The 137,832-nt window shown below is 44.3% G+C and overlaps 2 protein-coding genes across 2 annotated transcripts; one reads left to right on the forward strand and one right to left on the reverse strand.

Annotated features, from left to right (window-relative positions):
- Window positions 1-2,193: 2,193 nt before the first annotated feature.
- Window positions 2,194-99,708, reverse strand: LOC135915914 (uncharacterized). Its single transcript, XM_070533804.1, has 3 exons — window positions 99,372-99,708; window positions 4,559-4,881; window positions 2,194-3,137 (listed from the first exon to the last, which is right to left on the reverse strand). The coding sequence occupies exons 1-3, from the start codon at window positions 99,429-99,431 to the stop codon at window positions 2,804-2,806; spliced, it is 717 nt and encodes a 238-aa protein (XP_070389905.1). The 5' UTR covers window positions 99,432-99,708; the 3' UTR covers window positions 2,194-2,803.
- Window positions 99,709-116,369: 16,661 nt separating this feature from the next.
- Window positions 116,370-135,851, forward strand: LOC135915915 (sterile alpha motif domain-containing protein 3-like). Its single transcript, XM_070533286.1, has 10 exons — window positions 116,370-116,498; window positions 117,588-117,698; window positions 120,055-120,113; window positions 120,227-120,421; window positions 122,038-122,131; window positions 123,129-123,290; window positions 129,091-129,297; window positions 130,563-130,698; window positions 132,351-132,424; window positions 135,303-135,851. Exons 1-10 carry the CDS (start codon window positions 116,370-116,372, stop codon window positions 135,579-135,581), a joined length of 1,446 nt encoding a protein of 481 aa, XP_070389387.1. The 3' UTR covers window positions 135,582-135,851.
- Window positions 135,852-137,832: the final 1,981 nt, after the last annotated feature.

The raw sequence follows: 137,832 nt of genomic DNA on the forward strand, positions 1-137,832 counted from the left end.
GATAAAACTTTAGACCACATTTCAGGAGATCAACTTCATCGCGGCTTAGACTTCGGGATTTGTCAAGCACCTTGCTGCAGTGCTCTGGATGCTCGCTTGTAACACTATCGGTGGAGCTATGTGCTGTAGGGTTTACGTTATTTTTCTTGGGCGGATGCTCACCTCTAACACCCTTGTGCTGGTAATTACGTATCTAGTAGATTCTCCTTCCTAGTCTCGACGAATTGTTCAAGTTCTCTTTTCTCCAGTTCAGATAAATTTATGCTGTCGAGCTGTTCAGTAATTATCGCAAGTTGTTCTTTGCAGTGTTCTTCGAGAATATCAGTTAAAGAGAGTGACGCATTTTCTAGTACAGCATTCCACTTCAACAATAGCCTGGAGGGTAAAGAGTCGAGGGCACATCTCACCTTAACTCTGAGACCGTTTGGGATCTTCCTCTGTTTAATACAGCTAGTGTCATTTTTAAGGTGAAATCTGTCATTTGTTAGTTTGGTGGCGAGTTTGCAGGATTGGACAAAAGAGCGGGATTTGTTGTTGCGTGTGCTATCCCCAGTGCATGGCAATCATTTCTGTTTTGTTCAGGCAGACCTGCGGGGCGAAACATCTTCAGGTGGTGTCTTTTTACGGTTTATTTTCTTGTCGAGGCCTGCACCGATGTCTGTGTATCTTATTGTATGTAGCTGTTTGCGTGAAGGCTTCACAGGTGGTTGTGGGCTTCCGTATGGGCGGGTCTTGTTCAGGTGGTGTTGGTTCTGCGTGCGGCGTCTGCGTAGATGCTTCTTTGGCTCTATCTAGCTTTGGTGGAACGTGCGTACTAGCTGGTGTTTGAGATTTTCAGGCGTGTGTTTCTGTGTTGTAGTTCACTTGGACAGGGGCTTTTAATGGTGTTGTTGGTTGCGTCGAATGAGTTCCAGAGCCTGTGCTTCATGTTGTTACGAATTTCCTTGACGCCATTAATAATTGGGGTGTAGTCCTTCCACGGCGAGCAGAATGTCGGGCTGCTGGCATATTTCAGCGCGTTGGATGGCATCGACGTGTTCGCGTTGGCTTTTTATCTTGAGAAAAAATTATTCAGCTTACGTGTCTCCAGTGCGTAAGCTAGGAGTGTCTCTGATTATTGAATAAGTAGCCTGTGTTTGTATTCGATCTTAGTAAGTACTGTTGTCAAGGTGATTTCTGCGTTTGGTGTGTTGGTGCGGAAATCGTTTATGAGCGTTTTTATGGCTTTAATTGTGTTGCCACTGGTGTTGTGGTTAATATCATTATACCCGCAGTGAAGTCCCGACAGGAAGTGTTCGTGAAGGTGTTTTTAATGACTGTTTGCAGTTAATGCTACGTATGACAAGAAAACCATAGGAAGCTCACTTTGTTGCTTCATCTTTCGTCCGTAGATAAGGAACAAGGTGATCATAAATAATTGTGTATAAAAATTATTATTATTATTAATATTATTTTGAGCACTCTATTAGAAACATTGTGCCGTTGCACATAACACTTTCTTAGAAATCCTGAGCTTGTGAGGATTTCTTGTACAGTGTTCAGCAATTTTAAACTGCTCCTTAGTTCAGTACTGTAACAGCTGTTTCGCGATCGTCGTCGTAATATCGTTTTCGGCAGTCATCTTTCCCGAGAAGTCATTGTGGGCCGTCCACAATACCTGGACTCTTTTTACCCTAATATTTCTCTAACTCGCTCCATGACATGGCTGAAGCGGGTGGGCAACGCGAATTTATCTGCCACGGATGTGTTCAATAGAGTGTCTCTCAAAGTTGGCAAACAGGATACTTGACGCAAATGAGTATAGCGAATATATCTATTTGTTCTGTTTATTATACAAGCTCAGGTCTTGTATATATACTTTAGCCTGCAGTATTGGTGGAAGTGCTGTTTTGTATTCATATGTGATTATGTGATGTTCTTGTATACACTAGTGACCTGTCGCCAAGGTTTTACAGTGGTTGGCAGGTACTGAAATAAACAATAAACGACAAGAATACGGACGTTAAGTCCCTGGCTCACTTCAGGCCGGTTTCGGAGATGTACCGGAGCGGCAGCCGCTGATGGTGGATTGACAAGGACGGCAGCTTTGATGAGTGAGGCTCGACATATTTATTTACAAGCCTGTAGACAGAACTCACGCTGAACGAAGTGCATTGCAAGCATTTAAAATTTCTTCGTACAGTTCGCGAACCCTTCTTTTTCGCAACCTAAGTAAATTACCGATAACTTGATAACAACCTCTAGCCATCAACAAATTCGAAGGTATCAACACAGAGGTAATCGCGCTCATTTGTATTCGTGCACCTCTGCGGCGAGCCCGTCCTCAGTTGGTTTGAAGTGGTGAAGTTTCGGTAGTCGTAATGCTACTGAGAAGCGCATTACATTCCGAAATATACATTTTATTAACATGGATATCGAATATAGTAGAGCAGTTCTACACATATAGATAATAAAAGTTACCATCAGTTCCTTCCCCTTGGTTCAATTGGAAGACAAAAAAGAAACAGAGAAATAACGTCCAGCGTCCATTGCGATGGAACTCCCAGCGGCCCTCATGTCTTGTGGCGTACTTACTGACCGCGTAATCGGAATTTTAGATTCCTGATCAAAGCAGTTGTTTCAACTAATCAAGCTATGTTTTGTCCTTCTCAAACAATAACTTCACTGGAGAAGTCCTTCTAAGCGTTCTAAATAGTTACAGAAGCATAAAATTGTGGTGGATCTGTCGCGGCGAATTTGAATATTTGGAAGGTTGCCGTCGAGGTGGGTGAAGTTTGGGCAAGGGTTAAAGCTTGACTGGTACTCAGTCTTCCACGACAGCTGCACGCTTGTTGAAGCCCCCAAAACCTGTCCTGTCAATTTCGTCAAAGTTACGCTTGCGGAATCCCTCGAAACCGGTCCTGTCAATTTCGTCAAAGTTACGCTTGCGAAATCCCTCGAAACCGGTCCTGTCGATCTCGTCAAAGTTGCGCTTGCGGAATTCCCCAAAGTCAGTTCTGTCGATTTCGTCGAAGTTGCGCTTGTAGAAGCCCGGCCATTCGGCGTGGCCGATTTCGTCGAACTCGCCGTGGCCATAACCGTGCTTGTAAAGAACCGCCGGGTGGTCGCCGAACGTCAGCCCGTTCAGGTGGTCGAACCTGCGAGTCACAGTACCGTGGTGGGCAATGCGCTATTAATCCTCCTTTGAAGTACCGTACAGCACCATACTCATCAAGGTTCTCACATGGTGCACAAATATACCACAACAAAGCACTGTGTACATTCAGCTTGAAGTTTTTATTATCATTAAGCAGTTGCACAATTGCGTATTCCAACTATTGAAGCACAGTTTCTAACTATAGAAATTCACGGGCCGCTTACAATCTTAGGAGTGAATAGAATCTTGGAGTCTCTACCTCAGCGTGTGAACATGCGCTGTTCGCTACGCGCAAGTTTTAAATTGCTGTTAGTATTAAAGAAAATAGATTATTATGCTGATCCCACGCACATCCTGGAATGTATGTGAGGCTAAATTTAGGCGAGATGGGAATTAAATGCTACACAATGAATGCGACACCTGCAAGTTGTTGTTTGTGCAATGTTCATGTTTATGCACGGCGCAAGTCAGAAGATTATTCTCATGCGAAGATTTAGTTTTTGGGCTACATCGTTCACAAAATATGCTTCAATGCAACAAGAAAAAAATCAGGCAGATGCACGCAGTGAGACGCCGGCAAACCAATCTGGTGAAGGCTAAGGTGGCGTATGATGCTTGTCGAGATGAAATTTCAGCGCAAACACCCAAGCCAAACGACAACGAGACTAAACAAGCACTGGCGCTGTTACTCTCGTCTATTCTTTGTGGCTTACTCTGGATGTTCGCAATGAATTTTTCACCTTAACGTGCCAAAAACCAACTAGCCTCAACTGAAGTTTTAATCTCGAGACAAACACCGACACAATAGGTTTTAGCTCAGATATGTGCAATACACGTGTAAATACATATAAGATTTCCGTACCCCTTGTAGGAAGAGTGGCACTGACGAGTTCTGGAGGATTGATCGACAAAGTGAACATGCGAGAAAGTACATATACAGTTGTCCAAGAATGGCGCAAATCAAACAAAAGAAATTCCAAAATTGTCGATGGAACCTGTCGGTATTCTGCATTACTTCATTGAGATATGCCTGCGCTTTATTGATTCATATGTGAGTCAGCATATGTGCATAGACTTTCAATCGTGACTTCAGTTTTTTTTTATTACGCAGTACACAGGCACAGTCAATCGATTTATAGAACGAGGAATTGACTGCGCCTGTGTTCTGCGAAATAAAAAAAAATGAAGTCACGATACAAAGTTCATGCACATAGGCTGAATGAAACTGGTTTTATGCCTTGTCAGGCGAGACACCGGCCGACTCTCGGAAAACCTTGAACGGATAGCGAAAGAAACCTTCGCTTTAAGAGAGCTGGTCTAAATAATAAACGTGACTATGTGAGTATACTGGGAAGAATAAATAAACTCAAAAAGGCTGAAGGAACTAGTTGGGGTAGAGTGCGTGCGCGGATGGTGCCCTACGTTTTGTCCGCCAAACGTCTCCGCAGCAAATCGCCCACCATGCGCAGGTACACGTCCCGGCCAGTCTCGCCCATGTCTCGTCCGGCTCCCGAGCCGAGCGAGTAATAAGCGAGTACTCGCAGCACGTGCGACACCATCGGCGAGCGAAGAAACTCGGCCTTGCCGGCCGATCGCAGCGGCACTCTGCCGCTGAACTTGTCCAGGTGTACAGTGCCTCCAAGGCTGCGGAGGTACTCGCCGCTGTTCTGCTTGGCCAAAGTTCGCGCCGCTTTGAAAAGCGACGAAGATGCTTGCCCACTAACTGGCTCGTTACCACCAGCTTCCTGAAAGGTGTGACGAGATCACAAAATTATGCGTGAGCACTGGCTGCACTTCACTGGCAGCATCCTAGTGACTATCTGCGAAATAAAAAAGGGAGATCACTGTGTGGTTACCAATTCACCAAGAAGACTTGGGATTACAGGTAAACAAAAACAAAAAAACAAAAAATCACGCAGAAGCTCGTCTAGGAATTGTATAAATATGCGTAAGCATTGTGCCACTTGCTCGTCTCCACGAAACTTGGTGTCGTTATCAATGTTATGAAACTTAATCTGCCTAGTATAGACGACAGCGCTGCGGTGACAGGAACCGTTATCAACCGCGATCAACCATACACAGGCGGCGTCGGCGTATGGCACAGCCCAGCGGGCCATATCTTGAAAGCGAACTGCGATGGGGACGCAGTGCGTCGATTGCTGATAGCTTAGTGCACGCTGTGTTCTCGCCGCTTAGCCCGCATTGAAGCGTGAGGTAGAACGAAGATAAATTTGCTCGTTTCTGTGGGCCCTATCTTCAAAGCGATCTTCTTACGTTATGGAGGAACGGACGAATCAACGGACGCTTCCCTGGCTCGGCATGCGTAGAAATGTCTACGGATTTAAAACAAGACATCAAGACAACAGAAAGAGCACATTGAAAGGAAAACATAGAGTGCAGAAGTATCAATAGGAAATAAAATTACAGCCATGGCGTACAAGTCACAGGCACAGGTCCCGTATTAAGTAAAAAGTTTTCCAGTAATCTATCATAGTAATAGCTGTAAAAGGTGCCGCAAAACAATGTCTTCAGTTGGAGTTTATGATACGTGGTGTCAAAAATAAAGCTTTTGTGAGTGCATGCATAAAATAAAGTAAGGAAACATTTCTAGATTAGACTTCTTTCATGTACACAGAATTCTTGCTATGCCTAGCGCTTGCGATTACACATATGGTCGCATTCAGCTGAATATATAGTGCGTACAACTTATTCATGTTGTGCCCAAAAGCTTCTCTTCTAATATGTGCTGGGCATTCGCTTCCTAGAATAATGCCCGTTGGGATTGAAGGTATGTGTGAAACAAATTACCTAACAAAATTACTTAACATTTACGCCAGCATGGCTGCCTTGACCGACCAACGACTGGCGCAGCTGCAGGAACTGATCACCGCATCCTTCCGCATCATACAAGAGCGTTTCGACTTCATTGAACACACCCTCAAGCTTATAGTTCGCAGCCCCATCTTGTCAGAGCAATTCGCCAACCACCCATACCTCCAAGAACAGACGCAAGCCCCGCCTTCGCCACAACTATGCCCCAGCCCCAGTCCACAAGAACGTTTCGACTTCATTGAACACACCCTCACGCCCATAGTGCGCAGCCCCATCTTGTCAGCGCAATTCGCCAGCCACTCATACCTCCATAAACAGACGCAAGCCCCGCCTTCGCCACATCTATGCCCCAGCCCCAGTCCACAAGAGCGTTTCGACTTCATTGAACACACCCTCACGCCCATAGTGCACAGCCCCATCTTGTCAGCTCAATTCGCCAACCACTCATACCTCCAAGAACAGATGCAAGCCCCGCTTCAACACAACTATGTCCCAGCCCCAATCCACAATAGGATCACTACCGGGCCTTACGGTCTGGCAGTGGAACTGCCGCAGTTACAACAAAAAAGCAGTGCTGCAACAACATATCACCACAGTAAACAAGAAACCTGACATTATCCTGCTGCAAGAAACGGTGACGGTCACTCCCACTCTCCCTGGGTATCGCGCTCACGTTAGCCTAGTGGAGGGACGGGGCGTCTGCACGTTCGTCCGCAAAGGGCTCACGTTCATCGAGCACCAACTCAAACACGGCGGCAGCAGGGTGGAATACGTCTTCACCGAAATCATCCCAATCAAACAACGGCAAGGCACCCTGTTCATCGCTAACATCTACAGCAACCCCAAGCACCAAACACAGAAATTCAAGACCCTACTACACACAGCCAGCACCCAAGCCAGAGAAAGCACGTTGCTGATCGGAGGGGACTTCAACGCCGCCCATCAAGCGTGGTGTTACGTGAAGGAAACGGCCAAGGGACGAGACTTATTACAGGATACCCTGAACAACAACTGTGTCCTGATCACGGACCCCGCACATCCTACCCGCATCGCCAACTCCGTAGCATGAGACACCACACCAGATCTTACATTCATAATAAATGACCACACGTGCAAAGAAACATGGCACAACACGGGCAGTGACCACTACATCCTCGAAATTGCGATACCCAACCAATTCGGGAGCTATAGAATTTTACACAAGTGGACGGAGTGGGACGGACTCCGTAAGGGACGCCTCACCAAGCACGAGATATCACAGACATCGAAACCTGGACGGCGAAGCTCCGCGATGCAGTGCGTTCAGCCACAAAGACCATAGAAACAGACGAGAATGTCATCATCGTGGACAGCCGCCTGGCCCATCTGATCGAGGCCAAACGTTTGATCCATGCGCGTTGAAAGCAGCAACGGTTGAATCGCTGTTTGAGGAAGAAGGTGGGTGACTTAAACAGGGCCACTGAACACCATTGCATGCTCCTGTGCCGTCAGCAGTGGAACGAAATCTGCCACCGAGCTTCCAGGGAAGTGCATCGCAGTTGCACATGGAATCTATTTCGGCACCTCCTAGACGAGACAAGGACCAAGTCATACCAGCGCGACCGCCTACGCGCCATACCAGCGCGCCTGGCCCGCCTCATGCACACCATCACACAACCAGGAAAAGACGCTGTTATCAAGATCCTGGAAGCCAAGTATCTCCCGGACACGCCAACGGAAACCCACCCGCCGTACGGCGGGCTTCCCAACGCGTGGCTCGACCGAGACAGTACCATATACGGGTAGCGCTGCAGGAGCTCAACAACCGCTCAGCAGCCGGACCCGATCTCGTTACCAACAAGATGCTACGCAACCTGGACGATGCTTCGATAGGGGCTCTAACCCATTACTTCCATGAATGCTGGCATTCGGGCAAGCTCCCCCGACAGTGGAAAACGGCAAAAACGATCCTGATTCCGAAACCGGACAAACCACTGGACATCGGCAACCTGCGTCCCATCTCGCTCACGTCCTGCGTGGGCAAGGTGCTGGAGCACGTGGTCGCCAACCGGTGGCAGGAATACCTAAAGAAGGAAGACCTCTATCCTGACACAATGATCGGCTTCCGGCGCAGAATCAGCACACAAGATGCCACGTTACAACTCAAACAACAAATCATTGACAACAAGACACAAGACAGCAAAGTAATTCTGGGGCTCGATTTACAAAGGGCATTCGACAAAGTCAAACACTCAGCCATATTAGCACAAGTATCAAGACTAAACGGGGGGGGGGGGGGGGGGTAACGAGCTACAATCATATTCAAGACTTCTTGACCAACCGCGCGGTGGAACTGCACGCCGGAGACCACAAGCTCCCCGAACACAAGCTCGGTAGTATGGGTACTCCGCAGGGTTCGGTCATCTTGCCGTTGCTCTTTAACCTCGTCATGATCGGGGTAGCGAGGGCAGTAGCGGGGACCGGCGTCCGGCATACGATCTACGCCGACGCCATTACCCTGTGGGCGGCCGGCGGCACCGACGCCAGCATCGAGCAACAGCTGCAAGCGGCGGTTACCGCCATCGAGCAGCACTTTGACGGCACAGGCCTAATGTGCTCGCCCGCAAAACCCGAGCTGTTCGTCCTCATGCCGCTTCGACCGGAACGGAAGCGTGCTTCCCCTCAGGAGTGTGACCACACCAAGATTGTAACTGCATCTGGGCAACGCATACACGAATTTCCCAAGATCAGGGCCCTGGGCCTGCTGCTCAACAAGAGCGGCCGCAACGACGAGACCATCAACAAGCTTACCACCAAGGCAATGGACGCCATCCGGCTCATACGCCGAGTCTACACGATGGGCGGCCATGCGTGACGACAGTCTCATGCGCCTTGTCCAGTCGTTCGTTATCAGTCACATCGCCTACGTTGAGGCGTACCTCAACTGGCACGTCACTGACAGGACCAAGATCAACACGCTGACCAGACGGGCTTACAAGACGGCGCTAGGCTTGATGGAGACCACGAGTACGGCTCGGCTTCTGCAGCTCGGCGTCCATAACTCCCTAGAAGAAATAGCCGAAGCGCAGCTCACCACGCAAATCGAGCGCCTCTCTACTACCAAGACGGGCCGCAGTATACTGACGTCCCTGGGTTATAACCCAGGGACGTAAATGTGGGCGCGGGCCCACATTTACGTGGACCCTATCACGAAGAACATGCACCCAGAGTACAACCAAGAACGGCGGCAGGCGCGGGCCAAGGCACTCACCGAAAAACACGCCGCAGACCCACACGCCCAGTACGTGGACGCCGCGGAATACAAGCGGGAAGGCTTCGTGCCAGTGGTCGTTGCGGCGGCTACCGGCACCAAGACAACGGCAGCGAGCGTGCGGTGCACGAACGCCACATACGCTGAGGTGGATGCCAACGCTCTGGCGATCACCGAGGCCGAGTGTCGCACCGTGCTCAGCGACTCGAGGAATGCCGTGCGCAACTTTGCCAAGGGGCGAATATGCGCGCCGGCGGCCGCCATCATCGGCAAGCTCCAACTTCAAGACCACGGCAGCACCATCTGTATCAAGTGGTTCCCGGGGCACGCCCGCGAGTGTGCATCCTCACCGAACCACAGCCACAAATTCCGCGGCGCGAGCGCTTACATTCCGTGCCCCCAAGAGTGACCGTTCCGTGCGGGGGTTCGAAACCAAGGACAGATTGACCAGTTATGCCGAAGTAACCAAGTGTTATCGCTTAGCTGGACGAAGAATGCCGCCTCCCCACCCGGCTCTCAGTCGGGAGGACGCTGTAATCCTAAGGCAAATACAGACCGCGTCACTCCTCGCCCCCACATTGCTGTCCGCGCTTCACCCAGAGATTTGGCCGTTTGACGCATTGTGCCAATATATTCACTCGTTATTACATATCTGTTTATTTTGTTAGGATAGGAATAACTTTAAGAAAGTGCCAGCAACCGACGTTTTAACGCATCGGCTGTGTGGTGTTTGTGCAGCGAGTCCGGTGGACCAATGGCACATCATGTGGGACTGTGCCAGGTTCCCGATGGCAGCTAGCTCCAGGACTTACCCGCCCGAACTTCAAGGTGCACTGCAGTCTGCAGACAAGGACACACAACTCAAGCCTCATGACCCACTACAAACGGGCCCCACTGGGGTAGTGCAGAGTAGGGTACAACCCTGGGTCGACGCTTGGCCAGCGTCACGATGCGTTAAAACGTCGGATGCTGGCACTTTCTTAAAGTTATTCCTATCCTAGCAAAATAAGCAGATATGTATTAACGAGTGAATATAATGGCACAATGCGTCAAACGGCCAATTTTCCGTACATTTCTGGGCACGTTGCATGACAAAATGCGTTCAGAAGCTCCAGGCCCTATCGAAATGGTCAAGAAGAAAGATGTCCGCTGCTTAAAGTGTTTTGGTTTTACAGGTATTAGCCCGAAAATATATTACGAATAGCGATGAAGAAGTACACCTGTTCTGTACTGAATACTAACAAGCGTTCGTCCATATGCAATGAAGCCAAAGAGAAGACAAACGAGCCAATTTATCGAAAAGGGCCATACTCAGCACATAATTATCCAACGATGGCTGAAGTACGTCATTTCTGAAACATTTGTTTATTATATTATTTTTTGTTCTGTGTTCTTAGGTAGCGTCATACGACCCCCTCTCCGGAAAAAAAGAAAGAAAAAAATAAGAACCGAATGCACCGATTTCATATTATGATTTCATATTTTCAAGTTTATCTGTTTTCCACTCAAGCTTAAGCTCGGGAGGACAGTCACTTTTATCGAATGAGAAAAATTCGAATACCTTGACACATGCTGTACAGCATTGATATAAAAAACGGGTTCGCTCAATCACTAAAGAAAGGAGTTTTGCGTGGCAAAACCAAGATTTGAATGTGAGGTACTCTGTAGTGGGCGACTGCGGAATAATTTCGACCACTGGCGGATCTTTAACGTGCCACCGATGTAGGCGACAAGGGCGTTTTTGCCCCCATCGACATACGGCCGCCGCGGCCCGGATTTGATCCAGCAACCTTGTAATTAGCAGCGCAACACCATAGACGCTAAGCCAACGCGGTGATTGGCGAGCCCACTCAGCTTATTTTGAAGATACCCATGCTCTAAATAAGCACTTCTACATGCAGAACATAACAGAGTACGCATGTCCTAGCTGCGCGCAATGCGTATATACAACAATAACTATTAATGTACATACTGCAATACTGATACACAGTATTGGAAAACACCAAAATTAAAACCGCATCTCCTTTCACAATAGCAGTGTTTCCCTGACCTCCCATGCGTTGCATTGTTCAACCCTTATTACTTCTGGGAAATGAGTCCAGGATAAATTTATCCTGGGGTGCTATGCAGGATGCGCCGAGTTTGGCGAAACTCGGGATCTTCACGAGCTCTGGCGACACCCCAAGATGAAAGCACGAATGGTACCGAGACACAGTTTATCTTTCGACAAGCCTCCAGTTTCATTGGTTTATCTAGATTCACTCTGGCTGGCTATCATTCCTTGGGCGTTGCCTTCTGGGCGGTCGACAAACTGGGGCTCACGTGATCATACCGTCGGTGCATGGTCGTGCCTTCTTTCACTTGTTTGTCGTTCCACCGAGTGCATTACTTGCAGAAGCAAGTTGTAAAACAAATGCAGTTAGTACAATATTATTAGTTACTTTAACGTGGTTTAGAAGCATTTTGAAGCTTACGAGATGTGCACTGAATGCGTCTTAGACTAATTTGTAATTTAGTACGCTTCGCATTATACCACGAGGGAACGCTGTAGTGGCGTCATCACATCCATTCACCGGGCAAGCATGGCGGCTAAGCATCAGAGAGGCCCAGTGTAAACAAACCCGTACAACGAGCTTGCAGTGCGCGACATAGTGATCAGGCTCGACGAAGGCCACTATTTCTTGGATAGTTCTGTTCCTCCGTGGGCAATCTTCCCGTGCACCCGGTAAGACTGCCAATAGCTTCGGCGATTTTACAGATCGCAACGCGCACCTACTGTTCACGGCGAAGTGCTGAAGAAACAACTTGTCCGGTGCTGCTTCTGCGAGTGCGCTGAGTTCCTCCACTCTGCGTGACTGCGAGCGTCACGAACATTACATAGTGTGGGCAAAAGGTAGACATCCTATATAGCTACGATGCGACGAGTTGGTACCGACGATGGATCTCGCTACCAACACAGTGAAGGAGACTTCGACAAACTGCAGATAAGTATATTTCTACTGTTTCATATTTAGCATAAGAAGAGTGCACGGATTAAGTCACTTTCGTAGTAATTAACGAACTGAATGTCCAGCAGTTTAAAGCAGGCAGTGAGAACCAATGAGTGTTCGTGCTTTTACATGCAAGTGGGCCCGCGAAAATATGGAAAAGATGAAGGTAACCTTCACTAACTTGGTGAGATAACAGAAATTCATGAGTGACATTAAGCCAGCAAAATTTATGGAAGAGTATATTTATCCAAGTGAAATATCAATAGCAAGTACTGATATAAAGCAGGAAACTTATACAAAAATTTCATGAGTTGAACAGCACATGGAAGGCATTACCGAATCGTGATCGCCACGTTACCAATATCCCTGAAAAAAGTCTAGAATCATTGCATTCCACCGGTTATGCAATATGGGACATAAACCTGGAGGTTAACAAAAAAACTTGAGATGTCAAGGACTGTGTAGAAAGCGAAGTAACAAAAATTGTTGCAGATAGCATTAAGGCAGGAAGACAGTGGCGTAGTAAACCGTGGCAACTGATATGCTAGTTGAGATTAAAAAAGAAAGGAATCGGCAGGCAGGCCATGCACGTATTCGATCACTTGTTGCCAATTCATATCAGGTGATTACATAAGCATTACAGAATGAATGTCAAGGAGAGAGAACGACAGCCAAGGATGGTAGAAAATTGCGTAATGGGACAAGAATATGATGTTTGTAGGCATAGGATGCAATCAGCTCGTATAAGACGGGATTGTAGGGTGAGGCATTTGTTTTGCAGCGAACAAAAATAGGTTTGTGGCGCTGACAGTAGAGATTCGTGAAGGTGCAGGGCCACCTCAGCTGCTGCACACTAATCAACATGACAATCGGCTCTGAAAAAGAAAACCCGTTTTGAAAAATAAAGCAATGTTGTCCCAACACATTGTTTTACTATGCATACTACACTAGAGGCTTCCACATTTAGGGGCACTTAGTACTAATAGTGCAACGAGCATTTTTCTTTGTAAATAATGGTTTGTACGTGGCTGATTCATTCCAATACACTTTTTTGCAGCAAAACATTCTGCTGCTGGAGCCACTCAACCGCCTGGTGGCAGTAGGCGAGCGCCAGGCACGTGCTCTTGAGAGTGTGGCAAAGGTCCAGAGGGCTGCTCCGCAACAGTAGCATCGGTGCCCTCACTGCTCTCCTGTCGAGCCCACAGAAGGCACCTTATAAAGGAGCTTTCAGTTTAATATTTTGTTTATTATTCAAGAACATGAATAAAGTTATTGCAGTAAACATTGTGCTGTGCATATTACGAGACTTATAACATGCACTTTGTGTCCCTTAAAAATAGGCAAAAACGTAAGACAACCTGTGCCACTCTTGGACCATGTAAATAAAAAATACACTAATGCAGCACACACGTCATCATGCTGTTTGTTCTTTCTATGTGCAAGAATACAGTGCGTGTTCATTAGCCACAAGATGAACGGTGTGTGTAATTCACAATGAAGAAAGGAAACAGCAGGAGCTTAATAATGCTATCACCTATAGACTGTGCATATGACTGCAACACTCCCCTATTCAAATGTGCCATTACATGCATGTTCGATACCACATATTTTTTAACATTGTCTTATAATTGCATCTACCATATTTCACACATCTTAAGCCCTTGCATAGCACACTTCTGATGTATCCATTTCATAGGCCAAATAATTGTACACTTTGTCCTTTTGTGTTGTATGAAAAGCAGCATCCTTTACAGTCGGATAAAACTTCAGAAGACAGGAGAGGCCCCACCCAGATGACCAAAGCGCAGCAGCCGATTGCCTACACGTCTAAAGAAATAGTCCCTCTCCAACGAGCAATATTAGTCTGTCTGGCGGCACGATATCAGTCTCGAGTGCGTGCCCATTGGTGCAGGCTTGTGTTCACCTGCCTTAAAGTGCAGATTCCGCAGCCTCCTAAAGTTGTATCCGACTATAGAAACACGTAATGCCTTGCACCAGTTGCATAGACTTCTGCCATTTGATAGCACACAATGATCAGGAGCAGAAATCTATAAAGGCATCCAAGCAAAGCTGGCTGACCACACTTCCATTATGACGGGCTGAAAAAGGTCTCGCCAAATATTCCCATGACGTCCTTGAAAAAGAGGTGGTGTTTGGCACTTCTTTAGAATCAAAAACAGATTACTCTGAATGTTGTGTAGCACGTCAAAACAAACTGAGCTTGGTTATTTGCACAGCATGTAATGGGAGGTCGAGCTTCACATAGGAAACAAACTGCTCTGTCCAGTACAATTTTGAGGCCGGTATGGCACCTATTATGGCACCGGTATAATAATAATAATAATAATAATGGGGTTTTACGTGCCAAAACCAGTTTTTGATTATGAGGCACACCGTAGTGGAGGACTCCGGAAATTTCGGCCACCTGGGGTTCTTTAACGTGCACCTAAATCTAAGTACATGGGTGTTTTCGCATTTTACCCCCATCGAAATACGGCCTCCGTGGCCGGGATTCGATCCCGCGACCTCGTGCTCAGCAGCCTAACACCACAGCCACTGAGCAACCACGGCGGGTTTATGGCACCGGTATGGCACCTATTATGTCAACAGTGTCTATATACAAATTACACTTTTCAAAGGAGATTGATTTCACCATTATTTTTGTGTGATGGCTCTTTCAATCAGCGCTTGTATTACATGAGCAGGTGGATTTGAAAGCAAAGCTTTGTTTGCAAACCTTCCGACTTCCATAATGTGTGGCAAGGCACTGGCATGTTGTCGAATAGCTCACACTTCCTCGGTCCTGCACCAAAGAAGCCCAATGCTCTATTTTAAGTTGGATCGCACAACAATTCAACGGCACAAAAAGAAGTGTAACACACACAGCAAAGCATTCTGCTGTGTGTATTTCTCTTTGTGTCCCGTCGAATTGTTGTGCAATTAAACTTCAAGCTTCTATACCAATACACCGTCTTCAACCTCACCAATGCTCTAGGTATTAGGCCACAATGGTGCACATCTTTGAAATTTCCCAACACAAATTAGTTCTCCGAAAAATCGCAAATGTTAAATTTTGCAGCACAGCTGTATGTATGAACGTGCCATATTCTTTACCACTAAACTCACAGGAATCAAAGAGGCAAGCATTAACCAGCCTTGCTGCTGCCGTTACCATTATCATCATGACACCAATGGAAAGACAGTGCCACGTTTCAGTAAAGGGAGTGCTGGAGGGAAAGGTGTGACAGCCAGGGCTTACAATAAAAATAACAGTTACGAGACATGTTCAATGCCAATATACGCTGCATGTCGCTCAGCCTACTTTGGCAATGCGGCAAGTATTTACTCGTTTGGGCATATCACGTTTTGTGTAATCATTGCTCTAAAGCTGTACAAATGGTCTATTTGCTCTGCAAGTTTTATTTTTATCATGGTAGGTTAAAGACCTACTTTTCATTGGCATCTGCACCACATTTCTCCCGATATGTAATAATGCCTTGGTGGTTCATGACATCTTCACGTACAGAGAGTTCTGCAGAGTATCGGATGTGCATTGTTCTAATGCTTAAGAATTAGAGCCCCATTATGAGGCGAAAATATACAATTTATCCATCCAGAATAACGCCGCCCCCCCCCCAAAAAAAAAGAAGATGCACTGAACCTCTGGCACATGCATCGACAGTGAACAGAGCAAACAATCTGAAGTATTTTCTTCATGCAAGCCAACACACTAAGATGCTCAATGCATTTTCATTTCGCCACAAATGCATAGGCACAACCGGCTTGGCGCAACATCCACATCTCGCGCTGCAACAAATTGTGCAATGCCTCGCTGTTTCATAGTGCGGCCGATAGATTACGCATGACCAAAATTCAGCATTGTGCATACTTAGTAACTTCACCAATGAAGAACCCCAAGTTCTTTATGAGATTAGGATTCATAGGTTACTTCACACAATTAGTGATATCCATTTATCTATTTATACTTAACCCCTTTCCCAAGAAAGTGAGCCATTTGGAAGGCACCCTGACAGATAAGTAGAACAATCGACAAAGAGTGATCAACCAGCGAAAAAGTCTGTTAATCACAGTAACGCTGACATTGAAGGCGCCTTAATTCCTACGTACGTTCCGTCGACACACCCGACTACGTTCGTAATGTTCCCACGAAGTGGGAAGCATTCTTTTATATATGCCCGCTCCGTCGCAGTATTCTGGAAAGCTAGCCACCGCTTACGCACTGCCGCATCGATAAGCGCGTCAGACACATCTCTGACACAGTGGCTAACAGTAGTTTGATGGCGTCCGATGTAACGCTCGGCGCCGACGCTTCCCTGAAAACTCCCAGTCCCGTAGAAACGGAGGGCACAGATGACTTGCTCTACGACGGTGAGCGAATGAAGCCCGCCACGCTGTCTCCGCAGACGAGAGTCTTCGCCTAGCTCGTCACACAGCCAGCACACTGATGTCTTCGACAGGCGAAAATGACGCTGAAACTTTCCGTCGGTCATGCAGGTGAACGGGTCCGGACGGTCATACTGACGCTTGCTGCCGCTGGATGCAATGAAACAGGCTGCTGCTGCCGCCGCCATGTTCCCGAGTTGAACTCGGAGGGGGTTTCGCGATGTACGAGTTTAGCACGAGTTCGCCTGTCAATCAAAACCAGAGGTCACGCCCCGCGCGAGGCATGTAACTATTGCGCGCGCACCCACTACAGTTGGGCCACGCCCAACTTATCTTCCGGCAACAGCGACGCGGTGTCGAGCTGAGAGGCATCAACAATCTTGACCGCCGACATAAAACACGCACAACGCACTGTCATCGGTGATGTACTGAGCACCACTATCGAAAACAAAGCGTTGACTGTCGCTGGCATACATCTTCTCGGGCTGAGATGGCCGCACAACACGGTTTCATTGCCTGCATTGCGGCGCGTAGCGCACAGTAAATAATTATCGGCACGTCACTGTAGGTGCTTGCAAGGCGTCGAGGCGTCGAGGGGGACGACGATGCTGAGGAGTGCTTATTGAAGCAGTCGTTTCAGATGGCTGCTCTGTCTTCGGTGATGAAACGGAGCCACAACGTCGTAAACACGATCAGCGTCCGAGAATCGCTCGCTCTTCTAGGCCCAGTGCAATGACATTTCTTCATCACAAGCACTGCGCACTCAACAGTTCCAACACCTCTCTCCGTTCGAAATCTGATTTCATAACTGCACACAAGAGCCCTCACCTGCCAAAATGCGAGTGCTGCGGTGTCGTTACGATATCCATCTGCGATCGCTGCTGGCTCCAGCAGAGGTAATCCGCAAGCACCTTCGACTGCACAACACACTCATATACTGCGTACATGCGCTCAGAGGCGCCTTCACTGGGCAAGCGATGACAAGCGATGAATTCTGTCGCTGGGGAAGCACGCACGTTTCGCAATGTATCGCAGAGGCTTCGCGCACAAAGATAAACTGGTACATTTTCACTGAACTGAGTCACTACGCACTCTAAAATAACATACCGCCATTTTACAGCGACAGCTGTTGTGTCGTTTTTAGTTGGTAAAGCGGGGGCCTTAATAGCCTAGTGAAGCGCCTGCGATGAACAGCCGTACCGCGGCGCTGCGTTTCTATTCCCCTAATAGAGAAAGAGTGGCCATGACCCTCCATGGATCATGACCGACTTTATTGAGAATAGCACTGCAGCGCCCCTAAGCGACTTATCACCGTATGAACGCCCTCGTGCGTGCGACCCGCTTCAATGTACCGCTTCTAAGCTTTCGCCTCCCTGTCGCCACTCACGGCAAGAAGTGCAAAATTTAATAATTTGCTCGATCTCCGTTTGTCATCACAAATTTCTAGCATTGAAAACGAAAAACAGATACCTATAGAAATAAAAATGTGCGTTATTTTATTTGTCGTATTTTAACGTACTCGTTTGAGTGAAAGTGTAGGTGCAAGAATGCGCCGCATGTACCCCGTTCGCATTCGATGGAGGATAGATAGATAGCGCCCGAAAGATGAAGCACGCCCTTGACGCGCCCGGGAAAGGCGTGGCAAACGGCTCACGGCAAGTGTGCTGACAGACAGCGGGGCAGTCACGGTATCGCTAAGTTGCGATAATCCGTTGATAACAATACGCGGCGCTGGTGCGTTTCGTTGTGCAGCCTTCTGCGCTTGAAACGTGGAAGCAGAGTGCCGCGCAGGGTGCGCTCATGTTGTCATACGCGACTTTCTGTCTACATATTTTTTTGCCTGCACCTTCGGCCCGTTCCGCGCTATCTCCGTTCACTGACTGCCGTCGAGCAAACTTGGGCAAAACTCGTGTGAACGAGAAACTCGGCGCATCCTGCATAGCACCCCTGGAATCACTTTATAAGTGACGACTTTACATTTGTTGCCCAGATTGAGTTGTGCAAAAAGTACTGGTGTAATGTTGGCGGTGGCGATCAGGGTATAATACATTCAGGTTGTATACGGGTGTAGCGGTACCTAAAATATTGGTCCTCTATGACGCTATAATACAGCATGACTTTTGGCCGCGAGATCGCGTAGTGTTACCACCAGGCGGGCACAATTGAACCACTTGTAGTGAGGATTACACCACGCGTCTCCCGCTAGCACTACGGGTTCAGATGTGTGTGTACTGGTTGAATATGTTTAACACTTAACCAACAGCTCAACAATGTTGTTCGACTAAAAGCACGTTTGTGAGAATTTCACAAATTCGAACATTTGTAGGTGCCTTTATATTGACCCTAATTTAGCTACTTGCTCAACAATGGATTCTCCCGAAAGGCGCTGCATCGATTGCGATAGCAAATTAGTGGGCAGGTGTACTAAGTAAGGACAGCAGATTAGTTGGCCATATAAACTCGCAAACGTAGTCACAATTGCTATCACGCGTGCACAAATAAACATAAACAGGTCTCACTTGATGATCGCGGAAACTAGCTGTCAGAATACTACAGCCAGGAAACGCAGCAGCAGCAGCGAGTGACTCGACCTTGGTGCGGCCGCTTGCATCAACGTGAACTAAGTCGCGAAAACACAGCGCAACGCACACTATGTCTTCGTCTCAGATCGCTTGTAAAGTACAGCGGCCTGGCTGGGTGCGCACGGTCACCTGGGGCGCCAGGAGCAGAAGGCACCTCCTCTCCCTATCCTCCCCCCCCCCATGCCTCGCGAGCGACAGAAGGTAGCGCGCTTCGTCTCCGCTTTTCTTTGGTGCGTGCGTGAGATTGAGCAGCAATCGCCTCCTCCGCCTAGCATGCTTTCACGCCCACATACAGCACACGGAGCGTGGTGTCGCTTTTGTCGCCCTTGGACCTTATACGGAACCTCACAGGGACGGCGACGGTGATGGCAGAAATGCGCCTGGAGTGTCCTTATAATTGCTATCGCCATAAAATACTGATCGTGAGAAGGGGGAGATGTTCATGATGAAGATGCCTCATTTGATGGCACAAACCCACCGGTAAGCTGATTTAGAAGGAAAAAAATATAGGAATATAAACGAATAATCTAAGATCAGTAAGAAGCCTATATTAAATGGAATAATATAGTGTATAATAAGTCAGTCAGCCTTTCATGATAGAAATAGCCACATGAACTTAATAATAAATTTGCCTAAAGTTAAGGGCCTACGTAAAAAACGACTAAGTAGAGTTTTGACTAATTATATTACTAATAATATATCTGTGAAGTTGTGTTATCGCTCTCTCAGTTTGCTCAATTGATAATTTATTGAAGAATAAATAAATATATAATGTAAAACGCGAAATATTATTTAGGCAATATTTTTATGTCACAGAGGAAATTATAAATAGCTCAGCAAAGGGTGCTGCGGCTCTATCCTAATACCGTTGCTCCAAGTCGAAGTGTTGGTGACAACAGCCGCTGGCGTTATCATTGTCTTCTTACCTTGCGAGGTGGTCATGCTCTGAATGTTTCGTTTGTTCAAGTTTGACCTCGTCAAACCATCTACCAAACATTAGTCTTGGACGAAGTATTTACGTATGCCACTGAAATCTTGGGAAAACGCTACCACATTTCATTTTTTACGTGTCTACTATAAAATGAAAATTAAGGAAATACTTCCGTATCTTGCTTGTTAAAGTTGTAAAGACGGTTTTTTTTGCGTGGTTGTAACACAGTAGTAAATGCTAGTCTGAATTTTTTTTATTGAGAACAAAAGCACGCAGCCTTGCCTTGTCGTCTTTCCGCAACAGTAAGAGTGCCCGTGTCGAGCGCGTGATGGGTGCTTGTCGCACTCTTTGCTCTCCACAAGCAAAAGACCCAAAAAGACGTCAGATCAAAGAATGACTTGAGCAGCGTAGCAGCAATGCGGTGGGTAATGTTGAAGGAGTCAAGATGGCTACAAGGAGTCTAGAGTGCAACGCATGGGGTAGCTGGAAGGCAGTGGCATGGTCTTTCAAGGGACGTTAGCCCCGGTAGCTCAACATAGGCGTCGTCACGGCGGTATACAGAAATGGCGATACACTGTGTTGCTGAAGCCCCGAAAAATGTAGCCTGGCGTCTAGGACTTCGAAATGTGTTGGTGAGGGTGTTTTAAAAAAATAAAAGATAGAAAAAATACAAGAAGGCGGGGTACCAAAACCGGCATAACAAATAGGAGGGTGACTTGAGTAAAAGCGGGCGGGTGCAGGTGTATATGGAAAAATGGGTCGTACAGTGGATATAAACGTAAAAAGATGAAATTTGTTAAATTTAGCGGTAGGCAGGGAGGAATCTGAATTGGAGGAATGGGTGATGTTAAGAAGTAAGGTTAGCTGGTGGCACAATGCGTTTTGTGCTTTGGTTGATGATATGAGAATTTCAGATTTGAGTTACAGCTTTTAAAGATTCTAAGTTGTCACGTGCCAAATTGATTCCCATCATGTGTAGGCATTTAAACTTGTGTATGAGGTATGATTCCGTATATTTCCTCACGCGAGGTGAACGGAAATTCGTTTGTAGTATATGGAGTCTTTCTTTGTCGAATATATGATCATGTTCATTCAAGTGGCTGGCTACAGCTTTAGGTAAATTGTGTTTTGTATTGGCGCGGTGATCGTTGAATCTTGCATAAAGTTCCTGTCCAGTCTCATCTAGGTATTTTTTGCTACAAGCGGCACATTCTAGAGAGTAGTCTACGTTGCTTCATGGGCGGCTGAAACTCGAAGTTACCTCGTGTAATTCGGCGCGGTACTCTTTGCTGTAGTAGTAGATTGAGTATCATTGCGTGCAGAGCACTTGGGGTCGCTACAGGAACCACTTCTTAACTTCGCCTTTGTCCTTAGTTTGGCATGTACAAGGATATTGTTAAAATTATTGTTGCGTCTGTAGGCTACTCTGGGCGGGTCGGGAAAAATCACATTAATTTCTTGTCAGTGGTGCGAATTGGGTAGTATTCAATGAGCATGGGTTTCACCTTTGAGAGAGCGTTTGAAAATTTACTAGTAAGAAGAGGCGTTGTTGTTCTTGTGATCCTAGGGCAGGGCTTGAGGACCACGGCTCGATCAAGTTTGGTTGCATCGGTGTAGGCTTCTTGAAGGGCACTGTTTGGGTGGTTCCTGTTTGATAGGGTTTCCTTAAAGTGATTGAGTCTTGGTTTGTAGAAATGTAGTCTCGGTTTTCATATAAATGCTATAGCATCTAGATACTAGTATCTTCCCCTAAATAACGCTATATCTTGGGGTCCGAAAGATGTACTTCGTGTCGCAGCTTGGAATAAAGGTGCGTGAGCTACCCTGTCTGTGCATCCATATTTGACACTGAAGATCACTTCCGTTTTTTTTTTGCATTTCCCATTAGCTGGGCGCATAGTTATATTCTTGAACGTAATCAAGCAAACGCAGAGGACGCCTCGCTTTTTTTTTGTAGTTCGTACGCAACCGCTGACTGCGTGCTGTCGCTGTGGTCACAGTGTTGCGGAGTTAACACGAAACCCAGAATTAATTCAGAAACGGTCGAACGGAGTCCCAGGAAGCGTGCCCCTGATTGGTATTATTATCGCACCGATAACAAAGCTGATCTGATTCGTGCGCTTCCATTTTCCCGTGTGTACTAAACAATAATAGATAAAAGACTCTGAGGCTCAAATACACACACTTTAGCAATCGCCAGGTACCTGCACCAAAATCAATTCAATTCAATTTTATTGATAAGTAAATTAGTAAAAAAACAGTTGTATACAGGAAGGGATCCAAAGTAAAAAACAGCAGGCAGGACCACTTACGACGAATTGTAAATCGGGAAATAAAGCCAGATTAACAATGCATGGGTAAAAAATTAATAAGCAGATGAAAAAGGAAATAAGTACACTGATGTCATGCATAATCATATAATCGATAGATCGATCCTCTCCACCGAAGCTTAGGCCTAGCTTACCCGCCGAGTCCATCTACACGCTATCGGCCCATCTGTGCTTATGAATCAACAAGTCTAACAAGGACAAATCACTCCATATTTCAGCTGTCGCATCGGGGTTCTTAAATAAAGAATTTTTTTCGTGTCGACAGGGTCAGCTCAAGAAGCGGTGAGCGCCGATGTGACGCGTAATAAACATATGCATATGTGCTCTCGCCGAAGGCTGCCAGCCCTAGCCTACGCTTCTCGGGCGGAGATATGTGAGAAGACAGATTTGTCGATTGAAACAGATCGTTGAACTACGGCGATGTTGTGTACCCCTTCTCCGAATAACAAGAAACGGCTATCAAAATAGACAGTAACAGCCCAAACACCGTCTCGGGTCGGCGTTCATTTAGGACTTTTTTCGAAGTTAAAATACCAATCTAAAAATGAAATCCATGTTGTGGCATTTCCAAGCACACTAGTGAATCCGGGAAACAACTTTTTCTTTCTGATGCAGGCGTACGTTTTAGTTGCGGATGCATAGCAGATCTGCCATGTCCGTACGAGACGCGCCTGAGCAACTCAAACTGCGCCTACGTCTTGAGATGGCAAATTATTCACTGTCTGACATGCACTGGCGTGGCGTAGTTCGATCTGTGTATGAATATTTTGCGGAAATGGTTGTGAAAGTACGTGACTCGTGTACAGGACGATTGACTGTGATGAAGATGTATTGCCAATGTTGGATACTGTAGCACATATAAAACGAGTATGATCTGTGATCACAAACTCCTTTGAGGCTTGTAGCCAAGCGGGAAATGTTGGGAAGAAAATGGCGGGACGTAGTGGTAGCGTACTGGTCTTGGGATGTGTAGGTCAGACGATGGAATCCTCATGTTAACGTTTTTATGTTTACTTCTCAATTTTTTATTGCCCTGAAACGCTCTCTGTTCTTTTTTCTGTATTGCACCGGAAACTGGATGCACTGGAAACTGGATGCTGGGTTTTGCAGTACGGCAGGACTACGTACTTCTCTACACGATTGCAAGGTTCTCAGAGACTAAAGTATCAATTACCTTCCGCAACAATATCAACAGTGTAAGCGGAACACGAGCGAAACACACATAAAACCGTACTTTAGCAAAGACAGAAAAGGTACCTCTTTTCTGTGTCCCGTTATTCGCACTGTTTGCTAAAGTATGTGTTAGTACCAACAAGCGCGGCTGGCCACTATCTTGAAAAACACATAAAATGCCCCAAGAAAGTGTCGAAGCAGGCACTGTGGGGCTGAGTGCCACTCCGGAAGTGAATAACAGTTTCAGTTTTTTTTAAGCCAATAGAAACTTTCTGCGCATTTTGTGCCTAATTGTGGCCACTCGAGGGCAGCATGAGGTCAGTTCACTGCAGTCAGTGCGTATTGTTTATAAAAAGCAGGGTCTAATTGTGATAAGCAGAACGTGGCAATGTACGTTTTAGTGCACACCGTCAACCGCCTACACACACAAGCGCGGCCATGGTGCGGCCGCTCGTAGTTCAATCTCGCGGAGAATACCGGTAAGAATAATAATCACAAAGAAAATGTAGTACAAAAACATTATTCTGCCCAGGTTTGCGTTCATCTATCCCTGCACCATGCATATTTTCATCGCCTCTGTTTATGGCTATAAATGCTTCGAAGTAATCGAGAAAAGATGATAACGCTATGGCCAACGAAAGTGTAATTTATGCGGGAGTCGTTGAAAGTGCTTAATTTTTATAGAGTGTGAGACGTTTCTAGAACGCGTAAAGAAATTACCGTTTGTTTGCAGCGCACCCGTGCCCGAATTCTCAAAGCTTTTCCTTCTTAAGTACCCTATGCCGTTGGCCTTTCGCCTCCTTTATTAGTCTGTCCTGCATCGAGATTGGCTGGAATTTTCTTTCACGGACAATTTTAGCGTAAGAGCGTTTTCTTAGTCCCACCCTTGTTCTGTTTGCAAAGTGGCCGTCAGTTTAATGAAGCTGAGAAAGAAGCCATGCATAAAAAAAGAACGCGTTAGCGCTTCCACTGTGCTATTGCCGATCTCTCGACATGGCATTGAGGTGTGTACAATGCACGTGCACTCCTGGTGTCGTTCCCACAGGCATGAAGCGACGAGGCTGTCGCCTAGGCAGCAATACGCAACACACCCGCTGATGACGGAGAGACGGAACGATCCTTAACTTGAAGAGCAAACAGTTGCACAAGTGGCAAAGAAAGAAACTAAACGGTAAGCCATCTTGCACCTGACACACACCAGACCAAGAAATCCGGCTGTGATGTAGCTTACTCCAGCAGTGACAGCTTGTGTTGATGCCCATTCCCGAGCCTTCATCTTTCGCAGTGCCGAGTGGTTGTTCCACTATCGGGGATGCTCGTTACGGTCGCGAAAGGGCAGCCAATACTAACAAGTGCAACGCCCTCACGTTGCCCGTGCTTAGAGGGCTTCCCCACAGGCAATGCCCTTCTTCGTGTGCTCTTCTTTGGTTCATCGTAAGGCACACATTCCCTTATGAAATAAATATACGTCTTCTCGTACGCGTGTGCATACGACTTTGTATGTGCTTAACTTCTTCTGAGCGTTCGTCGACAAATAAGCCGATGTGTGCTTCCACTCCTATTCGTCTTCCTTACTGCTTGTGAGGCTGTTCGTGCAGAACGTGCAGCTAAAAACGAGGTTGCTTTTTTTTCATTCTACCGACGAAATAAGGGCGAAGAGACGGACCTGTATAAATGAAGATGGGTCAGAGAAAAAGATAGTGGTAGCTGGTCGTTGTCTTCAACACAGAGAGAAGGAAACAGAAATAGTCTTTTTGTAATAGTTGGAGATCTCGTTGCGTTGTTAGCTCGTAGCTCACGTAGTAACGTTAGGGGTCTGCGTGAATATCAAAGAAGAGACCTTTCGATCATGATCTATAGATACATGAACGATAGGATGTGTCAGGTGCGTGGAAAGCGGCAATTCAGTGGGGTAAATAAAACACCCAGTGCCTTCGTGCTGGGACAACTGTTATTGACTGACTATCGTGAGCGTCGTTGCTATTTAGAACAGCGATATTGTGGATATCGTGAAAGAAAAAAAATACGCTTACCCTAGGTGGCGGCCAGCCGACTATACCGGAAACACAGGCGTACAAAACACCGAGACAAGAGCAAAGAACATGACAACCCAGACGACTCCGCTATTTAAGCAGTGTTTGTATTGTTCTGCTCGTTAACCTTGAGCCTGTATTTTGTGCACCTGTGTTTCTGTACCATGAAGCACTACAAATCTTATGAACTTTTTGTCCACTAAATGCCATTGGTAGATGTGGCCAGAGAAATGCAAGTGACGCCCTCCTCTAAACTGCTGCTTGCGCTCAAAATAATGGCGTTTATATGAAATTTACTAATCTATATATTTTGATTTATCAATCTATTCTCTTACGCAGACACAGTGGCCCAAGTTGCCTACTTGCTTGGGCAACTAGTCATGTGCTACTTTCGTAAAGCATCGTAGTCGTTCTATTGCTTTGATTCCAGCTTCGTGATGTCTTACTCTCGTAATGCCGTAGTCGTCAAGCTTTGTGTCCCGACTGAGTGGTCCATGTTGTCGAATAACTTAGGCCAGAAAGTATGGGCTCATGGTCGTGATGCCTTCGTCTTCATTACATCACTGTCATTCTAGCTTTTTCATCCCGACATTCGTCAAGCCATCATCACCACGCCACCTTCGAATACAGTCTACCTCTATTCATTGTCACACCACCATAGTGAGACCACCATGGTCTTTTAACTGTCGTCGTTCAAGCTGCGTAATCTCACTCTCCTAAGGCTGCCGCCTGCATTCCTCCTACTCCGTCCCTGCGGTCCAAATGGTTCACCTAACTTCTTTCTTTACATTTGACTTCTTCTGTTGCCCACTTCTTCAATTTTTTGTTTCCGACTTCCTTCACTTCTCTGTAGCTAATATAACTTTTCTCTAGCCGAGCTCTCATTTTTTCCATGTCGTTCATCTCGTATGTATGTTCTGCTGTTGTTCTGCTTGCGTGTACTACATGCCCAGCTCATTCGGGCACATACCCAGTGACCCAAGTTGTGGCATCCTCGGGATGACTGCACCGAGCAATCAAAAAGTGAGGTGAACGGACAGAGAAAACTTCCCACGATTAATTGCAACCCTTTCAATAACAGAGAGAGAGAGAGAGAGAGAGAGAGAGAGAGAGAGGAATCAAGGAGAGAAAAGGCAGGTCGGTGAACCAAATGAGCGTCCAGTATGCTACATTACACTAGGGGTTATGGAAAGGGGAAATAAAAACAGGCAAAAAGAAAGAGAGCAATTAGTGCACCGGAATTAGAGAGCTTTAGAACTTTGTTTTACAAAGCAAGTGCAAAGTTTCCCAGGTGTCTTTAAAGAAGTAAATGTTGCACAGACTTCGCATTTTGAGGAATTATTACATGTGGTATGGGAGGTGTGTGAACGAGGGCGTCATGAGTATACCGTAACCTCGAAATTTGCAAACGAATAATATTTAAGTACGCAAAACTGATACATACATCAATTATACGCGATATTTACTTGCATGTAAGATAACTTAATTTTGCATAAAGTTCTAATATTTTGCATAAAGTTCTAAAGCTCGTTGCTTATACTTACCCGCTTTGCAGGTAACAACTAGATAAGCCTCTTCTCTCTATATTCATTCGTAAACTGGTAATAGGGAATGCTTCCATGCTGTCCTTCGCTAGCTGAACGAGATACCTAGCTTTTATTTGGCAGAATGAGGGCAGCCTCATATATATATGAACATATTTTCTCAATAAATACGGCCTCAGTAATATTTTATACGTGTGATACAATGCGTGTACGTGTATGACTGTGTTTTATGAACCGGATAGATGGTTTCCCCGCTGTGCTAAATAATTGAGAAATGCACCTGGTTGATATCTTCTGTAAAGAGGGGTCGCGCCATGGCTGATGTGCAGACCAAAAGAATTAGGTTTGCCGGTTATTAGATTTCGCACAGCTTGAAATCACTAAAAAGGCCTTACGCGAATGCTTTCCTAGTGCCCTAGTAGTGGAAAATGAGACACCGCGCTTAAATTTGGCGGTAACATTTCATACATCATCGTTTTTCTTTGAGACATATTTCTGAAGTATGTGATTAAATACAGGCATTTAAAATTATTATTGCATCTTCACAAGTCCAACGGCTTCGCTAAGAATTTGTGCTAGGATTGGGCAAAACGTTCGAAATTAACGGTGATACGTTTTGTCCTCATGCAAACTGTTGTGAGCCATTCCAGAATGGTTGATTCGACCCTCAACATAATCGATTTATCAATAAGAAATAATGGTTCCTCTGGGGCTGGTAACTGTAAAAATGACTAGCCTACGGCATTCTCTCAGCCCTATATATGGCTAAGTCGGCAAGAAAGTTATGCGCCTGGTATAGCTGTACGACCAACGAAAAATGCGTTCCCGACTGCTCAACGCCGTTTCATCATACCCTGTCGTATACGACAAATAAGAAACAACCCGGACTGGCTAGGCATCGTATTGCAAGAATTGCGCAGCTAGCTGTGACGCGGCTGTTACAGGCCGTTCGTTTTCTTTAACGTTAATTTATAGGCAACAGCTTGTATGCGCTGTCACATTTCGTGCATCGGTAATTCCGTTCACTGCATGACATCAGTTGGTTGTGCATCAGGATCTCGATGGCGGAGACACGACCTCGACCACTGCGAACACTTGCTTTGCCAGGTTAAGAATTTGTGACCCAAACAATTGCGACCACTAGCCAAGGCATAAATCAATGGAGTTTGTCCATATCCACCCTTTGTTTGAATGCTTTAAGGTCAAAAGTCGCTGCGGTTTTCTTGTCCCAGGTGTACATGTGGCTGAATGGAAACAAATGAGCCACGTGGTTTCTGAGACTTCGTTAACTTCTGGCATGATTAGTGACCCCATTGTGCTGGAACAGTTGACGATGGTAATGCGGAAACTGAGCGATCGTTACTGCTTATACCAGTCACCGGTAGCTGCGCAGCCCCGCACAGAGGGCGATAAACAATGCTAAAATATTAAAGGGTTAGGCGAGAAAAACGCTTCGGTGCGCACGGCTGATGTGTATCGCTGAGGCGACGTTGGTAGACGCCGCGCAAGCATGTTCCTATAGGTTCCCTTAGTTACATAGGTGAGGAATAAAAATGCGCGGGATGACATTTAAAGAAGGACAAAAGCGCCGCTAAGAAGTGTTTTAGGCTGTGATGCGCACCCATAAAACAAACCGGAACGAGATAACCGGAAAAAAACGCGGAATGTACCTAGAATCCGAAGAGAAAGCAAGGACGCCAGACGGCGATGGTACGAAGGGAAGTTGAAATAAAGGGGAACAAGCACTTTGAAATGAACAGAAGGCTCGATTTCAGAAAGGCTGATCGAGCCAATTGTAGAGACTGCATGCTTTGTAGAGGAAATCATTATTGAACATTAGATATGTCGATGCTCGCATTGGCGTCTGCTAGTCATTCAAATGCTGGCGCGAGACAGACTGCAGGTCGAGAATAGCCTCATAGAAGATCGAGAATAATCGAGCAGCTTCTCCGCAGAATAATAGGAAGTCGGCGCTTGAGGTAAGTCACAGCGAACAAAGTGAAAACAGCAAGAGAATCAGGGTATATGCGGCTTTATGGGGACGGTTCACCGTGCGACAAATGATCTGGGGTGGAAGCTCCCGCTAAAATATACTATACATAAGTTATTATGTGATGCCTACTCGGCAAACCGCAAATGCAAGGGAGAGCATTGCTAACAATCTTCACATGCAAAGCTCAGTAGGGAATATACTGTCTTTTACGTTAACTCAGGTACGGGTTCAGTTTTCGAAGCATGTTCTCGCCACAGTGTGGTATTTTTCGCGTAATATCCTTAATCCTGCATATTCGCACACCAGGTGGCGCACATTTGAATTTACCTCCATGGCGCTCCCGCCGCGTTGAGCGAACATTCGCATGTTCGAATACGTTCTTGAGCAAAAAGAAAAAGCGTTTTTAACAATCAGCAAACTTCAGTGATTCCTAAGACTTTGAGCTCACTCATGACGACTGTAACAAGCTCTCACAGCAGAAACTGTCATTTTCTCAAGAACTTTGTTTTGGTTCTGAAAAAGCTACGTTTGTCCGCTACCTTACAGTTTGCGGTGGCCTCCGAAATGCATCTACAAAAACTGCCACTTCCAGAGTACGAAGTGGCGCAAAACTTCGCGCAAAATTGTCACGTTCCGAATTTGCATGTCAGCACAGTGGCTAGAGCGTAAGCCTTGAAACACTACGCTGGCGTTGCGCGAATAGTTGAATCCATAGTGGTGAATCTGGAAAAATAGTATTTTCCCTTCGCCATGTGTCAAGGTTAAAGCTAAGAATGAAAATGGTTGTCTGACGAAGACAACGCGATGACTACACGGAGTGAAGATGACGGCTTAAGAATAATTCGGAAGTGACCACCGGTCATACAATGGAATCGCAGTTTTTGGCTCTTCATTACTGCCACGGCGAATAAAAAAAGCTATCGTGGAAACAAGGTATTAGCGAAATTAGGGCAAATGCTCCATGTTACCATTGCAAATGCACTATGTTTAAGAAAAGGCGCAATGCAAGGCTGCCAATGCGAAATGTGCCTACGTAGGAAGAGTACTGGTAGCAACGCGGTCTTTAAACACATTATTTGAGAACTTCAGCACAATATAACTTATTAAACTCGTTTTAAGTGCCCTTCTTGACCTATTTACCTGTGAAAACGTCAGTATTCCTCGGCCATCATCGTTTCTTCAAAATTGTATAGCTTCATGACTCTTTTTATACGGTAATACTTAGTGAGATGAGATGTGATGAGCTTTTGCGAGAAACAACTTCCATTTCTCACTACTTCAGATGAAGCGCCTGTTAATTTACTCTCTGATGTCACTTATCAAAGCGAAGTCAACATACTTTTGAGATAACATTAAACTTTTGCCTAGCTATTCGTCATAGAAGAACTCCTCAAAGAGTCCGAAATACTTTACCACCACACTGTTTCCAGCTCTGAAAGCACAAAATTCCCGCATGTGGGCACATGTTCGATAAGACAGCGGTTCAGCAGAAGCTTTCGCGTGATGCCTTTAAAGAAAGTTTGCGCATGAAAAGGTATTGCAGCATAAACAATATATACCAGCAAAAGAGGCTAGTCAAAGGGATTTCGTGCTATCAAAACATGTCGAGTTTTACTTGAAGTTCAATATAACCATGATGGCTTATACTTCAATGAATGAAACAAATGCCTTACATTAGCCTTTAAGCACTAACGAGAGAGTAAACTTTACTGCATGAATTCATACTACAAGGTAGCATAAAAAAACGCAAAGCTCCGGCCATCCTCAGGCTTTAGTGCACGCGGCACAATGCGCAACGTAATGTCACATTCCGTTCCACGAAATATGTGCGAAATTTTGCTGATGTTTTAGTCATAGTGTGTGAAAAGAGAGCAGCGCTGTGTAATAAAATGCAGCAATATTGTTGATACAGCTAATTTGGTAAGCCATAATCACTGAGCAAACAAAATAAAAGAGAAAAATGCAAAGAGTAATGCAGTGCCGCCAACGTGACTTGGATATGCACGGTGGAAACTACATGACATCCATGACATTGCATGTTCTATGGATTCATATGTGGTTCATTTCATTTACATCTAGCTCATTTTAGACACAACTTCAGGTACAGTTGAATCCAAAATGAACGTACCATTGACGAATGTTCTAAAAGAGGGAGAACTGCCAGCGTTGTTGGTGCACTTGCTTTTTGAAACATCCAAAAGTGTAAGAAAGCTTGCTTCAAAGAAATGTTTTTTTTTTAACTTTCGGTTACTCGGCAGGTATTTCTGGGCAAGAAAAAAAACTATACTTTTTATTCATCTTAGAATTGTTCCCTCTGTAGGATTAAATTACTTTCGCACAATGCTGACCCAGCCTGACGTAAGTTCTGCTGTGGAAGCATTCGAAGACGGGGCATTATTTAAGAGAAATGGACTAAGTTCCTATTTAAATGACTTTTCTTTTCTTTCTATATAAAAGTTTATCTCCCTCCCCCCTTCTTTGTACAATGCGGTGGTTCGTACCCCCGTAAAGCAGGGTCTATAATCTCTCAGCAAAGCGAAGTGAACAGTGTATAAATTCATTGAAATCACCCATACAACACCAAGAATAGCATAGGTTTTTTTATTTTATTCATTTATTTTATACATACTTCGGACATGAAGTTCATGCAGAGTGATAAAATGCAATATTAGGTCACAAGAAGTAAAGCAATGCTGACACGACAAAATGCTCCAACAATACAGCAATCACACTGATATAAAAAGTAAACAATACTGATAGACCTTTTGTAAACGCAAGTCATTCCAGTCAATAATGGTACAGAAAAGAAAAAGTATTTAAATGAGTTGGTTCCGGCAATATAAGAGGTTAGAGCGTTTTGGTGATGTTGGCGAGTAGGTCTCGTGATTAGCGGACTTACAAAGATTGTCGGGTCGAGTGCCAGTTTTCTATTAGGTGAGAAAGAAACTGGCGCCGTTACTTTTTCCGACATGATTCAAGTGTAGGAATACAATTGGGCTTGATCAGTTCACTAGGATAGCCTAATCTCGAAAATTTGTTGTAAACAAACTGCCTTAGGATTCATTCAAGTTTCTTTATGTTACACTTAGTGTAGGACTCCCACATAATACCGGTGTACTCGAGCTTCGGTCCAATTAAGTAGTTATGAACGAGCAGTTTAAGAGTATGGGACGTGTTTAACCTTGTTGTTAATATATGGTTCAGAGAGCAGGTGTAAAATTCTGGGTCAGAAACACTTCCGATGGCAGCAAGGAACGAACAGCAACACTCACCGCATGCAAAAATACATTCAAACATCCAAAAGACAAGTACAGAGGCATAGGGCATAGGAGAAAGAAAGATCAAGCGTCCGTATACACAGCGTTCAGAGCAATTACCTCCGCGCACTCACAGTTTGGTTGGTGTTGCATCGCTCGACGAACGGTAAGGAGCGGAGGCGGCAGGCGGGCTCTCGAAGACAGGTTGGTTGGCTGGTTGACGGGAAAGGAAGACGTGTCGATTAGAGGCCCCCTCGTGCGTGGGCGCTCGACCGGGTCTCTCCCACGGCCGTTGGCCTCCCGAACGTGGACGTCTGACCCAAGCCAACGCGTCCTCCTGGCTTCTCTTCTCAGCTCCCTCTCCCAGCCAACGCGGTCTCATCGCCTTCTTTAGGCTGCCTGAGCCACGAGTTCTTGCCACGCGATTTGCTGAACGCTCTTTTGTGGAGCTTGCTCATTCGTAGTTTTATTATTGATTTTGATTATTATTTATTATTGATTTTACTATGCCACCTGCGCTCCTGCAGAGATGTCTTCCTTGTAGACGATGCAGGCGCCGCGGTTCACGTGCTTCCAGGTTTTCGACGCCACTTAGTCGTCGTCAAGGCGTCTCTTGGCACTTCACCACACTTGTATTTTAGAATGCACAGTTTCCGGAAAGCAGAGAAAGTTGTATTTTTCTCATGAAGGTTGCAGGACAGGGGCCCTATAACGTAGAACTATCCCAATCTGTTTTTATTCCAATCTCCTGACTTCAAGCTTACGTAACCACCGACGGAAATATGGGGTGGTAACCCGCAGCGTTGTTTGATAAACCCAATCGAACGCACTTCTCAATTATGGGATGTCACTTCCTTTTGCTTTCAACGCGAATAGCATTGCCTACGTGGAGCAGTTTCTTTATGTAATTGGCGAGGAGGCGAGAAAAGATGGGGAGCACGCGAAAGTGGAGACAGTTTCGATGGGACTGAGCCAGCGCAGTGAAAGTAGATAAGCGAATGTGGTGGGTGGCGCCAGCGCCGGTAGTTGGTCGGCTTCCACCTACTAAGCATGGCGTGGCTTGTCGAAAATCACGGTTGCGTGCAACGGAAGGTTAATAAACATGCCACTAACGCAGGTCCTCAGCAGAGTTGGCAGAGCAATGTCGCAAACCTGCCGAAAGGCCTCGATAACGTTATACTGCCAAGCAAAATCTTTCATTATACGCAAATAAATCAATTTTTACCGACCGCTCTTAGTAAACACTGCCACAGTGATCGGCGGGAAGACATGTTCAATTCAATTCCTTTCGGAAGGAGCAGTCTCCGGTTATGAAAAAAAATCGGTTTCGTTCGGCATGTTAATCCGTCCTTTTCACGTAAACGTCACTTTGACGCGATGAGTTTTCGCAGTTTTATGACGTCACGTAACAGGCAGGCAAAATGGACACAGCCCAAAAAAGTTTCACCAATAGCAAGTGGTCACACGACGTCTTTTTCGCTACTAGTGAAAAAGGCGCCAAATCATAAATTGTTATTTTTTTTTCATTCTGTTCAACCATCCATAATCAGCGTACGCATATCATATCAGGCGGGGCGTTCTTGCGGCTTTCTCGACGTCGTGTGACAGAAAGGCGCAGTGGGTGTTGGCTCGAAAATGTTTTGTCCAATCCCGGAGGGCTGATTGCAGAATTGACATGGGAAAGTTTGGAATAGCTTTCAATTATAACGCCTCTTGTTGCTGCACAGGGTGACGCCTAAATACCTGTAGTTAGTAACTTGTTTAAAAAGCGGAGGAGCCTACCATATAACTATAAGAGTGAGCGAGAGACGTTTTCTCGCGGGAAATGGAAGAAAAAGACGCTGTGCCCTTCCACTTCGTGAAGAAGGGTGATCAGCGAAGCTCTGTCCTGAACGGCGAACTGCCCGTGCACCTGCGCCGCGGTTCGACCCAGCATTTCTCAATCTTCGGGATCGGCCCACATATGGGGAGTGCTTAACGGCTGTTTCACTTCCGCCTAGGGTCCTCCCGGCATTTCACTGTCTTCGGGATTTTTTCTTTTCATAGGAAGGACGTCCGTCCATCCGTTCTTCCTATTACGCCGACACAGTGGCCTAAATTGTCTACCTGCTTTGGCTACTAGTCATGTGCTCCTGTCGTAATGCGTCGTGGTCATTCCATTGCCTTCCAGCTTCGTGACGTCTTAGTCTCGTCATGCCGTCGTAGTCAAGCTTTGTGTCCCCACTCAGTGGTGCATATTGTCGAATAACTTAGTATGGGCTCATGGTCGGGACGCCTTCATGTTCATTGCATCGCCGTTATTCATAACTTTTTCATTCGACACTCGTCAAGCCGTCATTGCCATACCACCTTCGAATGCAGTCCACCTCTATTCATTGTCACGCAGCCACAGTGAGGCCACCATGGTCGTTTAACCATCGTCGTTCCAGCTTCGTTATTTCACTCTCCTAAGGCTGCCGCCGTACTCCGACACAGTGGTCCAAATTGTTCACTTATTTCTTTACATTTGACTGCTTCTGCGGCCGACTTTCTCACTTCTCTGTAGCTAACTTAAATTTGCTGTAGCAGAGCTCTCATTTTTTCTCAGTTCTGCTTGTATGCACTCGTACGAATTCGTCAAGGACGTTCTCATGCCCTGTACCACATGCCCAGCTCATTCGGGCACATACCCAGTAACAAAAGTTGTGGTATCGTCACGAAGACTGCAGCCAGCAATAAAAAAGTTAGATGAAGGAACATAGAAAGCATCCCACCATTAATTGCAACCCTTTCAATGAAAGAGACAGATAGAAAGCAAAGAGAGAAAGGCAGGGCGGTGAACCACATGAGCGTCCGATACGCTACATTACACTAGGAGTAAGAGATACGGGAAATAAAAAACAGGCAAAAAGAAGGACAATGAGTGATTAGTGCTCTGGTATTAGAGAGCTTCAGAAGTTTGGTTTACTAAGCAAGTAGAAAGTTTGCAACTTGTCCTTAAAGAACTAAATGTTGCGGATACTTCGCATTTTGAGGAATTATTAGGTGTGGTATGGGTGATGGGTGACAAGGAGCTTCAAGAGTTTCCGGTAATCTAGGAATTTGCAAAATTATAAGGTTTAAGTGGTCAAAACTGATACATACAGCAATTATAGGCAATGTTCCTTTGCATGTGAGGTAACTACCTACCTACCTTGGCATTGAAGTCGCCCATCAGTATAGTGTATTTTGTTTTCACTCTACCCGCGGCTGATTCGACGTCTTCATAGAAGCTTTCGACTTCCTGGTCATCATGACTGGATGTAGAGGCGTAGACCTGTACAACCTATATTGTACCACTATATATATTGTACCACTTAATAAGTTTCATAACAAGACCTGCCACCCTCTCGGTAATGCTATATAATTCGTGTAGGTTACCAGCTATATTCTTATTAATCAGGAATCCGACTCCTAGTTCTCGTCTCTACGCTAAGCCCCGGTAGTACAGGACGTTCCCGCTTTTTAGCACTGTATAAGCTTTTTTTGGCCTCCTAACTTCACTGAGCCTTATCATATCCCATTTAGTGCCCTCTAATTCCTCCAATAGCACTGCTAGACTCGCCTCACTAGATAACGTTCTAGCGTTAAACGTTGCCAGGTTCACATTCCAATGGCGGCCTGTCCGGAGCCAGGGATTCTTAGCACCCTGTGCTGCACCGCAGGTCTGATCGCCGCCGTGGTCAGTTGCTTCGCAGCTGCTGGGGACTGAGGGCCGGGGTTTGATTGTTGTGTTCATATAGGAGGTTGTGGCCAAAAACTGCACCAGGGTGGCCAGTCCCGCTCTGGTGAGGGAGTGCGTTACCGGTTCTGGGCACCGGGATCAGGCCATACTCCACGCCTGTTTATGCAATTTTATCAGCACGCGCATTTTTTTTTTAATCCGGTGGAAAATTGCGCGGCCCCGGGATTCGAACACGCGAGGCGGGTGTTCTACCTCTACGCCACCACTCCACCGTTGCACCATGTAACACTGCCAGGGTTCTACTAGGAAACATAAGTACCCATGAAAATGGATGGGGAAACGGCGCCGCGGTACTCAATTGGTAAAGCATCGCACGCGATATGCGAAGGTTATGGGATCGTCGGCTACCTGCGGCAAGTCGTTTTTCATCCACTTTCATTTCCATTAATTTATTGTATCTTTATTTAATTTAATAAGCATAAGTAATTTCCCCTATGTTGTCCTTGGTGTCAGTGTTGGCTTCTTATAAAAATTATGGCGGGCCTCATAATCCGATCATGGTTCTGGCAAGTAAGCCAGAACCATGATCAGATTATGAGGCCCGCCACGCCATATTGAGGCACTCCGTAAATTTTGGACTACTCTTAGTTATTCAACGTGCACCTAAATATAAACACACGGAATTGTACTGTAACTCTACGGTCGCCAGTCAAGTGTGATTACGTCACCCTCGCCACGCTGTCGTCGTCGGAGAGTCGCTATCATGCCTCCATTGTCTGAACGTCATCGCAATGCCGTTGTGGTGGGCCTGTCATCATCGTCACTCCAGCTTCGTCATCCGACACTCGTCTTGCCGTCGTTTTCACGCCATCACCATCATACAAGTTTCGTGATAGAGTCACCTCACGCCACTGCCATCATGCACTCGCTATCATCCCATTGCCATGCAATTGTCGTCACGGCATCGTTGTCATACGGCCGTGGTCATGCATTCGTTGTCGTACTATTGTCGGGATGCCGTCGCGGTCATTGGGCTGTCCTCATTGTAACTTGCAACTTCAACATCCGACTATCGTTATGCCTTCAACATCATGTTGTCGTCATGCCATCATATTCACACTGTCATTTCACCATCGCGATCACTTCAGTATCGTCATCCCATTGTCGTCAAGGTGTCGTCATCATATACCATCTTCGTCGATCCACCGGCGTCATTCCTTGCTGATCAGTCTATTTTAATCATGTTGTCGTCATTGAATCGTGAATGCATGCCCCCCTACTCATGCCCATCTATGTCATTCCCCTTCTTCATCCGTTTGTAGTCATACCACTGTCACCTCATTGTCCTCAAGTCGTCATTGTCACGTTGTCATAGTTATAGCATCGTCATAATTAGAGAATTAACATGTCATTATCGTCATGCATTCGTCCTTATATTTTTTTGTCATATGAGCGATATTTCTTTTTCGTCATTCCATCGTCACTGCGTGGGCGTCATACAACCGTGGTCATGCATCAATGCACATGGGCGAGCTTAGTAGACGATTGCCACACCAAAGTGACAAGATATTCGAGTATGGGATATATAGCCGCGAAAACTAATATCTCGGAAGTGCGACTGCACGTGTTAAATAAACGCAACAATAGTAATATGGTTTGTTGCAACATTGCTCGATTTCTATTCGCTTTACCCACGACAGCTATCGTGGGCTGAGTACCACCGTAAAGTTTTTTTTTTTTTGCTTTGGATCCCGTAAGGCATAACGTAGGAATCAGGTTAAAAATAAGCATGTACGTTCACTTCATGGAGATACTGCAAAACTGACCAATAAACTGTAGCGTCCATAAGCCATCGTTCGTAGTGGTCATGTTAGTAACTTCTCAACTTCACACCCCTCAGTGCACTTTCGAAGGCTGTCTTTGTCGTGGGCCACGACCAAAATAGATGACAGGCCTCCGCTGCAGAAGCAGCACGAACGTACAGATGCGCAGGTCTGTTTCCACGCAATGTTCCTTTCTACTCCTTTTCAAAAGCGCACTCACTTTTGAAGTAAAAATACAATGTGGAAAATGCGAGTAATTTTCCGACGCACTAAGCCTCTTACAGCGTGGCGCAGAGTGCTTGGGCGCGGACATAGTCCCATTTAACGGTCACACACCTACGAGAATTACGGCAAGGCACAATACGTGGCCAGTGCCTTAACGAAGCTCAATGCTCTCTAGAGGGAAGTGAGAATGCACGACCGCAGACGCAGCAACCGCAAGTAAATGAGCCTTCCAGTGACGCTGGTGCAATCGGGTTAAGCGAGTTAAGAGCCGTTCAGAAGCACCATGGGAGCCAGCAAAGCGTGAAGCGCAAGGCTTTCTCTGAAGTGAAGCAGGTTTCGATCAGATCTATGGCAAGTGCTTCTGCACTGGGGAACATTGAAAAGCTATATACATTGCAGGTATCAAGAGGCGTGCGTGCAGAAGAAAAAAAATAGTATAGTGTAAAAATGAACAAAGAGGAGAGAAGAACGGGTATGTTCGCTCGACTTGGTTAAGCGCCGCTGTACATTCCGCTATCTTTATCAGATGCATCGAACAAGTCCCTAATGGGCCACACAGCATGGCAGATGCAAGTACCAAGGTAATGTCACCAGTTCACTGCACATTAAAGTCGATTAGAATCTACAGCCGCTTAGCGACCAAGGCCGTTTTTGTTGCGAGCCATTCGTTGCCCCTAATTTGTTCCAAGCTTTATAACGCTAAGTACTGCCACTTCTTTCCTTCCAGACAGTCGCAGCTACCACGAGTTTCGGAAGTTACTGGTGAAGTTGTTTTGCAATTCTACACCCACTTTATTAATTGCGTCGTAACACTTTGCTCTTGCATTGAAACTGCAAAGTGCATTTTGGTTTATCGTCTACCAGCGATATTCACCGAAGTTTAATTGGGCGAGTTGTTAGCGGCTTATTTCGGTGCCTGAGCGCTCATGTGCGAGGGTGGTGTGTGCGTGATTGTGTGAGTCTGTCGTATTAGGAGGTGATTTAAAACCGTAGTATAGTTCTCGCTACTGCCGATCACAACAGATACTCCATTCATAAGATCAATTCGTGCCTATAGTTCAGAAACAGAATATACGTGCAATTTGATCGATTCTGCGCGAGATGTTGCGAACTCTACTTGCGATCTTTCCACAACTTTCGATTATGACGTGAATAGACTTAGATGACATGAAAGGGAAAAAAGAAATGTCAGAAGCACTGAAAACAATTTTTGCAATAATACGCTGGAAGCACTTACAAATCTATTCGAAGAAATAAAATGCCTCCTGCAAAGAATGCAAGTGCACTATTCGCATCAAATGTTTAGGAGCATGGTACCTTCTAAAAAGTCAGATATTTATGGACGCTGCACGCGCAGAATGGCATTTCGTTATGCAGCCTTTACTAGAATGTGCGAACGGCATACGTGTGTACGAGTTCACTGACTCCAAGCAAAAACATTTGTGGGATTCAAATTTTTTGCGGTAACCATGCAGAGAAACTTCTGACGCCAATTGTACTGGTAAACAGAACATACCAATCAATAAAACTACAGAACATAAATAAAGAAGGTTGCTGTCAGTTGAAAGAGCGAAGACGACAGCAGCGATTTATTTTAGCGCCTAATTTTTCGTTGCTATTTTTCTCAGTTGCACTTCGAAGCGTCGTCATTTGTTGAGAGAAAATCGGATTAAGATGATACAGGTGCTCCACATTCATCGACGCAGGATTCATTTTTCGGAAGGAGCACCAGTTGTCATTGCAATTTTCTATTCAAGTTGAACAGGCTACACTAAAGCAGGTACAACTCATCTTTTCTTGCCCGGGCAAGTGAAGCGCACATCAGGGCTGACTAAATACAACTTCCCGAACGACACGAGGGCATTTCCTACGCACTCTAATATTTTGTTGCGAGAAGCTTTCATACATTGCTACTCCACACGTGCTATAGGACTCCCGCTGATAGAAGAATTCCTTGTTATGTGATCAGCACGAGCCGCACAGCCTTCGCGCTGTCGCTCTAGACAACTACCTGAAGTTTGTTGTGCACTCGGGCATTTATAGAATGTCCGCTTGCGTGCGTAGTTAAACACGGAACTCAAGCAGAGTCGTAAGTTTTGTTCACTGGTACGGCAATATAGAACAAGAAATGCAGGCAAGTGCCTTCAAGACTGCCTACTTTACTCGATAGGTCGAAGTGCAGTCAAACATAGCCGCTTTAGCTCTTAAGATTTAGCACACGAGTCGCTCGTTATCGTGTGCGGCATACAAATCTCCTACGGGTATAGGTATGGGGGCGGCGCTTGTCTTGTTCACTGAATATGACAAACAGAGAACGCAAAGGAAGGAAAGAAATGTAGGTGAACCATACAGCACCCAGGAGCTACCCTACGCAAGAGGTATAAGATATGCGGCAAAATAGAAAGAGGAAAACAGCCCTCGGCTCTTCTGACATGCCTTCGAAATAACTTCTTTCTCCCTGCTCGTCTGAAAAAAGAATGAAAAGCGCGTGCACGCGGGGGATGCAGGGGCAGGAATTTCTGTTTCAGGGAAAAGTGTTCTTTGCGCACCCTCCGAGACTTTGCTGACCGTATAGCTGGTAGAGGTTGTCGCTGCTGCAGGGTGACTCTCACACTGAATGACATTGATAAAATTGAAGCGGCTTATATGCAGGGAACAACTTGCGCAGAATTACCGATGGCTGGCTCTGTTCTCTTCACATTTACTCAATGAAACTACAAGCGGTACCTATGAGCTCACTACGACAAACAAAAGCGTTCGAACAATTTATTCTTTTATTAAAGCATCTGCTTTACTGCTTTCTCGTAGGATATAGTAAGGGCTGATTTTGGAGAGAAGTGCAGTAATAAGAGAGCAAAAAAAAAACGAAACTTAGTGCCCTTTCTCTCTGTGAAGAAGCGCGACCAGCGAAGCTGTGTATTTGGGCCCCTTAATGGAAAACTGCACCTCCGCCGCGGCTCGGCACGGCATTACACAATCTTCGGTATCGGCCCATGTATGGAGAGGGCTTAACGCCTGCGTCACCTCAGTGGCGGGTCGGAGAGGTATTGCACTATCTTCGGGCTCGGCTCACGTATGGAGAGAAATTCTCCATTAACACTGCATGCTTGGTAGACACACGCGATTTTTGCCAGAACGTAGCCATATACAGCTTCGCTGAAAAAACAAATGGTTTTATGGAGTTTTTTGGGGAGTGTCCACCTAGCGCCCTGTCGATTACGACCGCCGCTGATTGGCTGGATCTGTAAGAGCGAGCAAAAAGGCTAGAAGAGCCTGCCTCGTCCTCGCTCCAACGCCTTCGCTACCGAGCAGCACTTCAGCAGCCGCCAAAGTGGCCAGTGTCCGCAACAGGTGAGTGCATAATTAAAGTATAACCCCCCCGGGCAGCGTTCTGCCTTCCGCTGCTGACAAGACCTCCGGGTCCACGCACACTATGAGGACATTAGCTTCGCTGCTGTGTGTATTTATGCGATGGTCTGAGTGTAACGGAGAGTAAATGTCAAGCTACTATTGCAGTGAGCGGTCAATGAACCACTGAGACTCCCGACACGCGTGACGCCCGCCTAGCGAAAGCAGACACCAGCCCCGACAAGAAAATGGCCCATGCTCTAGAGGACACGGTAGTCTCGCCCAAATCCTTGAATGGTATCGCAGCTGCGAAATAAACATATATTCATACATTCCGTTCGGCCACTCTTTAGGTACACCTTGCCTTCTTTACTGTCGACACTTAGTTCACTGTTTCGTTTCTTTCTTTAGAAGCGCGCGAGCCCTTCTATTCGATGCCAGATCAGGTCAGAAGCCGTTTCTGTGGTACGAGAAGGCAAAGGCATGCTGCGCGTTTCCTTCCAAATGATTCCCCTTGCGTGTATTTTATTGGACTGGGAGGATATGGCCGGATTTGAATAAACATAACGCTAGTTACTTTTCCCCAATTTCTCGCCGCATAGCGTGCCTCGCGTTATTTTGGCGTTCATGAAATGAATATCGGGCGTTCTTTTTTTTTTCTCACACTTAAATCTACAGTGAGCTACGGGCTAGGTCCTATCGCGATCGCTACCGCGTATGCAGCTGTGCTCGAACACACACAATTAACCACGTATTCGGCCACGGTTACTGAAACGTCAGCAGTGGCAACTGATATAGTGTGCATGCATTCGTCCTTTTACTGTATTTTGCGACGGCAGCTGGCAGCATTAAGATGACTAAAGCACCCTTCGGGAATCCCCTTTTATGCGTCGTTTCCTCTTTCCTTGAAGCATCCTTTCCCGTACATGTGTGTACGTGTGCGTGCGTGCGTGCATGTGTGGGTGTATGTTCGCGTATACGTGCGTGTGTGTATGTTCGCGTGCCTGTGTATGTGCGCGTGTGTGTGTGTCCCCCATCGCGTTATATTTGTGGTGGGGTTACGTACGTGCAAATATGGCATGGGCACGTTTTCTTTTTTTCACCAGCAACTCTCAGATGTGTTTATCTCACGTCGTGTTATACTGGCTCCACATTTCAGTTTATCGAGGAGTTTGCTCGGCTGTGGCGCTGGAAGCAAATGCTCAGCTGCTGCAACGCATCCTGTGTAGGAGCCCTTCCTAAGAACAGTCAGCCACGAACACTCGAAAACGCGGAAGCAATAAAAGTTGCTGGATGAGCTTGATCGAGGCCGTGAGCCAGCAAACAGACTTCGGAACACTTTGAGAGCTCGCCTTTAGGGCATCGGTGTTTTGATTTATCGTTTAGCTTCTTGGCATACCTCTGTGATGAATTTTTTTTAAGCCAATAGCTATTTCGCCTCTCACCACGTCATACCTCTCTCTCTCTCTTTCATCTTTGTATTCCCCTTTTCTCGTCGCCCCATGTGGAGTAGCCGCTTCAGGTTAACGTTCCTATCCTCTCCCTTTTTTCCTACTCCTAAATTATTTTCGCAGTCGGTGGTTGGGTGGAAGGACTTTCGATTCAAGAGCAGCGATGGAAATAAAGAGGCCAGTGGTCTTGCTGGTCTCCCACAACCAAGGAGGTATTGAAAAAAATTGTGCCACCGGGCCCACAACCGAGTTGTCGGGTGCGATCGCCGTCGAACGCCAACTGCAGTCGGTGACAACCGCACAACTCAGTACAAGCTCCACCCACAAAAACCCGGTGCACTTGCCCTTCACCTCCGTAAGAGAGGGACGCAAGATGTAGCCCGCCCAAAACAAATCAATGTTCACCGCTAATGTGACTGAGAAAGTAATTGCAAAATAAAATCTCGTTTCAAGCTCAAATATCTCCTCTGGATGAGAACGGATGTCAGAATCGAGCTCAAGATTTGCCACGCCATCCATTTTTCACAATATAAACAGTGACACAAGAAGATATGTGCAAACAATGTATGGGCCTTCATGGAATGCCGGATTACTGGAGATGTTAGCAGCAGCAACAACGCTGCTAGCGACATCTGCCGAGGCTATGTCCAACCACAGCATGTAAGACCTGTTTTCGGGTTACACGAATTGTCTAGTCAACGCGAAAAAGAAGGAAATAATGTGTGTTAACAATTGCGTTGCTCTCTAAAATTACCACCAGGAGCTAGGTAAGACATACTTGGTTCCTGAAATATTAATAATTGCTTTCTCTCCTCTCTGGTTAAACTATACAGCACTAGGTGGATCCACCAACAGGGCCACTCACGTTTATGCCTTTGGTAACACTGTTTACTGATGTAAAACTGCCTAATAGAGAGCTTTCGTTTTTCTGTAAACTTTTTTACGTTTGCGGATTGCAGGGTTACTGGAGCTGTGGGCAGCAGTAGCAAAGATAGTTGCGACACCTGTGGCGTTTTGGCCAACTACAGTGGTATGTGTCGCGTCAATGCATCAGTGTTATATTCGCAAAAATAAAATCCGCATTCAGACTGGGATACATAGCGCAAAAAAATTACACAGGGACAAGCAGAACACAGGACGAGCGCTATTTTTTTTTTTTGGTGAGTATATATATACTCACTGGGACGCCACTACAATAGAGCAGACTGAAGGGAAGGAGGAAAAGACAGTCATGTGACTACTATGCCCAAAAATTCAAGCTCTTTCCTTGATAAAAATATAGACGGCGTGCTAACGCACTCTTCACCTGCTCTGGCTATCTCAGCTGCTTCCACAATTTCCCTCGTAATCTTATTCCTGTGGCGATAGACAACAACGGTTCGTTCGAAAAGCGGGAAGCATGGAGCGTTCGCGTCACACTTTCTACAATGGGCAGCTAGATGCCCATCTATTGCAATGCTCTTCACTTTGTTGCTATGCTCCGCCAGACGCACGTTTAAACATCTGCCCGTCTGGCCCACGTAGTACTTCCCACACGAGAGTGGGATCTTATACACAACATTGCGGGTGCATGCAACAAAAGGATCTTTGTGCGCGGTAGCGCAACCAGGCTTAGGTTTCCTCATGGGACAGCTCATCACACTCAACCTCAAGAGTTTGTTGGGTGCTGTAAACACAACGTTTACACCAGAACGTTGCCCGACCTTTTTTAGGTTGTGGGAAACCTTATGAAAGTAGGGAATTACCGCCACTTTACGTTTTTCCCTTTCTTCTTTCCTTTCTCTTACGTAGTCCGCTCTCTGCTCATCGCTCATGCGTGAAGTTAGTTTCTTTTGACGATGCAGGCCTTCAGCAACCGAGATAATGATATGTTTCGGATAGTTCGCTGCTTCCAGACGAACCACCTGCTTACTAAGGCCTTCATCTAGCAAGTGAGCACATGACTTAGATAGAGCGCATGACAGGAAAGAACGTACAATGCTTCTTTTTACGAGTTTAGAGTGTGCAGAACTGTACCTCAAGGGCAGCTTGTTAGCTCTGGGCTCATATACCCAACACACGTGTTCGGCTTTGAAATGCAAACGCAAGTCTAAAAACCTGATATTGCCTTGCGCTGGAAATTCAGTAGTGAACGTAAGTGGCCTATAATACTCATTGAAAGAGGCAAGAATACAACTAACAGCAGGGTTTGAACAGTCAAAACGGCAATCTACCTGAGAACTGGCAGCCGGAACAAGAAGTGATCTATCTAAAAATACCAAAAAATCGTCTACATATCTAAAAACCTTCAAAACTCCCAAATCACCCACCCGCGCGGCAAAAGCCTTGTCACAACGAGCTAAAAACAGGTCACTTAAAATGGGCGCTATGCAAGAGCCTATGCAAACACCCTGCTTTTGCAGGTAAATGTTATTGTCAAATTGAACAAAGGTAGACCTCAAATAAAATGATAAAAGCTCTAAAAACCTTGCCACACTAACACCACAAGCGTTAGAAAAAAGGACAGTGCCGTGCTCATCTATTGCCGCCTCAACACTGCGCAGCAAACCCTCATGTGGCAATGAATAAAACAAATCCTTTATGTCCACAGAAAATGCAGTTAAACACTGGCCGTCAGCTCCATTTAAAAGCTCCATTTTTAGCGCTCGTCCTGTGTTCTGCTTGTCCCTGTGTAATTTTTTTGCGCTATGTATCCCAGTCTGAATGCATACCACCAACACGCCCAAACTTCTTCCCTGCTAAAATCCGCAAACTAACGCGCATTAATGATTAGATCGCTACTAACGCTTTATATAAGCAACGTAGTTGAATATCTAGGTCATTGCAGTATTAGTGTTGCGCGATCACTGGTTGGATACTGCGTCATCAGATGTCACTGGCCACGTTGTTACTGCCCTGCACCTCACCGGCACCCTTGTATTCCGGAAGCTTTAAGAAATTTACGCACGAACTAAAGCTATCTAATAGTCCACCACACCACAGAAATTCAACACGACTGCTTTACGACTGGCCGAGCGAGCGTAAACAAGGCTTGTTCTTGCCTTTAAACTATATGCGCCATAACTAGCAGAATAGCTATGCACTATCCTACCTAATCATAGCCAGTACAGTTGAACGTGATCATAGCCTATCGACAACGTAACTGTTGGATTTATGCGCGTTTTGAAGAAAGTTATGTATAGATGATTTGTTTTATTTTGGGTTGTTTTTCTTCAGAACAAAGGCGACCGATCATTGTGAAGTTTTTGAATGATAAACAAGCTGAAAGTGTACTAAGCCACCGCTCTAAACTGAAGAACACAGCTTTCAGCATTGGACGCACCTACTCCCAGAATATGCGACATAAACGTCGCAAGTTGTGGCAATATGGCAAAACAATCAGAAAAGATAGTGACCGCATGACACTTATATTTAGGACACTAGTGCTAAACAATGACAGACACGTCTGGGACACTGACTCAAACGAAGCAGTCTGCTTCATTCTTCCGGCAGTTTGACAAACTTGTACTAAACTCTCAACGACTGTGATCCGCTTGTCTTCGTCATCATGTGCAGAGAAGTTATGCAGCTTTACCATTCTGTACACGAACATCAGAAACGTGATACCTAAAAATATCGCTTTTACATCACTCATTGACCCAAGCTCAGTATGCCTGGTAGCTCACACCGAAATGTGGTTGGATGACACGTATCATGATAGCGGTATACTTGTCACTTCATCAGATTTCAAATTATTTCGCTGTGATCGCAAGCAAAGAATAAGGGGGGGGGGAATGCTCATTGCGGTGAAAAAGTTTTTTGTTTCATCAGTAAATATCACCAGACACCTTGAGTGCGTCATCGCCTGTATTCAGTGTGAAACGAAGGGAAACAGAAATGTAATCGCTGCAACCTGGTATCACCCACCAAATGGCACTTATTTGTGAAGTGCATTTCCTTGCGTGATAAACGAAGTCTTGCCAATGTTTCCGAATACAGTGCTAATTATTTTTGGTGATTTCAAATTTCGTTGTAATACTGCGATCACTCAGTCTAAGTTTCACAAACAGAAGCACATACATTCCTTCATGCATGTCTGGACCTTTCCTTACCACAACTCATTACCGACCCCACGCATTCTTCAGCCACGACAGCCAATATCCTTAACCTCATTCTGACTAAGCACCCCACCTCCTGTTCGCATATGGCTTGTCCGGTCATACCATTATCACTGGTCAACTGGCGCAAGCGCCAAATGAAAATAAAGTTACGTCTAAGCATACCCGTGGTGTGGAAGCACACCGACACTCTACCACATCACGTGGGAATGCACGACCCACACCGAAGCGCAAGAAGTTGATTACATGAGAGTGAGGTGGGAGGCATTACTTTCTAGCTCTGCCCTCGCGGACCAGCTCAGGCTTGTCCGGAGGGTCGAAAGGATGGCGAGGGCCAGCTGTGCCTTGCAATAGGGGCCGGACCACATGGGGCTACCCCGTTTTGAGGGTAACAAAGTCCTTTGTGCAAATAAGGTTTCATTATTATTCTTCTTACGTCTAAGCGCATACGATGCTACAAAAACGCTGATTATGCAAGTATCATTTCGGAGTTGTCATTGTTTACACATCAATTTTTAGAGGACCACATAACACGAACAGTTGAAGAAAACTGGGTATTTCTTAGGGACTCGTTTTGTAGACTAATTGAGGGGTATATACCAGAAATTACTATAAAAACACAGCAACAACATACCTTGGATTTAATAATCAACTAAAACGTCTCAATAAAAAAAAACAAGCGTCTCTCTCAAAACGCGGTCAAAGACAGGCAACCTGAATCATGGAAACGATACGAAAAATGCGAGGCCCAGTACCAATCCCTGCTTAAAACAACACGTCGGCACTTTTTCTTTATGACTTGGCACCGATGCTTATCACTAATCCTCACAGGATCTCGCGTATAGCAAATCCAGCTTCCTAGCCTGATATTATCCTCGCAGATTCAAATAGTGAGATTGTTGCGGATTTTTGTGTGCGCTGATTCTAAATGATGCGTTTTCCTCAGCGTTTGGTCATGAAGCTATCACTACCTGTCCTACATTAGACGCACTTTCTAATGTAGTCATGACTGAAATAGTAATTGACGAAGCAGGTCTTTTTCTTTGACGAGCCGACTCAAATTATCCTTTACGTGTGATCACAATGCATTCAATCACAACATTCTCAAAAACACAGCTGAAGGTCTATTGCGTATGCGCTTCACAATATTCTCACAATCTTTGTCTAACTCACGCATTCCTAATGATTGGCGAATGGCCAAGGTCATTTAAGTCATCAAGTCCGGCGAGCGTTCTTCACCCCTCAACTACAAACCCATATAAGCTTAACAAGCACAATCTGCAAGTTATTGGAACGCGTCATACATTCACAGGTTAATAAATATTTCGAAGAGCACAACTTAGCTATAAGTATCAGCATTGATTCCGCATAGGATATTCGTGCGACACGCAGTTAGCTGGCTTTATTGAAGACCTGCATTCATTCATAGATGCTGGTATTCAAATGGACGCAATATTCCTTGATTACTCGAAGGCATTCGACCGTGTTCCACACCAGCGTCGTTTAACCAAGAAAGGTATAACATTCATCCTCTAGGTCTCCCATGGATCAAATACATCTTTACTTGCAGGATGCAGTTCACACCAGTACAAAATTTAAATCTTCATGTGGCCAGGTGACGTCAGGTGTACTGCAAGGCAGCGTGCTTGATTCGTTATTCCGTTTTGGTTTAACGCGATAGCGTTAAAGCGTTAGATTGAGCCCCGTATACCCTAGCCTTCCACATGATGCCAGGAGTTGACTGAACTAATTGAACTTCTCAAGCTAAAATACGTATAAAAATCGTAACCTTCGATTGCACACAACCTACAGACATGATAGCTCTCGGATTGTGATTTTAGTATGCGAGGAAACATAAGTTTCTTGCACTGAAACTCGAAGAATCTCTTTCACACACAAACCGGCCGCCGCATCCGCCATCTTGCGTGCGGCAGCGTGATGGGTGTCTTGGGGGCCTCGGAGCGGCGCGCCCGGTTCTTTGCATTAAGTCCAGCTGGCGCTCGCCTCCGCCGCATCGTAGTGTTCCTGTATATGCTCCCTGCGGGAGCGTATACAGGGACACTACCGGCATCGCAGCCAACGCAAGAAGCAGTGGTTCCAACAAAAAGCTCGCCTTCGTGCATAGCGTTCGCGGCAAGCGCTTCCAGGTATACATTACGGTTACATAAGCTCCAGCTGTCGGGAAGCACGAGAAGCAGCGAGGGATCTATGAATGCTATCGCGTTCCATTCTTAAAGGCGAAGCTTAAGCGTCGTCCGAATTTTTATTAGTGACTTACCAGACAACGTTTCACTCAGAATCAGACTTTTCTCATATGAGTGTGTAATTTACCGTGAGCTTTCTTTTGTAATGGAGGAAGAGGCTCTTCAAACTAGCCTTAATTCTGTGAATGCTTGGTGTGATCCTTGGTCAATGTCACTAAGTCCCTCAAAAACTAAATTTATGTCTTTTACTAATCGAACCACTTGGCTTCGAAATTCCTATCTATTAAGCGACACTAATGTTGAGCTTGCTTCCAGTTATAAGTACCTAGTGCTCCGGTTCTGCAGTGATCTTAAATGGAAAAGCCCCACTGAAACCAATTTAGCATCTGCTAAGCGCTATCTATGCCTCATCAAACGTAGTCTAACAGACGCCCCACCCTACATTAGAAAACTAGCATGCACTAAATTAATTCGACTAAAGCTTGTTGGTCTTATGGGACCCTGAATAAGAGTACCTTATTGATGATATTGAAGCTCTACAAAATCGTGCTACGTGATTTAGTTTTTCGGATTAATTATGAATACTAGCTTCACACAGTTAAAACAGCCAGCTGAACTCAAGAATTTGTCAATTCGTCGCAAAATAGTGCGCTTAACACTCTTTCAGAAACTTTACCACAACCCGTTCTTTCATGAAGGTTTTTTCATACCCCGTCCGCTTCATACCCCGTCATGGTCATCATTTCAAACTAATACGCGTTTTTTTCCGCACATCATGATACGCTCATTCTTTCATACCAGGCACTACAACCGATTGGAATAAGTTGCCATCTGACATTGCAACAGAACTCGACTTTAATCAAATTCAGAAACTTCTTCAGTTGTATCTGAATGCCCTGAATGCTCATCAACTGTGCTCATCCCATTTTTATTGCTCCCCTTATTTTCTTTTCTCTTTTCCCGGTTTTTATATTTACTTACGGTTGAAAAGAACTGTTTCGTGGCACTAAATTTGACTGTTTTGGATTGTTTACCCCTTGCGTTGTTCTGCATTCTATGAAATGAAGCTTTAACACAATTTGGGCTTACAATATTTTTTTTTATTTGTGAACGTTTTCTGCTTTTGTTCTTACCTTGTATATTGTTCTCACCTGTTACATGTTACCTTTGACGATGTTGCATATCCCCCCTATGTAGTACCTTCCAGCCTTTTGGGTATAGAAAAAAAATAAATTAATTAATTAATTATTAATAAATTATGTCGATGTAAGTGGATTTAACGTTTAGGTCAGACCACATAATTCAAGAGAAAGAATTCTCAGTGAAGAGTGAGAGCCAATTCGCAGATCGAAATGTCTATACACTGCGCTGACTGGTTTCCACTGCAATTGGTTGCTAAAAACAAATATTGCTTAGGCGTAGATTTGAAATTGCCATCGCATCAGAAAAAAACGTATTGGGTCCAGGTGGTTTATTACGATAGCTCTCGGGCGTTCATCGCTTAGAGTGATGAGACACGATACCCATCATCGTGAGTGACGCGAAGCTTTCTCTTATCTTCGGGCTACATTTTTATACATTTTGCTCAGTGTGTTTCGTATTATTAGAACGTTCCCGTCTTCGTTTCCATCCTGCGTCCACATGGCAATTAAATGCTAGCGACTCTCAGTCACTCATGCTCCTTCTATCACCACGTTCTCATCAGAAGGAGCCCTTTTCGTAGCTTTCCCACTGCTCATGTTATGAGTAATATGCAAAGGGGACCAACGGCGTTACTCGTTCTGAACATTATTATTTGTATTCCATGGGATTACTCAAAGTGTGTGGCCCACGTAAATATTGAAGGATCATTGCCTGGGGACCAGAAGAGTTTTAATGTCATCTATGTCGATTTCGCCACGTTTTGTAAATTCTGTTTTGGGAAAAGCGCATTTATTCGTAGGTGAACTTCGTGTGTCGTTGATTACACAAGGAAGCGAATAATTGCCTTCGCAGTAAGGTTGTCAGTCGAGTCATAAACGATTTAAAACCTTCTATGCGTGTATTCGCGGTGTCCTAAAACAGTTAGGTTATTCATTTAGTTTATAATTGGAGTTATTAAGCTTATTTTTTGTGTCAGCTTTTTAGGCGCCAAATCAAGATTACCACTAACTTTAATTTTACGTTTTGAAAGTAAAAGTAGCTGCGGATTTTCGGATCCAATTTCTGTACGAAATTCATCATATATAGCAATAAACCAGAATAAATTTTCACTCACACACGGCTTGTATAAACGCCATCAACCTAGCTTCATTACCTTTCTCATAGTGCTGAGAGAGCGACTTCATTCGTGTTTATTTCAGTCTTGCTATAACATTTTACTTTGGCATTGGTATTCACACTCTACTGCCATTCGAATCGGAAGTGAAATATTTCAGTTCAGCAAAGCTGCTACTTGCGTAGATGTGAGCTTTTCAAGGACACATGCAACGTATATGTGATACACCGATAAGCCCAAAATTGGCAGCGAAATGAACATAAATAGGAACGAATATATGGAAAGTATCGGAGCGCCACTCACCGTGGCCGTGCTTAAATAGCACTAATATAACAAGCTGACTGCTATCCCTTGCCCCCACTCTCCTCCAGCCTCCCCCGCTACACCAATTCCTACCCACTTACTGTTATTCTGCATTTGCATTTGTATGTTCTAAGAATATCGAGGTTGCTAGTTAAATAAACCAGAGTATCCACGTTTTATTTAAATAGAGCCAATGAAGAGAAAGTAAGGTAGAAAATCTGAAAATTATACAATTAACATTTAAAAAATTTATTTTACTTTGAAGTTCAGTGTTTGGCGGAAGCCCGTCTGGTCGGGATGAAACATGGTTAAAAGGTAAACAGAAACCCGGGGCACTTTGCCGACCAAATAAAGATTTAAAAGAAAAGACTATTTAAGCGTGCTGCTCGAACCACTTTGTTTATTTAACTGTGAACAAGGCTCCCGTGTGGGAGCCGAAACGTCTTCATTTCTTTTAAATCTTTATTTGGTTGGCGAAGTGCCCCGGGTTTTTGCTTACCTTTTAACCATATTTTACATTGAGTGTAAGTTTTGATTTATTGTCTACGTCTCCTTTAGCACTGTAGCTGTGTTTTATGATGACACATATTTGTTCTCACCTCATCTGTTTCTTCCTCTAGCCGAGGTTCGTCTCCTCAATATTCGAGAAGGGTATGTTTTAAGATGAAAAAAAAAAACGCTCATGTGGTCCAATGTGACGACACCGTCGACATGACCTGGCTTGTTTAGACAGTCAGTGTTGCCACGTTGCTGGAGCCACACAAGGAGGCCGTGACAACGCACCAAACTCGGGAAAAATGGAGGTGTTCGCTTTTGTGAACAGGTAAGCAAAAAATTATATTGAGCGAAACATTCGACTGTTCTTATCACGCATTGGAAAACGACCCCAATACCGACTTAGCCTAGGAAGTGGTAATTGTAGACGCATGTTCTGTGGTTCCTTGGTTTCCAGTGCTCCCCATGCTGTTAGGCAGTTATTTAGTTTACGATTGGTAAAATTAGTTTGTGCATGGATGCACCGGCGTTGTAGCAGTTCCTTGTCATGCCAGGACAACGCGTTTCACAGATATGAACGCTAGATGAGCTGCTGGTTGACCATACTGATTCGACAAACCTGTATATATCTCGTAAATACATCATTTCACCCGTTGGACGCACAATCGACCACAAAAGCTTACGGACCATGGGATTTCTGCAAACGTTATGTTTGCGAGCAGCCTCTAATAGTGGCCAGGAAAACCGTGCTTGACAATTTTGTTCGCATATACTAGTAGACGCAAAACTTTTTATACTAGGCTGCGTTGCGGGCGGGCTGCGGAGCTTTTCAGCTTTTTCTCAGATCCCGTGGTTCGTTAAATTTTGCGGTCGATGGTACACGTGACCCTTGTGACACTTTCGCGGAGGCGCGAGATTGGAGACGCTCGAGAAAGTAGTTCACGCAGCACTTGTTCAAGATTGTTGCCTTCGCACTGCAAGCCACTGTTCCACCGTAGCCGAGTTGATGCATACACGCCCTTCGAACGAATATCTAACACAACTTATGTTTTATGCGCCCTCGAAGCGTCCGAAAAAGACAACTGTATTTGAACCTGCTTGTTTTCTCGAGGAAGGACTCTCCCTGAGGAACACAAGAAAAGGTCGCGCTGGTTGTGACCTGAAAATTCGACCACTGGTAGGCAAAAAACAGACACAAATGAAAAATATCAGCACAGCTCACGCCCCCAAAGTTCTTTAGCAAAGAAACTTTGCACACACCATTCCTAAGGAGTGCGTACTTGAGATAAACACATGAAAGAAAGCGGTGAGGTGTTTCGCTCTTCGGGGCGTATTTTGAAAAATATAGGCTCATATCTGTTGTATTCTTGAAATAGTGCGGCATTGAAAGCGGGATGCAATACGGAGAGCAATGAAGCTTTTATTATCAACTCTGCTGATCACGCCTTCCAAGCTTTCGCAATTTCCGAGCAATATTTGTAACCGACATTCTCAAGGTCATAGCGGCTGCATAGTAAAAAAAATGTATGAGAAAACTGTGACCTTCAAAGTCTATCTTCCATGCTCAGACACCTGGCTATTCTTATCAAATACAACGCAGGGGCGCTATAACGTAAAGTTATTCCAAATTTTTCTATTCCAATTCTGTTATCAGCCCTCTACGATTGGTCAAAAACTTTTTTCGACCACCCTCGCTTCACCTGTCTGTCACGCGACGTCACAAAAACCGCGATACCTCCCCATCTGATATGATGTGTAAACACTGATTATGCATGATTTGACAGAAACAAGAAAAACGGGTATTTCTGATTCAACCCCTTTCGCCATTAGCCCTCGGCTATTGGAAAAGGTTTTCGGGCTGCACCCACTTCACCTGCCTGTCACGCGACGTCACAAAAGCGCAAGAACTCACCGCATCAAAGTGACGTGCACGCGATAAAGATGCAATAATATGCCGAACAAAACTGAATTTTCTTCGGAATAGCCGCAGGCTGGCCCGTTCCGAAAGGAATAAAGATGGCAGCCGCCGATCGCTCAGACGCTGGCTACTCGCACCTGCCAGAGAGCATGGGTGTATTTGCGTATAATAAAACTTCTTGCGTTGCCGCGTAACGTTTTCGAGCACTTTCGGCACGTTTACCCACTCATTCTGCCCACTCTTCTTTGCTGAGGGTCCGTTTTAACGTCATTCTTGAGGTTCCGCTGCATGCCGCCGCGATTTTCGACCAGCCACCGCAAGCTAAGTAAGGGAAAGCCGACCAACCGTAGACGCCGGCACCACTCCCTTCATCCGGTTATCGACTTTCACTGCAGTGGCTCGGCCCCATCGAATCCCTCTCCACTTGAGCGTTCTCCTCGCCTCTTGTCAGCCAATTAGATACGACAAGCCATTCAGTGTAGGCAATGTTATTCGTTTTTCAAGTAAGCAAAAGTGACCTCCTATGAACGAGGAGAGCGTTTGATTGGTCTGTTCAGACAACCCTGCGGGTGACCGCCCGTAGCTTGCGTTGGTGGTTACGCTAATTTGACGTCAGCAGATTGGAATAGAAACATATCGGAATAGTTTTACGTTATAGGGCCCCAGATGCAGGAAAACAGCAAATGAGCAGGAATTGAATTTACGGGGGAGGCGGAGGAAGGATGTTGGCGAGAGATTGCAGGGAGTTTGCTAGGTGAGGACTATCTAAAGCAGTCAAGGAGAGTGACGCTCATAAATTTGCATATAGTTGTTCATATTTATTTTAATTTCGTTGGCGATTTTTGACATATCGCTGTACCAAATATATACACTGCATCTGTCCATCGAAATCTTACGCCTACGTCAGTAGCTGCTCTGCTAAATTGGAAGCTTTAATTTCCGATACGGATGGCAAGATAACGTGACTATGAAGGCTAAAGACTCAGAAAGCGATAGCAACGTTGAAATAAGCACAGATAAAGACGCCCACTCAGCTCTATCAAAGCAGGCGTTGAAACTACGTTGATGGCGTTTACACAGGCCGCGCCTACGCGGAAATTGGCTTGTGTTTAGCGCTACGGATATAGGTTGTCGCACAGAAATTGGGTTCTCAAATCCATACTTGCTTCCCTTTTCAAAAATAAAAACAAACTTGCTGTAAGGCTTAAGCAAAAAAATGTAAAATTCCATGCTCTTGGGTGACTTTCCAGTCATATTTTCCTTGCGTACATATATATATATTTCATATGTTATATATTATATCATATATATATATATATAATATATATATATATTACATATATATATATATATATATATATATGTATATATATATATATATATATATATATATATATATATATATATATATATATATATATATATATATATATATATATATATATATATATATATATATATATATATATATATATATATATATATATTTTCCTTGCGTGTGATCATGCTGAAACGCGTCAAGTACACCCACGGATATTTCTCTCTAGTGGCTCGGTGACATGGAAGGAAACGTTTGTCTCGTATTTCTTTAGCACACAAGGTGCTCCGAGAAAGACAAACTACATGCTGTGTAAAGTTGACTCTGAAGGATGCCCGGAAATATGGAACTGTAGATGGGGCAAACTAAGCGCATCAAGAACTGTATCTGCTCTGAGCTACCTCTAGGGCCCAAAAAGTTCTTAACAAGTCTGCGACTTGAGACGCATGGTTTTTAGTTTGTTTTTTATTCCCCTTTCTTCGATGGAGCGGTGGCGCTGGCTAACAGTCCCTGGGTCAGTTCTAGTAGTGACACATAAATACCCAAAAAAGTTGATGGGAAGACGGCACCGCTGTAGCCCAATTGGTGGAGTATCGCATGCGTAATGCGAATACGTGGGATCGTTCCCTACCTGTGGCAACCTGTTTTTTCATCCATTTTCATTTCTAATAATTTAAAATTTCTTTAATTCACTTAGTAAATACAAGTAATTTCCGCTGTGTTTTCCTTCGTGTCTATGTTTGTTGGCTTCTTACGAAGTGATCAATCAAAATCGGGCCCCTTGGTTAACCTCCTTCGTTCTCGTTCATATATATATATATATATATATATATATATATATATATATATATATATATATATATATATATATATATATATATATATATATATATATATATATATATATATATATCAAAATTGTTGCCGTATGAGGTAGGTGTGAAAATAGCTTTTTCTTTAGTTTTAATTGGGTACTAAACTTCCTCTTTTTTTTCAGTAATCTAGTCATGCGAAAGATAACCTGAAATTTTCAGAAACACGTCGATAATATGAAATCAGGAAAGAAACTAGGCTTTAGCTGAAAATGAATTGAACGATGAAACGTATTGGAGTATGCTTATCATGTTGTTTTTCTTCGTCTCGTAAGACTGGTAATATATACTTGTGAGTCCCGGCGCTACTCATTAAAGAAAGAAAGACGACCGCACCATACGTATAAAATTTATATGCGGCTCGTATGTCCAGCACGCCCGTGGGTAATGCTGGTTTTGTGCTTCGTTGCGCACGTTGTCCAGAAATAAAAATAAACAAGTAACCTGATTCATGACGAGCTTCGAACGTGACCGCTCGGGATTTCCCCATAATATTAGGGCAGGGCAGGAGTGCCAGAAAAATTCCGAAGCTGGCCTGCCCAAGAAACCATCTAAGACGGCACTGCAGAATCGAAGGCCACGTAGCGGAAGAAAAGCAGCAACGTCTGTCAAAACACTACAGTGCGAGGCATCCATTTTTGCTCGACGGAACACGTCTGCCGGCAGCGGGAAAGAGTCAGCAGCGTTGCGGACAGCGTAGAACAGCATATTTACTAGGCAGTTTAGAAGGGCCGCACCCCTTGTGGATGGTGTGCAGTTTGTTGATTCAGAATCCGAGGTTGGGTTCGTGACCGGAATGCCAAGTTGGTAAACGAATGCGTCTGCTTCCCTCCCTAGCGGTACGCTCTGCGCGAGACTGAATATTCGCAGACGTTTGACACTGTTGAAAGGTCGCGGGAATTACGGGGGCAAGAGCCGGGGGATGTAGGGGACCGACGGTTGTCTTAAGCATGGGCTATGATAAAAGATGCCTTTCAGAAGGGTGCATTCCTCCACCGCTGCCTACCCGCAGCTATCTCTTTTAAAGCTGTTCCCAAGACAAAAATGTACTAGGTGTTTCTCTTTTACGTCGCGTAGCTGTTTGATCGCCTAGCCGCGCAAAGCGCCAGCCCATTTGGCAGCGATGATCGTCCATAAGGGAAAACTTTCCTAGCCCATGCCTCGAGCAACATTGCATGGTAAGACGCAGAGGATCGTCACCGGGGCACTTCTGTGCAGGTGGCATTGTTCAGCACATCGGATGCATTGGGGAGCCATCGTCAGAGGACTGCACCTACAAGCGTCATGCTGGTGAGCAAGACGAGCGTCAGCGCGCTGATGAGCAGGCAGTTTCATCAAGCATCTCTTTGCCAGGCAGTGAAAGCTTTAATTGGAACAGCACTAAATCAGTTACATCAGGCTCTTTACCTTGCAAAATGACGTCTCATCCACGCAGAAGTATATATGAGTAGGCACACGCCGAAATCTATGTACGATTATTACGCCTTTCGAAAAAACGGGTATTTCGTATCTGCCCATGATGTGCAATTGCTAAAAATGTAGTACCACAGTATATCTCTTCACCCACGGCTTTTCGCACTTGTTTTTGATGGTGCCATAGTTTTTTGCACTGCTGATGCTTTTTTCAAGTTCGTCAGAATCACTTAGAAATATCTGTGCGCATAAGGGTACTTTGGTAATTGTGTTGTCGAAGACTTGGCACAGAGCCTAGTTTTTGCAGTTATAGCAGAGCCACAAGCAAAAACACATACCGCAGTGTTTGATTTGAATTTTTTTCGGTCGATGCATTAAAGGCTCGGGGATAGATATCTCTGTAGGTGGAATACATTCGATAAAGTTAGTGATACCTTTCCGGAGAAAGAGGGAACTATGAAAACGACAAAAATTGAGTAGAAGCATCATTGACTCATTACGAACCACTTAAAATCATGCGCATATTACGGAAACTGCGGTAGATAAACGGTAAAAACGATAGCCTATCGCACCGAGATATACATGATTCACTTAAGAGGAAGCTTTAGCTCGGGCCCAACTCCGACGCGGCCTATTCAAATACATGTAAAAACGCAAAAACGTTTTTCTGAGATAACCCCTGCACCAATTTTAATGAAATTTGTTTCATTTGAGAGAAAAATTTAAATTCTATTGACTGTTGGAAGTGGAATTTTGATTTAGGGCTTGAATTTCGTTAAAAGGATTTTCAAAAATTCAGACGTTTGAAAAAAATAGAAGCACGAAGTTTACTAACTAATAGCTCTGCATCAAGAACAGATATCGCGATTCTGTCAACGGCATCCATTAGGCCATTCAAAGCGGACAAATTTGTCATGTCAGTTTACATCTTACGTGAATTTGTTACGTTGTTTACGAGGGTTCTGCAAAAGTTGTAATGACACATTTCCCCATTTTTCGAGTTTCATGTGTAACACATCAATTTTGTCCGCTTTAGATGTGCTATCAGGTACAATTCACAGAATTGCGATATCATTTTTTCTTGCTGAGTTACGGAGTTGTAAACTTGATAGTTTCGTTTCCTGAAAATTTGCAATTTTTGCGAAATTTTTATAAAAAATTGACGACCTAAATCGAAAATTCGAAACCAACAGTCACTAGATTTTAAGTTTTTCTTTTAAATGCAGCAAACCCCGTCAAATTTGGTGCAGTGGTTGCCTAGAAAAACGAATTCTCCTTTTACATGTATTTAGATAGGAGCACCCGAGCTAAAGCTTCCTCTTAAGGTGTATTAATGAGTACCTACGAGCACTATAGGGACACTAAAGGAAACTATTCAGTCAAGCTAAATTGAGAGTAGGCTTCTGTAATAAGGAATTCATCATTCGCAGCTACGACCGAAATGTTGTAAGCCAGAAAATGACAAAAATTTAAAGTTGAAGTGTCATCTTCCGTTGTGGACAGTAGTACAGCTCATTTGACTTCAGCTCTGGCTGATTCACGGAGAGTGGCATCGAAGCAGTCTACATAGAGATTAGATTAACTCGTCGGTTTTGGAGCAGGTGGTTCAAATAAAGGAACAGTAGCGTGACCAACGGCGGCAATTTTTCTACGCAACAAAGCCACATACTGGCACGCAGAAAACGGTGATTGAATTCTAGACGAATAATCTGTCAATCTAGCTCAATATAATACTTTCCTTTAGTGTCCCCTCAAATAAGAAATTTTGCTGTGCCCAAGCAAAAAAATTTGTTTCTTGTTCGCAAAAATACTGCATGCTGGGACCTCCGAAATACTTGGTCAAACATCAATGCTCTCAGAGCCTGTGTAGGGTGTGAAACGTCGCAAAAGTGACTAAGTGCCAAACATCCATTATAGTGCATTTGGCGGTTAGTGCGCTGAACACAACGCCGCAAGCTATCGAGTTAAATCTCAATTGTGAGATTTAACCAGCGTAAATGGTGTAAGCGACCGAGAGGTTTAAAACGGCCATCTGCATGCGTAGGTTTAATAGCATGCGGGCCAAGCGGAAGCCATGCATATTACGCTTTGGCATCGGTTGCCATTGGTGGCGAGACCAGTGAAAACAGCACAATACACACGGGCGTAGTCGTCTACAAGATTTGCGCGTACGCATTCTTTTAAAATTTTAATTTCACCTTCAGTGAAACTTTCCGGATCGTAAACCACGCACTCAAGGGATCCTCTTCAAATCTTGAAGCTTGTAGAACACGCACTCAGACAAGAGGCCCCAAGAGAAGGCTGCATTTGAAAACTCATACGACAAAAGTGGTCAAATCCTGTCAGCCGATAAGAACAACTTCTTTATGCCACGCGATTACGAAAACTTGCATTCCGAAATTAATAAAGTGGCGCATTAGTTCGCTGATGTACCTCTCAGCAGGGGCTAACACCCGAACCTTCTGTGCAACTAAGGCAGCACACGCCACCTGCTGCTACTGCGTATGTGGTGAAAATTCATACAATAAAGTGTTTATAAATAGGCCACGTCAATACCGCAGCACATAACAAACATTCGGAATTGTGCATTCGCCCAGCCAGTCTTTCATGCGAGCAAAACTCGACCAATAAAGTGTTATTAGACACAACAACTAGGGAACCAACGGAAAGAAACAATCCATCGAGCAGTCGTGTAGAAGCAATGCCAGTGAACTCCAAACTTTATTGCTTAAGAACATTTACTTGGAGCGCCCGTAGCCGCAAGCCTAAAGAGTTTGCGGGCAGTGAAAAAGAAGCGATGAGAGTCACTTAGAGTGAGAGGTAGTTCAGCATCAAGGGCACATGAGCGTCTTCTCTCAGAAACGCAAGTCTGCGTTCATGAAGCTTCTAGTCTGAATGTGCGCGTTACCACGCACACATTCATTCCCGATGCTCGTGCAATTCAATATCGGCGCAGTTGCGTGTTTCTGAACAGGAACTGCCTCGCATGACAGCGCTTTGCCTGACAAGTACGAAGCGTTTTTTGTTTGTTTGTATTGAGCAGCGAGATGGGCGGGCGCTGCTACGCCGTGACAAATTGTGGCTCAGATGCATCGCGTCGGTTCTCGATGATACGAGAATGGCAATACGCTGGCTCGCTTTAAATGGCGTAACAGCGGACGTGTTTCTTGATTTTCACGCTGTTTGTCTGGATGACAACCGATGTAGATGTCTGTGTGCGCGGCACCGTAGAGGCATTCCACGCCCTCCACCGAATAAACTGTAAATAACTCACATTCCTCAACGTCAGGTGTTATTGGTATCGAAAGGCAAACACTATACCACAGGGACGAACAGCCGGCGAAGTAGAAGGAATGTTCGGAAGTACACCAGCATTACTTTTGGACGAATGTTTATCTCTGTGCTTTTGAACATGATCCCCCATGAGCCTGAGGGAAAAGACAGTATAGTCAGAAAAAAGAACATGCAGATGCAATGCACGTCTTGGAATTGACGTGAAGCAAAGCTCTAATGAGTTGGGCAAATAAATGCTTTATGAATGACGGCGGTGGATACAACTTCATTTATTTTCACGCTATGCGCCGTGTAATACTATGAAATTTTTATGAGTGCAAGTTCAATGGGCAAAGTGAGAGAATAAGAGTATGTCTGGCAACCCGGGGGCAAAAATTGTAAAGGTACACTGCACGAGGTGGTATTGTTTTCGGGCAGTTCGGGTTAAAATAGCACAGAGTTCAGCAACGTCCCCAGCCATCTGCAATTGCATGCGCTCCTGGATGTGGAAATTTACAGTTTTTCTGAAACGCCTAATTCATCGAAACCTTAACGAGAACCTACTGAATACAGACAGACACACGAGCCTAGTCGCACCGTAATTTAGCGCATTCTTTTCTCCACCCTGAGTTAGCTATACATCCAAGCATTGAACACGGGTATTTTTTTTACTACCGACAAAAAGGTGTTATGAATGCTGGCACGGCTGTGAAGTAGTGACGAATATTTCTACCAACGGTTTCCCGATAGTAGAACGAATGGGCTTACGCTCTTACAATGTCATTTAAAACAAAACATTCTAAACACTACAAGCTTCCGGCATGCACATTGACATGTGAGACACCGGTGTATTTCTTTTTCTTTTTTTTAGATAGAGTTGCCGAAATGATAGTGCCAGCCCGCACGCTCTACCTCTCACATGCAGCGATATGCCTGCTTTCTATTTCACACTCCGTAAACTTCCACGGCAACGGATGTAAAGCGCAGATACATTTAACCGTGTTTATTGTAATCCAAACGTTCTAGTAAGTTTAGTTTTGTGGCAGAAGATGCTAGTTTGTTCGCAAAAAAATATAAATGCAACCTCTGTAACGCCTCACAAACACGCATGTCCGGAAATGCATTCGCGCTAGTTGGTTTGAAGCCCTATTCACAATAGCTTTTCTTCTCGCTAACGTTCCCATCTGTGCTCTTGTCCTCCTGCCTAATAATTTTATCCTTTCCCAACTTATTTCAGAAAGCTGGTTTCTGGCTTTGGCATACAGGTTGCTTCAGCTAAGTTGGGCGAAGTGTTAAAAGAACAAACAGAGGCTCCACGTGTGTCGAAATGGTGCAGTATTGTTCTGAGCCATATGGAGTGCATCATAAATTTTTTCCCAATCCGCCATGCTGAGTAATTCACAAACATTGCTTAGTTGCCTTTTTGAATGGTAACCCTAGCGAAATATCTTCTATAGAAAAGTTGTAGCGCTTGATCTGGACCATCGAATTATTTCATCCATGCTAAGATAACTGCTCCGTTTAACTTGTTTCCAGACTTTCTTTAAAGTGCGTGAAATGTTCGAAAAATACCACGTGATTGCAGGCTAACTCCCCGCGCTTAAAGTGCCCTTTAGGCCATTTATTTGAATGAACGCTTACGTTTCCACATATTCCATCAAAGATGAAATGAACTTGTATGCAACAAATTTAGAAAAACGAAAGACAGCTCTGTCGGCCAGACCTCCATCTGGCAATGTTAATTAATCTTATTTAACGAGCTTTTCTGGCAAACTCCGTCGGGGCCAAACGCAATATTTGAACTGAGAAGTGCGTTCCCCAAATGCTGCTCAAGAAACACGCTGCTACTCGTAAAATTGTTCCGTTCGCTGGTAAGTACAAAGACACCTCTTTAAACTGCAACTCATATCTACATTTGTGCTTTATTACGCATTTATTTTTCCCCACATTTTAGAGTACTTTAGAGAACAACATTTTAAAAAGAAACCGCAGATTTGAATCTCGACCATTTTTGGGGGAATAGACAAATAGTAAGTCGCATCTTCGTGTAATTTGATTCACCAGCGCTGAAAGATGCGACCTATACATTCAAGTTGGTGATTTACAACGAGAGTTTTCTTTTTCTGCTGCCAGCTCACTCTATGATCATGGCCTGCAAAGACGGTACAAGCAAAGAACTAATAATAATCCACCTCCATTTCACCCTGTGAGAGTGGATGCACAGAGAAGCTGTTGCCGACGTTAGAGTATAGTATTTCAAATATACGGAGAAACATAATTCCGTTACGGGGAACATAAAAAAAAACGCTTTTCCAGCTGCCGTTTCAGGTCTGTGTGAGTTGCCGCTGCCTACAGGTGGCGGTACTGTTCTTGGATAAGCACGAGGACACGAAAAATCCCAACAACACTAACAGCTCCACTGTAAAAGGTTTTAAAGCACGGTATGGTTCAAGACACAACCGGAAAATAAATGACTTGAATGCACAAAGCCACAGTTGCCATCTCTTCTACGTCAAATTCCGATGCTACCGACCTGTCATAACCACCCTCTGCTTCATTCGTGCGTGTGCTAGGGTGAAACGGGAGTCGAATTCAGAAACCATTTCGTTCGTAAAAGCAGTTTGCCATTGGTCCGGCGACTTCGCGCATAATATTCCTGACAGCATGAGTGTTTCACAGCTGTTTTTTCGAGGATTTCCAGCCTAAGAAAAATGCAATTGTAAATGCGGCCGCTATTATTTATCGACTGAACTCTGCATCTTTAGTTTTCTGCGGGACAGAGGAACGGCCAAAGGTGAACAAAGGGTATGCACCATATTCAAATACGTAATTTTGGAGCATGGTCTCATGCACAGACCATTCAAAACGGCTGAATAAAATTGTAAGTGCATCAGTTTTCCTGAGGAAACAGACGCATCTTCAGGCGCTTCGCGTGCATTGGAACTCGATTATGCTAAATACGTTTGCGTCTCCAACACCGTTCTGGGTTGCCGCTCCTTAATTCACTTTCATTACCAAGTTTTTCACTCCGGGTCTCGGACGCTGGGGAGTTCTAGCTTCGTCATTAATATACGACACAGGTTTTATCCCTGGAGATGCAGTTTAGCGTCTTAAGCGAAGTTCGACGTAGTTAGGCATGATTAGGCAATCCCAACTGGCGCAGGTGTCTCTCTGTCATTCTCTAACCCAAACGGCGGCTCGATCTTTCTTTTCTATATTTACCCGTCGTACGCCATCAAATTAGGAAACATGTGAGGTAAGCCTTACTGTAGTAAATACTGTTGATATATCAGTGCTGTTACTTGGACGTGTTGGAATTGCATACTCCTATGAATTATGCTTTCAAAGGCAAGGACACCGTATGGCACACAGATAAACAAATTTGATCACCAACACTTGCAATTTCTTGATCTTCGGCTAACATTTCACCATAAACATCTATGCTGGGCATTTCATCGCCGCCCTAACAAACCACTTCTCGCGTAAAATTCAACATATTCAAAGCTGGTAAAGCGTGTTAATGTTAGCCTCTGTTTTAAAGATGTCGTTCAAAAAGTATTGTTGTCATGCTGCTGCCTGCGTGAACAAGCAGCACATCTTGTTTCGGCAGGATACCCAACATAGGTTCTCTTCTCACCTCAGTTGCAACCAAGGCGCTTAAGAAAGTGATGAACCCGGACGGTGCCCTTGTGAACACGTCCAAAAAATGCAACAGCTGAAGGTCATTCCGTATATGCATAAAGTATAGCATGAATTGAAGACAGTAGCCAGTCAGGTCGGTGTGAAGGTGGCTTTCCCAGCACCGCCAAAGCTAAGCCACCTGTGTAGGCTCACTGACCCTTTCAGTGAAAAGCCGAGACGTGCCAGAAAAAGCACCAGAATGCTTTCGTATCCGGCGCAGAAGGGGTGGTCTACAGTACACTGCTGACATGTGGCAGAAAATGCATCGGCCAGACGATGTGTAAACGATCGCCCAAGAGCGCACAAACAAAACGTTGCAAGGTACAGTGATGGGCACCTGTCCACACATTGCAGTGACACTGGTTGCTCACCACTATTTTCAAAACTGCCGCATAATGTGCTGCCACAAAAATAAATGTACGCGGAAAATTAAAGATGCAAAAGACATAATCAACGAAATGGTGAAATGTGTCAGTACCCCTTCGCTATCAGGTAAAAAAATTGTCTTCTACAATTCTTCAGTGTGGTAAAGAGCGCCACGAGGCTGTTGGATGATGTGCGTACATTTAAAAAAGAAATATGAGATGCTAGAAAGCGTTCCCGTTTCTTGACCTGTGTCCCTTACTGCGTCCGTGTCTTTGAAAGCGCAGCCCCCCCCCCCCCCCCCCATACCAGTATATTATGACTATTACTTATAGTAGGCGTTGGCTTAAGGCTAAGGTTAAAAAAGTTTTAAGGTTGCATCAAGCATGCACTATGTTCTGTGGGTCAACCACTTCCATCATTCTTTCATCAAACATTTTTTTGTCTACGTCCAAAAAAGTAGAGTACAGCGTAAAAGGAAATGTGAGGAGAATAAGCGACAGGATCCTCAATTAGCAGCAGTGGTCATCCTTGAGTTTATCCGCACCCGTGCTCCTGTTGTCTCGACTTATCGGTCGTGCACGCATGCAGGTGAAGCATCGGACAGATGACGGCATCATTTCCTGACAGCACTTTATATAGGAGTAATTTGGAGAAAAAATCGCTGCAAATTTCCTTTGCGATAGAAGGTGGCAAGACAGACTATATAAAAGCTGAACGAGCCTTGAGACTAAAGCAGCCCTTAAAGAAATTTCAACATCGAAAATATAATTGTTGGCAATTATTTATTTTTCTGCCCATGCTTGCGCCAGCTTTTCTACAAATGATTGACGCAATTAAGGTAGCGGAGGAAGTGAGGAATCAACCTCGCCAGCTATAGAGACGCAAGAACTCGGGGGGTAAAGATCGGAAAGGAAAGATGACAAACACAGGGAATCATTTACATATTGAAGTATTCATAAGAGCACGGAGTTGTAGTATTTTTTTCCTTCTCTGCTTGTGTTGGCCGCCTTGTACTGCTCCTTTAGAATTAAATACTTCCAGGCAACTAAAGCAGGCGGCACTCGCGCAAAACACCGTCCATGTGTCGTCCTATGCTTAAAGATACGCACAGAAGAGTCAATTATTTCGAAGACCACTTTATTGTCGAAGCCTTCATAGCAACATAAATGCCAAGCAAACGATTGCGCCTGCATCTTTCATGTAACCGAGAACTGCATTATGCCTCAGGTTGGTTTATTTTACACCACGTATTTCAGACGCGAGTTCGAGCACATGAATGCGTGCGTGGTCCGCCCCCTGTGAGCACAAAACACGAGTACTTCTTTCAAGAGGTTTAGATAATATATTTCGCTTTGCTGATAACATGATGAAGGTACAGCTCTCGTAATCAAGAGCAAAAATCATGATCAGCTGCAGCTTAGTTAGCGACAAGAAATATTAATCACGTCGAGCACGAAGGATTCATAAAAGAATGGCGCAACGCAAAAGCGCTCGCTGAAAGCCATAATAGAAGAAGAAACACTGGGATTCAAAGTGAATGCAATTGATAACTGGCCGGCGGTCGAGATAAGCAAAAGTATCGGTGAGGAAAAAAGTAGGGAAGGGGTAAAGTGTGGCCCAAGCGGCCACACGCCCACGTGTGCACGGTGTGTGAAGAACAGTGTGGTATATAGCCCTAAACCACTGTGTTTAACGGTGGTTTACTGGCATCAGCTTTGAGCGGCTGGCGTCTATTCCCGAAGAATCGGCCTAGGTAAACAATGTGTACGTGAACTTCTCGCACTTCTGCGGTGGGAAGTTTTTCGCTAGCTTTAAAAAACAAACGTTGCAGTGTGATTGAGTGGCACTTATGGCGACGTAATTTCTCACATATTGTTCCTGCATCTGCCCCCGTGGAGAGGAGATTTGTTCAGTATCTGCCGTCTCTTTTCAAAGACCACTTCGGTGCGAGCATGCGGGGTTACGCCTATGGCGTGCCTCGTCTTCCCTCACTTTACCGGTTGGCGCAGGTCTTGACATCACTGTCTTTGGTGTTACACCGCGAAAGCAAAGTGCAAATGGAAATTACATGACCCGGTTCCCTCTATGAGCGCGTCGTGCACATAATAAGCTTCTTTAAAAAAATGTAGTCCGAGGTGACCAGGCAATTTGTATTGTGCACGATCTTCACGTTAGGTAAGTTCCTCTCTCGCCTTGTGTCAAGCCTGCTCAATAAAGAAATCACATGTCGGATCTGAACCGGCGATGGGATGTACAATCCATGGAGCTTCAGACGCATCTAGACAGAGATCGAGAGAAGAATATAGCAAGGCAGGGATGTTAACCAGTCAAGAGTCTGGTTGGCTACCCTACGCTCGGGGAAGGTAAAACGGGAAGTGAGAGAAGGGAGAGAGAAGGCGTAGAGACGTGTATGGGCAGTACTTGAGTTAAAGCCGCTTGCGCAAACCTGACGTTCTGAGAAAGTACAAAAGTGCCTTCACTGCATTCTGAGCCGATGAATAGTGGGGACGGTGCTCTAGTACTGTCTGCTCACTCAGAGGATGATCACCTAATTTCCTCAATGCATTGGACAAATATTGTCTTTGTGCTTGAAATTGAGGACAATGGCATAATAAGTGGTCAATGTTCTCCTGGCATCCGCTAACATCATATCGAGGACTATCAGCCATTCCAATTAGCGCTGAGTAGGCCTTCGTGAAGGCAACTCCAAGCCACACCGGACACAGAAGAGACGCTTCGCGTCGGTGCAGACCGTCTATATTTCTCTTATGCCAGCGAGCTATTTCAGGCAATTGGTGCGTGCGTCGCGTGCAGGAATACATTGCTTAGAATAGGAGAGAGCATTATCGAGCCCGCGGCTCAGTGTCTATTAGAGAATGCCGACGAACGAACGAGGTAAATAATAGATGATGTTCAAATCACGACGCCCAACTTCTACTTCCACCTCCTGCAATTACTTCCAGCGTTTGCAGTACACAAAAGCATGGTTTTATTGATGACATTTTGTTATGCCGAGGAAGCCGTCACAGGGGGGGTTCTATTGGGACCAATATTCACCCTTACCACTGTCTTTCGCGTGCGTCATGTCGCGTAGCAACAAGTCATGTATTAAGGTGAGAGCATGCCAGTTCACCCTGCGTTTTCTTACTGACAGCCAACACTTTGAGGCAATATTTGAGGATGTACAGCCTTCGGTATCAGCACATATGTTGCAAAAACATGTCTTCTTTCATGCATCCCCTGTAGCAAAATAAATCTCCTTCTTATGTTATTTTATGTGAAATAAGCGAAGTTTGGACACATAAAAAGCCGTTTGCCGGTGTCATGGAAGACGTCAGGTCGTCTCGTCGTTGCCGTCAAGGTGTCATTGTCGTCGTACTATCACTAACAGGAATCGCTCGCTTGAATATAATCATCATCATCGTCATCATCATCAAGATTATTATTATTATTATTATTATTATTATTATTATTATTATTATTATTATTATTATTATTATTATTATTATGCCAGCGTTGTGCAGCGTGTCCTGGGCGTTTCTTTTTTTCTTATTCTGACGTCTATACCTGCTGGAACTATCACACTATCATCAATTTTATCTATATTGACACCCATTCAGGTTGGCAACAATCGGTCCTCTTGCCTGCTCGAACTCATCTAGTTTTGCTAAACATATTCCAGTCCAGCGTTTTGTCTATACCTTTGCTTCCTATGTTTTGTATTCAATGAAACATATATCCCTATTTAAGTTACCTATGCCTGTAACAACCCAAGCTTTATCCCTGCCCTACTTTTTTCCCCACCGATACTCCAAACTACTCTTACTTATCTCCACCGCCGCGGCCAGCTATCAATTGCATTCACTTTGAATCCCAGTGTTTCTTGAAGATGGAGGTTCCCTGCGGTCCTGGTTGGCACTTAGGGAGACATGTGGCGCCATGTGGCAACATATCGCAGAAGCAGGCTAGATAGCCAGCAACGAGCTTCCAATAACTACAACTGATTCCCCTGTGCGTGGAATTGGCGTTATTTTTTATATCACCGGAAATTAAAAAGGTTGGCGAACCTATTCCTATGTTCAACAACCAACTCGGATCTAGTTTGGGCACCCGCTGCAAAAGGTGATGAGATTCCAAATTAACATGAAGACGCGGGGTGCACTATACGAATGTCGGTGTTGACATTGTGATTACTGTACCTTACCAGAATTATGAACGTTTTCGTATACTGCTTTGCGCCCTTACGCCTTCGTAGAATACGGGAAGCATAGCGCCAACCACAACGGTCATAAAATTTTGGCCTGCACTATCTTTTCTAGTCAGCTGTGTTTACTGCATGATTGCGTACATTTAAAATACCGCATAAATTATGTTTCACATAACCTTCGTTAAAGCGAAAACAAACAGCCGAAGGTCGGGTGATGGAAATGAAAAACGATGAGAAAAACGAGAACCAGGTGAAAGCAGGAGCCACCGTTTCGACAAGGGGACTTGTCTGCTTTCATATTTCACACAGTCTTTCAATCACAATTCAAATATATATATATATATATATTCTGTGGCGTGATGACGTTTGGTGTCCCTAGGGAGAAGGCGAGTAATAGCCAAAGAATTTCGAAACGTATAGAGGGGCATGGGCGAGGAGTACAATATGCCGCAGTTTCGCCCGAGGGGTGACGCATCGATTGCGGCAGCAAATTATTAGACAGCTTTACGAAGTAAGGATAGTTGTTTTATCCGCCGCACAATTCTGCAAACACTCACTTACTAACTCCTTTAACGAACCTAGTGTCACGCGCGCACAGGAAAACGTTCACGGGCAACTCATTCGACGACCGCGGACGCTTGCTGTCAAAACGCTGTCGCGGGGAAGATTGCCAGGAGCACGGAGGGATTCGACCTTCGCGCTGCCCTCGCTTTAACATGAACTAAGCACTGAGCACATAGTGCACATGCATCTATCAGCCCTCAGTGCACCTAGGCTCTGCATCCATAGCACATCGTTTTCAAGATAGGGCCCGTGCGGCCGAGCTCAGCCGCATCATACGCAGCCGCCGCCGAAGTAGACCGCCTACACCTCCCCCCCCCCTCCGCCTCCAAGTGCCTCGAGCTCAATAGAAGATGGCGCGTGGCCTCCCCGCCTTCCTCTCTTGCGTGCGCGAGATCGGGCCACAATCCTCAGCCTCACCCTCGCACGCTTTTACGCCCATTCACAGCATACGACGCGCGGTCACGATGTTGTCGCACTTCGACTTTCTCCGGAAAATCCCGGCGACATCGACGCGGACGGAGATGGCGATGACGGAATTGCGCTCAGAGTGTCCAAATAACTGTTATCGCAATAAAATGCAAGTTTAGCAGTGCGCTTCGAGAGGTAATTTCGTCTGAAGTAGGGTATTTCTTTCTCGAAGTAGTCAGAGAGGGTTTGTGATGACGGCTAACATCGAAGTATTTTGTACGTCTGTTTCTACGGCCTCTGCATACGGCCAGTTATTTCGCCTATAATACCAGTAGTAGTAAGAAGGAGTGGTAGTGTTCTCAGAGAGTCCGAAGCACATATCAAAATACACCATGCTTCATGTAACAGGAGCAGAGGGTTTTCGTCAGGCTTTGTAGCCTTTAGCCTCTGCTCGCCTTCCTCTAAGCAGGCAGGACAAATAAACTTCAAACTTCAAACTTCCACGAGGAAGAGAATGAAGCCCAGAAGAATCATCAGATAAAGAAAGAGATGCGTGAGCAGACGCTCGAGGTGAAACGTGAAGTGAAGGGTCGTAGCCTATCAGTGCTGGGTATTTCCTAAGTGTAAGCAATGCTCAAAGCTGAACGTGAAACTTCCCAGAAGAAAGACACGTTGTTAACATCAAACTATCCGTTGTGCCGGCATTGGCGTTCTGAGACCGGAAATATGCAGATACTGTTTCTGCAAACCACAACTATGCTTGCACCAAAATTAGTGCATTGGGCTCTTTAAAAATGTGTCATTGCATTCCTAAGGCGCTTGGACGTTTGCATAATAGTGTTTGCACAACTCGAATCTTTCTTAGAGCATCCTGAGAAATGCTACGCATGAACATACGTTCAACTTTTTTCTATAAACATAAACAAAGCTTCGACTGATTTAGATTACAACACTTAGTTGTTCTTGCATAATGTTTTGGTGTGTTTGCAATAGTAGCGGAAACTCAGAGGAGCTGGAATGGCTTGCTAAGTTTATGTCATAGCAGAAATGCTAAAATTAAATATCGGCTCACGTACACGTGCAGTCTGCTAGCCCGCTAAAAACAATGACGCTCTATGAACCGGACAACTAGAGTACATGACAGGTAAAGTGCACACGTCCTCGACATTACAGCTACAACGGCTGCGACTGGGGCATTCACCAAACGAAAAACATTTGCGATGATTTAGAAATACCTCATCGGGTCAGGGACAAATGCTGCGTGCATATATCTTACGGCTGGGCCACTGATACTGTATTCAAAATGAGGACAAATTATACATGCTCGAAAAGATTAGAAGCGTTGGGTGAAACAAAGCTGAGGTAGCCATGGCAACCGTTTCACAGAAAGCACACGAACGACATGCACCTGCTCTGCGTGGTCATTAGATCGCAGAACACTGTTCTCTAAGGCAGCCACTGCCTTTTTGTGGGAGCCGCATGACCAACCCGTGGTGTTCACATGGGTCCCTTTGCGCCATACATAAATGACGCTTCAGAGTGCTGTAGGAAGCAGTCGAATCATTGCGTGCTTGCAACAGTCGAGAGAACAAACCACGGCGGACTATCAGTCCCCAATGCAAACGGCGTGTCCCAACATGAGTCGAATTCGCCGCACCGCAAAGCGTAATGAATCTCGCTTGTTCTGGACACGGCGGCGGAATGTTTTTGGCTGCCGTGAGAAAGACTTGGTATGCGATGACAATTCTTTTGACCTACTGACCTCCAGTAGATTGCGCAAACGCTTATTCTAGAGAACGTTCTCTAGGCTTTGTACAACAATAGCTTTTTGCACTTGTCGTCGGAATTCAGAGTTAACGCTCTGTTCCGAAAATGCATCAATGAAACGACTTCGCGCCAACGTAGGTTGAGTCGATCGGTCGCCACCATAAGGACGGGTGTACACTGAGTGCATTCCTAAGAAAAATGTTGAGTTAGATCGCCAGCCAAAACCTTTCGAGACACACTCACGCACACACAAATTCAGTTGTGAGTGACCGGTGAGTGATTTTATTTCTTCTCGTTCATTACATACACTACGAAGGTCTCGAATCTGACAGCATTGATGCCTTCAGGTAGCACGCGCAGATTTATTGACCAGTTGCCGTCACCCAAATAGATCACGTACTCGTGACGCCTGCGGCGGAAAGGATGTCTTCCGCTGCCTAAGTTTGTGAGTGGTGGTACAGGCTGACAGGGTTAGTTCTAGTAGTAAAACGTAAGTACCCCAGAAAGTGGGTAGGAAAACGGCGCCGTGGTAACTCAAATGGCAAGAGCATCACACGCGTAATGCGAAGACGTGCATTCGTATCCCACCTGCGGCCAGTTGTTCTTTCATCCACTTTCATGTCCATTAATTTATCCTTTCTTTATTGCAATTAGTAACTACAAGTAATTTTCCCTGTTTTGTCCGTGGTGTCTTTGTTTGTTCGCTTCTTATGATGCCATTAATAAAGATATATATATATATATATATATAAACGAGAAGAAAGGGGGTTAACCGAGGGACCCGATAATTATTAGTCATATAATGAGAAGCCAACAAACACTGACACCAAGTACAACATAGGGGAAATTGCATGTGCTTAATAAATGAAAATAAAGTAATGATAAATTAATGGAAATTAAAGTGGATGAAAAAACAACTTGCCGCAGGTGGGAACCGAACCCACAACCTTCGCATGTCGCGTGCGATGCTTTACCAATTGATCTACCGCGGTGGCGTTTCCCCATCCACTTTCTTGGGTATTTATGTGTACTAGTAGAACCCTGGGAGTGTTAGCCAGCGCCCCCACTCACAGACCTTGGCGGTGGACGTGGAACGTCTTTTTTGCCGCAGGCGTCACGAGAACGTGATCTTTTCGGGTGAAGGCAACTGGTGAAGGCAACCCAAGAAAGTGGATGGGGAAACGCCGCCGCGGTAGCTCAATTGGTAGAGCATCGCACGCGACATGCGAAGGGTGTGGGTTCGGTTCCCACCTGCGGCAAGTTGTTTTTTCATCCACTTTAATTTCCATTAATTTATCATTACTTTATTTTCATGTATTAAGCACACGCAATTTCCCCTATGTTGTACTTGGTGTCAGTGTTTGTTGGCTTCTCATTATATGACTATATATATATATATATATATATATATATATATATATATATATATATATATATATATATATATATATAAGCGTATGTGTTTGATGTGTGGCAAGCCGGTCACGGGGCAGAGGTGTGTGTATATATATATATATATATATATATATATATATATATATATATATATATATATACTCCTCTGCCCCGTGACCGGCTTGCCACACATCAAACACATACGCTTTTTTCCACTTTGCAACTCCTAGTGCTAACGCATTACAAAAAAAGAGAGAAGATTCCGAATTTTACAATGTTAGGTCACCGTGACAATTATTCATGAGTATTAGTCTATATAATCGTTATACTATTCCGAAACGTTCAAAGGGTGCATAGTTGTCAGTTACGGTGCAGTGATGACTTCTCCATCCAACAATGGTTCATAAAAGGGAAACTTTCAAAGCAAAAGAGATGAACTGCTTTAGTGACCTCGAAGAATCACCGCCTACTTTCCAGTGGAATTCTTTGTTTCCGAGCAGTTGCATTATGAATTTCACTCTCCTCTAATTAATCAGCAAGGTTTATACGTTCGCCGCATATCAATGAACCTTTTGCAACGTTGCTCGCATCCCACATTAAAATTGATTTTATTTCCATGAAAAGAGAACTTGAGGTGCTATACAGTAAAGTATACATACTTGGCTGCATACGTTTTTAGAAGTATACAGCCATATAACATTTAGAACTATTCGGAGTGGTTGTATCAGTAATTTCCTTGAAAAGTCATGATCAGCCCACACACTTTGAATATTGCTAATTCGTCAGCCATAACCTGCCCTCCATTTTCACAATATATAAAGGAAGTCACTTGTTTACTTAAGAGAAACCGCGTCCGCCTCATATAACCTATAAAAGCAGCTAAAAACTTATTGTTAAATTATTTATTTATTTATTTGTTTGTTTCTCTATTTATTTAAATATACTTTACAGGCCCCTAGAGGCATCGTGTAACGGGGGAGAGTACACTCAAATGTTATACAATGATTAAAATACATACGTGAATACATATACAAAAATTACAATGCAAGAAATGCGCTAACATACAGTAATGTAGTGTTAAAAATTGTGCAAAGGTTAACTTCAAATTGCAATTATTTACCAAGCTTCTGAACAATCCACCAAGGTTAAGATAACTAACATCCCCCCCCTTTCAAAATTGATTTTATTTCCATGAAAAGAGAACTTGAGGTGCTATACAGTAAAGTTATAACAAGCTTTTCTATTACACTCAATCAGCAATTCTGCAATCAGCCGTACACGATTGGTGACCAAATTTTCGGGCCAACCCCACTTCTCCTATTTGTCATGCGATGCCACGAAAACCGCGAAAACGCCCCATCTGTGACATGTGCACACTGATTATGCAATATAGCACGGTGAAACGTTTGAGGAGAGGAACGCTAGGCCGCGACAGCGCGCGCGGGCGGCCTAATAATGTCACGGTCGGCCGAATGGAGGAAATGATGGCAACACGGCCGACGCGTCATGCATCATGCTGAGCCGAAAACTGTTTCTTTTACAGACTCGATGAACAAGGAGTGCAATGTCGTCTGGTATATTGCCTCTTCGGTGAACGCACCACGTGTGTTTTGCGCTCTCGACGACAACTGCGCGTCGACGCCGTGACTTTATTGAGACGCCCGGGTGGGCACTGTTTCGCCTGCTGAATAATTCTTGCTCCATGCATTATAATATAGCGGGCTCTGGCAAATACAAATGCAAGCACACAAAACAGAGACACACAGGGTAATAACCGTTGTTCAGTGTGTTTCTCCAAGTTGTGCTCACGTCTGTACTTACAGCAACATCCTATGCTATCGTGTAGCAACCGGCCCAGCAACCCACACTAACTGATTATGCATGTTTAGACCGAACAAAAGGAAAATAATTACTTCTGATACGACGCCTCTGTCGCCATTAACCCTATGCTATGTGTCAAAATGATTCCGGCTGCGCCCGCATTGCCTGTCTGCCACAAAACGTTAAAGATACCGCGAAAACTCAGAGTCAACGTTACGTAGTGTACGCGTCAAGGATGCATTAATATGCCAAACAAAATTGATTTTTTCAATGCGATATTTTTTTTTATTCCAGGGTCCATCATCAGCGTCCTCTAACTAACGAAACGTAGGCGCGTATGCCTAAAATGTGTTCTTTCTTGATAGGACGGCGCTACCACCTAGTAGCGGTGAAGCAATGTGCTGAATCGTGACACTAACGAGCGCCGATATTAACGCTTATGTAGTCTCTGAGCAGCGGAGGCTCCAGTGCCGTGTGCGCTACACCAGGCTACACCGCCTGGTGTAGGCGGTGTAGGCTTTCGCTTTGTTTCCTCACATGGTTTATCTATCGTGTCCCATCAGCCTGTGACACCTCGACACGTACGGAGTGTGGCTTCAACATGCATCAGTAGGACTAACACGCCATTAATATTTCGCTTGCGATGGCCCAACTAAAAAAAGCTGCGCTACATGGCACAGAAAGGCAATGACGTCAACGGGGCGAACCTCACTTTAGTCTGTCGAGAGACAAGACAGCGTGAAGCAGAATGCATTCGTGCATTCTCTGCACACGCTGCGGACTCTGCCACTCGCATTCCTGAAGCTGAGGGCGTAGCAAAGCAATGCTACACCAAGGTCAATAGACATTGTGCGCATATGTGCTCCTATAATTCTTAAATGCTCACATACAACAAGCATGCAACAACTTCTATAAAGACACGTTTCACTTTCGGATTCTACCGATTCCTATGAAACAGGGATCAGCCATATATTTTTTTTTTCTGAATAACCGTAGACTGCCCCGTTGAGAAAGGAACAGAAGATGGCTGCCCACCGATCGCTCTGGAACTTGCTACTCGGAGCTGCCGGGGAGCGTGTATTTTTTGCGTATAATAAAATATCTTGCATGGCAGTATAACGTTATCGAGGCCTTTCGGTACGTATGCGACATTTCCCTGCCAACTCTACTTTGCTGATGATCCGACTTAGCGGCATTGTTAACCTGCCCTTACACGACTCCACGATTTTCGACCAACGCCCGCAAGCTAAGTATGGGGAAGTTTACCAATTGCAGGCGCCGGCACCGCCCTTTTCAACCGGTTATAGACTTTCACTGCGCACTTGGCCCCATCAAAGACCTATCTACTTGAGTGGGCTCCTCAATTCTTGATAGTCAATCAGATAAGAAAAAACACTCAATGTTAGCAATGTTATTCGTTTTGAAACCAAGCAAAAGTGACCTCCTATAAACAAAGAGCATGCTTGATTTGGCTTTTCAAACAACGGTGAAGGTTAGCGACAGGCGCTTGCGTCACTGGTTACGTAAATTTGGCCTCAGCCGATTGGAATAAAGACACGTAGGAATAGATGTATGTTCTAGGGCCTCTAGTGCTGCCTACAATTTTCTTGGGACACTGGGAGGAATTGAGGATAATGAGCGCCGTTGTATTTAGTCCTTGCTACAATATGCTTTTTTCCAAAGGTTGTAGTGTTTCCACATACATCAATCTCCGCAAACAAATCGATGACAATGTCCCTACTCCGCCCCCTCCCCAGTCGCCAGTACATAAATGTGGGTCTAAGCAACAGTTCTCAGGTTTGGCTAGCATGGTAGACATACTACCATTTATAAATAATGTATATTTCTCTGTTGCCTTCCCGATTATGTTGTAAATAAAATATTCTTTATGAACCAATCTCACTATTATTGTCGACGTAAAAGTGATTAGCGTGTAAGCAATGCAGCGACACATCATACTGCCAACGTCGAAACGCGTCATGTGTGACGCATGTGTCAAACATGACGACGACACACAGACAGCCGGGCTCATCTCTCAAACATTGGTGACGACGACAATGATGATGATGATTATGATTTATTAGCATCCCCTTTGAGAAGGGGTGATTACAAATAGACACCTAGCCTGTTTGGGTTATTCACGTATGCCATACATGCTTTTAATTCTAGGATTTTCGTACCAACCCCACTAATCTTTTTTCTCCTCTTCAAAGCGTCACGATCCACCTTGGACAGCCACCTGTCCCTGTAATGGGTCCAGTCATGTCAATGTCTTGCCTTTTTTTTCCACCAATACTCTAAACACTTCTTGATTATCTCGACTGCTGACCGATTTATGATTCCGTTCACTTTAAATCCAAGCGTTTCTAGAAGGTTTACTTTACATACGGGTCTCACTGGGTGAACCCCTTCGCATTCCGTTAGGACGTTCTGTGTGGTCTCCTGATTTTTGCTGCAACACGCACATGCCTCAATATTTGCTCCGATATCTTCTTGTCCTTCCCTTGCATCCACTTAACTGTCTCTGTTTCTCTCGCTTCCTTTTTGACTACTCCTGGTTGTCTGCTTACACTTCCACTTACCCTGTACTTGGTTGCCAAATTCCTTGACCTCTTCCCCCATTCTGTGTCCACGCTTTTAAAGTGCCGTACTTTTGGGCTTTAGCCGTCCATTAGTTTAGATTCATGTTCCCGAATCTTTCTTGAAAACTAACCTTGCTGTGCGTTCCTCTGACTACGAACGAGGCCAAATTAATCAAAGTCACCCTACCACATTTGCGGTTTTGCCGTGGGCTCCCAAAGCCAAGCAGCGTACCTATCTTTGGTTAACTTCTAAGCCCGACAAGATGACCAATTTTAAGCGCAGATTGGCATTTGCGAACGTTAGCGCTGGAGCCATCACTTGTTTCGAGATTGTATGCACCACCTCATGTTTATTGTGGCCCCAAAGTGATCCGTGCTTCATTATTGCTGCATTCTGCTTCCCCTTCATTTTCAGATTGTTTTGGTGAGTGCCGGAGTCCAACCAGCCTTTATGTGTGCTCCCAGGTATTTACATTGTTTGACTGTAGGTATTACTTGCACCACCACATCGGACACGCTGCGCCATCTAGCGGTGCCGCCAGGGAGTGCGCACATGGCGCGCATCTAAACACATATTCAGACAACATTGCCCCGAATATTTACCATGACGCGAGATCAATTTCGCGCAGCGCCAGGTAAATTGTTGAGGATATATTTTTTGTGCTATTTATGAGAGGTACATACCCATTGGCACATACCGTGTAAGAAATGTTGCCATCAAAAAAGTTTCATTTAGATGCGGCCCATGCCCAGTGACACAGGTTTGTCGAATGGTTTCACGACGTGACGCCACGCTGCTGTGTCGGCTGTAGGTAGGAGTAGCCTTCACCAACTCCTACAGTTATCGTGTTGGAATGGCGGACTCAACAATGTGTGCTAAGTGCTAGTGTGAAGAGACCATCAGTCATCTTCTGTGCCACCGTTCTCGCTTTGATAATCAATGTCAAACTCTCTGGTGTGCCTTGAATAGACTGGATGACAGGCCATTTACGGAAGTCTTGGGATCCTGGCCTCACAGTTCATTAGTCCAGAAAGCAGTTCCAGCGCTTTTTCGCTACCTTAAGGCAGCAGACTTGAGTGCCCGACTATAGACATCCACACCTCACTTAGTGCATATAAAAATGCGGGATAGACTCACGTTCTCTCTCTCTGTTTCCCTCCCGATTCCCCTCTCCACATGTAGGGTAGCAAACTAGACTCAGTCTGGTTAACCTCCCTTCTTCCCTTCTCTTTCTCTCTCTTGTCCAATGGTTGATTTCGAACCTGGTTCTGTCAGCACAGCCAGTCCGATGCTCCGCCCATGGACTACCCAGTGGCCCTACTTGCGGGAAAAAGATTACGTCCATTCACAGACAGACGGACGGACGGACGGACAGACGGACGGACGGATGGACCTAGCAAAGTGCGTTAAGTCTCCTAAGAATGCAAATCGCTATAAAAGTAAGTCCACAAAAAGTATATCTACAGGGGCAGGTTCACTTACACAGTTGGCGGCCAACGATAGCATGTATCTGTGCCTTTCTGCGTTTACACGTCCGTGCAAAAAAAATTTCCACTTCTAAATTAACGGAATGCATACGGGACACAACTCATAAATGAAATGTTTTTAATCAACGTGAAAACGACAGAAGACACATAAGTAGAGGTACACAGGACGAGAGCCTCCTCTGTGTTTTCTGTCATTTTCGTGCTGATTAAGAAGTGTGCATCCATTCCAACTCGCCTATATTTCTATCATAAATTAAATGTATACGTATGCACAGAAGCAATATACATGTAAACGCCTTGTCTCCCGTCGCATGTCTGCCGTTGGCGGTGACAACTGTTGTCCGATGTGTATATGACGCACCGACATCTCTACATTCGTCTGAGACGCGGTATCCTGAGAAGGTTTTTATATGGCATTGGGACACGAACCTCGAGTGCTGGCACGATGCGCTCGCATTGCAGGACGTTAACACAGTCGAGCGCCTCTACAACTAGCGTCTCTACAGCGAAATTACTTGTATAACGAAGCACTAAATACTTCCCGCTTCTATCTCGAGCTTCAATGAAGTGACCTGGAGAAATAATAATTTCGCAGGTTCCCAACAGTTCCTTATAAAGACTTTTGACTGTAGTATGTAATGCAATGCCTTTACCGATGAAGCTCTTCGTGGCGACTGTCCCGTTCTCTAGTCGTAAGTCACTTCTTTCAATATGCACCCGTACAAACTAGGAACGATAGGAAGCCCTATTGAGACATAGTTAAAGCAATTTACTTGGATATCTTCAAATACCGCTTGAAATACTGTGTAGTACACGTATGAAGTGTCAGCAGCTATTGTCGTAACTTCACAAGCATTCGCTGCACCCCGCCCCCTCATTCCCTGTTCTCTTGAATTCGCTTTCTGCGCATCGTCCGTCTATATTTCAAAGTGCGCCTTTTTCTGAAATATAACGCTTTAGTTTTACGAAGAGGATAATTTGCTTTCTTTCGCCATTCTGCTAATCGGTGTGTCACCTTGTCTCGTGATACTATGGCGTAATGCACTTTAGTTATCCATGCTTTTCTTCCCCATCATGGCGCATGTTTGACGGCGTCCGATAACGTCCCATTGCGTGCACCGGGTCGAGAAGCCGTCCAAAAAAAGCTCCAAGCAGTTGTTGCCTGCGCTCCATGTGCCTAAGAACCGAGCTACGACAAAGGGAAGTAGAGGACAAAGGTTGGGCATCTGCAAGAGAAAAGCCGCAAACGAAGCAGCATCGATTTAAAAAGAAATTACTCGCGCGCGGGGTGGCCTTTACATCGCAGGTAACCTGGGTGGCCTTTATTGAATCATCCTCTCACTTGTGAATAATGCATCTCTGCTGACTTGGCTAACTCCGTGGTACGCCTTACACCTCGATCGCTTAGTAGCTACTAGCAGGTGTTTAGAACTTGGCAAGGCGGGCAGATCGATAACGCATGTGCCTTAAACTGTTTGTGTCAGGCCCAGTGCACAAAGCGATAACGTGACATTCGCGAATCACCCTTTATTCAGTTTCACAAACTTGGGATATGGCTTGTGTTTGGCATTCCGAAGAGGGCGTTGTGGTGAAGCAACTTGATTAGGTCGGACATACCAGGTGCCGTTATTTTAGCTGCACTACATTTTCAGAAATTGCCTGTAGCAGATAGCACGATGCTAAACCTTCAGCTAATTACTTGATGACGCGACCGTTACTTCTGCGACAAATCTAAAGTGCTTAATTGGACAATTAGCATACTTACACTAAATAATCTTGATTTCATTACATTAAGATACCTATTTCAATCTAGGAATTACCTTAAGCCATATCCGCTTGGAACAAATTCTCAGGAATATACCAGTTTCGGGATAGTAATATTCAATGTTTCCGACTAAATGCAACGGCGTTCCAGATAATTTTTTGCTTTCATGCATGAAACATCGTTTTAATGTAAAAGTAAGTTGAACAAAAGTGCAATTTTTCGCAAGTTTGACGGCGTGTACCTGGAAACCGGTGCCTTCCTGAAAATTTGATCCAAGTAGATTTGCCTTGCGAACGTCTAGCTACCCTTCGTTGATCAGAAATAAGTGGCCCAAAGCATTTAGTTAAAAAAATAATAATTATTAGTTAATTATTCAGTTAAGCGTTACCATTTCTCAATGAAGTAATGGCCGCCTCACCGAGTTATTTAGACCAAAGGTTAGAATTTGTTATATGCCACAGACATATTTTTCTTAAGTTTGATGTAGCTAAAAGAATGCCTTGTGTGTTCCAAGTATTAGTAAAATTACGTGTCCGCTTGCTTCTTCCCAAACTTTTGCAGGATTTTAGTGTGTTAGGCTCAGGAAGTGACACATTATTCTATTTCGAAACGTGGAACAAAGTAGCCTAAAACGTGTTCCTTTCATTCTGTCCGTCTTGTACTGTCTTGAACCTGCCTAACTTAGTGCTTGACAGCGCTTTTTCAGTGGAGATTGCAGATAGTCCAGGACAATGTTTGTGGACAATTGGAGTGTGCCTACATAGCGCAGTCGGACGTTTATCTGTCTGCTCTGCTCTTTTGCAACATGGGCTGTGCTTTATCTACAAAGAAACGGTTCCTCGTTTTATCATTACTATTTGATTACTTAAAGACATGAGTAATTTACCTAATGCAGCTGCATTCATTATTCTATATATTCGCTGATTCATTCATCATCAGCCTATGTTCAGATTCACTGCAGGACGGAGGCATCTCGCAGCAACCTCGTGTTATCTTATGTAGCGCTACATGATCCCAATTTGTGCCGGCATATTTCTTAACTTGATCTCAGCACGTAACTCACTGTCTTCTACGACTGCGCTTCATTTGCCTTGTCATCTAATTCTATAACTCTAAAAGTCAACAGGCTATTTTGTTTACGCATTGCTTGACGTACCCAGCTGAAGCTTTTCCCCTAATCCGATCTAGAACACAGGTTGTGCCCGTTTCCTCTCCGTTGCCCACCGCGATCTTCCTTTCCTAAGGTTACGCTTTATTTCTTTCGTTCCCTCACTCGCTGCGCTGTCCTTAAATCAAGCTTGTTTGTTGATGTCCAATTTCCTGCACCATTTATTAGGTGTATGATTCAATGATTGTACACTTTTCTTTGCAATGATAGCGGTAAGCTGCCTGGCGAATGCCTGGCCCATGCCCTCCAGCCGATGTTTATTCTTCTCTAATGGTATCTTCGACTGGTCGCCTGTATGCCCCGAAGCAGAGTCGGGTAGATCGGTCGTTTCCCGAGCTCAAAGGTAGAGGACAAGCGCGCAAGCCGAACGTGCGACTCGCTCTCGGAAGAGGAAATTGCTGATGCGAAACCACGTTACTACGGCCAACGTCCGATGTTTTGTCTATCCAAAGCTCCCGGCGCTGCCGGAAAAACCGGCGGACGTGCCGGTGGGACGAACGTTCGTCGAAACGCCAGCATGCAGTGACCTAGGTTGCCAAGGTTACGGTGGGCCGTCGCCAACAGCATCGACGCGGCGCTACGATGACGTTTCAATCGTGATGACTGCTCCGACGACAGGGCTCGGAGCGCCTCAGAGCGCTCCAAGATAGAGGAGAGCAATCGAGAAGAACCAGCCGAACGCACGGCGCGCACCCCCTTTCAACCAGCCGAAGACAACGCCGCTCGCCAGAGCGCTCCAGAGTGCTCAGAAACGACCACCCGAAGATAGCATAAGTTTCCTTCTCAGGGTAAGGGTCTCCTCTGAGTAACGGGTGAGGAAAAAGTAATTTTTTGCAGATGCTAGAGCCTAACTGCCAATGTTAATTTCTTGTTTCCTTACCAGACTACTCAACACTACATTTCTTTTCTGCATAATATTCTTCAACCCTAATCTTGCGTCAAGCGTTATTAACTTGTAGATGTGCACATTTTTTGTTCTGTTTTGGAAGCGCTATACTTGTGGTTGACCTATAGGTGAGGTTACCCTGCTCCATGCTCGTGCCGGTATTCGACTTGCCTTAGCGCTTCTTCTCAGACAATGAAGATCTGTCACCGTGCGTCAATCCGTCTACTTATTTTAGATTTCACTGCGCAGTGTCAGTGGTCTCTTCGCGGGAACCAACAGGCACTGTACACGTGTTAGCAGGCCCCGTTCTCATCACGTTCTCAATAGAGACTCGTCGATCATAAACGGTGTCATTTGTTGAGATTGGCAGTAATGCTCACTTGCACATAAGCCAAAGAAGCGCTGGCTGTTGCAAATGGGTCGCAAGCCCCAAGGTTAGCGTTGGCATGGCGGCCTGGGGCACAACTGGAAGCATCCGAAGGTGCTGGCAAAGCATGAGTCGACTGCTAACAGAACAACTTGTTTATTCTAGCATCGCAAAAGAGCGGGCGGTCAGGTCGACCGAAGTGGAGAGACGGGAGAGCACGTTACTCAACAGAAGAAATCGGAGCCTCTCGGCGTCCGGGGGCAGCTGCTTTTATACTCTCGGAGTCGAGGGCAAGGAGGAACGCCTCGTCAGAGGTGCACGTGACGGCGCCGCTCGGGCACGTTGAGACTAGAAGGTGACGCATCCGTCGGGCTGGCGCCGGTCAGACCTCCTCGCTTCACACTTGGGGAGCTCCTCTCCCCGGCTGCCGCACTTTGACAAGCGTGGGCACCAACATGCACACACACACACGCACACACGAAGACACGTGGCATTGAAACGTGCCGGGATACGCTTGTCGGGGAGGCGTTGCGGTGGCGCTGAACGGGCCAAAATGTCCGCCGCTTTGAATGAAGCGCCGGCGTCCATTGCATCCGCGCCGGCTATACCGCGCGTCGTAGGCGAAACGTAACATGGCACATAACCTAAGTCACCGAGGAAGGCTATTGGGAATTATTCTTGTCAAGTATGCAAGACATGTGGGATGCTACATATGCACGCTTAATCATCCTCTGCGACATTCCTGTGATTAGTAAACTAAACACAACGCAGCGACCGTCAAAATGACTAAACACCACCATGGGCCAGAGCATCTGACAGCCTTGGTTACGTAGGTGTATTTACATAGTAATTGTTATTGTACTTGTAAAGCTTTAGGTCGCACGTAACGCTATCAGTGATTTTGGTGTTATAATGTTTACTGATGAGAATAACACCTTGTCTACCGCGTGTGTATATTGCTTGTGGTTGCGGTAAATTGCATGTGGTGATTTCCTTGCAGCAAGTCAAGTTTTAAGCGCTAGAGAGAGAAAGAGCAGTCTCATTTATCACGCCACATTTTTCTAGCACGAGTGATTGGAGTAAATGGTGGAGATTGGAGGAGTAGATTGTAGGAAAACTGGCCTACATTTTGCTGTGTCGGAACCAACCTAACGTCCAACGAAACCGCGGATGCGATTGTTGGCGTTGGTACTCCGCTGTCGGTGTCACACTTTAAATGTGTTTTGCTGGCGCTCACATTGAAAACTTCTTCAGGTACTTAGATATGGTGGGGATAATTCGAGAATAAAACGGTCTGCCATCTAGTGTCCTATGTTATTACCCAGCGACTGGTTCCTCGGACATGCAAGGATTTCCGCAGTATTTATCATTTCTTCTGTGGGAGGGGGGGTGGGGAGGGGGGCGTTTGCTACGGCGTCAGAACAATACCGAATTATAGCGTTGCTTCGTGTCAACGACGGATCGTTGAGTCGCTGACCCCCAGCCAACTCATTAGCGCCGCTTTGCTAATTGTGGGATGGCTGCGCGTGACACGCCATCACTTCATTGGCCCAGATTCTTTACGGTGGCTGTGCCCGTCAGGACTACTACACAGTGCCTGGTGAGAGAAGAAAATAGATAATGTGTAATAAGGGTTGATGAAGCGAACACGTGGACGACCTCTGGCTAATAAGGAAAGAAACGGGCTCCTTAAACGCGAATTAGACGACCACAGCCTTTCGGGTCATTCGGTTCCGCTGGCCCAGCTCGTAAGCGGCAAGGAATTAATTAGCTCTCGGGATGGTCTGTGCTGTTCTGTGAAGCGGTTTATTTCTCGGGTAGCTGCACAAGCCCAGCTAGCCTTTTACTTTTACGATTTTACAGACTGCACGCTAAAGACTTGCGTACAGGAAGCGGTGAAGTAAAAAGCTCTTATTATTATTTTTTTCTCTGAGATGACATGGGCATATATATTTAAGTCGTTTTTCGCTTAAGAGTGCTACGACTAGCGCGGGAGTATCAACAGTGTGACGGGGCCGCATCGTGTAGCAAAGAAAGGGACAAATTTACATAGATGCGAGAATAAACTTCAAGTGCTGTAAAGGCGGCTGAAATCATGACACGCGTATAATACTGAGCACCAAGGAACATGACAAAGCAGTTCTTCGGAGACGAGGTCACGTTTTATGAACAGAAAATAACGAAAGGGTCAAGGGAGAACAAGTAGCACTTGAAGCACCAGTACTAGGAAGCCAGGGCTGGAAGCACGAAACGCATGCTGCAGTTTAAGCCAAACGCAGCTCTTGTACTTGAGTCAATGAGCGTGTAACCGTTTCTGTGATGCGAAGATTGCCATACGTCACCACCTTCACGCATATATGCAGAAAGCGAATTCGTAATGCTTTAAGCAATGTGCATAGTCTAAGAGAAGGCAGAGTTCTTGCAACTGCTTTTGACGCAGTATAATTGTGTGTTTATTCAGTTAAGCCATATACCCTATAACTCCAAAGCATTGCAGAAGGGACTGGGTTATAGATTCTTGAACTGCAATGGCAAAATGCGGCAAGTTGTACAATACGAACAATAGTGCAGAGCAGTGAAACACACAAAAAAAGAACTCTTATCAGAAAATAGATGCTCCGATATTCCGCTCCATTTACCTGAGTTCTTGCAGGCCACGATAGAGATCATCTATGAAGGCAAATGAGACACCGATCATGATGAAGAAATTAATAAAATCTTGATATTTCAGCCTGATTATTGCGGCGTCAGTCATACGGACACTTCGGGCGCATTTTTGCCGCCGGCGTCGGTGCCAACGTGAGATTCCGTATGGAGTCCAAGGGCAATAAAATTGCCGCCGCGTCCTGTTTGCTGTGCGTGCGAGAGAAAGCATAGAAGGGTGAGCTAACTAACACGGCTCCCTCTCGCGTGCGCGAGCGAGGAAGGTGAGCCGGATGCGCGCCCTGTGTTGTCACGCGCGGGGCATGAGCGCATGAGTGTGAGTGGAGGGGGGGAGGCGTCTTTATTCGGCAGCTGCTATTCGGCAGTGCGAGTGCCGTATCTCGAAAACGATCTGCCACGTGGCCAGTACACTCTAGACGTGGCCAAAGTGCGCGCGGCGCGGGCTTCATCATCAAAGCGATCTGGGATGTGTTCAGAGTGCGCGCGGTAGCTACGTATGCGCTGTACTTTCGACATTTCGTTCGCATTGAAGCGAGAGATGCGAGAAGCTCAATCCACTCGTTGCTGCTGACGCGATTTCTCACTCGAGCGTTTTCACAGCGAGTTTCCGCAGTCATCGAGCTCGATGTGTTCAGGTTTACGTGTGCTCGCGCTACACCGCTATTGTTTATTTAGTTAGTAAGGGAATGTTTACAAGTTTACACGGCTGATAAAACTACTATCCTTACTTCACCGAGCTGTCTACCAATTTGCTATGGCAATCGATGCTTCGTCTTTTGGGTGAAACTTCGACTCTTTTGCAGTCGCAAACGTTTTCCTTTGTGGGAGGCTGAGGCATCAAGTTATAAATTATTTCTTCGTATTTGCCGGCGTCTGTTTTGTCAGTTTCGTAATTGTTCTCCACCGGACTGTCCATACCAGCCTGCCGATTTTTCAAATAACGTTTACTCTGGTTAGAGCCAGCGTATTCCCCTGAAATGTTGTCGAATTCTGCGAAATTGAGCAAGTCTGAAAGACAAACTTCTTCCTTGTAGACGTTTCTAGTCGTTTCTGTGTTTAAAATGGTAGTTCCAGGTCTTTGACAGTGATTAGCAAAGTGTGCGCCAGAAGGAAAGCAAATTGCACACAGTGCATAGTCAGTGCTACTCGCAGCCGGAAGCTGGAGTGATTCTCCTCCTCGATAAGAGTATGAGAGTCGTATTACCGAATAGAATGTTACATTACCCTTGAACCAGTAGAAGACAATAGAGTTTAGGCTCCCCTATGTGTATATCTGTTCGAAGCAACCGGTCCTAAATTCGTGTTCGTTATTCTCGTCGCTGTCTGACTACCTCTGTCTGCTTTTTCTTTCCTCTTAACGTATGCAACCTTTAAAGCAAAACTTGACCCAAAGTTTCTATATCACTTGTTTCGGAAGCCCTCTTGGCACATTCTAGTTTAAACCGCTGCCTTGCTCACTCATCTCCTGAACCGGAGCAGTGGTTTCCCTAAACGTTCTGAACGTTTCCGCAAGGCTTTCTTTCTTTGGTAGCTCTTTTTGGTAGTTTGGTAGCTCTTACACTTGATTCCTAATCACATTGGGGCCTACCAGCATGGTTAAGACTAACGTTCTGTACATGTTGAAGCGCCAAATGAAGCGTCCAATGTCCAAGATCTTAAAAAAACCTATTTGTTGTTGTTTTTTCCATCACGTACAACAAATGAAACATCATGTAGTTGTGCGGGCACAGTAGTATTTCCATTTCGTTCAGCCTTCTTTTATGATTTGAGCAAGAATATTTACTTTCCAAGTTGCACAAAACGTGCTTCAGAGAATGCGCTTAAATAAAGTAGCAGTGCCACTCCTGCGTGAACAAATTGAAGAGACGAATCTTAATGGGGGGGGGGGGGGAGATTTTTGTAAACGTGTGTTGTGCAGATGGCACTTTTCGGACCCATTTTTTTTTAAATTGCTATTCGAAGTGTAAACTGACCGACATTGGCCTAGTGCACTCGACTAAATACATGAAGAATACGTCTGTTTGTAAAAATTATGGCGACTTCTCGGTTTCTACTGGTTAGGAAAGAAATGCTAGCAATATCTATCAAGATAGAAAACGAATATCTTGGCCGAACTGAAGAAATAATTCGTAATGAATGAACCAGTGCTGGTCGGACTAGATAGAGAGAGATAAACATTTGTTTTACTCCTGGGCCGAAGTCCACATAATGGTCTAGTCATCGAAGATTTATAGTATTTCTTCTCTGGTGTACCAGAAGGCTCCACTTCGTTCGGTGTAAACTTTCAATGACAGATTTGTTTCAGGGTCCCGCTCAGATAGATATGATTCAAAATATATTCTTTAATTTGCTGTGTATGCTCAGACACCTGTAACCAAGAAATCAGCGGAGAATTCTCGGTAGGTATTGTATTAGGGCATAATGCGTTTAGCGGGAAGAGGGCATGTTTTTCTTCCAAAGGTAAGTGTAGTGTTGCCTTTGTTAAGCATGTAGGATAGTGACCGCAACTAGGTTGCCGCCTCTGAAAACTTTTGCAGCTGAGACAAACTTCTTCCTTGAAGACATTTGTAGTCCTTACTTTGTTGTAAGATCATAGTTCCGGATCTCTGAGTGTGATCAGCGAAGTGTGCGCTGTAGGCGTAACTTCTTTTTATCTCCTATTCGCTTAGTCTGCGCCTGCGATGGGCGATCCTTGTGATCATTGCATCCATCTTCTGGACATGTTTAATTACTTTGTCTACCCATTCGCTAATGCTTCCATTTCGTATTACGAAGCCAACAATGCAGATGGCGCGTCTACGGGATTTTGCCATTGTTTATTGAGTGACATTTGGCGGCGAGATGCAATATTCGGTAACACACAGGACGGAAAATAAAGCAACGCTTCCTTGGAAAACCAGGAGCATGGAAAAATGGCAAATAAAAATGTTGGTTGCATGAAATAACGAATTACGATAGCAGAGAAGATATCAATAAAAGATCGCTGAAAATATTGCAGAAAGTTTTAACCATGCAAAATTAAGACTTGGTATTGATAATTTTCACCATGTAGGCGACCGATAGAATTGTTGATGCCATGAGAACGGGTCCATGATTTTTTTTTTTGTAACTTTGTTAAGATGCCGATAGTCCGCGCAAAACTGCCAGCTGTTGTCCTTATTTCTGACGAGCACAACACGGGATGCCCAAGGACTAAGGCTCAATGATGTTCCGAGCGAGCATTTGGTTGACTTCATTCGGTACCTCTTGGCGCTCAGTAGAGACACAGTTGGGCCGTCCGTGGGTAGGGCTGGTATCGCGGGTCTCTATGCGATGCTTCACAACGGATGTTTAACCAAGGGGCTGGTCATCGATGTCAAGAATATCTCGGTATGGTGCGAGAAGTCAGTGAAGCGGGTCTGCGTGCTATGCTGGATGCTCGAGAGCTATCATTACCGTCAAATTAACGGAGGCTGGAGCTGTAGGGCGCAAACCAAAATTGGTAGACGATGGAGACTCGCTAGTGGCGGCTAAAATGTTGAAGTCGCTGGCCGGGTCAAGGGCTTCAAGAGACATTCCGCGAGGTACCACTTGAGGGCATAGTCCAAAATTTACCATCGAAATTCTGAAAACCTTTCACACCCAACGAAAGTCAGTACACGAAGGAACAACAAGACAAGGCGCTTACTCACAACTTAAATATTTATTAGAAGGGGGCACAAATATATAGGCTCAAAGAGGGGGGTTCTTGCGCTTGCGCAGGAAAACAGGGGTGACGAAAATCAACAGGAAATCCTGAAAAAAAAACTATAAATACCTGTGGGCTAACTATCAAGAAAGCCCAATTCTTTCTTGTGAAGTATGACCATTCGAACACCGCGGCTGTTGCCCTTGATAGGGATTACCCTGTGGGGGAAGGCGACGTTGTGTGAAAGGCAGACGGTAAAGAGAGACGATATAGTCTCCGTCCGCGGCAGGTGATTCGGGAGAGACGGTAATTTAAGTTATTGCCAGATAAGGCAAGTGAACGTGGTCAGTTGAGCACAGACGAGTCAACGTAGGATTTGAAGGACCCACATTATATGGTGGGGAATGTTGTTCAAGTGCCACAAAACAGTCAATATAGGTGGAATGGGCGAAAGTAAACAATGTAGGAGCCATTCCACTCAGTGGAGGTGGATGACTAGGAAAGCTGTAGTACATCAGACAGGGTTAGACAAGTGTCCATGTATTGATTTTCAACATTTGTTAATGGCAGTGACGACCGCTTTGTGATTACTGTGATATACAGTGATTCGTTGTGTTACAACCTCAGACAGAGTCTTGGGCAAAGTTAAATTTATACACGACCGTTCCTGAGTAGCTGGGTGACTTGGATTGGTGTGGCACTCCCAACCATACTCTTCTACCACAAAGTGAGGGAACAATTTCTCTTCTTGTACTTACAAGTCCACATTAAAATCTGCAATAATGACTGCAATGGTAGTGTCATCACGGTTAAACCACGCAAACTGCGTGCTCATGAACTTCTCGATAGTGCACGTTGGCGTGCCTTGAGATATATACACAGTGTATGTCAGCATTCCGCCTTTCGTTCGCACCGCAATGACATCTCTAAAATCGGTGGCACTGTCCTCTTGTGAGTTTATGCTCAATGGTTGTAAAGAAATATTGTCCTTTGGTACATGGTAACGCCTCTTGCTCATTAGTACATGGGCTGTCCACAAACGATTCTAGTGTACCCACCGACTTCAAACAATGCATCGTAATTAATTTATTTGACTGTTATTATTAATTTTTATTATTGTTAGGGGCGGTGTGCTGAAGCCTGCTTCGCCTACGCTGCCGGTCGACCCGGTATTTCACGACCTTCGTCATTATCACTCATTTGTCCCACGGATATGACAGATGCATTGGGGGTAGATGTACACAGCTTTGCTATAGAATCGATGCGCAAGATAATATCGTAAGGGCTGCGCTGCAAAACATGAAGCAAAACAGAGATCTGGAGTCCGGCAACAGTCACACGAGAGGCACACATACCAATAAAAGCCGGTTCCACCGCCCGTGACCTGGACGACAGGTAGCGGGGCAGGAGTGAGGACCTTCATTAGTTGCGCACGAAGGCACCACACATATCAGTCATATTTATGACAGATATGTGTGCACCGCTGTAAATGAGGGCTGTGACAGATACACCACCATTTACGTCCGGGTCAATCACGTTATGAGTAGTAGACAGGATCAGTAGCGCAATTTCGGCTCGGATTGTCATGGCAGCATAACCTGTATGAGCTGCGCCAGCTAGTTCACCCATTAATAGAGCGGGGACTAGGTGGTACGGTAGGCAGGGATCGACAACGTAGGAGTGAACAGGAAAGGCGTCGGTGAGGGGAGGGCGAGTAATCAGTAGGGTAGGTGTAAACGTCTAGGCAGTGTTGTCTTTCATCTACGTTGATGAAGACCTGCGTAGCAATGGTTGTTCGAAAACCTTCGCCATCACTGGAATTCCAAGATCTTCGACAATATCCACACATATTACCGATGCACCTAAAAAGTAAAACGAGTGGGTCTTTAGTCGGTAGTGAGTTATTCTGCTGGTTCCCTGTAACTAGGACGAGGGTAGGGGGTTTAGAGTTGAGGTGGGCGCGAAAGCTTAGCGATCACTCGGTCTGTTGACGAAGAAGCCTGCATGGAGCCCCGCGTTGCCAACTTCTTAACAGACAGCGCTCTGGGTTAAAGAAATCGTTGCCTGAGAACCATCTGAAGCTGGAGATGGGAGGAAAATGTAGAGGCAGCTTCGACCTCCCGGCGAACAATACGCACCAGATTGCTAGATGTTGTGTTCCTGGGCGGAAGACGCCGGTTCTCGCAGGTAGATGTAGCAGTCGCGTTGGTAAGATGTGAAAGTGTGGTACTATGCGACTGCTCTTCGCTTTTTGCTTTTTTGACGTGGCGACATTCAGAAGTTATGTCCTCCAACGTGGATGATTTCCTAAACACAAGGAGGTGGAACGCATAATCAGCTATTCCTATGAGGACGTGGGTGCCCTATTCTGCTCCTGGTGTCTTCTCGTCAACTTTCTATATGTGCAATGACATCCTGAATGCAGGCCACATACGATTAAGTGCAAGTATGAAAGCGACGACACGCAAGGATCTTGCTGCATGGCCCGCCAGCTGTCATCATGCTAGCCGAACAAATTCTTGAGCTTCTCTTTGCACACGTCCCACCTGGTGAATTCCACCTCTTGGGTTCCGGACCATACCCGAGTGCGCTGGTTGGGCCAGGATGATGGGGACCACTGGTGGCGACGCACCTGAAGCATTTTCGCCTTGAAATGTCATTGCCCATGCAGCCAAGAAGCGCCCACCACATAAATCCGTCTTATGTCTTGTAGAACCCACAATCTCTACAATATTACGGACAGAGAAGAGAGGCAAATATGTTTACAGATTATTTACTACAGCAGAGCATTGTACACGATGCTGCTGTTGTTGCCTGCAAAGATGGCTCGTACCCACTTGGTGGGTGACATAGCGTAAGATAGGATGTCCTTCCTCGGTGGCGCGTACGAACTCCAGGGGAGTGACCAAGGTTTGGAGGGTATTAGAAAGAGGTTACAAGAGTATTAGAGTATTACAAAAACTGTTAAAAGTAACATGCGGAAAATTGCAGGGCCAGTATGCCTCATCGTCTTCCGTGTCCTTGGTTTCTTCTTTTGCTGAGCATTGTGACAATATTTTTAATGAATTTTATCCACTGCGCCATAACTATTTACTTACATATATAAGGTATGGTGACTATGAATATTGAACAATAGGGCATAGCCGATTTTATATTGTGGTATCATTGAAGATTAGCACTAAATTTGACTGTTTGACATTACTGCACAGCTCACGATTTCTGCACTTGGTAGCCTTGAACGCAAAAGCATAAATGTGTGGCAGCGCAACGAACAACGAGAAATTCCTCAGCTGCCTTAGCACCAAAAGAACCCTCCCCCCCCCCTTATTCTTCGAAAATTGCAAGTTGTGTGCTACTGAGGGCCACACGCACTGAATTCTTCTTTTATAATTCTAGAACCATGGCTATTTGTCGCACGCAGTACACGACCAAACCACTGTCATCGATCTAATATATGTGATATGCGTAACGTCTTAACATGACAAGTGAGCTATTTGCGATCCCGTACAGGAGATCTCTCAATTAATTTGACTAGGTTCTTCATCGTACAGCCAAAGCTCTGTACTTCAGTATTCCTAAGTTCTGTCAACGCCAGAGTGGCGGCGCAAACGGCAGTTATTCGCCTCTGCACAGAGCGGTGACAGCAGTAGAACGCCCAAGTCCACTTATGCGTAGTGGTGGGGCTGCACCACTGTAACTCCATGTCACTGTATACATACAGCTTACACTTATTATTTCGAATATTCCAATTTTTCTAATCATTAGGCTGCTTTACGATACTCTGCGTCTCGGTCGAACATCAATAACTCTGTTGGTCGGTCTGCACGCATGGTGGAGGTTCAGGGTTCAAACCCTTACGCCGGGCGTCCACACGCTTATAAAACAAGCACAATTAGCCTCTAGACCAGGAATCCACCTTTTCAAGCGCGCGCGTTTTAAGGAATGTATTGAGGAAAGTATCCCTGCTTTGCAAGAACCAAAACAAACAAAACGCCAGGGGAGGTATTCTGAAAGAATCCACCTATAGTGGTCTGTCCATTTAGGCCGCTGCTGATTGGATGCAGCTGTATAAGAGAGGAAACCAGTGGACCTAGTCAGTCAGCAGCGGCTGAAATGGACAGACCGAAAGATGGTCTCTTACAGAATACCCCCACAGAACTATCTCCTTGACAACACTAAATCCCGATGCTCTGACAGAAAGCTTTTTTCCAGATTATTTATTTGGAGTAAGGATCGGATGACGATCAACTCCAAGAAGCCTGCTAATTGCATTTATTGTCGAAACTAAAAAAAAAGAAAAACATAATGAAATTGTGAAAACTGAAGCCAGTGTTTTGAGACCGAGACTGGGGACGCCTGAAAGAAAAACAGCCTTGTGTTGTCAGTCTAAAAACATTGGAAGATCTACGCATACAGAGCAGCCTGTGTACCTAAAATGATATTCTCATTCCATAAAATGAAGTCTGTAAAGAAACGCGCATTACACTGTAAGACAATATCGACATTTCGCCTAACCGCTCTCATTGGTACTCTTGAACTCCTTCGACACCTATTTTCGAATTTTTGTTTTACTTTCTCTGTCAACGTGTGTCTCTCTATCCCTGCAGCAGATAAGTCTAGCTATCAAACTTGTCATTGGCTTCCGGACTGCGAGATGTTCCGCCTCGAATTCCCTTTGAACTTAAATCAACGCCTCCACCAAGAAATGCAAGATAGTCTGCCATTTATACGCCGCTACATCTGTTTCTCTCTCCCCTGCTTCCATGTGTGCCTCACCATTTTATTAAGATTACCGTAGGATTGAAGCTACGCGCTCTGAAAAAGTGGCCGTTGCTTAACCTAACCGAACACTCAGCGGTACTTCCCGCAGTTTATACTTATCGTACTGGCAAATGAACCGATTTCTCCTTGAGCAGTGAAGGACATTTCCTTAAGAAATCCGCCTAATTAGTGCTATGGAAACTAATGACGTGTGTGCTGGCTAGTTCAGGCGCGTGCACCTGATTTTACAGTCCGCCTTAGCCTCAAGGACCTCATAAAGAAGATGCCTTAGCGCAGCATTATGACTGAGAATCTTAACAACATTTAACATTAACTATCTAACATTTTACTAAGTCATATTCCGGCATAGCTTAATGTGCAGGTAGACGTATAAGCCGATTATGTGGCGTTTTGTGCTCGCCGAATGATATACATAGCCTATGTAAAACTTCGCAGTCCTATTTTAATGAGATTGACATCTAGTTAAAAGGAATACAAATGTCTCTAAGAGTCAACAAAAGTGCAATCATTGTTTTCTCCTTAACTTTTCCTATACGAATTACACTTATGGTCAGGAGATTATTCGCACGGTACAATCACTAATATAGTTAGTAATGATTTATACAGAGAGGCTTAATTGGCAGTCACACAAAGAATACATTCCATGTAAAGGGGCACGTACGTGCTGTTAGTTTACGGTGAAAAGTCAGCAGCATTCATCTGGAACTCACAGGAAGACTCTGCTGATAATTTGTCGTATGTATGTTCATCTCATTTTAGAGTTCGGCCACGAGTTTTTTTTCTGGAGGTCCTACTTATAAACTACCCCCTCGTTATTGTAGAACGCGCATCATCATCATCATCATCATTATCATCAGCCTGGTTACGCCCACTGCAGGGCAAAGGCCTCTCCCATATTTCTCCAACAACCCCGCATGTACTAATTGTGGCCATGCCGTCCCTGCAAACTTCTTAATCTCATCCGCCCACCTAACTTTCTGCCGTCCCCTGCTACGCTTCCCTTCCCTTGGAATCCAGTCCGTAACCCTTAATGACCATCGGTTATCTTCCCTCCTCATTACATGTCCTGCCCATGCCCATTTCTTTTTCTTGATTTCAACTAAGATGTCATTACCTCGCGTTTGTTCTCTCACCCAATCTGCTCTTTTCTTATCCCTTAACGTTACACCTATCATTCTTCTTTCCATAGCTCGTTGCGTCGTCCTCAATTTGAGTAGAACCCTTTTCGTAAGCCTCCAGGTTTCTGCCCCGTAGGTGAGTACTGGTAAGACGCAGCTATTATACACTTTTCTCTTGAGGGATAATGGCAACCTGCTGTTCATGATCTGAGAATGCCTGCCAAATGCACCCCAGCCCATTCTTATTCTTCTGATTATTTCTGTCTCATGATACGGATCCGCAGTCACTACCTGCCCTAAGTAGATGTATTCCCTTACTACTTTCAGTGCCTCGCTGCCTATTGTAAACTGCTGTTCTCTTCCGAGACTGTTAAACATTACTTTAGTTTTCTGCAGAATAATTTTTAGACCCACTCTTCTGCTTTGCCTCTCCAGGTCAGTGAGCATGCATTGCAGTTGGTCCCCTGAGTTACTAAGCAAGGCAATATCATCAGCGAATCGCAAGTTACTAAGGTATTCTCCATTAACTTTTATCCCCATTTCTTCCCAATCCAGGTCTCTGAATACCTCCTGTAAACACGCTGTGAATAGCATTGGAGATATCGTATCTCCCTGCCTGACGCCTTTCTTTATTGGGATTTTGTTGCTTGCTTTATGGAGGACTACGGTGGCTGTGGAGCCGCTATAGATATCTTCCAATATTTTTACATATGGCTCGTCTACTCCCTGATTCCGTAATGCCTCCATGACTGCTGAGGTTTCGACAGAATCAAATGCTTTCTCGTAATCAATGAAAGCTATATATAAGGGTTGGTTATATTCCGCACATTTCTCTATCACCTGATTGATAGTGTGAATATGATATCTATTGTTGAGTAGCCTTTACGGAATCCTGCCTGGTCCTTTGCTTGACAGAAGTCTAAGGTGTTCCTGATTCTATTTGCGATTACCTTAGTAAATAATTTGTAGGCAACGGAGAGTAAGCTGATCGGTCTATAATTTTTCAAGTCTTTGGCGTCCCCTTTCTTATGGATTAGGATTATGCTAGCGTTTTTCCAAGATTCCGGTACGCTCGACGTTATGAGGCATTGCGTATACAGGGTGGCCAGTTTCTCTAGAACAATCTGCCCACCATCCTTCAACAAATCTGCTGTTACCTGATCCTCCCCAGCTGCCTTCCCCCTTTGCATATCTCCCAAGGCTTTCTTTACTTCTTCCGGTGTTACCTGTGGGATTTCGAATTCCTCTAGACTATTTTCTCTTGCATTATCGTCGTGGGTGGCACTGGTACTGTATAAATCTCTATAGAACTCCTCAGCCACTTGTACTATCTCATCCATATTAGTAATGATATTGCCGGCTCTGTCTCTTAACGCATGCATCTGATTCTTGCCAATTCCTAGTTTCTTCTTCACTGTTTTTAGGCTTCCTCCGTTCCTGAGAGCATGTTCAATTCTATCCATATTATACTTCCTTATGTCAGCTGTCTTACGCTTGTTGATTAACTTCGAGAACGCGCATCACTACCTCTTTTTCTTGGCCTTCAAAAATTTGAAGCGAATAATATTGCTTATCACGAAACTCACCTGCTTTATCTGCAAACCCGATTTCAGATACTGACAGTCCGAGCATTACTGAACATCTATGCTTCTCTCTAGAGACACTCCTACTATGTTTTCACTTGAGAGCCGACTGCATTCTTTGAGAATCAAAGATCTCGACTGGACGGTTTCCAGGCAATCATTCTGCAAATCCTATTAGAATCATTACAAGTATTAATTCCTGACGTGGTTTTCCCAAATTTACCTACTGCGACTAAGCATTGAATTAGATTATATATTTCCTAATAACGCTAAGCTTCTCCCTATTAGATACGTAAACATTTATTATATGACCACCTTGGGGACATCCAAATAAATTCAGTAAAGGCCACAGATGCTCATGTCATTGAAGAGAATGCAGGAGTGGGCATTTTTGCGCCAAAAATAAATCCGCCTTTCTCCTATCAACTGCCCGACTTTGCACCAATATTTGTGGCAGACTTAGGGTGACCATCGTAGCTCTACGAAAACTTCTCACGTTTATTTCTTCAGCTGTAATCATACCCGACTCCTTCTCAGTTCGTGCAGCTCTATTAGTGCCCAATTCATCAACCACTCTCCAAGGATTCTATTCATCTTTCTTCCAACATTCACTCCTCATCCATCTGGTATGGGTGCCAGGGCTCATGGGACTCACTTTAAACGAGTCAGCAGAAGCACTAGCAGTGGAATCGCTTAAAGGTCAGGTACTGAGGATCCCAAGACCTTCGGTATACATCAATGTTGCGATATTTAAAAAGAAGTTGAGTCCGATAAGAACACGCGAAATTCTATGTATAAATAACTCCAATTTTTGATACCTTAGATTCCCTTGGCACCGCAGATGGTCTTCAAGAAGAAAATTGGAAGTATAATTTACCCGAATGGCGTTGCCTTTTTGGCGTTGCCTTTTTGGCACGTTCTCAATATTTTTTTTTTATTTCAAGGGGCCTTAAACTACGGAACATTTCTTTATAGAGTGTCGTAGGTTCAACGTGCATAGAAAACAATTTCTAGTAAGTCCCTTTTGCCAACTTCGATTGGTCATAACTCTACTTGTCATACTCTCGCATGGGGCGTCGGCACTAGGACACTGCAATAGAGATGCTTGTGATGTGATATTTATTTTGTAAGAGAAACAAGGAGACTGCCATGTAAATTTTATTGTTTGGTTTTATTAGAATTAAAAACATAGTTACTTTAAATTGAAAAATAAAATGCCATGAAACTTGATATTTCTGATTAGCATTATTTTATCTTATTCTTAAATGACAAACTTCTATTTAAGTATTTTGCCCCTTTTACCTACTGCCTCTCGCTTCATGGCCGATAGACTATAGTGGGTTGCGCCATGAACATAGACCCCAAGCCAAATCAAATACTGAATTTTCTTCGACAAAATAGACAGCAGGTGATTTTTTTACGCTCGAAAAACCATGTGTGATTGACTTTATGGTGTTTGTAATCAACGAAATGAAGCACGTCTACACCCCTGTGATTCGATGAACTGCTGTTGTACGATGCACAAAAGGCTCTGTTATCCCACCAAAATACGTCTTCAACACTTTTTCATTATATTTGGGATGCATGCACACTGTTTAATATTTGTTAAACGTTGTTTAAAACCTCCTTTTCAGTCATTTTCGAAACCACGTAGAATTCTTTTAATGTGCTACGCTACAGTTTAAGCTGTCATGGAAACACCTATTGTACTCCAGGAAAAAATATTTTCATTCCTTAATATGTCTGCATGAAGATCGCCTAATTGGTAACGTCTGTGAGAGGTTGACATCACATGGTTGAGGGTTATGAAGCGGTTTCATCAAGATAGTCTGTACACAAAAGTTGGAGTGCATGTCTTGTGTTAAACCGCGTGGCCAACTTGGTTCGGGGATGCAAACATGTCGGCATTCATCTAAAAAGAAGATGGAAAAACTTACGATAATGGCGGAGCACATTGAGATCGTCAGCAGCAGGAGGATGCTGGAGATGAAAGTCATCGTCGAATCACTTGAAGCTGGTGTCTATTCGCAGTCAAACGTGACTTAAAGCGTAACGCTTTAGGCGTCTTACGTGAAATTGATCTGCAAGTTATGATGAGTCGCTTGGCGGAGCTGCAAGTCGGATGGAGCAATCTTCGGAGCTACTTGGCTCGCGACTGTGTTCCGTGTTCACTTTTCCGGGATGTGCGAATAAAGCTAAGCCTTTTGTGTAGCCGCTTTTGAATATTTAGCTGCAACAACGTGCGTGCGTAATAGCGCCTGGCCCAGCAGAAACACACGCACTCGTCTCTAAGACAGGAAGCAAACAGCCAGCGTAGCGAAGGATGCCTGCTGCATGCTCGCCGTGCGATGCAGCGCTTTTATCGAATCGCGCGCCCGCGACCACGTGACCTGGAGTTGGGCAGCCAATCATTCGAGAGTGAGTCGCAGCGAAAGGCGAGAAGACCCGGCGTGTGCCGGAGCATTAGGGAGACGTGGAAGCAGGGGAAAGAAGGGAGCTCTCGGGACACAAGGCGAGGAGGGACAGCACCTCGCCACACCCCTTCGAAAGTCGCGCCAACAAAACTTCCTCCGACGCGGAAGGCTAAGCGCTGACGTTTCACTCATGTCTGTTGCGAACTTTGCACTTCCTTTCACTCTGGTATGCTCAGCTCATAGACCGAATGGAAAGATGCGCGGAGGCCGGACTGACCGATGAGTAGACAAAGGCAGACAGAAACAAGAAAAAATTTGACGTCAAGTGCCAAAGGGTTGTCAAAGTGAATGAAAAGGACGAGGTGAATTGTACGGTTTCGACCGACGTATAGAGTGCTAAGAGCGAGAGCATTCTAAACAAATGCTATATAGGAAATAATTGTGGGATCTCGAGGAATCTGAGACAAATGGGGTTCGGATCGCACGAGAAGCTTGTTTTTAGCAGCTGGATGATTCAGGGAATGGGTGACGTATGGATAATACAGGGAAATTGAATTCTCGAGGATGCCGGAAAGATAAAACAAATCACGGAGAACAGGCACTTAAAATGAAAACTCACACCGCAGCTGTTTTTATTTAGCAAGGAAAAGCGAAGAAACGTTTTCATGTTGGGAACGCGCGTCAGGACCGAAACATTCGTCTTGGTGTATTGCCACCCAAGAACGAAAATGATTGTTAAACTAATCATGTTTCCTGTAGCCCGAAAAAAAAAATAAATTCATGTTTCCATCACGTTGATCTATTAAAATGCGTCTAAAATGAAAGTTTTCTTACTAAAACAAAGAAAAAATGAAACAAACGATATTGAAAGTTGCAATAATAACTTTAACTTCTCAAATGTTTGTCGAAACTAGAACAAATAATAGTTCACACATAAAGCTCACATTGTGGGAATCAATGTTGCGCGGAGCATTTTGCGGGTAGCTGGTGATCTCGCCTCAGTCGGTATTGTGCATAAGGTGTCACCAGATGGTGCAACCCGTCCGTGTATCACGCGCATTTGCGTGTGACGTGAGCCCGCGTGAGCGTGTACGTGTACCACAACGGCGATTACAGCAGCATAGCGACGACGACAACGCAATAGCGACGGCGACAGCCACAGTACTACCAAATCGCAACGGTGATATGAAGGTGGCCAACATCGACGGCGAGGCACTGGAAATCCAGCCAACGCAGGATCCTAATAGAGGTGATAGATAAATAGTGCAACGGAAAGTTCCTTATGAACACCGTCTCAGCTTTCTAAAAAAGGAGGCAACAAGTTGCGACAGTCAACACCTGCTGGCCGAAGAGTGGGGCCGAATATGAAGGTTGTCGCTGCCCATATTTTCACACATCTATAAGTGCCACATTAGCCATTGCGAAAGTGTACAGTAATGAGGACCCTTAAACCCGTGTGGAAACAGGTTTAGTATAGCTCGCAAGTAGCAGACCGAACAAAATAAGGATATGAGCAGCAGTGAGAAAAGCAAAAAGAAAAGTAGTGAACGTGACTCAAGTGGCTGCGCCGAACGCGGGGTCCACACGCGTCCGTCAACGAAATTGTCCTCTATAAAGGAAAAAAAAACAGCGCCGTGCTTCAATCATTGCTGTGTTTAATGACATCCGCCCTGCAAGCGTGCAGCCTGGATTCTCGTTAGTCTTCGCAAGGTCGCGGCTAGCAGGCCTCATTAGCACCGCTCTAGATTCGCACATCACCGTGCCGAACTCACCGCTTTCTCTTCTCTCGTCATGACCCTAAAGCGTTGCATTCTATGCTTCTTTCTTTGTTGAACGTCATATTCAAGGAAGTGATTCCTGGTAAGTGCATGCTGAACGTTTTGAAAGGGCAACGCAAGACGACTAACAGAAAAAAATTCTCAGTTTCGCTCGAAAGCTAAAGCACCGATTGTGATAGCAAACTAGTAGATAGCTGTAAGAACTAAAGTTAGTAGGTTTATCAGCCGTATAAACTTTTAAACATTCGCTTACTAACTGCATCAAAAGTGACAGAATGTGTAAGCGTGACTCGACGAGGACATAGAAACAGACACACAGAGACAGGGCTGTCTTTGTGTGTCGGCTCATTTCTACGTCCTTGTTCACCTACGCTTACACATTCTATCATGGATTGAAACTAACTAGCCCGCCAGCGTGTTTTAACTAAATTAAACAGCACGGTGTGACGTGCGCACAGCTAAACATGAACACATTTCGCTAGATCACAGGGGAAACTGTCTGTGAAAACGCTGGAATCAGGAATCGTGGCAGGAGCAAGCGAATTGACCTACATGCATCTCTCCTTTCCAGGCGAACAAAACAGCGGAAGTACAGCGCATACGAAGCCACCAAATCTACGCACACTCTCCGAATGCCGCAGATCGTTTTGATAATGGGGCGCGCGCGGGTGCGCACTTCGCAGATCGCTTTCAGGACACAATAGCGCCAGCAACGCGTCCCTACGGCGTCCGCCAAAGGCGTCTACTACAGCACCCGTGATTCGCATGCCCAACGCCTTAGGAGACGCCGTGGTTGTGTCCACTCTGTGTGGAGCGGCGGGCGAGGAGGACATCGAGGCACCCCAGCAGCCGCCTGAGAAGAACACCGCTCCTTCCTCGCTGGAATCGCCTGCCTTACGCGCGACAGGATAGGGCACACGTCCAGGCCACGGTCCTCGCTCGCGCACGCGACATTGAACCGCGTTTGCTGGCTCATCCTCACACGCTTTTATTCATATAGAAACCTCACGACGACGCCGACGGCAGAAATGCGCCTGGAGTATCCATATAATTGTTATGGCAATAAAAGTAGGATAGACACAGGACAGTGCTGAACTCGGAACTAACTTTATTAGAAAGCGCACACATATACTTAAGTACTACCACCTATACCCACGTGGTCTCCCGTCGGTGGCGTCATCATCAATGCTCAGGCAAACAGCAAAACCTTGTAATCTATTGTTTTACTATGAACTGGTTTAAGAATGCAAATTCACTGCCATGCAAAATAATGAAGGCACGCTTGCGCAATGCGTTCCATTTTTCCTCATGTAGTAGGCCTCAATTATATATCTCGCAGTCTGATTGCTATGTGCGGGAAGAATTGGGATATCTCTAAAGATTGCAGCGCCCCCATGTTCAGCGTAATGCCGCGCAACATGTCAGTACGCATTACCGCCGAGGGAGCGCCTATGCTCGAACAATCTAACGCTCAGGCAGCAACCGGTTCGGCCTATATAGACGTCACTGCAGGAAAGAGGTAGCTGGTAAACCATTCCCATTCTACAAGGCACAAACGGGGGCGCATGCACAGTAGTCCAGCCTTTGTCGTTAAAAAAGTAAGCATGCCTGTGCCCACTCCTATCAATCTTACCTCAAGCATTGATAGTCTTGTTAGGGGCAGAAAAAAGAGCCTTTACCTCAAATCTACCTACTACCTTGTGGAGGATGTGCGAAAGTTTGTTTACATATAGAACTACAACTGTCTTTTTCTTCTTTTCAGCCATCTCTGAATTAGTCATTGTTGCGAGCGCTCCTAGTTCTAAACGCTTAAGAAGGTTCTACAGGGTCACGCAAATGCTAGCCTCTTGAAAACCTACCGTTCTCAAGAGCTACAGTTGTTCTGAAAAACTGTCAGAAGTCTGGTGAAAACAATATTTGGAAAGTGAGGAAAGTAGGACCGATAATGCAACGCTATCTTTCACCACCTTTGAGTGAGCGGAGTTAAAATTTAAAACAATTTTTTTCTGACCTTGGGCAATACATCCACAGAGTGCACGTGCATCAGCAAATTTCAGCCACGTATCTAAAGATAGTTCTTCTTAGCTGGCACTTCATGTGTGAATTGTAACCCTGACTCACGTTTGTGGAACACTTGAAGTACGTTAGCAACCGTCTGTTGGAAAATACAAATCTTCACAAAGATTAAAAAGTTATCGTCATAAGATATGACGATAACTTTTTAATCGATAACTTTTTAATAACACTGATCGTTTGGTCATCTGAACTTCTGTCAACCCTGCCTGAAATAATCTTAGTACTACAGCAACTTTAGAACCAATATAAATGGCACATTTTTGTCGGTATAATTTTTTTTCATTATTCAAAAGTAGAAGTTCGGTACGAAGACAGAACCTAGCGAAAACTACTCACAGATACACCACTGCCCAGTTGAAAAACACAACAGGAAATTTCAGTCTGTCTTATTTTGGGATGTTGTGTTGTCCGGCGTCTGCTGTTTGTAGTCTCACATCCCGTTGTCTGGCGTTCTGTAGTTTTTGATTAATACCTAATTAAAAATTGACAGACTTCTTTATTGTTATGTAAATTTGTTAGTGCAAAAAAAATTGAAAAGTTAAAAGTTTCTAGCCGGGGATTCTAGCTTGCGAGCTGACGATTCTGAACCCAGTATGTTACAATTTAACCACGCCGAATGTACTTGTACATTTTGACCTTGTTAGCAGTAAGAATCTCTGTATGCACTGACATTTACATTCTTATGTTTAGAGCCTTTCACTTCGCCATGTCAACTGGCGCCTCTCTAGAAGAGCAAGTGTTGTTACCATCAAGAAGTACTCCGTGAAGTGCTATAACATCAATTTTGCTTTACGATATCTATATCAGTAAAGAAATTCAGAAAGAGACAACGGTTAGCGTGGAAACTGTTAAGGTTTTACTGCTAATTTCGACAGCTGTCTCTCGTTCTTTACACTTTTGAGCACGCATGCAGTTGTTGTGTTCAGAGCAAAATTACTACACAAACATTCATGAACAAATGCTCATTGAGACAGCGTAGTGGTTTCTCATGGCAGCCCTTGTGCCAGAATACTGAGACGCGAATGAGACATATTTTCAGACAACTTTGTGGAACGACCAAAAACTTCTTTTCCACTTGACAAAAGCTTGTGCAATATTTCTGAGATATAATTGATGTGTCAGTGTAACACTACGTGCGAGTCCACAAACCTGCGTGCCACATTGTAAACAATAAAACAAAATGCATAGGCCGCCGTTGCCGCAGCCGTTGCCGATATTAAAGAAGCCGGTATTGGGATTGCTGATGCCTCATCGTCAGGGCAAAATTACGACAATTGGGCACGTCGAATTTAATACTGGTGTCGGTGCAACCAACATTTTCGGATTCAGAGAACGCACCATTAAATACCGCGAAAGAGAAAAGTACAATGTACAGCACTGGTGTGAGACTTTTTACATGCAATTTTAAAGCGTCGTGACGGAAAGCGCTTCTGCCGCGACGTCAGAACTTATGTCGTAGTGATAGAAAGTAACGCATTTCTAACGCCACGACAGAAACTGTCTGCACTTGCGGCAGAGAGTTGCTGTTGCGACTTGCGATTTCTCGTCGCGACATAACTTTTCAGTTGCGACTTGCGAATTCATGGCCGTCGCGAAAGAACGTTTGTAATGCGACATCAGAACTTCTGTGGTAACGTCAGAATCACTCTCGCCATAGAAAGTTGTTGTTGAGACATCAGAGCTCGTGTTGTTGCCAAAGACCATTTTGGGTATGACTTCCGAAATATATGGCCATTGTGTCTGAATGTTTCTGTTGCGAAGTCATAATTTCTGTTGTAACGTGAGAAATGTCGTCCACAACTACGGAGATGTGTCAGGAACTTCTGTCGTACGACAGAAATTTCTGTAGTTGGACACAAACTTTTGTTGTCTTTTTCAACTTGGTGATGCTAGAAAATTTGAGCTCATTGTTGCCCTTGGTGATACATAGCTGAACACTTTCTATTAATTCATCATGCGGGATGTTATAGTATAATTCTTGAACATCGATGCTAAAAACATCAGAATTACCAGGATTAGATAGAAAGAGGAAGGTAACTAGATCACCCGAGTTTGTCACCGTAAAAGGATCTCTGATCACTAATGATTGCAAATGCCCTTTAGGTAGTTCGAGGCAACCCGATGCCACATATCCCCTTCCGTTACTGTTGCTCGAATTGGAATGCCAAGTGAGCAAAATCTTCAAACTAAATCCGGTCTTTTTTTTTTTTTACTCAAGGTTGTGGCTATAAAACAGCCACAGCGCGCGCTCCTTAAGTTTAGCGGGCTTCAGATCTGCTGTTCTGAAATTCTTCACTATTGCGGCTAACGCTTTATTTGTAGAAGATACTTGCTGACACCACAACAAAGAAACCCTCCTTATCAGAGGTCAAATTGTGAAGGCCCCTACTCACAGCACATTCCACACATTTTTTCCCAGCCCTATTCTCCGACCGCTTTTTTCCTGATTGTCCCAGCACATCCACACACTCAGCTATGAAGCGTGGTCTTTATTCTTCGGTTCTCCGGTGGGTGACTGTCCTCGCAATAATCAACTTCCCCGGTGGGGTAAAGCTTGGCTCGTGGGCAAATTTTGGGCCCAGACCAAGGGTTCTATGTTGCTCTGGTAGAGTCTTCGGCCATCTTAGAGTCGCTTCGGCCATCTTCGTTTTTTGTGCTTTTGGAAGGGTAGGCTGAGTGCTATTCTACAACCAATCGGCTATCTGGTGAGCCGTCTTACGTCTTCTGTTCTTGCCTCTGCTTTCTTCCTGCCAGGGCTGCATGGACAGTCTCTGCGGTACCGCGCTTGATTCTGCACGCAGATGTCAGCAGAACCTTTTGGTGTGACCGGAAGATGGTTCTCGGTAACCAATCAGCGACTTCACTTTACTGGGACACAGAGTGTACAGAGCGTCCCACGACAAGATTATGCTAAAAACATTATCAGACCCACTAATTTTATTATTTTTGCATCTCGCTATAAAATCACAATCATTACGCATTTCCGAGTTCCTTGACTGTCTTCAAAAGACTCATCTGCTAAATATAGACGCAAATATTCATCAAGTTTCTGAAATATACAGTGGAAGTATTGATTGAAGATTTCTGAAATGGCAGAAGCATCAGTCATAATAAAACCATCAGCCCCCGTTCTAGAAACTTCCGCTTTGCTATTGGCCAGAAATTCTCAAAATAAGCAATATGTTTCGAATGGAATTCCGCATGAGTGCTACGAAAAATTATTTCGTGCCTCTTCTCAGGCATCTGATATATTGTTTCTTTCTAATTGCGGGTCTAGTTACCCATGTCTTGGAGCAACGCCTGGGAATTGCACTTGTTGGTACACATTTATATATGTAGTATTACGGAATATTGCAAAACATCTACACAGTATTATCGATATCATCAGCAGGAACACACGGGCAAGAACAGAAGTAATATAAAGCCTATGTCGTCTGCTTGAGCGAAATTCTTTTAAAATTTATAACCGAAGCATCTTTTGTGGCCAGAAATGTCATGTTCAGCTAGCACCAGTCCTCTATGAGAAAGTTCGCTATCGAATGGAAAATCTAGAAACGAATTCCCTTGTTTACGCAATTTGGGGAAACGCAGGAGAAGTACGCCACCATAAAAAAAATCTGCTTACCTACCCTACACTGGAGGATAAGCGATGATAAGTTAGGAATAAAAATCGGATAAGAAGATGAGTTAAGAATTACGAGATGCAGGGCGGGAAGTTGTTCGTCGCAGTGCTTCTGTAGAGGCCAGTCAAAATACTATATCACGGATGATCACGTCATTTCAATCCATATAAATAAACAGTAGTAATCCTGAGGCTCCGCGCAGTTGGCGCGAGTGCTTGTACTGATTCGCAATCGCAAAGCGTTTTGCATAGAGCATCGTGGTAAGCATGTTCTTCAATTCAACGTGCCCTTGTTGCTCCTTTCTTGTTTCATGCTTCACTCCGGGTGTACTCTTTGTAGTGTGAAGCTCCGTATTGTGAGGCGATTTTACGTGTTTCAAGTTTGATGACATCTGAAAGAGCGCCTATGAACAATTATTTGTTAAGTTCAAGTTCACAGGACAAACATAGAGATATTGTTATGGTGCATTTGGAGAGGACTGTGCGCGCAAGAAGGAGCTGAAGAGGAAGCCGAAGAGGAAGTGATAGACACTCCAGGAGCTGCGACCTTCGTACGAGCCTGCGCTTTTCCCTATGTAATTTTCCCCATGTATATAGTTGTAAATACATTTCTGCATCGGGCTTGCTCTTCGTAACATTTGGTGGAAGTGCGGGGTCACGACTTAGAACGGGTCTTCGCAGTGGCCGCCACTTAGGTTCGTCAACGATATCGCAGGAGACGGCGCCTAAGTCGGCAACGCCTGCGTCGAATGCGTCGACAGTCGTACTCACGCATCCGCGTGATCTAGGAACCTTCTGCGGCACGGATGCCGCCGACGTTGGCGACTGGCTGAAGATGTATGAGTGGATGAGCGACCACAACAAATGGGATCCCGCAGTGATGCTGAAGAACATATTTTTTTTTTTACTTGGCAGGAACTGCGCGAGTGTGGTTTCAAAACCACGAAGAACTCGGTGACTGCGATACCTACAAGCAGAAGCTGCGAGATCTCTTCGGAAAACCACTGAGTCGAAAGGTCAGTCAAAGAAAGAGTTGGCATCACGAGTTAAGACGTCCACTGAAGGCTACATCGTCTATATACAAGACGTGCTGGCATTCTGCCGCATGGTGGACGCTGAAATGCTGGTGTGGGAAAAAGTAGGGCATGTTTTAAAATATATCACAGATGATGCCTTCAATTTACTCATTTGTAAGGGCTGTACTTCAGTTAATGACATTATCATGGAGTGGAAACATTTCGAGCAGGTGAAAATTCGTCCTATTTATCAATCATTTGTACGAATTCCCAATACGGCTCACATCGGCTGCAATACGACTCAATCAATACATCGTCTTGTGAAGACGATGTTGAGCAGCCTTCAGAGCAGCTGACGCCACGAATGTTACGAAAAGGAAGCCCGATGCAGAAATGCATTTCCGCTTACTTACATGGAGAAAAGCTAATCGCACAGGCTGGTAGCTAGTACAAAGGACGTAGCTCCAGGAGACAGTCTATCATTTCGTCTCCCTCTGGCGCGCGTGGTCCTGTCCAGATGCACCGTAACAATACATATGTATATAAAAGCAGTAAAGCTACAGAGCCTGGTAGACTAAGGGTTAAAGATTGTTAACGTCGCGCACATGTAAAAAGCGAAATCAAAGAGAGAGGGAGGCAAAAGTTGGTTAAAAACAGAGAGGTTAGCCAGTGTGAGTACCGTCTGGCTACCTTGTGCTAGGTAAAGTGGTAAAGAGAATAAAAGGAGAAAGAAAAAAAAACTCAGAAAAATTCGCACAGTAACGTGATGGTACGCGCTACAACATTCAAAGACGATCGCACAGTTCACAAGCTCTTAAAAACTTCAGCAAAGCGCTTACGGCCTTAAGTGCCGAAAGCTGACTGGACCAGTTTCTTAGAACTTTCTCTTCTGTGAAGGGGCGATTGTCCAGTTTTGCGAGCGTAGTCACGAGCACTTTTCTTGGCACATTGTAACGGGGTCAGTCACAGAGGAGGTGCGCGATCGTCTCCTCGCAGCCGCAGGTGCTGCAAGCAGGGCTGTCAGCCCTGTTCAATGCGGAAGGAATATGAATTCGTAAAATCTCAGTTAAAGTGTCGCTTCAGTTAAAGAGCAGTTGCTTCCACCTGTAAGTGCAGTCTTGGCTGGCTTTTGTTAATGACAGTCTCAATTCAGGTTGTGATAGAGAGAGGCTGTGGCTCGTTGTTGTTAGTGATGGCTTCCATGCAGCCTGCGTTACAGTAACACAACACTTCTTGAATGGGAGCAGCCACTAACAATGGTCAGCCACAGGCTCACTCAAACACAGCCTGCGTAAAAGCCATCATTAAGAAAAGCCAGCCACAACTATGCTCGAATGCAAGAGCAGTTGCTTCCACCTGTAAGTGCAGTCTTGGCTGGCTTTTGTTAATGACAGTCTCAATTCATGTTGTGATAGAGAGAGGCTGTGGCTTGTTGTTGTTAGTGATGGCTTCCATGCAGCCTGCATTACAGCAACACAGCAATTCTTGCATGGGAGCCGTCATTAGGAACGGTCAGCCATGGGCTCACTCACACACAGCTTGCGTGAAAGCCATCATTAAGTACAGCAAGCCACAACTATGCTTGAATGCAAGAGCAGTTGCTACCGCCTATAACTGGAGTCTTGGCTGGCTTTTGTTAATGACAGTCTCAATTTAGGTTTCAATATAAAGAGGCTGTGCCTAGTTGTTGTTAGTCATGTAGCCTGCATTGCATTAACAGCTTCTTGCTTTCTTATTACAAACTTCTTGGTGTCATCCACCACAAAGCCAAAATTACACAATGCAAAGAAGAAAAATTATGAAATACTAGTTAAATATATGAGCAAATAATGTTTTCTTTTTGAATGAGCTATACGCATGGTTACTTTTCTTCATAGCAATTGATCATTCCATTCCAAAGCAAATTGAGAGTTCCACACCATGTTGTGTTGCACTTACAAGTTGATATTGGCAATGTGACTGCATGCCACCATACGAAAACCTTTGTGGAACTCTTAGTAAACAGCTCCACTGTGAAATTTGGCTTTTACAGCTGGTACATGCCCATGGTAAGAAACCACCGCTTGAAAGCCCTATATGGTATATTCTAATAAACACAAAGAATAGGACATAAATGTGCTGAGAAACAGCACCATCATTGGATAGTTTATAAGTGGAAGAACATGGCAATCAGGCACCATGTAGCACTTAATTTCTCTTCACCTCTCAAGCTGTCGAGGTTCTGTAGCAGTGTGTCACGAAGGATAAAGAAACTGCATTGCAAAAAGTAACATGCCGAGTTTGTAGACTGTGCTGTTGGAGTAGCCTATAAAATTCCGTCATCATGTCGCAACATATACTTTGGCCAGACTGGCCGCTGCATTAATGAGCACCTGGAGGAGCATCTGAGCAGTCTTTACTGACACAAACGACCTGGCACCTAACAGGGCATTGCAAGATGTGCACCTGGCAAGCTCGACTCAAAGGTACATCGATATGGATCCAGGGTACTCCTGCCCAATAATTGCCTGTAGCGTTTTTTGTAGATTACTTTGATCAGAATATGCTTGCGCTTCTTATGTCTGGGTTCCTGTAACTAGAACCGTGTCATAATAAAAGTGCCAGTTAAAACTATGATTTATTGCTGCTGTTGTTCTGCACAACATTGCATTTTGTTTACTAGAAACTTCTGTTTGATATCACTCCCTTGATCTTTGCGATGTAATGGCAGTTTCTCCACTCATGCTTTTTATGTCTGGAATGTATTTTTATGTCTAGCACACTTCTATACCTACTTACAAAGATTAAGGAAGCTTATAAAAACTTTTAGAAGTAAGTATAGAAGTGTGATGTACTGAAGATGTTGGTTGACAGTATTGCCAATTGTCCTTTCTCTTTGTGTCTTCCTGTTTGCACTAAGCATGGTTATGAATACGCATGAATTAGTTCTTCAATGCATCCTGCTGAGTAAAAGCACTGCAATTACAGAACATAGTTGACAAATGAAAGCAACCAAATATGCTCATGTTGCACTTCAGTAATGCCTTTTATTTGGCACCTTTTTTGCTGTAAAATGCAATACAATGCATTGTACATCCATTTCAATGCATTAATGAGATTAATGAGTAGAAGCACCATTTCATCAACCGCACAAGTCACCACAAAAGTCTAACATAAGAAAATACTTTAAAACATGCACAGTTGCTCACAGCTGTGTAATGCTTATATGTATATTCTCAATGTGAACTTCATCTGTAATGCGCACTTTCAGGGCACTTACCCCTATCACATCTCTTTGAAGTCTGGCTGGGTACAGTTGACACTAACTTTGTTGTTTTCATTTTGTCCGCTTGAAAAATATAGCATAACTAAACTGATTTAAGGTTGTCCAAAATGCGTAGTCATCTTTGTAATAAGTATACTTCGTCATTCTGCTTGAATTGAACTAATTGCATTTGTTTATGCGTTGTGTGATTTACTACAAGCCAGTTTAGGTGACATCTGAATCCTAGCTGGTTGGCCCAACAAAATATTTGGAATTAAAAGAACATGTGGCAAAGAGGAGTGTTCTTCGCTAGTTCAAGCCACTTGCAACACCGCTCTGTATATTCGTTTGTCACTGGTACTTGGTTACAAGACCTGAGCTGCCTATTTTATTCTCTTCTTAGAAGTCGTCAGTCTGCACTAGTGAAGAAAGCATAGCGAGGGTTGACATAGTTTGTGTTCCTCACCTTGTAAAGGTACAGTGGGTCAAAAAACACATGTGCAGTGTCTTCAACTATGACATTGTGAGCCGTGTTTTCCACGACAAAAGCATGCATGTGGTCGTCAAAATACTTTGTTTCAAAAATTGAACTGAAAAGAAAATATTTCTGGTCACAGGACACAAGCAACACAACCTGGGCAAAGTGTGGAAGGTCATCATCTGGTACAAAGAGTGGCAGTATACAACCCACATTGATTTTTCTTTCACACACTTTGACAGAAGTCAAACTGTTCACATCTGCCATATGCATGTCAAGCTCATGCAGTCTGTCCTTCAAAAGGTCTGGTAGTGAATTTATGTCCATTCTTGCACTACCTGTAGTAGCCACAGATTCTAGTGGTTGGGTTAATGAGTACATGAACTGCATCTGATGTCGGCGGCTCAGGGTTCCACAAATGTTCTTAAAGTTACGAGTTTTCCTTGCAACTGTTTTGAAAAATTGATGTTTTGCCTCAAAACGCATACAGGACAACTTGCACAGAGGACCATACAAAAGAATAAGCCTGGGGTAATGGATCATATAGTGCATTTTCGGAATGATTTTTACATTTGGAAAGGTTTCTCTAAATGTAATGTAAAAATCATCAATGAGGACTTGCAATTGCGCAGCTGCACCACAGCACAGTTGTGGTGCAAGTACAATGTCAACAATTGCACGCAATGCAAGGTACACATCATATGCAGCATTTCCCTTTGCAACTACATCGCCCACAAGCAGTGAAAAGAACCGAAAAAAACAAAGCTTTTCAGCAGCAGAACCTTTTATGGCTGATGTGCCAAACACTGAGTGATAGGACAGAGGAGGTAGTCGTGATTTTTTCTCCCCTCCTTGCAAGGGAAATGAGCTAAGCCTCTCATTTAGCTGATCAAGAGTGAACACACGGCATGACATAATGTGGCGCAAGATGTGTTTCATGGCAAACGGAATGACTCCTTCGAACAGGTCATGCATAGCATCAGGCGGAAGGCCTTTCGTCACATCAAATGACTGAAGTGAACTTAGACAGCTTTCACCACTGATGCCATAAGCATTACTGAGGCTTGAATCAGTCTTCAACAGATTAATGTGTTGAGTATGCATTTTCCGTGTTCGAATGATAAACTCTTCTTCATTCCACTTCTCACTGATGTCCTCTTTCTTTGCCAAGCAGAAACGGCAGATTGGCCCCGATGAAAAGCATTCTCGGAAACCGCCAATTTGATGGCTAGACAAGTTATCTCCACAGACATAAAGAATAGAGCCTTTAACGAGTTCTCCATCAATCGCAACTCCTTGGGATTCTAGCTGCTGTATGTCCTCAAGTAATGGTTGGACAATTCTGTGCAATGTGAATCTGGCTACAGTGGAATTTTTCACAAGAAGAACAAGGTGCTTGCTGTCAACTTTCGAGCGAAATCGCGGTGGCAAGTTTAGAATTGTTAGATATCCAGCCAAGACTTTGTGTTTTCCACGCTTGCTTCCAATGGGATTGCAGACTTCAAATTCATCAAAGTACAACTGTAGAGCAAAAAGTTTCTGATTGCTGGCATTCTTGAACAAGCAGTGCTCCTTGAAGTACATGCCATCAGACACATCCTGTAGAAGAGTTGAAGAAGGTTTGCGATTTGTTTGGAAAATGTCATGGGCACTTGAGACAGCCTTTAATGTTTCCAAAATTGGAATGTATTCATAGCTGTCAGAAGTACCTTGATCTTCAAGGTATACTGTTTGTGGAGGAACAAACGTATGTGAAGTTTTCCACCAGTTTTCTCGGCCTGTTTTTGTTCTGAGCTGCTCAAGTTTTGTAATAGTGGTTGCATTGAAGTCTGCTCTAAATTCTGAAATGAAGTTTATCATATCATTCGTAACTTCATTCAAGGTGCTCTCGGGTAACTGCCTGCCTTCTTGCCACTTTAGTACCAACGAAGGCAGAACCATAGGACACTGAACACTGCTGTCAGGAGTGCCAACATCAACACGCTGACCACTGGTGTTAAAAATATCAACATCCAAGCACGCCTGTTCAGCTGTTTGCCCAACAGGCTGGGTGGGATAAGTTTGTAGTGTTTCTTCGAGGTTGTCAGCACGGTGTGCCAAGGATGCATCAGCTGTGGTTGTCTGGAGGAACAGATGATTGTGGTGACGGCTGACATGTTTACGGAAGGAGCTATAAAGCCTATAAGTTTTTTCACAGCCTTCCAAGTCACACTTCCAGTTGTCCTCCGTGCCATGCCAAGTGCAGAAATGACGAAAAAGAGATGACAAGGAGTGGATCCTCTGGTGGCACCGGTTGCAAGCATATGTGTCCATGCGTGATGTGCTGGCTGCAACACAAGATTACTCAATAAGCGTAACTTCCCCTCTTACGTAACTACAAAAGCCATAAAATGATCAGGCAGCAGCTGCAGCAATCCCAATAAAGAAGGCCTGTTGTTGAGGCCTGTTGGATTTTTGAATGGGATCCAACTGGTTCCAATTAGACATCATAGGAGGGCCAAGCTCCAATTTGGCTTCATGCAAAGTCCAATTAATTCAAATTGAGCATCATGAAAAGTTCAGTTGGTTCCAGTTAGACATCACTGGAGGTTGCATGGTATGACAATTGGTCCCAAGTGGACACAATTGATGTGTAATATTGTGAAACAGCAAAGTAGTTTATACTAATATTAGCAGAATTATAATTTTAGTTTTCAAGTAGAAGATCTTTGTATTTTGGTGTGATCATTGGATAGAACAATTCAGCTTTCCATCAAGATAAATATCTATCTTGAAATTTTACCTATTTCTCATGAACCACTGGCATCACTTTGTCAATTAATTATTGCTTACATATATAGCACCTGACATCTCTCTCATATAGTGAAATGGTGAATATTGGTTGTCAGCGAAGAGAATTGTCACAGTGTGTGTTCATGCATGAGCATGCTTCTCGAAATGAGTTTCGAGTATATCGGTATTATGTTGATGTGAGGGCCAATCTGGGTTTCATTTCTTTTCCAACTTTTTTTCCATGATGGTCCCAAAGAGTCCAATTCAGAGGCCAATTGGGTTCGACTGTGTTAAAAAAAAAATTGGTCGAGTTGTTCTTGTTGGATTTTTCCAATGGGCTTCCTAAAGCAGAATTGCAAATATCTAATTAGTTCCGAATGGAAATTTCCAATTCGTTCGAGCAATTCTTGCTTTTTAATACTGGGATGCCATTTGCAGATGTGGAAGTTGATATACATATAAAAAAAACTCACTATCTTGGAGTCATTTCAACGCCAAGAGTCGGATAAAGAGAATGACAAACAAGAATGTTATTTGTAGTATATAAACAAAAAGATCAAGACGACCCCCCCCCCTCTTTCTCATATGCCGACCGACAGGTGCTGCACTGCACGTGCAGAGAGCCCCACAAGAAACCAATGAAATGTTTATGAACCACTGCATCTAACTTACCCTCCATCCCTCACATTTACGTGCGAGAACTCGGCAATCACGCAGCACAGAATCACATCGATATACGATGCCGTCGATCGTTACTGCGTGCTGTAACAACGGAAATTTCGATACGCTGCTGTACCAATAGATTCTACATCATGTACGTCGTGCTTTTTTGTCTGAACTGAACGCAGCAAGAATTAACGTCAGCTCAACTGGCCGCCCGGTTAACAAAGTTAAGTTTAATTAATTACTTAATTAACGAATCATTGACAATAATCAACGAATTAAATCATAATTAACGAATCAAATGACCGTTCGTTGATTACTTGACGGGATCATTAATTGCTTAAGTGATTAATTACATTTGTAAAATTTTCAAGTTGACCAATTTTTGAAAATAAAAACAAATAAATATCAGGCCCTACATTACAATTTTGCTTCCAATAGTCACTATTTTCTAACTTTTTTCTCTCAAATTTAATAAATTTCATTAAGATCGACCCGGTGGTTATCGCAGAAAAGCATTTCTGCGTTTTACATGCATTTAAACATGCGGAATCAGAGTTTGGCCCGAACTAACAAAGGGAAGAATTACGGAAAGAGGCCATCAACGACAATTTCAACAAATAACTTGACCCATAAGTTCAAAGGCAGACGACACTTGAAATTATAAAAACGACAATCGAAACCAAAACACCAGTTTCGGATTGCGATACTTCTCGCAGGCGGCGCTGTGGTAGCGTCATTTCGCGGTTTGGCGCCTATATGCCAAGTCCCTTGATATTTTTTGCGTTAGATATAGGAACTTTAGGCGCCTCTTTCGGTTCGTGCTGGTGCCCGCCACTTCCTCGCGCACTTTTCAGTGCAGTCGTACAGTTATGGCAGGCACAGTTTGCCTCGTTATCCTGGAGGATGGCCAAAGAAAGAAGATTTCGCTGCCAAACGGCGCCTACGCCGAATTGCTGTTTGCTTTACGCTCTCTGACCGACATCAATGACACCACTCTGGTAAGTAATTTTAATGTACTATACAAGTAGCGGGAACTGGGCGAGTTAGAATATGTTCCTGATCTATCACCGCAAGAACTTTGCCTGTATAGTTCGTTGCGCTGACAGATCATGGAAGTAATATTAATTTAACTTTTGTGTATTGCTAGACGCCGGCTCTGTTAAAATTGCTGCAATGTTGGCATAACTGTGATGGCGCGCTTTTCCAGTGTGGCCCGCGAAACGTTAATTCCTGACCCGTTTGCTATATAATACAACTCGAAATTGTCGCTTTAAGAGGCTTTTTGTTGAATTACTTGCGGCTCCAAACTGACGGAGAAGTTCGTCGTGAAGGCGCGCTACTCACAAGCGCGGTTCGCGCTTACTGGCAAACTGTTGGCGCGCTTTGCGGGTCGTTGTGTCCCAGTTGAATTATTTCTAGGGCTGACTATTTCAAAGCACCACGGTATATCTGATATACTCAATGGAAGACAGTATGTGCTGCCAAAGCGAAATTATCTTTCAAAGTTAAGCTTTTTGTAGTGTAAAGCGGAACACCTGATTTATGCGGACTTCATTTTATTCTCCTTCATTCCTTGAGCTTTTCTAACTTGTGGCGTTTCTTACAATATTCCTCTTATTTTGAATGACAACTATAAGGAGTAACCTGCGCAGTTATATGCGTAATTACGCTTAGTAACTTATTACTCAGGCGCGCGAAGTCTTGTTGCGGCTTAGGATAGTTTATACACTAGCATACTTTCGCATTACGTATTTTCATTTTGCTCTTTCATAAGCTTGCAGCAATGTGTTTACGAGTGTGTAAACAGAGCATTCTTTACTTGAATTTCAACTCCAGCATTATCCAAATTATTGTGCTGTTGGGTGGGCTTTGGTTGCATGATTTCTAGCACATGTTAACAGCACAAACTTTATACAGATAACTTTGTCCCACATTTGATCTTGCACATGTGTCTAATTTTGGAGCTCTTGAATTTTCGCTGCGGCATTGTATACATTCCCCCTTGATCATATTAGACTGTTTGTGAACATGGACCTATCACCTCGGAAGGCTCGTCTCTTCATTATAATGTTAAATTTATCTGCCAGGTCCAGATGTACGACGAGGAGCTTGAAGATTACGTTGACTTGGATATGCACAGCAACATCCAAAACAAGGCCAAAATAAGATTGGCACGGAGGATAGCCCCTGAAATGAATGTGAGTACGGTTACAGGTTGGCGTAGTTGGCATCAAGTGAAAAGGGTCATAATTGTTTAATGGTTTGATAGTTGGTACATAACTTTCAGGAGAGCAGCCAGCAAGCTAGGATGGAGAACCATTAAAGAAGGCTAGAGTGCACTAGTAAGAGGCAGCAGGGATTGCAGCACACTAAAACTGATAAAGCTTGCACACATATCAGCAGTTGTTTGTAAGGTACATGTAAGAATGTTAAAAAATAAACATGTTGAGGTTGTATAGAAAATCACATTTTTTAGTAGATGACAATGTCTTGTTTGCCAGCATTTTGTATCCATTAGATGAAGTGTGCAAAATGGTGCGCATACACAGAGGACATGCAAAACATGGCACTTGTCTTGCCTTTCTCTGTGTATTTGTCTCAATTTGCAGTTCTCTTCTAATAGCTATGTTTCGCAAATAGCCAAAGAAATACTTCAAAGAATCCTGTGCCCTCTTCACTCAGCTTTCTGCCTCGCTTGCTGCCTGGACACCTTAAAGCTGTATCAGGCATTGGAAAATGCCAGGCTTTCTACATTGCAGTTTTGCAAAACAGAAAGCTGTTTAGGCACAATTAATTTTTCAAAGGACTGACAGGTGATTTTTAAGGACAGAGATTTTTATGATGCAACAATAAACTCGTCCTCAGAAGTGTTTATACCTCCAGCAGTTGCTTCCAAAGGTGCAGGAAAATTTAATAAGCATTTTTTTTTATCTGAGCCACCCTAAAACACATTGCCCCCATGCTAGCAACATTGAAGAGTAAGAGCGATGCCGTTAACCTGCCTCGTAAATTGGGAATGCAGAATGATGAGTGGGTTTCACTACATAGGGTTTCTGTCGTACGTCATTCTTTTTTTTTTAAATGTGAAGCATTCTTTGCGAACTTTGGCCGCATTGAGTGTGTCTATCTACCTATCTAGCTTCTATTTCGGTGGGGCTGGTGGTGTCAACCAACTTGAGCTGCTGGGTATGTGCTCACGGTCTCGCTGCCGTGTGGTCACAACATTACTGTCAGTCGAGCTGCATTATCCGACTCTCGCATCTGATTCTCATTTACTACCTGTGCTGAACCAGACGACCTGCGCAAGATACTGGTATGTCGGCTGCAGAACAGCGCATGGTGGCTGCCTTTGCACGAACAGCAAATTGATAGCAAGTTTTCCCCCTCATGCACGCTATCAGCTCCTGCACACAAAGAAGCTCTTGGAAAACTGAAGCTTCGTCCAGGAAATGCATGAACTTGTACATTGCGCTCTTTAGAAGTTCACTTGAGCAGCTCTAGGATCGTGTACCACAGAGGTACTACTTGGTGCAGAGAAAAGGGGATGTGTTTGCCATGATTGAGCAACGAGGCAAGCCCACGTTCTTTCTGACCCCCAGCTTGTCTGAACTCCACAATGAGCGTCAAGTAATTGAGAGAGTCAAGGAGCTGGTGGAGGCACACCACCGCAGGGTCGACGCTATAGCCAGCTACCTACAAAATGCATCGCATGACTTCGATTCCCACTGTACGTGGGATCTGCATAGTTTCTTTTAAATGGAACCAGCATATCTGCTTATGATCCCTTCACTTGCAGACAGTTTCGTGTCTGAAGCCATGCATACTTTCAACTGGTTGCATGAATGTATAACATGAATTTACTTTTACTGAAGTAATCCAGGCTTCATAGCATGATTACAGTATAAGGATATTGAAAAAAATTACAGAAATTTCAGGACTGTTATCTGGCTGTTACACCGATGTGCAGGCGTCCAGTGAAAAAGATTGTTAAAATAAAAATAAATAGTGTTAGCAAACCGCATGAAAGGTCCAAGAATGGAAAGGAAATTGTACATACATCATAGCAGTTTCAATGGTTTGCAATTAAGGCATGTTAATTGAAATAATATAGTATAATATAGTCATGAGAAATAATAGGTTATCAGAAAATTGTAGTATTCTGTTTTAACTGCAGTATTAACAGAGCATTCACCTTATGAATACTTACATGTAGCGTGGACAAACAAGAGCAGTCACAGTGCCTCCAGACTTGCCTAATGCGTTTCCATATATTGACTATGTGCGTAGCTCGCAATATTCTACATGTCCTTGCTATATAAGCTCAGCCTTGTTCTATAAATAGCTCACTTGAGCTGTAAATATAGGTTCGAAGTGGAAGTATATTTAATGGGTATATGCGTAATGAACACCCACTATGAAGACCTTGACTTGGAAGTGGTTGGGGTGTGCACAGTTAAAACAGTTACTTTGCTGTCTTGACAATTCATTCATTAAGCTACATTGCACTGCCTCATGTTTTCCGTTTGAAAAGTTAAATATATGTGCATCTCGCAGCGTGCAGGCCCTGCGTTTGCTGTTCGAGGTGGAAGCAACACGGAAATGACTCAGTCTAGGTAAATTATTAGTACCGAAAGGGAAAAACCACACATTTTGGGATGTTAGTGTTTCTTATTACTATTTTTTTGGTTACTTAGCTATATAAAGCAATCTGTATATTGCCTTGCAGTGCTGTTACAGAATGTGCAGAGGAGGTGCAGCATGTACAGTCTGTGCCGTTGGAGAAGGAGAAGGACTACTTAGATTTTGTACTACCCTCTTTTGACCATTACGAGGAAGTGCTTCGTAGAAAGGTCCCAATTAATTGTGCAGTGCGACGTGCCATTATAAACAAACTGTTTGCAGCTTGCTTCAAGATAGCTTGGTGAGCGCTCCATTATGCTTCTATTGCTTTCAGCTTTAATTCGGTATTTTGACTACTCAATGACTCAACCTTTCATCATAAGTGTTCAGCGTTGCCATAAGATGTTGGTCGTGATATAGTTGCACAGAATACACTACCTGTGTGATAACTTTTTCTGCTTGCTGTAGTGCCAGGACACAGAAATGCTTCCAAAGAAAGCAGAATCTATCTAAAAGTATTAGTGCACCATTTAACACTGTTATGATGATATCAATTGTCACGTACAGCGCATACATAGACGAGGGACAAAAAGGATGACGTAGACAAGCCCTGTCCCTCGTTTTTGTCCCTCGTCTATGTATGCGCTGTAAGTGACGATTGATACCATGGAATACCAGCTAACCCGTACCCAAACCTTGCTTCTGTTATGATGAGCCCAGAATTCGGTCTTAAGTCTGCGAAATGTTCTAGCTTGCTTGCCCTCCTTGAGGTAACTGCCCTCCTTTACGAGATAACATCACCCTATGACCTCTGCTACATCCTGAGTGGACACTGGCAACCAGCAGGCCACAAAGAGGAGGGGGGCACTGATGTAGCAACATGACAATGCTGCGATGGCACCCACTTCACCTGGTCCAGAATGTGTCAACACCAATTGGCACTCAGTTTTTTAAAGTGCTTGTAACTACTAATTGCAGCATCAAGTGCAGATTTCAGAGTGGAAAAAATTCCGAATTGGTGCTCAAGGGGCCCTAAAACACTTTTCTAACTAATTGTAGAATGATGTCGCTGTAAAGTATCATCAGCCTGGTTACGCCCACTGCAGGGCAAAGGCCTCACCCATACTTCTCCAACTACCCCGGTCATGTACTAATTGTGGCCATGTTGTGCCTGCAAACTTCTTAATCTCATCCGCCCACCTAATTTTCTGCTGCCCCCTGCTACGCTTCCCTTCCCTTGGAATCCAGTCCGTAACCCTTAATGACCATCGGTTATCTTCCCTCATTACATGTCCTGCCCACTGCTGTAAAGTATGTTGCCTAGCAAATCTTGTGCCTCAAAATTTGTTGTGTACATCAAGCATAAGTAGAGTTAGAGGTATTATTGCACTGATGCAGTTTTCTCTCTCCTTTCATGTCCACTAGCATGCCAGAAGCTACACGGGGGGCTAACAAGGCCTCGCGCAAAATTTGGGAATTTAAAAATATTTTTTGTGATGCTACTTTTGGTTCAGCCGTGCATGACGCACTCTCAATGCGAGATGGGCACTTGTGCTTAAGCTATGTCATTCACAGAGGCTAATCAGAACACAGTTGTCAGAGCATTGCACTGGTGAGAGGACACATTGCAGCACCCTGTCGTGGCTGTAGTATCTATGCCATGCTGCTACATAGCTATGGTGTGATCTCCCACAGTGCACAGCAGACGCAGCTCCACAAAACTCGTGTGTAGACAGAAGTACAAAGACGAAAAATGTTTTTAGTCTTTGAGATCACTTCCATGTGTATTTTGCATTTATTATACTTAAGATTAGCATTTAATTAAAACTGGCAAATATTTTGCACTGGTTTTTCTTGGGAAAAAGAATACAAAATTGCCCATTTATTAATTGTATGATTATTTCACCTGATGTACAGGTACCCTTCTAGACAGTTGTACCGCGTAGCTGCTGAGAGGCTTGTCAGTGCATACCCACACCTTGCTGACAGAGTTGGCAGCGGAAATGGCCTGGTAAGTTTCATACATCCCATACTGTCGCCATATTTACATTTCTAAGAAAGAAATATAATTTCTACCTCATATGGACAATTCGACTGCACCATGTATCTGCACTTCTGAGCTGCCATGTTATATTATGGCTGTTGATTCTCGTGGTCATGTAGAGATGATCAAAGGGATAAACTTTATGTTGTCTGGTGTTTTACTTTGTGCTAATAATGACGTGTATGTTTCAGTTCATCCAAAACTTCTCCTTTGCTACAGATAAGCTTTTACAAACAGTGTTCATAGTTTGTCATGGAGTATGGTCATGAAGGAAAAGAAATAAGTGACAGGACTCATCTGGGAGTTTAATCTGAGCCCAGCATCAAATTAAACTGTTGCACCATTTGTTCAGCAGCTATCTGCCTATCATCAAGCGATACGGCATCAACTTATGATTCATCAAGTAGCAACAGTTGGCCACTTCATTTTTTACCGTTGTGGCCTGTTTGACTGCATTCAAATTGCTTGCACCATTTCACGTCATAGGCTGCAGCATTGTTATTGTACACTGCAGCCAGGTTGGCATGTTTTCATGGCATTAGGTCCGTTTAAATGCAAAAAGTGGATCACTGTTGGGGCTTCTACCAGCTTTATAATGCATGCTGCCATCATTGTTTTGATGCCCTATGGGTGTTCTGCAGCATTATATATATATATATATATATATATATATATATATATATATATATATATATATATATATATATATATATATATATATATATATATATATACATATATTCCGCTGGAACTAGACGTACGCTAACTTTTATGTTGTTATGCCTATTCCAAGTTTATGGCGTGGATGTTGCAAACTTTATGGCCGGACCTTCTGTTAATAAGCAATTATGTTCGATGCATAAAACAAACTGCAATTATGGTCATACTTCTATGTGTATACAGGCAATACCAATAAACTTCTAAGTACTTTTAACAGTAGTGATATGTTTCCAATTCTTCACAGGACTCGTGGGTCATGGCATTAAGAAACAAATTCAAGAACATGCGTAAGAAGGCAGAGAATTGCTCCGAAGAAATGTTGGCAAAAAAAAGGCACTTCCTGGTCAAGCGGAAACAGCAGGTGGCTTCTGGTGAAGCTACAAACAAGAAGTTATGCCGCCTTTTTGTGAGTTGCAGCTGAAAAGCTTTCCGACATTTTCCAACAGTACTATGGTCGAGCAAGTGCACTGCCATTTTGTGGAGCTGTAAATTGCTTGAAAAACTGAAAGTGACAGACCTAGGACAGTATACAGTCGCCGACCGTTTATTCGGACCTCACGGGGACTGCGGAAATGTCCGAAAAAGCACATTAAGGAAAAAAGAAGTCTCATTTCCACGCACTTATTCAGGCTTGGCAGTAGGCTTGAAGAAATTGTGAATGTGCCATTGCACGCTGTTCCATGTACACGCAATCAGATATGCTTAAATCTCTGAGAGGGTCGTACGGTCACTATAGGCAGCTGAAAGCACAGTCACTGCTTGTACTCGGAGTCACTGCTTGTACTCGGAGTCGTCCGGTGGTGTAGCAGAAACCTGACGAATGATCTTGTCGTCGTCGAGCTCTGCACACGTCAGTACAGCAGTGTTAGCACCTGTGAAACTGCCAAATGAGATGGTGTCCAGAATCGCAATGCAACTATTGCGCAGGTCTGGGCAGGAGATTTTCGGTGTCAGTAGGGAGCACATCTGAAGGCGACAAGTCCTAGGCCTCCCGGCACCCGCTTGCCGGCATTCCCCAGCGCAGTCTGCGCGGGCACTGTCGGCGCCATTAGACACTTAATGTGATGTTTCCCTATGCCGCGTTGGATGATCACTTCTACACAGCATACAAAGCAAACACCACCATGCTGACACCAGTTGGACAAACGAAAAACGTAACCTATTCTCACCGTCGTGCACAAAGAAGAAACAAATCAGCTGCTAAATTATCTTGACATGGCTTACTAAGCTGAGACCGGAACTGCTGTAGCCACTCTATAGAAGCAGGCAGAAACGATGATGATGAGCGGGGATTTGCAGTAGCCACTTCATGGGGCAGCAAGGAAGCTCCGTTCAAAACAAATATGGCATTCAGCAAGTCGAACCATGCACTGGTCAGAGTCTGTGCATGGTGCTCTCAATCGACTTGGCTCAAGGAGTGTCCGAAAAATCAGACGAGAGGTTGCAAGGTGTTTGAACTTTCGGCAGTTGTATTAATTATACATTATGGACTATGGGGAGAATGGCCGTGCCGCGAAGCAGACCGAATAATCGAGCGTGTCCGAATTTTTGGACTGCAAGTCCGAGAAATCAGTCGGTGACTGTAGTATCATGAAGCCAGTATTTCCAGGCAGTGTATAAAACCGGACGTCACAGGGAAATGAGGGAGGGGGCTTGCACGGAACACATGCATGATAGAGTAATGGCTTCTCTCCTCTACACAATGATACCAAAATAAAGGAAGTGCAATTGCAAAGATCTAAGCAGTAATAGTGCAACATCTTTATGTTGCAGGTGGTTTAGCAAGTGACGCCTTTTGCTGACAGAACTGAAAGACCTTTCACACGGGAATCCTGAAAATTGTAACTGACACAAAGAAAACGCAGCGTACAAATCGCGTAATGTTCCAACTTAGAGAGGGAAAAAAATATATTTATGATTTCATAATTTATACTTTATTTGCAGAACGTTGTTCAATGAAATAAAATAAATTTAGTTGTTTGCACAAGCCTATAGCATGAACAAGAAAGGGTGAACCTAGCTTTTCAACGAGAGGGGCAAGAAAGGACATTTTTGGTTATCCTTCAGTATGTCTCATAACAGTAAGCTTCTTTACGAATTCAGCCTGTGCATACTTTGCTACATGCTAAACAGGCAGCCAAGTGTATTTTGTCTTACATGCAGTTATTCTCTATGTTAGTGGCAAAATTTGAAAAAAACGGAAACTTCGAAAGTGAGTTTGTGCATGCAAATTAAAAAAAAATCAATCATGTTCATTGTCATTCACATTTCCCCAAGGTTATCTACTGCGATCAGTTATGTTATATGCAAAAGCATAGTGCGTTATCTTGTTCTGAGTGCAAAAGAAAGCCATGAATAATGTATAGGCTATGGTGACCATTGGCATCTCTTAAAAAGTTGCATGTCAGGTCTTATGATGGCTTCCATTTGTTCCATGAACTAAAAAGCAGTCTACAGTGATGCTGAAGGACTGCAGGTGTTTTCTTATACATACACACCACAGAAATAAAAATTAAGTTTGAGTTGGAGCCATTTGTTTTAGTGTAAGTTTGGTTCACATGATGACCAAAACAGATTTCATGCATCTCTAGTCAGCTGCTGTTCTTTGACTTTTGAGTGAAAGATTAGCAACTATTAGCTGCATCTATTGAAAAGCATTCGGGTTCCTTCTGTATTGCTGCACGTTGCTTCTTAGTCCATGTAACATATGGAAGCAATAATTAAACCTAAATAGAATTTTCATCAGATTTACCATTGGCATACACATCACTCGGGCTTGCGTTTAAAACACTTATGCCATATCGCAGTACGACACTAAAGCAGAGGCTGCGGGGCACTGATAAATGCAGCATATGCACCATTATTGATTGCTCAGCTTGTATTCAAAACAGCATACCCACTGTTCCATCTGTAGAGAGTTAATTTAAACACACAAAATTTGTAAGTTAAACTTCTGACAGTAGGTGGGGCACGTGCCTGTGGCCTGTGTTCTGGTGCTGTGTCTCGGCAGGGAAGCCAGGGTGAGTGAATATAGCAGGTCCATTTGCACATTGACAGGCTAAAGAATCAACATATAAACTGTTGAATAATCAGATAAAGGGACAACGAAGAACCAGCTATGTGGCATGAATTGTTTGCTGAACCTATATGCAAAGAAAAAAAATTGACATGAGCTGAGGATTGACAGGGAAGCCATGCCAAGCCAGTGTGGAATCTGCAGTTTGACAGGTATTGGAATTAGGGAACTTTTTCAAAGTTCTGAATTGGGAGAAAGTGACGACAAAGTAAGCTGTAGCATGCAATGTCTGCTGTAACATACATGAAAAAGACCCAAAGGGATGGAGGAGCAGTCAGAAAGAAAGGGGAAGGGGCCATTAAAAGGGTTAAGTAAGGCAAGATTACACGTATATCATCATCAGCCTGGTTACGCCCACTGCAGGGCAAAGGCCTCTCCCATACTTCAACAACCCCGGTCATGTACTAATTGTGGCCATGCTGTGCCTGCAAACTTCTTAATCTCATCCGCCCACCTAACTTTCTGCCTCCCCCTGCTACGCTTCCCGTCCCTTGGGATCCAGTCCGTAACCCTTAATGACCATCGGTTATCTTCCCTCCTCATTACATGTCCTGCCCATGCCCATTTCTTTTTCTTGATTTCAACTAAGATGTCATTAACTCGCGTTTGTTCCCTCACCCAATCTGCTCTTCTTATCCCTTAACATTACACCTATCATTCTTCTTTCCATAGCTCGTTGCGTCGTCCTCAATTTGAGTAGAACCCTTTTCGTAAGCCTCCAGGTTTCTGCCCCGTAGGTGAGTACTGGTAAGACACAGCTATTATATACTTTTCTCTTGAGGGATAATGGCAACCTGCTGTTCATGATCTGAGAATGCCTGCCAAATGCACCCCAGCCCATTCTTATTCTGATTATTTCTGTCTCATGATCCGGATCCGCCGTCACTACCTGCCCTAAGCAGATGTATTCCCTTACGACTTCCAGTGCCTCGCTGCCTATTGTAAATTGCTGTTCTCTTCCGAGACTGTTAAGCATTACTTTAGTTTTCTGCAGATTAATTTTTAGACCCACACTTCTGCTTTGCCTCTCCAGGTCAGTGAGCATGCATTGCAATTGGTCCCCTGAGTTACTAAGGAAGGCAATATCATCAGCGAATCGCAAGTTACTAAGGTATTCTCCATTAACTTTTATCCCCAATTCTTCCCAATCCAGGTCTCTGAATACCTCCTGTAAACACGCTGTGAATAGCATTGGAGATATCGTATCTCCCTGCCTGACGCCTTTCTTTATTGCGATTTTGTTGCTTGCTTTATGGAGGACTACGGTGGCTGTGGAGCCGCTATAGATATCTTTTAGTATTTTTACATACGGCTCGTCTACACCTTGATTCCGTAATGCCTCCACGACTGTTGAGGTTTCGACAGAATCAAACGCTTTCTCGTAATCAATGAAAGCTATATATAAGGGTTGGTAATATTCCGCACATTTCTCTATCACCTGATTGATAGTGTGATTATGATCTATTGTTGAGTAACCTTTACAGAATCCTGCCTGGTCCTTTGCTTGACAGAAGTCTAAGGTGCTCCTGATTCTATTTGCGATTACTTTAGTAAATAGTTTGTACGCAACGGACAGTAAGCTGATCGGTCTATAATTTTTCAAGTCTTTGGTGTCCCCTTTCTTATGGATTAGGATTACGTTACCATTCTTCCAAGATTCCGCTACGCTCGAGGTCATGAGGCATTGCGTATACAGGGTGGCCAGTTTCTCTAGAACAATATGTCCACCATCCTTCAACAAATATGCTGTTACCTGATCTTCCCCAGCTGCCTTCACCCTTTGCATATCTCCCAAGGCTTTCTTTACTTCTTCCGGCGTTACCTTTGGGATTTTGAATTCGTCTAGACTATTGTCTCTTCCATTATCGTCGTGTGTGCCACTGGTACTGTATAAATCTCTATAGAACTCCTCAGCCACTTGAACTATTTCATCCATATTAGTGATGATATTGCCGGCTTTGTCTCTTAACGCATACATCTGATTCTTGCCAATTCCTAGTTTCTTCTTCACTGTTTTTAGGCTTCCTCCATTCCTGAGAGCATGTTCAATTCTATCTATATTATACTTCCTTATGTCAGCTGTCTTACGCTTGTTGATTAACTTCGAAAGTTCTGCCAGTGCTATTCTAGCTGTAGGGTTAGATGCTTTCATACATTGGCGTTTCTTGATCAGATCTTTCGTCTCCTGCGATAGTTTGCTGGTATCCTGCCTAACGGAGTTACCACCGACTTCCATTGCACACTCTTTAACGATGCCCACAAGATTGTCGTTCATTGCTTCAACACTAAGGTCCTCTTCCTGAGTTAAAGCCGAATACCTGTTCTGTAGCTTGATCTGGAATTCCTCTATTTTCCCTCTTACCGCTAACTCATTAATCGGCTTGTTATGTACCAGTTTCTTCCGTTCCCTCCTCAGGTCTAGGCTAATTCGAGTTCTTACCATCCTGTGGTCACTGCAGCGCACCTTGCCGAGCACGTCCACATCTTGTATGATGCCAGGGTTAGCGCAGAGTATGAAGTCTATTTCATTTCTAGTCTCGCCGTTCGGGCTCCTCCACGTCCACTTTCGGCTACCCCGCTTGCGGAAGAAGGTATTCATTATCCACGTGTTATTCTGTTCTGCAAATTCTACTAATAACTCTCCCCTGCTATTCCTAGAGCATATGCCATATTTCTCCTCTGACTTGTCTCCGGCCTGCTTCTTGCCTACCCTGGCATTGAAGTCGCCCATCAGTATAGTGTATTTAGTTTTCACTCTACCCATCGCCGATTCCACGTCTTCATAGAAGCTTTCGACTTCCTGGTCATCATGACTGGATGTAGGGGCGTAGACCTGTACAATCTTCATTTTGTACCTCTTATTAAGTTTCACAAGAAGACCTGCCACCCTCTCGTTAATGCTGCAGGCTTGCTCTTCAGAAATATTTACCTCATTTACCGCATTCTTGTGGTTTTGCTGCATCATTTCAGTTACTGCATCTCGGTAAAGCCAAATGAAAACACCGTATAAACACGCTCGCTTGCCCATCAATAGTTCAAATTCGAAGGACTACTCAGTGGCGTTCAGTTGGACATTAGTGCTTTCGCATTCACAACTTGTAAAAAGGGCTTAATTTTCTTTGTGTTTCAGGATTGCAGTCATCTTGTAGCATATGGGGAAACTGCCGAGTCATTGAGGCTGCACAATGAATGGCTACAAGACAATGCTGGCTGCCAAGATGAAGAGGCAGTAAGGCCGAGGCTGCTTGCAACAGCAAGAGAGAGGCATGATCAACTTCGCAGCCTTACGCTGTCAGATGCTCTGTTGCTGTTCCCCTTTCTGGCAACTGAGGCATCGGTATGCTTTAGCAAGAGCTTTTGTAATCTTTTTTGTTTTTGTTTTACTGGGTTCTTAGCTTTAGGTTAAGGCAGCGGCTTAAGTGTTTCAGTCAGTAATTCTGGCATTTTTCTTTCAGGACAAAGCAAACAAGTGTGTGTATTGCAGTGACAAAATAACATAGGATAACAAAACTGAGTTGTATTTTGGGATGAGTAAGCTTAGCAAACTCTTTTGTAATGATAAAGTAATCACAAGAGCACATCCATAAGATGCTCAGCATATGAAGTGTGTAGAATATATGCATCAGCATAGTGCTATAAACAAGGTTAAAAAAATTTTAATACAGTGTTCCACCAGTCACATTTGTCTTCAAAGATGTGGTACAGTCACATACCAATGATTTATACATGTTCATACAGCTTCAAGGTACTGCCATTCGCCCAATGGGCATAATTTATATGGAGAGGCAATGTTTTAGATGTCTTACAACTCACCGGTTGACTTAATTGAAAGGTGCCTTTATTGCTGTTGGTTGTGTAAGAAGAAAACAGGGAAGGCAGAGAAAGCATAGTGGAAACTAATTGCTTGATTGAAATGTGGAAGTATAACAAAAAGGCAAATGAAAGGAGCGAAGGACAACAGGTACAGTAGGGAGCCAAGTTATGTGTGCGTTTCTTCAAGACTACAATAGTGACTATTCTACCATTCACTTTTTTTGGTTCACCGCGCACATAATGTGGTGATAAGCCCTTCTTTGGCATTAATTCTGCCTGTCGAGAACTCTTCTATGCAATGAGTGAGAAGAATGAAGTGACCCAAGGTGCTTGATTGTGAGTTACTGCTATAAAAGAAAACACTCAATGAATATAGATGAACTATGTGTGAATAATTGTTTCTTATTTAAACATGCCACTCATAAGGCAGTTACAAAAAAAGTGGACTAAAAGACGATTTGCTACTTGTTTATTTGTCCACTTTCATTTCCCTTTTTCTTATCGCTTCTACGTTTGAATCAACCATAATTTACCTGGCTTTCTTGGTTTGTTGACTGTTTTCTTATGTAGTAACTAACAAGCAATTTTAAATTCGACAGTATGCTGATGCCGTATGAAGGTTTATTGGCTGGTTGCTTGCTCCTAAGCTTATGTACTACTATGTGATGCCTGCTCTAAGAGGTGTTTGACATCTGCTGCCTTGGCTGTCCTTGCACAATTGGTTCTCGCTATTGCATTAGTTTGCTAGTAGATAAAAGAATTCTTGAACATTCTTTCTTTTCTTTCCAGCTTCCCGTGGAGTTTGACCTACTTTTCCAAAGAAACGTGATGGAGGCAATGGAGAATGGCTGCAAGCAGCTTGGTTACACTATTCTGAGCTTTGGAGAGCCAGAAGAGATTGTGGCATTTTCCGAAGTGGGATCCGGTAAATATGTTTCTATGATGACGCTCTTAAAGGGCAACTCGCATTTTTTTAACCATATTGTAACATTGTCATATTCAAATGGCATTGGCAGTTCTGTCACCCGTAGGGTGATTTAGTTTGCTTAGAAGTTCACCAGTAATTTTAAATAACCAATAAATGAGATACCGAAATAGGTAGCTGCTTCGTGTGACAATAGATCCTACACCACCATAATGTAAACATGCAGTACATGTGGTGCTAACGCCAAAGAAGCCAAGCGGATCATTTCTCCTGACACAGGGAGCTCTTACAGAGTTTCCAAACTAGGCAGTGGCAATTTAAGTGAGGATTCCAGCCACAGTGACGGTATTGTCTCTGATGTCACAAACACAGTGGCCAGTAGAAAGTCGCGAGTCAAGAATGCAACCAATCTTTAAAATTCATCTTCAGCCGTATAGTTTGGTACAGATACTCAGAGGGCAAAAGAGAACACATATTCCAAATTTTATTAAAATCAGTGGACATAGAAAAATCGCCGGTGTTGCCCTTAAAGGGAGTTCAGGAATTGTTTTTTGTGGGGTGATGGCAACTGCGGTGGTGCTGGGGTTGGTATCAGGTATCAGAAAGTCGGCAATGCTGGTTGAATTGAAACCTTGAATTTCTTTTTACTTGTACTTGTCAAGAGTTATAAAGCAAGTTGTTTTTTGTATACCTTACTCAACTATATTTGTGCTGCTTACCTAAGCCAGTAATGGGCAATTATTATGTGCTTTCTCAGTTCTCCAACGTAGAGCTGAGTTAACCTAAATGAGCTAGTTAAAGGGCTCTTAAGTCACCTCTGGCTTTTTTTGCACATTGTATAAACATGCACATCGCATAAGTCATTCTGTAATGACCATCTTTGTGAATGTAGCAATGCTATGCTCTGCGAAGAACCCAAAAATTTTTAAAAGAATCTTGTGCTCTTCTCCCGGCTTTTCTGCTCCCTCCTTTGCATGCTGTAATGCACGCAAGGTGTTGTCACAACCCTTACTTTTCGCTGCCCTGCATGGAGTTGGTGGGAATATGCAGAGAGAACAGAGTGCAGTGAGGAGGGTAGCAAAGGCCTGTAACTTTGCTAATACGGAACCTTTGAAAAAATTCTGGTTGTATGTTCATTGTGAACACTGCTGCCACTCCAACATTTTTGAGATGAGTGGTTTAGTGGTTGTCTAATGTGATGTTCTGAATTCTTTGTGATCTTATTCTGAAGTGTTGTAACCATAGTTTTCTCTACAGTTAAAAAATAGGATGTATGTATGTTTCGATATGTGGAATATTTGGCAGTATGTTACGAAACCATGAAACATGAGGGAAAGCATCTAAAAGAAATGTTAAAATATGCCATAATTCTAAGGGTGGAGCAAGCGCGCGAGTTTTCAGCACATACCATTTCTTCCCGTTTCATTGAGCAGCAAGCAGACGAAACTAGACCCACAGTCATTGCTACTGGTGGTAATCATCCATTGGAAGATTAAAGCACAAGTTATTTCACTAGTTATGTGTACCTCAAGTGTTTATCACAGTAGATGAATTACCCATGCAGGGCTCTGAGGCACTATATAAAAGCTGTAAGCTGTTTGGTGTGAAAGGTTTCCTAAGCATTCTACAATATCTGATTTCTTTTTTAACAGAGGATGCTGTTCTGGCAGTTCTGCAGTTTGTAGCAAAGCGCTGCAAGGAGCCCATAGATAGCATCATTACGCAGGTGAGTGCCTGTAGGATTCTGACTATCAAGATGCTCCTGTTGCATTTATCATTCTGATTGGCTTTCTGTTCACTTTGTGTTTCAGTGTGCTACATTTGGCTATTAAAATGAGTACACAGGAATTAAAAGCAGATTGTTTATTTCTTATTAGACTTGCACGCAAGGACGGGGCGTCGAACGAAGAAGGGACAATATGCGCAAACTTCAGCTGGTTTTTATTCTGACAGCGACATATATATACGCTTCCACAATCGGAAAGAAAAAAACGGGATGGCAAGAAAACAAGCAAAACCATGTGCAAAACTGCATAGCCACTAGTGAAACCAAACATCACTGTCATACCTTTTCACCGCCCAGAAGCAATATATGTGATATATATGATATAAGCGATATATGTGAGAAAATAATATCGTGCATCTCTTAAAGATAGGATAACACCCATTGCATGACTTGCAGTGTTCTGCCATGTGGCCTTCGATGCCTTGCTTTACCTTGCGGTGATGTTCTGCTAGCGTCGTTTACGTATCGGCTGGTTTGACCGATATAACACTTGCCGCACGTCAAGGGAACCCAATATACTACACTTTCTTTGCATGCAATGAACTCGTGCGGTGTTATATCGGGCGTTATATCGGTCAAACCAGCCGATGCATAAACTAGAGGCTAGCAGAACATCACCGCAAGGTAAAGGAAGGCATTGAAGGCCACATGGCAGAACACTGCAAGTTATGCAATGGGTGTTATCCTATCTTTAACAGATGCACAATATTATTTTCTCACATAAATTGCTTAACCAGGGAGATAGTTGAAGCCAGAGAAATTCTTTGGCATGATCAGAGTTGTGTTAGTGCCCCATCTGTAGCATTAAGGGATAAGGAAGTGAGGTTTCTGGGTGGTGAAAATGTATGACAGTGACAACGTTTGGTTTCGCCGGCACATGTGGTTATGCAGTTTTGCAGCAAACCTGGTTTTGTTTGTTTTCTTGCCATCTCATTTTTTTTCTGATTGTGGAAGCGTTTATATATGTTGCTGTCACAATAAAAGCCAGTTGAGTTTGCGCATATTGTGTGTCCCTTTTTTGTTTGACGTCCCGTCTTTGTGCGTGCAAAACGCTAATAAGAGCCATGTACAACCAACTCGCCCAAAACCTAATGCTTTTGTTTATTTCCTCTAACTGCCACAGGATACTTTTGCCAATAGGCATCATGCTTTTAAAGGACACTAAAGGCAAATATTAAGTCAAGCTGAAATGATAAATTAGAGCTCAAGAACATTTAAGGCCTCGCTGTTATCTTGAACGAAGCTTTAGTAATCGAGAAATTTACGTAAGGGCAAGAGACGATCAGACTCCCCCAGGACATTCAAGTACTAGCCTGATGACAACGGCACTCATTATAACTCTCACTAGTTATCAACCACTTGTAATAGATAATTGTATTGCAATGTAAGATGAAAAAGATATCCAGTTCTATTTCATATTTAGAAAAAGGAAGCCCTGACAACCACGCGGGTGGTTGAAGGGTTTCATTTTCTCCACTCTATCGCCTGTATTTTCACATTCCAGTAGTTATCGTGTAGTGCTGAGCTGGTTTTGCTGGCTCAAGAAACTGGCGTACTGCGAGTAGCAGAAAATGCCACATCCACACCACTTGACCAAGAGCAGATGCAGCAGCGAATCCAACACTCTCTCTTTGCTCTGTTGGTTCTTGGCTGCGTGCTTGCGCTTTCTGCAGAAAACCGTGATGTCTGTTGGGCACAGTTTTACTCACCGATGGCAGTAAAGGGCGGTGACTGCGTATGCAAAGTCGCCACTTGCGGGCTGGTTATATGAATTGCGCCAAAGGCATCCGAACCCTTCAAACATGATTTTATCTTTTCTTGGCACGAAACAAGTGCAGTGAGGTTTCTGGAATTATATTTTGACAATCTACATTGACTTAGTATTTGCCTCTAGTGTCCCTTCAAGTACCGCATGTTTGTCGGGGGCATGGAGGTGGCTATCTTAATCTTAATGAAAAAGTTGTAATCAGTTGTCTGAGTGTCATGTACAATGAGACCATTGTTTTCTATGCAAAAGTATAGAACTGCCTGGTGAGCCAGAACTGCCTTGTGCAAATTTTTACGAATCCACATTTGGTTAAGTACTAATAGAAAAGTATTGTAGGTATAGCTCTAAGAATATTTAGCGACAGACTACATGTCAGTTGCCTCAATTTCGAGCAAGTATCTCTTCCCTCAACAGCACTAAATGTCCCACGAGAGGTGCTCAAGTTTGGCCAGATCAGTAAATCACCTTTATAATAAAATACTCTTCAAAAAAGCAGTCTGACTTTTCTAAAATAAGTTTATTAGCTTTACTAAAGCAATCTTAAAAAACAAGTTGCATTATTTTAGTTTTGGAATTGGAAAATGAGAAATGTGGCTGAATAAATGGTTCCACCATTGCGACACATGCGGTCTGTATGTGCTTGTAGCAGGTTCCTTTACGGCACAAAACGGAATCGAGGCTTTTGACCTGTAGTCTATTGCTAAGTATTCTTAGAGCAGTACCCACCATCCTTTGCTTTGGGAGCCAACCAAAATGTGAATTCGGGAAGATCTGCAACAAGTACTTTAACTCATTAGGTGCTTATATTTTCTTTGTGAAGCCAAATGTTTCTTGAAAACTAATTTTGTCCTCAGCACTTGGGCAGCAAAAACAAACGAAAGAAAGTCTTTTTTATCAGGATAACAATAGTCACTGGACATGTCTGGCTTTCTCTTAAACACCCACTACTCGCGTGTGGGTCTAAAGCGAAAATGTTTTTTTTTTGTAGTTGGTTCAGCGTTATTGACTCTAAAAGACATTACACAATAGCATTCCTTTTTTTAACCTTAGGAAGAAGCCCCGCTGACCCCGTGTCTGGTGCAGGATGAAGGATTTGCACTGCACATCGACAAGCAACTAGTGTTTCAAGTCTCCTCGCTGCTTTCGGGAGTAGCCTGCCTCTTTGCATCCTTTTGGGTGTTTTATGTGGAATACCCACGAAAGGCGCACAAAATGTTAACATTCATAGAACATGCATTTCTGAACTTAACGCACACAAAGCCGCGCGTCAAAGCTCTTCAACTAATCAATTTTTTCAGAGGCCATGCAGACTCCCTGGAAGAGCCATAGGCTACTAACCAGTGGCCACACTCATGGCCTAATAAACTTCTTTGCAGCCGATTCTTGTGTAGTTTCACAGCCCAAATGATGCTTTGGTCCAAGGGCTGGGCAATCTGATGTGTTAGGAAGCAGAAATGCTAACTTCGCAGCTGCAAAGTTATCTAGTGTGGTGTGCGCCGATGCATTTAGGATAACTGCAATTCTGTTCTTCGCTGCAACATAGTGGTCAGTGAGGCGCATGTACGCCTCAAAAAGCTTTGCAGTCCATGCTTTTGTATTGCTGCAGTAGACAAGTCTAGATGGCAGTTGGGTGCTTTTCAAACATTTTGGCATGGCTGACTTCCCAATAACAAGAAATTATTCACTTCGAATGCAACTGAAATCCTGTCATTGGCATGCTTACCGCCAGTGCATGTCTCGTCATTGAATGCAGGCATTCTGTCTAGTAGCAGCTTGAAGAGCGCAGACTCATTCGTGTTAAAGATATTGTTGGGTGCGCAGTCCATCAAGATGTGCCTCAGCTGACCATTTCGCCATGTTTCTGCATCCTCTGTGCTGCCAATGGCATCTTCTCCTGAAGTGGTCATGTTTATGCCGTGCCTCACTTTAAGTTCACCAGCCAGCTGTTGCTGCATATGAAGTGGTTCAGCTGCGAAGTGAAAACCGGGGCCTTCTCGGCAAGTAGGGGTTGCAAAAAGACAGTGGACGTTAAACTGCCTCAATACTGTAATACTTCAATCATAATGTGGTCATCAAGCTTAAGTTATTGCTTGTGTTTTGTAATATTGTTGCCTTGCACACAATTGTTTTCCTAGTTCTTTTTGTGCTGTTTGCCACAGTTTATTTTAAAAATATGTGCCGGCTTTTTTCTGCAATGTGCATTTGTTTAAGATACAGTGGCCAGCGCATCAAAGTGACTAGTAGTGCACAGCTCATGTGTTTTATGTTGTAAAGGTGCTGAGCTTGATACACAAAAGCAACAGTAGCAGATATACTGTGAGCGAATTTTAACGTACTGGCTCCTATGTTATGCACCATTCGAATTTGATTCAGTATGAACAGGCTTCAAGAATGTTTGGTCAAATGGCCTAGTGAAACCTTTTTTATATATGACTTTAGGAGTATTAAAAAGTGCCTTTAATTATTATTTATTTCGGTAGATAAATGTTATATTCAGTCACATTATAGGCAATTTATTTTTGCACACCAAAATGTTTGTAATGAGCACAGGTGTGCAAGAAAGCCCTCAGGAATGTTGGTCACCTGTGCTGTGTTTCAGCTTCCAGCTCAATAAGTGGGATGAGTTGACCTCTCAATATAGTGCTGAGGTTTTTCACTTTTATTTCTGTTGTACTAAGTCGCACAGACTACCACTGACTGGCATCAATGCAAGATTGTTAAAGGAGTACTGACACGAAAATTTGGTGTCCCGGCTTCTTAAGTAGCTGCTGACTCCATATTTATGGTGCGAAGCCTCAGTTCCATGAGAGTGCTACAAATTAATAATTACAACACCTTTGTACGGCTCGTCCAAAACACTCTTCTGGCAGAGAGGCCTCAGACATGAAAAAGGTTATTTGTCACTTCACCAAAAGTAAAGTTGGCAGTGTGTAGTAGTTTAATTGAATTGAAGGGCATGAACTGATTGTGTCGCCGAAAGCTGCCAAACTGTCCCCTCTGATTGTTCACTTCTCTTGGAAATACAGGGAGACACTCCCTTCCCTCTTGTCCCGTGGAGTGTTAAATGGACTGGGCTTTAATCACCACGACCGTGGTGTGCATACACGTTGGCAGTATCTGGTGCCATGAAATTGCAATTGGTTTCATCGCTACAACCTCTGAAGCAGCACTGCTCTTGGCATGCATTTTGAGTCTTAATAAAAAGTAATTCAATTAATTATTGCATACTTGGGGAATTGAGATGCCATAATTTATTTATTCGGTTGAGGTCTATCAAGTGAAGTAATAAATGGGACAAAAATCGTCAATACTTTCAATTTGACAAGGCTTAAATTTGGCAGCTTCACAAATCTAGTCGTATGCTAAAGTGCTGGGCATGGTCTGGTGAAAAGGGATTGTTTAATAAGCTGGTTGAAGCTTCGTATGTTGATATATTTTAAGTGTGTGATAAGTTCCTTAAATTTGTGCCTTTTCATTCTTTGCTGGCCACTGGCACCATTGTACAGTGCCTGGATTTCTTTGTTTTAGCCGTTGTGCAAGCTTTCTAGTCACTAGATCGAAGTATATATTTGTGGTGAAT

This window comes from Dermacentor albipictus, chromosome 2, assembly GCF_038994185.2.
Source record: "Dermacentor albipictus isolate Rhodes 1998 colony chromosome 2, USDA_Dalb.pri_finalv2, whole genome shotgun sequence".
Lineage (NCBI taxonomy): Eukaryota > Metazoa > Arthropoda > Arachnida > Ixodida > Ixodidae > Dermacentor > Dermacentor albipictus.

Coding starts and splice junctions, on each gene's coding strand:
- LOC135915914 (XM_070533804.1), bottom strand. CDS start 99,431: ATGACTTTCATCTCCAGCATCCTCCTGCTGCTGACGATCTCAATGTGC. Junction 4,882..99,371: donor CAATGTGCTCCGCCATTATC/GTAAGTTTTTCC, acceptor CACACCTTTCAG/GAAGCTGGTGGTAACGAGCC. Junction 3,138..4,558: donor AGACGTTTGGCGGACAAAAC/GTAGGGCACCAT, acceptor TGTGACTCGCAG/GTTCGACCACCTGAACGGGC.
- LOC135915915 (XM_070533286.1), top strand. CDS start 116,370: ATGGCAGGCACAGTTTGCCTCGTTATCCTGGAGGATGGCCAAAGAAAG. Junction 120,422..122,037: donor GCTTGCTTCAAGATAGCTTG/GTGAGCGCTCCA, acceptor CCTGATGTACAG/GTACCCTTCTAGACAGTTGT. Junction 123,291..129,090: donor AGAAGTTATGCCGCCTTTTT/GTGAGTTGCAGC, acceptor TTTGTGTTTCAG/GATTGCAGTCATCTTGTAGC.